Consider the following 117,996-nt stretch of genomic DNA (forward strand, 5'->3'; position numbering starts at 1 on the left):
GCTTTCCATTTTTTATTCATATTTTATTGGTATTCTTTCCCTATTTATTTGCATAGTCTATCTCTGCTTTATGATATGCATTTTTATTACAGTTCTACCAAAACCTTTGTAGACCAGGTGGCCAGGGGGCCTCAGGACTAGAGAACTTCTTGCAGTCTATTCATTGCATTTGTTCATCTCTTTATTTCAAATAGATTCTGTCCCTTTTTACTCTGCTTGAGTTAATGAAACTGATTGTTAGAAATATCAACTTCTACGTGCAATCAGAAATGATTCAGAAGGCAAAGTGAATTAATAAAGAAATGTATAACACAGTGTTGAGGATTTAATATGCCATTCTTCTTAGGAAAGCTACATTAAAAAATGTTAAAGAATATTGTTAATGGAAGTTAAGCAATTTATGGAAGAGATTTAAGAGGGCAAGACCTTCCCAAAGCTCCTGAGAAAAGTTCTCCATCCAGTAGTTTTTTTTTTTAACTCACTTTTAAATCCTCATGTAAAAGCCAGATTATATGAGCATGTTTAAAATTCTTTTATTAAATAGAATATTTTTTCATTCTTTTCTCTTATCCATAAAAGTAACTATATCACGCAGCTTGTAGATCACACTTGGGATCATCGAGGGGAAATGAGAAAAAATAACAGCTTTGCCAAATTAGCAGAGTGTATGCAAGCAAGGAAATTCACAAATTACGGTGATTATTCTGAACATCTGATTCCAGAGGGAATCACATCCAAGTAATAGAAATCATTGAAGATGAAAATTCAAGAGCAAATCCTGTTGACTGCCATATACTCACTGCATCTGTGAGTATATGGCATCTCCAGTGCCACCACCCTTGTTCAATGACTGTGAACTCTTGCCTGGAATATTCAAGAGCCTCATGCTTGAACTCTTTTCTTCCCTGCGTCCTCTACAATCTATTCTCCAGAGAAAACTCAAAATGAGTTTTCCAACATCAATTACATCACATCACTCCCCTGCTTAAAACTCTCCAGTGGCTTCCTACTGCATTTAGACTAAAACCAGCCTCTCTAACATCACCTATAATGCCCCCTAATAGTGAGGTCTTGCCTACTTCTCTGACCAGACTTCATAATAGTCTGTTTCTCACTCTGTCTGATGTGTTCCTCAAGCTAAACAATGACCATGTGTTTCTCAAAACTCACAGAAATGTACTAAGAAGGGTAAGTTTTTCTGCATGTAAATTATGTTTTAAGAATAGAAATAGGATAGGTATCCCTATGAATACCAATCAACAAGATATTTTTAATCTGAAAAAGATATTTTAAATAACAAAAGTTAAAAGAACCTATAGCAGCAACTGCTAGTACATCCCATATGTACTTTTCCTTTTCTTTCTTAATAAGAGAACTCGATTTTTTTTTTTTTTTTTTTTGGAGACAGAGTCCCCTTCTGTTGCCCAGGCTGGAATGTGGTGGCACAATCTCAGCTCACTGCAGCCTCTGCCTCTCGGGTTCCAGCCATTCTCCTGCCTCAGCCTCCCAGGTAGCTGGGATTACAGGTACAGGCCACCATGCCCAGCTTTTTTGTATTTTTTAGTAGAGATGGGGTTTCACCATGTTGGCCAGGCTGGTCTTGAGCTCCTGACCTCAAGTGATCTGCCCGCCTCAGCCTTCCAAAGTGCTGGGATTATAGACATGAGCCACCGCACCCAGCCAAGAACTCCGATTTTATTCAGAGTGACAATATATCCAGCTGAAAAACTCTACCTTCCAGCCTCTATTGGAAGTTAAATTTTCTAATTCGGTGTGAGCAAACATCGTTGGATAGGAATCCCTTTTTGTCCTTCTGTACTCCCTCCTTCCAGCCTCTTGGAATCAGACACTACAGCAGAAGTTCCAGAAACCATTTGGGGACCATGACAGAGAAGAAGAGAAAATCCAGAGACCTTACCCTTAGCATTTGGATTCAGTGAGATACCAGCAACTACCTAACACTGGGTTCTATTTAGAGGGTTGAGCTCTAATATTTTAAAGATACTGAAATAAAGGTCTCTCTCAGGCAGCCAGGCAATTCCCAGCTAATACAAATATCTGGGTATGTATCTAAAAAGTATGTATAAAATAATTATGAAGAAAAGGATAGAATATAGTAAGACTAAAAGGAATGGAGAAATATTCCATAATTAAAAATGAAGACATTTGATATTATGATTATTGAAATCTGTAAATTCAACGCAATTCATATCAAAATCCCAGTAAGATGTTTCACAGAATTTACTTAACAGGAGGCTTAAATGTGTATCAAAGATTATGGCCAAAAAGAGCCAACAATATTGAAGAAGAATAGTGACAGATGACTAACCAGATATCAAGTCTTAATTTAAAGCTTTATACTAATTAAGAGACAAATATATCAGTTAATAGCTATAATTAATAGAGCAGTTAATTAAGAGATAAATATATCAGTAAATCAGAATAAAGAGCCTTGAAATTTTTGTTTAACATACTGAAAGCATTCCATAGTTCTGGAACAAGTGGTTACCCATGTGGAAAAGGATATTAGATTCCCTTCCTCACGTCATAAGCAAAAACAAATTACATTTATTAGAAAGCTACATGCAAAGATCAAAACTTTAAAACTTTTATAGGAAAATGTATTTATGTTCTTTGGATAAGAAATGATTTCTTAGCTATATCACAAAAACACAGCAATAAAGGAACAGTTTGATTAAAATTGCAATGCATGTGAGTATTTGATAATATTCAATTATTTCAAGTAGCATGAACTTGTATTCTATTCTATGGATTATAATCCATTATTTTTATTATTTTATTCCTCAGATTGTCCCAGATTTTGCCCCTGGGAGCCAGTTCAAGCTGGTGTCTAGTCTTTCAACGTTGTTGAGCATTTTACTACTTTCTGACACCTGGTTGCTCTCTTTGCAAAAAATGGTATAGAGAAACTTTTATTTGTATGCAAGGTGTATCAGCACAATTTTTAACAAGAAAACATAGAAGCAACCTAACCATCCTTCAGTTGAATGCACAACAGCATATAAAAGACATGGACTAGGCTGGGTATATTGACTCATGCCTGTAATCCCAGCACTTTGGGAAGCTGAGGTGGGTGGATCACCTGAGGTCAGGAGTTTGAGACCAGCCTGGCCAAAATGGTGAAACCCCATCTCTACTAAAAATACAAAAATTAGCCAGGTGTGGTGGTGCGCACCTGTAATCCTGGCTACTCAGGAGGCTGAAGCATGAGAATCACTGGAACCTGGGAGGCAGAAGTTGCAGTGAGCCCAGATCACGCCATTGCACTCCAGCCTGGGCAACAGAGTGAGACTTTGTCTCAAAACAAAACAAAACAAAACAAAACAAAACAAAACAAACAAACAAAAAGACATGGACTAGATCTTCTATTATCAACCTAAGCTAATCTCACACTATGGAGTAAAAAAAGCTACAGCATATTATAATCCATTCAAACTAAGACCCATAAAATAATGTTTATTGCTTATAAAGAAGTACGTACGTAGCAACAAAGAAAATATAGCCACTGATATCCAGGAGCCTGGCACACACAGCTAGGCCTTAGTATCCTCCTGTTGACTGTAAACAACTTCAAAGAGCATCAACATCAGACAAGGCCGTTCTGTGACCATCATGGGATAAAACAAAAATACAACCATGCCATAATAATATTTGCACACTAACAAAAATATGTACCACAAAAATGACCAGATATCCATCTATCCTAGCTAATGCGTGACTGTTGCTTCTTAAACAATTACAACTTTAGTGTTGCTCTAGGCTTGAGATTTGTTAAGATATGTAATCACAGAATTACCCTACTTCCTGAAATCATCAATGCAGAGTAAAACCCTGTTTCCTTAAACCCTCCCAAGAATCACCTACTGCAAGCTCAAATCCTGTTCTAAGTCCTCTCTGCCATCATTGTGTTGCGACACCCCAGACTTTTCCACAGTTTGCATGCAACTACAGATGTGTTTCTAGTAGTCTCTGTAAAGAGGACATTGACTGTAGTAAAAGCAATTTTTTTTTTTTTTTTTTTTTGAGACAGAGTCTGGCTCTGTCGCCCAGGCTGGAGTGCTGTGGCACCATCTTGGCTCACTGCAAGCTCCGCCTCCCGGGTTCATGCCATTCTCCTGCCTCAGCCTCCCGAATAGTTGGGACTACAGGCGCCTGCCACCATGCCCGGCTAGTTTTTTGTATTTTTAGTAGAGACAGGGTTTCACTGTGTTAGCCAGAATGGTCTCGATCTCCTGAGCTCGTGATCCGCCCACCTCGGCCTCCCAAAGTGCTAGGATGACAGGCGTGAGCCATTGCGCCCAGCCGTAAAAGTATTTTTAAACGCGTAGAAATAATGCACCCAAACTTTAGGATAGTACCTATAGCTGACGAGACAGAAAAAGAGGAGAAAAGTGTGAGGCAGAGAGAAGGGAGGCATTTACTGTATTTTAGCATTTTATTTCTTTAAAATGAGAGAAATCTAAAGAATATATGACAAAACACATATATCCATGGTTGGAACATGGTAATCTCTTTTATTAATTTCTATTTCATTTGTATTATTTTCATTGTGGTAAAATATGCACAGCATAAAGTGTGTTATTTTGACTGTTTTCAAGTGTACAGTTCAGCAACATTAAGTACATTCACATCATTGTAGTACCATCATCAGCATCATCCTGAGAACCCTTTTCATCTTGTAAAACTGAAACTCCATGATATTAAATAACAACTCCCTACTTGTTTCTTCTCCCAGCAGCCCCGGGCAACCACCATTCTTTCTGCCTCTGAATTTGACTATTCTAGGTACCTCATGTAAGTGGAATCATATAGTATTTGTCCTATTTTCTTATATGATTGAAATATATTATTTAATTAAATATGTTGAAATATATTATTTAACTAAAGATTTCTCTAAAATAATGGTCTCCTCCAACCCAGAAGAAACCAATTTTAAGTGTTTTCATTTAATACATGTACTCTTCTAAGATTGCACATAGAGGGATATGATGGAGCAGATACTTATTGGCTACTAAGTCCTATCTGTGCACTGATGTTTTGATTATCTGCATATGAGTCAATCTTGCCCACTAGAAGACCCCATATCCTTGATAATGAGGAAGGTGCCTTATTTCCCTTTTCACTTCCAATGTCAAGCACGGTAGCTGGCATACAACAGATGCTCAATAAATGTGTGTTCAAAAAAGAATGAATTATTGTGTTTCAAAATTATCAGCTTCAACTTAGTATCTTAAAAATCTATTTCAAAAATATATAATTTGCTCCAAGTTACCAGTTTTAAGACCTTCTATTTATCTTTCTTTGTTGCTCTTAGAGTAACCTCAACCGTTCTCGAAGCTTCAGTGGCACAAGGAACTTAAGGAAATGTCTCTTCCCTGAAAAGACAAGCTTCACATGACTCATCTGTCCTCCCCATGGCCCTATCTTGATGCACCAAGCATTTGAAACTTTAAGTAATTTTCAGGCAGCTGTAATTGAAGAGATATTACAGCTGTTGAAGTGGTGCCAGTTACCACATTAAGGTAGCCATAACTCAGGCAAAGCACAGACAAGAACAACTTCATGGAAAGTGGGCTTATTCACTATTTTAAGTCAATTGCTTCCTTTAGTATTCCAAGCCTGCCATTGCTAAGAATACAAAGGAACAAGAATTTATCATAATGGATCACAAACTCAAACTCAGGGGGAAATATTAAATGAAACAAACCAGAAAAGAAATTATTTATCCTTCACTAATTAAACTCATCAGCACAAACGAGCCCAAATCTAGTACATTTCTGAGATCCAGGAACATGAGCCAGTGAAAGATCACAGACTTTGAATGGAGAAGACCGGAGCACATGTCCTTGTCCTGACTTTTACCAATAGTTTGACCTTGGATCATGCCCATAACTTTGCAAACACCTGTTAAGTGGCAAATAATATCATCCACCTTAGAAGGATGTTAGAGGATTAGATGAGAAAAGTTAATGTCAACATTTTTATATGCTGCAAATTGCTTGACAAATAACATTTATATTAAGAACTTAACACAGAAATATCTGAAGATTAAGAAGTAGGGAAATCATAGGATGAAACTTGAACTCATAGTTTTATATGTTTAGAATATTGACTTCTTCTGTGGCAAAGCATTTTCTTGTCAGTTTTCTGTGTTCCTGTAAGACATCAATGGTGTGGGGAAATGGTGCTATTTTAGATCTCGTGCCCTTAAGATTCAAAATGCCCAAAAGACACTTCAGTGGGCTAACAAGTCTACATTCAGAATTCAGCCGAGTTCACAACATAGTTCTATATTCCTACTACTGAATTTCTTTAGTCAATTAATTTTCCCATGCTCCTTGGTGACTGTATTAAACCTTTTCCATTCTCTTCATCCAAACCTGTTACTGATGAAGGGTGTCCAGGTTCTTGGGGTTTTGAACAAAGAATCGGACAAAACACACCAATGAATGAAAGAAAAGCACAGATCTATTGAAACAAAAGTACACTCCACAGGGTGGGAGTGGGCTCAAATAAGCAGCTCAAGAGCCCCATTACAGAATTTTCTGGGGTTGAAATATTCTCTAGAGGTTTCCCATTTGTTACTTGGTGTACACCCTATGTAAATGATGTGGTGGCCCACGACCATTCTGGTTGGTTGTGGGAGGGGACCAATTAGAGGCTGAAGTGAAGTTACACTCCTAGGCAAATGAAAACTTGGCCTGTGACCAGTCTGATTGGTTGCAGGAGGGAACCAATCAGAGGTACTTTCAATTTTTCACCTGCCACGCAGAGAAGGGGGGATGGGGCTGTTGCAAAGGGTGTAGCCTATGGTCCTCTTGTTACTTGGGCATGGAAAGTTGGGGTTTTCCTTTTGGTTTAATTATAGGAAGTCAACATGAATCAGCCTTAGGTTCTCTGCCTCCAGATCCTATTCTCCTGCCTCACCACCACCCCAAAAAGCTCCCTCAGTCACAAAAGATGACCTCACTTCCAACCTCACAGAGAAATTTGAAGCTGCCAGAGAGGAGCCCTCAACTTTCCAGCACCTACTTTCAAACCTACAACCTATCTGTATCTTCTCTCCTCTCCTCAATTCCTGTGAAAGCCAACTCCCTTCTTCCTAGTTTCGGTCCAATCTCTCTGTCTGTGTTCTGTAGCCCACTTCGAGAATCATCTCCTATCAATAATCTCTTCTCTCTTCTGTGTCTTCTAACTCACCATCTTTGCTTGGTTCCCCCATGGTCATTCAAACATACTTAATTCATACAAAAAAAATTAGAATGAATAAGACCTACTATTTGATAGCACAAGATGACTATAATCAATACCTTAACTGTACATTTTTTAATAACTAAAAGAGTATAATTGGATTGTTTGTAACACAAGGGATAAATGCTTCAGGGAAGGGATACCCCATTCTACATGATGTGATTACACACTACATGCCTGTATCAAAACATCGCATGTACCCCATAAAGCTATACACCTACTATGTACCCGCAATAATTAAAAATAAAAAAACTTAAATTTAAATTAAAAAAAGTGTAATTTTTTTAATATCTCAAGCCTTATTTTTTCTTTCAATTACAGCCCTATGTCTTCTGTCCTTTTCTCAGTCGCATTTCTAAAAGGAGTTGTCTACACTCACTGTCTCTATTTCTTAATTTCTCACTCATTCCACAACCCACTGAAACCTTGCATCTCCCCTCAACAGCCCACCCAACCACTGAGCTAAGTTGCCAATGACTTCTGCAAGGTATACTTTTGACCTGGGCCTCCGTAGCCTCTCAGCAGCACTCTGTGGAGTTAACTATTTTCTTTTTTGTCTTTCATGGTCTCCTCCTGGGTATCCTCCCACCTTTCTGAACAGTCTTTTAGTTTATCCTTCCCTGTTTCACATTCAAAGGTTGGAGTTTCCCAAGATTGATTCCTAGGCTACTTCTCCTTTTCATTCTTTCTTCTACACAAAATCAGCCACTCTCATATCTTCATTCGCCACCTGCATATTGACCATTTGTGAACATGCATCTTTAGATCACATCCATGTGTCCGATTTGGTCTCCACTTGGCTATCTGATGCAGGCCAGAGCCTGCAGAGCACACACTGACCTGAAATGTGAGTAATAAGGTGTTTCCTATATGAACCTGTCCAAGGAAGAAGTTGAACGTCCTACAGTTTCCCCTTGGACCCTAAGCAAGGAGCTCTGGAGCCAATATTGCCCACCGAGTGTCCCGCCTTACTCATTCACCAGACGTGAGCTGCTCCAAGAGGGGCACGCCCTCTAGGGAGGCAGCTCTGCCCCTCCGGCAGACCCTGAAGTTGCTGACTGCTGATGGCTATCTGCAGCCTGCCTTCCGCTGGGCTGGATAGCAAGTCCTTCCCTGAAGGGGGAACTCGGTGGCACATTTCTTCACCTACCACAATATCTCATAGGCACTTTAACTACAAAACAAAATTGAGCTAATTCCCTCAAAACTCACTTTCTTCCAACTGTTCCTGACCTCTGGAAATAGCACCCTCATCTATGCAGTTGCACACACCAGAAACCCAACTCTGATCCTAATGCCGCTTTTCCCTCGCACCCTGCCCTTAGCCTAACCTTAGTACTGTCTCTGCTCAGTGATTGAAATAATCTTCCAACTGCCCTCCCCACATCCTCTCAGCCCCATCTAGACCTTTCTTTACACTCAAACAGAGGGAATGACCCTTTTAAAACACAAATATATACTATCTCTTAGCCTGGCTTCCCATTACTCTTAGAATAAAGATCAAAATCTTTTACTGTCCCAGCCTATAGGAGGACAAGGCAGGTGTGTCACTTGAGCCTAGGAATTCAAGACCAGCCTGGGCAACATTACAAAAACCCATCTCTACAAAAAATACAAAAATTAGGTAGGCATGGTGACACATGCCTGCAGTCCCAGCTACTTGGGAGGCCAAAATGTGAGGATCAACTGAGCTGGGGAGGTGGAAGCTGCAGTGAGACATGATTGGGCCACTACACTCTAGCCTGGGTGATGGAGTAAAACCCTGTCTCAATTTCTTTAATCCTTTACTGGAGTCACAAGTTCCTGCATAATCTGGCTCCTCCCTCCCCATGGGTCTGGGTAGTTCAGCTATAAGGGACTTCATTCAGGCCCTAGAAATATGCAATGCTCATTCCCATCTCAGACCTTTGCATATGCTGTTTGCTCTGCCTGAAATAGACTGTCATCATTCCCCACTCAACCCAACTGACACCAATTTGCCCTTAAGATTTCAGCTTTAGTGTCTGTTTCTCAGAAAATCTTCTCTGACCTCCAGACTCCCTGTGAAAGGATATTGCATCACCGTAATTATCAGCACAATTGCAATGGTATAGAAACAGTTAATAACATACAGTCAATGTCTGATGCAGGTTAGTGCCTTAATTCAAGGATTTCATGTCTGCAAATTTGCCCACTCACTAAAATTTAGTTTAGTAACCTCCAAATCAATACTTATGATGCTTTCATGGTCATTCATTGACACGCACAAAGTAGAAGAAATTTTGAGTTGTCTGATGCACATGTCGGACCAGCTGAGGTCCAACATGGTGGCATTCTGCCTTCTTGTTTCTACTCTCATACTGTAAATATTCTTTTTGTGATCTAGTTACTGCCACATTTTTCACATTTTTGTGTCTTTTTTGACGATTTCATTGTTTAAAAATGGTCCCCAAGCATTAAAGTGCTGTCTAGTGTTTCTAAGTGCAAAAAGGCTGGGATGTGCCTTACAGAGAAAATAGGTAAATTTCATTCAGGCATGAGTGATATGCTGTTAGCCCTGAGTTCATGTTAATGAATCAACTATATTAAATAAGACGTCTTTAAACAGAAACACACATAAAACAAGGTTATATATTGATTAGCTGACAAAAATGTCGTGACCAGAGGCTCACAGGAACCTAACTCTGTGTTTCCCCCTAAGAGCAATGGCGCCGTGTTTGCTAATTTAGTGTTCCAGGTGACTTTATAGAACTTTCCTACCTAAAAAAAATGAAAGCCCCTGCAATTAGTTTTTTTATTATCTCTCCCCCGACAAAATGTAAACTCCAAAAGAACAGGAACAGTTTGTCTTAATCACAGTTGTATTCTCAACATGGGGCCTTGTACATAGAAGAATCTTGGTAAGTGTTTGCTGAATGAATGAAAATGAACAGCATCTTCTAATAGCAAGAATGTATTTTTTATAACAAAAAAATACAGGGTCTCACTGTTGCCCATGCTGGAGTGTGCTGGTTCAATTATAGCTCACTGCAGCCTCAAGCTCCCAGGCTCAAGCCATCCTCTCACCTCAGCCTCCCAAGTATAGCTGGGACTGCAGGTGCACCTCCATGCCTGGCTAAGTTTTGTATTTATTTATTTATTTTTTTAACAGAAACAAGGTCTCAAACATGTTGCCCAGGATGGTCTTGAATATCTGGGCTCAAGTGGTTCCCACACCCTGCCCCTGCCTCCCAAGTGCTGGGATTACAGGTGTGAGCCACCACACCCAGCCAGGATACATTCTTGTATGACCGTTTACTGCAAAGCCAGGACCACAGGGGCCCTTCTGTGACACACAAACCTCATTCTGTGAATACTCTTTGCTCTCTTAGTAAATGCTAAGACATGAATTGATGAAGCAATATATTTATGAGGCAATCCTATTTCAGGAAATAGGAAACCTGAATTCCGGTCCTGCCCTTGTGACAATTAATGACATGGGGGAGAAGCCCCTCAACTGGAGTCTTTGTTTCCTCATCTGTAAAATAAAATAGACTTCTGAGTTCCCTGCCAGCTCCGAGATTTCAGCTTGCCCAGCAGTGCAACCCATGTCCAACTCTGCTGCTAGAATGTGCCTCTGATATTGTACGTAAGCCCCACAGAGCAGGGACTTTGGAGGTTTGGCTCTGCCACATCACCAGTGTCTAGAGAGTGTCCACACAATATGTATTTAGACAATCTATGAGTGAATCTGTCTCCTAAAAATCCAGGCTTCTAGTTCCCAATATTAAGCCTATCCCCTATTATCTTTGCAGGCACTTAAGAGCATGTCACTATATTCAGATACTATCCTTCAGATTTCAGCGTGTTGTTATTAATAGGAAACTGCAAGCAAGGTTTTTCATGACTTAGGTTTTCCCTAAAAGTGTAAGTGCTACATGTTCTCTAGAAAATTTGGCAAATATATAAAGGAAAATATAAAGGTACCTTAATAGGTTATCACCCAAAACTAAGAAATATTATCAATGCATGTTTTTTTTTCTAGGGTTTTTTTTAAGTTTTGTTTCTAATCCATGAGGATTCCATTTTTGTATTTCTTATAAGCCTTCAATAAATTCAACTAGTTAGCCAGCGATGCTTATTGGATAAAAGACACAAATATTCATTACATGCTTAACGTGTACACAAGTTAATTCATCACCTCCTACTGGCTCTGCAAACATACCTCTCACCATTCTCCAGTGGCCCAAGTCGGAATCCTAGAAGTCATCTTCACATTTTCCAGTGGTTTTTACTATGTCTAATAGGGCTCTGGGTCTTCTTTAAGATCTCTTTAGCAAGCAAAAGTTAAGATCTCCTTAACTTTTGTATTACCTGTGTCTCCCAGCCTGCATTCACAACCTTCCCCAACTGACAAGGACCAGATTGAGCACTTCTGGCTCCGCAAATGTGCTGTGCCCTTCCCGGACCTCAGGCCTTCACGCCTTCTGCTTATTTCAAAATGCCCTTCAGAATCCCTTCCCCTGCTTACCTCCTACTTGCCCTTCAGAATCCAACTCAGACATAACTCCCGCAAAGAAACTGAACTTAACTCTTGAGGCTGCATCAAGTTTGTGCCTTCCCTGCAATGATGCCATAGCTCAGGTGACTTACATTTTCTAAGTTTATCTTTATTTATCTGTCTCCCATAAAGACTAAGCTTTTTGAGATTATAGGACTTATCATATTCTTAGTTATATCTTCCAGTGTCAGACACAAGAAAGTTGCTTAAAAATGTTAATTGGAATGAACGCAACATTCCTTTCTCTACTGATTTGTAATTCTACTTTTATGATATACTTAATGTGATGTGCACTAAGATCTATTGCTTGACCTTATTTTGTTAAAGCTGTTTCTCCCTATCCTTATCACGTTATGTTATTTTAATGTATCACATTATTTTAATGTACTATGGTCTCATAATACATTTTAATATCTGATAAGGCACACTGTACACACGCACACATTATTTGTATTTTCTCATCTGTCTAGTCTATGAGATGACCTTGAAAACTACATGTTAGGTTTTCTCAGTCTTTGCAAATTACCTTTGGCATTTTAATAGGATTATACTAGATCTAAAAGGGTAATTGTATCACCTGCAAGTAATATTTTTATCTCTTCCCCCAAAAATTGTAAAGTTCTCATTTCTGTTACTTGGGTTACTGAATTGGCTTGAACTTCAGGGAACACTAAATACATTTATGATAGCAGATATCCCTGGAAATGTACCTTAATATCCAGATTTTATCAGTATTATGAGCTATAAAATACTTAGAAAAGACTAATTTACTCCAGTATGGCATTAAATAACAAAATTATTTGCAGGGAAAAAACAAACCAGGAGCCTAATTGTCTAAATAGGCTTTTTATCCTAAGGGCTTTGATATTGCCTCAGAAACATAAAATAAGGTAAAATATCTCAGAGCTGTTAAGTTTCTAATCACATTTCAGATTTATATTTTTCCACCATTGACCAATAGGAAGAAAAATTTCTGTGATCTTGACAAGAATGATTAATAGATGTTACAGCAATTTTTGTTTTGTTTTGTATTTTTGGTTTGTTTTGTTTTGCATTTTTTGTTTGTTTTGTTTCTGAGAGTGCAAGTTGCAGTTCAATTTGTCCACAGCCTTTCTGGAAAGTTGGAGACCACACCCTTAACCTTCACTTTATTATTTGTTGAGCTCTTAGTCTGTGCAGAAACCATGCTCTGTGTTACATGCATTGTTTCATTTAATCTCATTTAATGCTTTACCAATCAGGGCTCTTTGAGAACCAACAGGATATGAATATCCTATTGCATGGAAATCTCCTCAGCTCAATATCCAAGTTCATCACTTGCAAGTTCTACTTTCCACCCAATGACAGAACATAATTCAGACAAGTTTTCCACCGATTTTTAACCTTTCCTCCAGTGTTCAATAATGCTGATTTCCACCTGAGACCTCACCAGAAGGTCCTTCAGTATTTCAATTTCTAGCAATGTTCTGTTCGTGACAGTACACATATTCTCTTGGGCAATAGAAGCCTTCTCTACAACTTTCTTCTCTTTGTTCTGAGCCCACAAAAAAATTGCTTTTAATGTCCATGTATCTACCATCAATTCTTCAAGGCAATCTAGGTTTTTGCTATGAACTATTTCAAAATTATTCCAATCTATAACCATTACCCAATTCCAAAGCCACTTTCACATTTTTGGGTTTTTGTTATAACACCACCACACTTCCTGGTACCAAAATCTGTATTAGTTTCCTCGGGCTGCCTAAGAAAAGTACTACAAATTGGGTGGCTGAAAACAAGAGTAATTTATTCTCTCACAGTTCTGAAACCTAGAAGTCCAAATTACTCAAGGTGTTGGCAGGCCCATGCTCCCTCTGAAGCTTTGAGGAGAGGACCCTTCCTTGCCTCTCCCAGCTTCTGGTGGCCCCAGGCATTCCTTGGCTTGTGGCTCCATCACTCTCATCTTTGCCCCCATCTTCACATGGTCATCTTGTCTGTGTCTGTGCATCTCTGTGTCTTCACATGGCATTCTCCTTGTGTGTCTGTGTCCAAATTACCCTCTTCTGATAAGGACATCAGTCAAAATTGAATTAAGGCCCAACCTAATGACCTCATTTACACTCAATTAAATGTGCAAAGACCTATTTTCAGATTGCAAGTACTGGAGGTTAGGACATTAAAATATCTTTTGGGGGGTATATAATTCAATCCATGATTTTAAGATCATTAATTTTTGTGGAGGGTGTTATTTCATTTTTAAACGCAAACACTCAGTCTTAAAGGGACTAAGGAACCTGATCAAAATTGCATGGTTTGTAAATTATAAAGCTGTAACTCATACCTAGGTCTGACTAACACCAAACCCATATTCTAACTTATTGCCTAAGAAATTGTTAATGCTATGCCTAAAAATCTAATCAGCAATGCCAGTCAGTGCTTCTTGGTTGAATTTGACACAACTCCATTCACTCCTTCCTGAAATAATTTCACTTGGCTTTCCTGAGAACTCATGCTACAGACAGCCCTTCTGTGTCACCGTAGCTTTCTCTCAGTCCTTTCATTGGCTTTAGCTTTCCTGTTGGAGCTCCTTGTATAGTACGGCCCCAGGGTAGGTCCACTTCTCTGAGAATTCTCTCCTTCAGTGCTCTCAGTATGACTTAAATACCACTCTATGCCAGTGTCTCTCAGATATATAACCCCACCTATGACCTGTCCACTAAACAACAGATTTGTCATTTCCATTGCCAGGTTATGTCTCTCCTTACATGTCTAATACTTTTCTTCTCGACATGGCAGAACTATTTGAGGTTCTTGTCGAAAACAAGCAAAGTCCTATCCTGATCATTTATGCAGATATGGTATTTGTAGGGTATTAGATAGCTGGCAAGATTCCTAGGAGGACAAGAGACTCAGATTTAAGGGCCAACAGCCAGGGACAATCCCCATATCACAATGTGGAACTGCTGGAGGGAGATACTAGTACTACCATTGCTGGGTAGACACTGGACTCAGATGGTATGCCTAAAATCTCTGCATTTGCTGCCTCTGAAAACTGATGAGGCTGCTGACTCCATGGCCAGAATGGATGCCAACTTGGAGCTTCACATGTGTGTCTGATTGAGCCAGGGTCACAAGCTGCAACCCAGCTCTGGGGGCCACTGGTAAAGCAGGATTCTGACTTATATCTTAGAGAAACAGATTCCTAAAGTAGGGAAATCCCCAAACATAGGAAGGATGCTCAGTTATGCTCAGTGGCTAAGAAGAATGACCAATGTCCACCACAGTGGCCAAGTAGAACTCCTGACTCTCCTCAGTTCACCAATATCCTCAAGCTCTACACCACAGAATCATACCTGATGGCGTCTTCCCTTATTCTCCACGTCCAACCTGTCATCAAATTGTCTCATTTCTCTCTGTCTCTAAAATATTGTTGGAGTTCATCCCTTTTTCTCCGTCCAAGCTACTTGCATCATTTGCTTGGACCATGTGCTACAGTTGCCTCAAAGCTGGTGCTCCCACTTCCACTCTTGTCCCTAGACAGTCCAGTCTTTACACAGCAAACAGGTGGTCTTCTAAAACTACAAATTAGGTCAATTTATTCTCTGCTTTAAGCCCTCCAGAGTATTCACCCTGGCATACAAGGTGCTGCATAGTCTGGTTCCTGCTCAACCCTCTAGCCTCACTGCATGTCTGTGTGCCTGCCTTTGCTGAGCTCCAAGCATGGCTACACAGGAATTCTCTCCTATCCTTGGCTACAACAGGGTCATTTCAACCACAGGATCTTTGCGGTTGTTTCCTCCACCCTAAAGTCTTTCCATAGCTGGATCCTTTTTGCCTTTCAGATCTCAGCTCAACAGTCACCTCTTCTGATATCTATCATTCTAAGGGAGTTCCTCTACAATCTGTCCTATCCTCAGTTTTATTTGCAATAGCATTTATTATAATGTGACATTATCTTTCTTCTGTTTTATTGGCTGTCTCTCTTGGCCAGCTTGCAAGTTTATCCAATTTTATCTACCTGTGTATTCTTAGGGCCTTCAACAGTGCCTGGCACAGAGTAGAGATGACAGATATACTTGTGAAGTGTCATCAGGGATCAAAGAAATTGCATTGACTAAGGACTCTACAGCCAGAAAAAGATAAAATCACTAAGCTCTGTGGTGGTCAGAAAAGATTTCATTGAACTATTGAATCCTAAGCTTAGCCATGAGGAATGGGTAACATGTGGACTTTCAGTTCGATCAGTTAACAGGATCCTAAACTAATAGGAAACATGACAGGTGAGGAAGAGGAATTAGGAAAGGTTCAGAAGTGTAATGGGGAATCACAGTGAGAAAGTTTAAGATTGCAAGAGGCCAAAAGAGAGCACCATTATGCACAGAGGTGGCCATCCCCTACTTGCAACTGGCTCAAGGCCATTCCTACTGGAGCATGCTCTCATCTGCAAATCATGTGCAAGTTTTCAGTGGCAGTCATGTGCTGACATCTCCTTATCTACAAGGAACCTCAAAGTCCCTTGAACATCTCATCAGGCTAGGATCTGGAGCTGATGGTCACAGCACCAGGGTGGACACACAGGGAGCAGAGAGACACAGGACTCAAGAAATAACAGGAAGTCAAACTGTCACTGTTTGCTGATGATATGATTGTACACCTAGAAAACCCCAAAGACTCCTCTGAGAAACTCCCAGAACTGATAAATGAATTCATCAAATTTCTAGGATACAAAATTAATGTACACATATCAGTAGTTCTGCTGTATACCAACAGCGACCAAGCTGAGAATCAAATCAAGAACTCAACCCCTTTTTACAATAGCAGCAAAACAATTAAATATTTAGGAATATACCTAACCAAAGAGGTAAAAGACATCTACAAGGAACACTACAAAACACTGCTGAAAGAAATCATGGATGACACAAACAAATGGAAACACATCCCATGTTCATGGATGAGTAGAATCAATATTGTGAAAATGGCCATACTGCCAAAAGCAATCTACAAATTCAATGCAATTCCCATCAAAATACCACCATCATTCTTCACAAAACTAGAAAAGACAATCCTAAAATTCATATGGAAACATAAAAGAGCCCACATAGCCAAAGCAAGACTAAGCAAAAAGAACAAATCTGAATGCATCACATTACCTGACTTCAAATTATACTATAAAGCCATAGTCACCAAAACAGTACAGTACTGGTATAAAAATAGACACATAGACCAATGGAACAGAATTGAGAACTCAGAAATAAAGCCAAATACTTACAGCCAACCGATCTTTGACAAAGCAAGCAAAAACAAAGAGGGTAAAGGACACCCTGTTCAACAAATGTTGCTGGGATAATTGGCAAGCTACTGGTAGAATAATGAAACTGGATCCTAATCTCTCACCTTATTCAAAAATAAACTCAAGATGGATCAAGGGCTTAAATCTAAGACCTGAAACCATAAAAATCCTAGAAGGTAACATCAGAAAAATGTTTCTAGATATTAGCTTAGGCAAAGACTTCATGACCAAGAACCCAAAAGCAAATGCAACAAAAACATTAATAGGTGGGACTTAAACTAAAAAGTTTCTGCACAGCAAAAGAAACAATCGGCAGAGTAAACAGACAACCCACAGAATGGGAGAAAATCTTCACAATTTATATATCTGATAAAGAACTAATATCCAGAATCTACAGGGAACTCAAACAAATTAGCAAGTAAAAAACAAACAATCCCATTGAGAAATGGGCTAAGGACATGAATAGTCAATTCTCAAAAGAAGATATCCAACTGGCCAACAAATGTATGCAAAAATGCTCAACATCACTAATGATCAGAGAAATGCAAATCAAAACCACAATGTGATACCACCTTACTCCTGCAAGAATGGCCATAATCAAAAAATCAAAAATAGGAATGTGGTAAAAAGGGAACACTTTTACACGACAGGTGGGAATGTAAACTAGTACAACCACTACGGAAAACAGTGTGGAGATTCCTTAAAGAACTAAAAGTAGAACCACCATTTTATCCAGTGATTCCGCTACTGAGTATCTACCCAGAGAAAAAGAAGTCACTATACAAAAAAGATACTTGCACACACTGTGTATAGCAGCACAATTCACAATTGCAAAAATATGGAACCAGCTCAAATGCCGATCAATCAATGAGTGGATACAGAAATTGTGGTATATATATACCATGAAATACTATTCAGCCATAAAAAGGAATGAAATAATGATGCTCACAGCACCCTGGATGGAATTGGAGGCCAGTATTCTAAGTGAAGTAATTCAGGAATAGAAAACCAAACACCCTATGTTTGCTTCACTCCTAAGTGGAAGCTAAGCTATGAGGATGCAAAGGCTTAAGAATGATACAATGGACTAGGGACTTGGAAAGGGTGGGAGGGGGTGAGGAATAAAAGGCTACAAATTGGGTACAGTGTATACTGCTCAGGTGATAAGTGCACCAAAATCTCACAAATCACCACTAAAGAACTTACTCGTGTAACCAAACACCACCTGTTTCCTAATAACCTATGGAAATTAAAAAAAAAAAAAAAAAAGGAAGAAGGGAAGTAAATCCAGAAACCTCAAAATAGAATCACATTGAGAAGCACACAAAAGAGAAATGTCAGGCCCATGAACGATAAAAGGGGAGAAACAGAGGCAGTTATCCAGGAGGGAGGGAAAGCCTGGACTCCATGAATGCACAGTGGCATAACCCCCATGTGACAGTGACACCCACCTCACTGCCTGCTCAGGATCAGCCTGCCTGCTCATCATCATCTGCTTACCCTTGAAGCCCAGGTCCCTGAGCCTGGAGAGGAGGAAGCAACAATACACGTTAGCAAATTGAAGAAGAAATAATTTTTTTACTGCTGCAGTCCCCCCGTATTAATTAAGCTGGTAATTAGATGCAAGTTTCTCTCTAAATTGCATATTCATCTTCTTCTAACAGCACTTAATGACTACGATCTGTATATTAAAAACTTAACACTACCAGCTTGCATAAATTCCTGTATTTGTCCATGGTCAGCAAGTTTCAGAAGCTGGATAAAACCTAAAGTCTCTTCTCAGGAAGCTGGGGGATGGGTTTATTAAGGAACTTATAAATTCTGAGAACCCTGCCTAAGAATAACAATCTATGAATTTCCTAAAGAGTTGGTGTGCAAATTATCTGCCTGTGGGTTTTCTCCTCTCTGGATTTTCTATAATATTCCTTTGGTCTCAATACGGGTTAATTCACTGTCAACTATGCTTCTTACTAGCTGTCCCCCATCCCTAACACTGCACCATTTCTTGACCCACGTGCTGAGGGGATGCAAACTGGAGTTAACAACAACCTGAACAAGGAAGCAGGCCATTAACATCATATTGTGTGCCTGTGAAGAAATAACATACCTTTACCTGTAAATCCTTGTTTCCCATTTCAGAGGTGTTTTATATTTTTAACATGGGATCTGTACTAGGGTTGAGGCTGTGGGAGGCTGGTGAGTTTCCACTTGGAGGAGGTGGTCACCAAATTAGGAGAGGGGCTTGTCCCCAAAGACGTGGCTCTAGGCAGGCCACTATGAATCATGAACTTCTATGTGGCATTCTGTATTCCTTGTATATAACAAAGATTTCAAATTTAATAAGAAAAAAAGGCAGGATGAGATATTTTTAAAATACAAGACACCTCACCAAAAAACATATAAAAATAGCACATAAGCATATTGTCTCAGACTATTTGTGTTGCTATAACAAAATATCTTGGACTGCATGGCTTATAAACAGAAATTTTTTCTTACAATTCTGGAGGCTAGGAAGTCCAAGATTAAGATGCTGGCAGATTCAATACCTGGTGAGGGCTGCTTTCTGGTTCATAGACGGTGCCTTCTTGTTATGTCTTCACATGGTGGAAGGGGCAAACAAGCTCCCTGGGGCCTATTTTATAAGGGTACTAATTTCATTCATGAGGACTCCACTCTCATGACCTAATCACCTTCCCAAAGGCCCAACCTCCTAATCTTACCAACTTGATGATTAGGTTTCAGCATTTGAATCCTGGGGGGGCCACAAGCATTTAGACCATAGCACATATGAAAATATGCTCCACATCATATGTTATTAGGCAAATGAGAATTAAAACAATCAGATACCACTACGCATCTATTTGTCTAGTAGAATGGCCACGAAACAGAACACTGAAAACATCAGATGCTGACAAAGATATAGAGCAACAGGAACTCTCATTCATTACTTGTGAGAATGCAAAGTGGTACAGCTACCTTGGAAGACAGGAGCTTTTCTTACAGAAACCAAATGTATTCTTACCATAGGATCCAGAAATTGTGCTCCTTGGTATTTTCCCAACGGAGTTAAAAACTTAAGTCCACACAAAAGCCTGCACACATTTATAGCAGCTTTTTTATCACTGCCAAAATTTGGAATCAATTGTAATGTCCTTCAGTATGTGAATAATAAAATGTGGTACACCCAGACAATAGAATATTCAGGGCTAAAAGGAGATTAGCTATCAAGCCATGCAACGACATGAAGGAATGTTAAATGCATACTACTAAGTGAAAGAAGTCAATCTGAAAAAACTACATACCGTATGATTCCAACTATATGACATTCTGGAAAAGGCAAAACTATGGAGACGGCAAAAAGGTCGGGGTCAGTGGGGAGGGAGGAATGAAGATCAAGGGTCAGTGAAGAGGGAGGTGGAGCAGAGGATTTTTAAGGCAATTAAACTACTTTGCTTGATAGTATAATTGTAGAGAGATACACATTTCTCCAAACCCATAGAATGTCCAACATCACAAATGAAATCCAATATAAACTAGGGACTTTGGGTGACGATGTGTGAAGGAAGGTTCATCAAATGCACAACTCTGGTGGAGGATGTTGATAATGGGGGATCCTGTCTATGGGTGGGAAAAGGGATATATGGAAACTTTCTGCACCTTCCACTCTATGTTGCCATGAACTTAAATCTCCTCTTAAGAAAATAAACTCTAAAAAAAAGGAGAATACAAGAACAGGAGGGAAATGGGAGAATTATTTTCATGTTGCAAGTTATACCCTTTTTTATCTACTAGCTGAGGTTATCAAGATGAATGGCCTCTTGATAAGTGAAATTAAAATCCTGCCATCCATCCCTTCACTAAGAGAACAGTGGTTGTTTTTGCTTAGTCATTATATTATTGATGTATTTGCTGCTGTCCATTCCAGATCATGGCGGGTTAATCCTATGGCGGAGTCTTGAAAGTCATTCCTGGAGGGCAAGTGTCAACCTATCCTCATTGCAAGTAAGAAAAACCACCCTAGGAGTTGAAGAAATAAGAGAGATTACCAGCAGGTGAACCCATTCACCACAGCTAAGAAACTTCTCCTGGGAAGTAAAGTTATTAAAGTTTGATGTACTTGACAATTTGAGGGGGGGGAAAAGTGCTGCTGTTTCTTGAGGCAGCAACAAATCACCACCGCCCGCGGTAATGATAGGCCTTCTCCTCCTCAGAGCTGAGAAAGACAATCACATAAAGAAATGCATCAGCAGAGTGGGTGAGAAAAAATGACTCAGGTATTGTATTTTCTGTATGTTGTCAAGAAATGCATCACTCTACAGATGGATCTGATTTAGTAATATTATAGAAAATCATATATGGTTTTGGTCCCTAACAGAACTATTATTTATCCAGAGCCTACTGTGTAACAGCTATGGTTCATATTACCTCACTCAATTCCTCCACATGTTACTTTATAATTTTATTAATAAGTAAACTGTACTCTGGGAGATTTTCATTAACCTACGATCACAAAATTAGTGTTCTTCCTACTAAACTACCCTACTTATGCTTACCTATGCTAAAAGGTTGTGTTGGTAAACTAAAAATCAAATCCAAAAAAGCCTAGGCTTTCTAACTAATCCTCTTCTCTGCAGGTGGCTGAAAGACCTAGAAGACAAGAATCTTTTACAATTTACAAGAGGTGGAATATGCAGGAATAACTTCAGTGATAATAAGCAAGATATGTTAAATAGTAAAATCTCAAAATGCTATAGTCAGAAGCAGTATTTTAGATAATCACAAGGAATAAAATGAAGTAGAAAATAAGTTTACATGAATGGGGAGCCATTCATTCAATCCCATCTAGATGCCACTCTTCCTAGAAAAATGTAGAGCTCAACCTTCCCATAGCTTCAGCTGTTCACTGTTAACTGGGAACCCCCAAGTGCTGGGAAAAACAGATCCTTTTCCTATCATGTGGTAAGTAACTAGTGTCAGACATTCTGTAGAGCATACTGGAAGAAGAAAGTCTCTTTTGAAATTGAGGGAATACAGACACTATATCACGATTGAACTGTGAGAAATTTCAGACCAGACATTTAGTATTCTCTACAACCATCCTAAGTTCAGAATAGATCTAACACAAGAACACAGAGGAGAAATCAGCAGAACATAGACAACAAAGGTGGAGACAAGTGGTCCAATAAGGCCCGAGTCAGACCTGATGAAGCATCTTAGCTAATGACCTAAAGATAAGTTATTCTGCTTGTTATATATTCATTTATGTTGTTTGTTGAATATTGACCCATACTAATGGTGACAATGGAATAAATGGAATGTGGGAACTTGTTCATATTGCAAAAGTACTCATTTTCAGTGAGCAACTTTGGCCACCTTTTACTGAGGAATGAGGGACCTCAGAGTAGACACTTGACTTACCTACTGATTTACACTAGGCCCTTGTCTTATTGCATTTTACTTTTCTTTTTCATCCCCACCCCTGCTCTCATCACCCTCCTTCTCTCCTATAGACACCCACTCTAATGAATTTGATACTTCTTAAATATGCATCAGTGTAAAAATAGTTTTGTAAGTACATGTGTGTTCAATTTGAATAAAGGTTCTTATGCCTTGTTTCTTCTGCTGCTTTTTACTATTTCTTTTTGTCTTCTTTTTTCACTATGTACTGTGCTATTAACATTTCTCTATGTAGCTGTATATATTATTACATGATAGATGCATATATACACATTATAATATTACTGCATAGCATTCCACGGAATGCATTATCCTCTTTTCACTTATCCATCCCACTAGTTGTATTAATCTGTTCTCATTCTTCTAATAAAAACACACCCAAGACTGGGTAGTTTATAAAGGAAAGAGGTTCAATGAACTTCCGCATGGGTGGGGAGTCCTCACCATCATGGTGGAAAATGAAGGAGGAGCAAAGTCCTGTCTTACATGGCAGCAGGCAAGACAGAGCTTGTGTAGGGGAACTGCCCTTTATAAAGCCATCAGATCTCATGAGACTTAGTCACTACCGTAAGAACAGCATGGGAAAAATCCACTCCCGTGATTCAATTACCTCCCACCAGGTCCCTCCCTTGACACATGGGGATTAGTACAATTTAAGGTGTCATTAGGGACACAGAGTCAAACCATATCGCTAGTGATGGATGATTAGGTTGTCCCACCTACATAAACAGTCTTATATGGATTCACATATAGAAACCTGTGAGTTTCTCCGTGGCAAATACCCAGAAGTGGGATTTCTGAATCTTAAATTATATATTAACTTACGTTCAGTAAGTCCTGCCCCAAGCATCTTGTAAATGACTGTATCAATTCCTACTAATGGATACACTTATCCATTCCAACCAGAAGTGATTCCTGTTTCCCTACATCCTTATCCACTCTTTGTATTGTGCAATTTGTCCATTTTTGCCTGACTTATATATGTTGAATAGTATCTTACCATTTCAATTTGCTATAAAATGATTACAAAGGAGGTAGATCTTTCTTTCTACACTTGTTAGCAAATTAATATTTGTTCTTCTTTGAAATTCCTGGTCTTCAACTGTCCATTTTTATAGAAGTTTCTGTGCCTTTTTTGCTGAATTGTCTAGAATTTTTATATTCCGTATACTAATGCTTTGTCAGTTTTAAACATCGCAAACGTCTTCTCCCAGTCTGTGAACTACCTTTTGTTTAACTTATTCTATGAAATCTTTTGTCATATTTCTAAAGTTCTAAGTTAAAAAAAACTAACTATTGTTATATTTTAGATCAAGGTGACTGCTGACAATTGCAGTAAGGATTTGGTGTTTCGAGTGGGCAGACCAGACAACTGTTTTAGAGTGTGGCCCTAGCTAAATATGTTCCTGTCTGGCTGCCACATTTAGAAGCACTTGGGAACTTTATTTAATTCACTTAATTTATTTTATGGCTGATGTTCACCTGCCTTCACTTCCCTAAGACAAACTATCTTGAAGCCACAGATAAATTAAGCCCATGGTTTATTGGGCACATCATCTCTAAAAATAAACTAAAAGCTGAATTTCTCACTATCTCATCCCCAATCCCTGCCGCAATAGGGTAGCTCCTTGCTCAGATGGCTTCCATTTCTTCAACTTATATTTTATCTTTCATGATGATTGTGCTGTAAAAATCATTATGTCTCTCCTTATGCATCACAAGAATGTGCATCTTAACAGTTCTCGTTCCATCAACCTCTCTGTATGGATGTGTCATAGATGCTTGACCTTCTAACCTCAAGTTGCTACAGAATTCCCATACATTTTCTTCATCCGCAGAAGCTCCTTATGTCATGGATGGATCTCAATCCCATGTCTTTCATTGCCAAACATATATGTTTACCACCATATTATACTATCTTCACTCATCAAGGCTGACTTGAATCATTCAAAAACGGTTAAATAGCACCTTAACATAGGAACTGCCGTCTGGACCAGACAATTGTGCTGTGAGAAAAAGTATGAGTTATACTAAGCTGTAAAAAAAACTATTTTTTAGCTGGGCGTGGTGGCTCACGCCTGTAATCCCAGCACTTTGGGAGGTGGGCGGATCACAAGGTCAGGAGTTTAAAATCAGCCTGGCCAACATGGTGAAACCCCATCTCTACTAAAAATACAAAAATTAGCCAGATGTCGTAGCACATGCCTGTAGTCCCAGCTACTCGGGAGGCTGAGGCAGGAGCATTGCTTGAACCTGGCAGGCAGAGGTTGCAGTGAGCCAAGACCACGCCATTGCACTCCAGCCTCGGCAATAGAGTGAGACTCTGTCTCAAAACAAAACAAAACAAAACCTATTTTTAAAATTCCTACAACCAGCTATTTCTGATTCTCATTTAGTGTTTCTTATTTAGTAAAATGTGATGACTCCACATGGCATCTGCATATTCTATTGCCTCTTTTATCACAGAACGGTGAGCATCACTTTTGAGCTACACAGCTGAACGCACTTAACAGGTGTATACCCCAGTGCCCTCCAGTCCTTTTATCCTGAGAGATAGAAAACCATCAGGGGCTAGCCTGATACAGCTAGCCATTAGCGTTCTCCTTTCAAACGCACGATTTCTTAGAACATGAACATCAGACAAGTCCACTCTGCAACCACAATGGATCAAGACAAAAACAAAATCCCTCATAATCATGTTTGAACAGTTAACGGACATTGTCCAAGACACAAAATGCCAAACATCCCCTTCTCCTAGTTAATATATGACTATTGCTTCTTTGCCATTAATAGCTTTAGCTGTTTAGCAGTCTGCCCTGCCTAGTGAAGTTATTAAAATACCCAGTCTCTGCTTCCTAGCAGCATCAAATCCAGAGCAAAGCTCTGCTTCCATAAGCCTTCCCCAAGATCACCTAACCCAAGCACAAATCTTAGACAAATTATTTGTGGTATGTGTTCTTCCTCACTGCGAGGAGTAATAAGCCCAACTTGTTCAACTACAGGTGTGCTCCTCGTGGTCTTTGGCTCAAAGACATTGCCAATTTCATTAAACCCATGAAATAATACATAGCATAGTAATAAAAGCAGAGGCTTTAGAATTCTGACTCTACTACCCATTGGTATTATGGCTATGAAAATGTTAATTACTCCAAATCTCCTATTTTCTCTTCCATAAATTAGATAACCAAGATTCCTCAACAAGCCCATGCAAATATACCTCATAGGGTTTCTGTGAGCAGGACTTCCATGAACAGTCAAGCATACTGGGCACTGCACAACTCCAGAGAACATTCATACACACTGAAATTGTTCACATGGCAGTCCTGGCTATGAAATAATGCATGTCAAGTGCTTGGCACCATGTATGCCACCTTTGAAAGACTCAATAAGTAACAGCTATAATTGCTAAGCATGCTTAAGCCTGTAACTGAGTCAGCATTGTCTTGAGTATTAATGTTGCCTTTCTGGCTGAGCAAGTGGCTGCCTCCATAATGTGATTAGATCAGTAAAGCCAATTTGAAAAAGGTGCTAGGAACACCATCTGCCATAGATCACCCCCAATGGACTGTGAAATGTCTGGCATTCTACCATCCCAGGCTCTGTGTGCTAAAAGCTGGTCCCTTCTCCTTGGTGATCGGAAGTCACAGGAATGATAGTGCTGGTGAGGCATCTCCGATTTACAAAGCTTTGCCTTTCCTTATTTCTTCTGGTCCTCATAAAACCTTGTCAGAATAAGTGTTTAGGAAATATTATTAGGATGCCTATTTTATAGATGATAAAGATATGTTCAGAGAAGTGACTCATCCAAACACATGTCAACTAAGCTGCAGGGGCATGATACCAGCCCAGGTCTTCTGACTCCAAACCAGTGCTCATTTCATCAAGACACACTGACTCTCAGTGCAGGGAAAATCCGGTTACAGGTGCCAAGCATCTGAAATGCTAGGGAAAAACTAGGAGAGGGCCCTTGCTGATGGCAAAGCCTATTCTATTCATGCTGTGTCCTTGGAGCAAATGAAGAAGACACTGGCACACCATACGAGGTCATTTGGGGTCCTAGTCTAACATCTGTCATAGGGACTATGTTATCTCCCAGCTCTGTATGTGAAGATCTAATGATATTGTTTTGAAAAACATCATCACCCAAACAGTGTGCTTAGTACCCTCATCAATTGTGTCTCCTTTGCTGGCACACTTGAGTTCCCAAGTAAATTCTCTCCAGGCTCCACTACCAAAGGGGTGAAGGGGACAAGAAAGCTAATGCACAGCCAGCACTTGCTACAGAGACAAGTACAGCAAGAAAAGCATGTTAAGATGTACTAGCCACACATTTATTTTGTCAAGAATTACCTCATTCGAGTAGGCACGGTGGCTCACGCCTGTAATCCCAGCACCTTGGGAGGCCGAGGCTAGAAGATTGAGTGAGTCCTGGAGTTCCAGACCAACCTGGGCAACGTAGTGAAACCCCGTCTCTACAAAAAAAAAAAAAAAAATTAAAACTAGCTGGGTGTGGTGGCTCATACCTGTAATCCTAGCACTTTGGGAGGCTGGCACGAGAGAGTTGCTTTAGTTCAGGAGTTCAAGGCTGCAGTGAGCTACGACAGTGCTACCGTACTCCAGCCTGAGTGACAGAGCAAGAGCCTGTATTAAAAAGAAAAAAAGAAAATTTATCTCGTTCACAGGAACAATAGACACTGGGGACTCCAAAAGGGAGGAGAGAGGAAGGGAAACAAGCATTGAAAAACTTCCTATTGGGTACTGTCTTCACCGTTTGGGGATCAACTGAAGCCCAAACCTGAGCATCAAGCAATATACCCTTGTAACAAAAATGCACATGTACCCCTTGAATATAAAATAAAATACTTACATATACATATAAAGGAATTACCTCATTCAATTCTCACAGTAAACCCTATGAGGTCAACACGATTTCCGTCATGTAACGAACGAGGAACTGAGGTTCAGAGATCTCAGGGAACTTGGCCAGGCTCACAGTGTACGTGGGGAAGCTGGGGTTTTAAGGCAGCCTTCTGCTACTTTACACTCTAGGCACTTTGCATTTGCCACGTGGCCTCTCACCTGTGCGAAGGAGCCAAAACATGTTCAGCTGGTTTGGAGGGGAGCGCTAGGAGCTGACAATCGTACATTGCATTAACTTTTCTTCTTCCAAATGTCTCTTCCAAAAGTATTTTATTTTCTGGTAGTGTCAGTGCCCTTATTAAAGGTAGTGGCTGGTGATGGGAATTGTAAGCAGGCCAGTGGGAAGAGCAAGGACAGACCCTGAGCTGAAACCGCCCAGCAAAGCAGCTTCCAGATTCCTAACCCTTAGAAATTATGTGATCCTGGTGCAAATCCTATTTGTTAAAAAGGAAATAAAAAGAAAGAATCTGAGATAATAAGCCTTTATTGTTTTAAGCTGCTAAATTTGGAGGTAATTTGCCACACAGCAGTAGATAACTAATACAGAGAGATAACTAATGTAGGGGATAAAGGACCTGCCCAAAGTCATCCACAGATTAGCAACAGTGTCAAGAAAAGGAAAATTAGAATAAAATGTTAAATAAATAAAATAAAGTGACCCAAGATGACTATAGGTGAGACATATGGGTAATAAAAACTAGGCCTATAAATTAAATCTGAACTCTCATCTGCAAAGCAAGAGTTTGTCAAATATTTTATCGACAGATACTGATTATAATTTTGTTCATTAGAACATAAAGGCAAGATAAAATCAATCATCCCTCTCTAGACCCTAACACATCTACATGCTCATTAACCTATATGTGCTGACCATGTATTTGTTTTGTCTTATATCTAACGTCACTGTGCACCAATCAGAATTATAAAAATATCACCTTTACTTCACTACCCCCATTCTTCCATTTTCTATGAACAAAACGTATAAAGACCACGTCTTATGGCTAGACACAGTGGTTCATGCCTCTAATCCCAACACTTTGAGAGGCCAAAGCAGGGGGATTGCTTGAGGCCAGGAGTTGGAGACCAGCCTGGGCAGCAAAGTGAGACCCTCATCTCTACAAAAAAATTTACCAAAAAAAATAAAATATATATATATATATATATATATATATATAGCCAGGCATGGTGGTGCACACCTGTAGCCCTAGCTACTCAGGAGGCTGAGATGAGAGGATTGCTTGAGCCTAGGAGGCTGAGGCTGCAGTGAGCTGTAATTGCATCAGTGCACTCCAACCTGAGCAACAGAGACCCCATGTTATAAAAAAAAAATTAAAATTAAAAAAATACTATGTCTTGTATAGGTCACTCTGGGACACATTCTTAGTTTGTGCTGAGTCCGTATTTCCTGGGCTGTTAGTACTCCACCTTGGCTCAAAATAAAAAGAACTTTAAAATTATGTAAGTTATACTACCTGTTATTTAACCTTTCAGTGGACAACAGTAAGGACAAAATGTCAAGCCCATCACTCTGGGTAAGGAGCTCTTTTGAACCACCCCCAGTCGCGTCCATGGAATGTCCAGGTTTCCCCTCCTACATTTCTTTTTTCACTTCACTTTGGAATGGACAAGGTCTTCTCCAAGTAGAGGGAACAGAGACTGATGGTGTGAAGCATGGTGGGGGCTGCGCTGTGGGATAGCATGGAGAGACGGGGTGTGTTAAAATATGAGAGACACCTTTGTTTTACATTCATCTCTGATTTGTATTTTCTGAAATTTAGCCCATTTCTCAGAAGAAAGAACAGATGGAGGATCATTAGAATAAAATATGCAAAGATGGAGAAAAGAGAAAACCACATCTGCAGATTGTAGAACCATGGCTGGCCACTAATGAATTTGATTTTTCAAAGCAACTTACAACTTGATTGAAAAGCAGTGTTCTTAGAAAACTCATCTTCTGATTATACCTCAATTCCCAGGTCCTTATAATATAGTGTATCTTTATTACAGACCCATTAGTCAAGCCTCTATTAAATGTAGAGCTATCTGCATTAGGTACTGGTTTAATTTGTCAGGGTCTTAAAAAGAATAATTCTATTAAATATTCCATTATGTAAATCACGTGAAGAAATTTATTTGCAATAGCCAAAAGCAGCTAGAGGTAACTAAGACCACGTAAGAAGGCTCTGCAAGGTATCTACTACCTTGAGCATGTCTTTCATTGTATCCATATTGAGAACTGCAAGTCATTGTCTGTCTTTACCAGAGACAACATTAACATGCAGCCATTTCTTAGAGGAAATAGGGTAGTAACCAGGAGTATTTGGATAATATAAATTTGCATCTGTAAAGCATCTCCCTAGAAATTATTGATTTTCTCTTCCCCGAAAAGCCTATTAAAAGGAAACATCTTTTCTAATGCTTTCCAGGGGGCCTCCAGGAAATCATTACCGGTAGAGACTGTTGTTTTATGGGTCTTTGGATGGGAGCTTTAAATATGAACATGAAATGTGAAAAGGAAGGATGTGATACACAGACTCCTGCTGAGAGCTGGCTTTTATTCATTGCCTGTCCTCTCGTTTATTTCTCCAGGCAATTAGCCCAGGCTGTCACTCTGGGAACCATCCTTTGAAAGACTACTCCTCCTGGAGAAATTTTTACAGAGTCAAAAGCTGGATTTAATTCCCGCTCCTCACCTGCACTCTCCACCCCCAACCCTACCCTTTCCACCTCTTCCCACAAGCCTCCTCCTTCCTGCCACGAGCCTCTCACCAGAGTTCTCACTCTCTGGTGTCTGGGCTAAAGCTTGGCACTCGCTGGGACTGGCTGCAGCATGACAGCCCTCAGAGGGAGACCAGGAGCCAAGGCCAGGAACAGTCTGGAATGCCTGGGAGGCAGAGACCGTCTCTGCCTGAGATGGGCAGGTGGGACAAAGCATGGTACCCAAAGGTGTAGCTTCATCAGAAATGGTTTAGGCAGGCACTGCAGGCCCAAACACAGTACAAGGAACTCCCCAGCAACCTTCAAGTGGGAAAACACAGTCTTAGGAATGATGGTTTGATGGCAAAAATGAGGAGGATAAAAGCAGCTGTGTTCTACTGATCACTGACCGTGTGCATTTACTCTTTCAGTGAATCCCTACAATTCTGGGAGGTAGGCACGATTAACCTAATTTACCAATGATGGGTACAATTTGCCCTGGATCACAGATTTATGAATAGCAGAACTGGCGTTCAAATCCAAGTGCAACGGACTCCAGAGCCCTCACTCTAAGCCACTGACCTCCTCTAAGAGGTCATATTTAACCAGCTTTGCTTTTGCTCACCATCATATTCACAGGAACATCAGCCTCTTTCAAAGCCTCAAGACCTACAGATGGGTTTAAGCATTGTCTATTGTGAGTCCTCTCAATAACCTTGAGGTGCAGTCAGAGGGAACATGTTTAATTGAATATTTAGTTTCAAAGCATTCACTTTGTGTCAGGAACTGCTCTAGTAGATGAAAATAAAGATCAGAGGAGAAGCTAGGACAGTGGGGCAGTGGACAATAAGCCAACTGTCACAAAAGTAAAGATAAAGTGCCATCTGGGATAAGGCCATGGAGACGTATTCAGTGTCATGAGAGATGACAACAGAAATGTAATATATATGAGGTAGTCTGGAGAGGCCTCTCCAAGAACAGAAGGGTGAGCAGCAGTTAGGAGTTAACCAGGAAGGGTGGGAGCAAGGGCACTCCAGGCTAAGGGAGCAGCACGTGTGAAGGCCCTGAGGAGGGCAGGAGACTAAAGCACTTGAGGACCTAAAAGGTGGCCCGAGTGGCAAGCAGGGGAAACAGCAGGTGATGGGCTGGCCAGGGGGCAGGAGGAGGATCATTTAGCATTTTGAGGGATTCCTGTTCACCTCCCAGGTGAAATAGGAAGCCATTGAAAGACCTGGTATGGGAGACACATTGTTGGAAGCTCACAGGGGCTGTTATAAGGATTGGGATAAGAGCGAGGTCATTAGGAAGGCTATTAGAGTGGCATGGAAGAGACATACAGGAAGGTGGTTTATACTGGGGAATGGTGTTTAAAAAAAAAAAAAAAAAGAGAGAGGGCCAGGCATGGTGGTTCACATCTGTAATCCCAGCACTTTGGGAGGCCGAGGCAGGTGGATCACGAGGTCGGGAGTTCGAGACCAGCCTGGCCAACATGGTGAAACCCCATCTCTACTAAAAATACAAAAATAGCCGGGCACTGTGGCAGGCGCCTGTAATCCCAGCTACTCGGGAGGCTGAGGCAGGAGAATCACTTGAACCGGGGAGGAGGAGGTTGCAGTGAGCCAAGATCACGCCACTGCACTCCAGCCTGGGCGACATAAACCTGGTGGCTCAAAACAACAGAAACGTATTTTCCACAGTTCTGGAGGCCAGAAGTCCAAACATCAAGGTGTTGGCGGGGCCATGCTCCCTCCAAAGGCTGTTGGGGAGGATCCTTCCTCGCCTCCTCCTAGCTTTGGTGGCTCCTGGCACTCTGGGGCTTGCAGATGCATCCCCCCAGTCTCTGCCTCCATCTTCACATGGCCCTATTGCCTCTAGGTCGCCTCTGAGACTCTGTATCCAAATCTCATTCTTTTTTCCCTTATAAAGATGCCAGTCAATGGCTTTAGGGCCCACCCGAATCATTATGAGCTTATCTAACTTGGTTCCATGAGCAAGAACCCTATATCCAAATAAGACCACATTCACAAGGACTGGGGGTCAGGACTTGTGAATGTGACCTTATTGGGAATGTCTTTTTTGTGGGGGAAAAGGAGAGATGACATAATTCAACCCCCGACAGGAAGTAAAGATGTGAAGTATAACTTCGGAGTTTCTCTCAGGAGTGACTTGGTCAATGGACGTGCTCAACTCCTAAATTGGGAAGAATTGAGGAGAAGCAGGATTGGGTCCAATTTACGGCATGTTACATTTGAAATACCAATCAGTGTGAAACCAACGGGTTAATTTGATCAGGGCTGCCTGCCTGCTTGCTTTTGGTTGCTTGTTTTTCATTATTTTTTTCTTCATTTTTCTGTGAAGCTGAAGGCTGTAGCAGCTAAAGGCCACACCACTGAACACTGAAACTTAACCTTCACTGGCTACTGTATAGATAACATCCATAGGTCGCCATGGCAACAGTAGATTCAGTTGTTTTTCAGGAACTTGGGCCACCTCCTATCTCATTCAAACTGGTTGAGACCACTAACCCTTCAACTGGGCCTGCGCAAGTACCCGAGAGGTGGCCTTTTGACATCAGAGGGCAAAAAACTCCTCCAGATCATGCTAACACCACCATTTCCTGTGCATATGTCCTATGAAATGCCATGAACTCTGACTACACTCGTGTAGAATGAATTGGTTACTTCATTTGCCCCCACTACCAACCACCTCTTCCCATCCCTTAGACCACCCACTCCCCTAAACTGTCAATATCCCTAAGCCTTATCTTCACAAAGACAGATTTGACAGCTGTTTTCTCACCTCTTTTCTTGGTGGCCTTACAGATAAAGCTTTCCTCTTTTGCAAAACCTATGCCACAGTGATTGATTCACTCCATTTGGGCAGAATGGACCTGGACCTGGCCAGTAACAAATGTAGATGTCCAACTGGTAATTGATAGGAAGGTATTAAGCAAAAAAGAAAATTCTCAGCCAGAGATATACATTTAAACTCAACGAAGTCAATGAGATCATTTAAGGAGAGAGATTATTTGCCAAAAACAATTTTCAATAAATTGTAATGCAATCAGAAAACATGCTTTTTGAGTGAAAGACAAAATATGCAGAATTATATATATGTGGCAAAGTATTTACATATAAAACATATGTGAATATAAATCTGCAAGCAAATTAATTCTGATATATATAAGAAGACAGGAAATTGACAAATATTGATAGTGTCTATCTCACAGCCACTTTTCGCTTATCCTTATGCTTTTCAGAATTTTCAAAATTTTTATCATTGGGTATGCATTTTTAATAAAATTGTTTTAAAATACAAACTATTAAGAAATTTAATATGACTGAAATATGGAATATAGAAAAAGAAGACTGGAAAAAAATGAAGCTAAATGGTAGTTATTGAGCCTAGTCTAAATTGCCAAACAAAGCAATTTGGTTTTCATTCTATATGCAACAGGGAATCCTAATGGCCTTGAAAAAAAAATGGACGTGGACTGATTATACCATGGAATTTAGTAATAGCTGTTTTTTTTGACTGAAGAAGTAATATAACCTCATTATAGAAAAAAAAATGGACCCACAGGAAATTAGAGATCCACTGTTAACATTTTTTAGTATTTCCTTCCAACACTATTTTTGTGCCTATTTTGTACAGGTTAGCTCAATTTTTAAACAGCTTCCTTTTTTAATTTACCATGATACGAAAAACTTATCACCATGAATTTGAACATCCCTCAAAGTATAATTTTATTGACTAATAACTGGCCATACCATGGAGATAACATTATTCACTTACCTGTTCCTCTATGTTTGAATACATTTTTTCATTTTCATTTTTAAGTAAATTATCAATAATGCTGTTATCAACATCTTTGTTCGAGAATTTCTATCAGAATGTTCATTGAGACCCAAGTATTAGCAGGTACTGTAGTAAATGTTAAGGAAACGAAGATGAATTAAATAAGGTCCCTGCCCTCTAGCAAAAGAAAAAAGACTAAGATAGAAGGACTTCCAACATAAAGTAATAGAGAAAATACCTATGTGCCTATCGCTCCATCAGAATCACTTCTTGCTCTTAATGAGTTTACACCTTGCTAGAGGAACAGACAATAAGCAGTCACTTTCAAAGTAATACAGTAACTAAGAGGTGTCCACACAAGTCTGGGCTCTTAAATTAAGCAAGTGAGGGGCATAACAAAAGGGCACGCAGCAAGATGACCTGGCTACGATGAGAGAACAGAGGCACAGAACAGGCCTTGGGCTACTGTCTTTGTCTAGGCTGGAGATTATGAGAGGATGGATTCAGGGGGACAAGAGGAAACTGGAAGAGGAAAGAAGCCTCTTCAAAGGAAAAACTGAAAGAGGGACACACATGAGAGCTCTTCTCAGCTGGTTTCTGTATGCATGCCTGGTCTCCCCAACAAGACAATAGGCACCTTCCAGACAGGAGCTCCTTGTCCTATCCCAGTGCACGCTCAGTACTATCAGGCGATTGGCTGAAAAGACAGTGTGATGGCCAGATAAAGTAAAAAGAGAAATGTAATAAAGGAGCCAGGGGTAAATGCGCAAGAGTTGTGGGGTGATCTGTACTTTCAATGGGGTGCCTCTCAGAAACCAGAAAATCTCACTGCCATCTCTGTTTCCACCTGGCGCTTGGTATGCAGTAATAGCATCTTCCCAGTAGAGGGAACTGTCTGCATATTTAATTCCTAATCTGGCTACTGAGCTGAACCTGCAAACTGGCAGTGCTGACTGTAGAAATGTTTTCCTAACTGTCCATTGCAGTTCAGCCCCAATTGTCTCACACTCCAGGCTGCTGGTTCCCCTGGAGCTGGCATCGTTTGGCTAACTAACTTTGTCACTAGTTCTTTTGACTCTAGCCAGCCACCCCGAACCTTGCTCTTGCAACCACAGATGCTGAGATGTGCTGTGAGCCACCTGCAAGCCCTCAAGGGCTCTCTGAAGCATTCTCTCCATACAATAATCGAACTTTCTGGAACCACAAGTTAGCACTCATCTGCTTTGCTCACCATTTCATCTTCAGTGCTGAGGCAGGTGCCTAGCACATATTGGACATGCAATAAATTGTTGCTGCGTGAACGACTGAACCAGACAACCCTCCGAAAATATTTTGGTAGCCAGAATGCTTTGATAAAGATGATAATCTCCCTTCAGTTCCTGAAGATTTGTCCCTGAAGTCAAGTCTTTCAGAAAGATTCACTCTGCAGTTCATTCTGCCCCTGACAAAGGGTAACTTTCCTCTCTGCATCCTCATTTCCTCAGCTCTTAGGATGCACAACTCTACCTGTTCCAAGTAGTTGGACAGTGTGAACAAGAAAAATCAGTCAGTTTGTTAATTAACCATTGAGGGTACTTTATGTTTTCACAATCACAAGAAGTATTTTTATGGTGCAAGAAGGCAGGTCATTAATAAAATCATCTATAATTTTTTTTCAAAATACAAATCTCTATCTAACACCCTTCTCCCTTCTCTCCTGACCCCATCACACTGTAATGAACAAAGACAATATCTCTGATACACCCAGGGGAGAGAGCCTTGTTCAGAATATTCTTTGAAAGTCTGGTAGGTGAATCTGGTGGGCATGGGTACACACACACACATACACACACACACACACACTCATAAACAAACATCCTACCCCTATTTCTGGCATACTGAGAGCCATTACTATAAACCGGTGATCCTGCCCATTAGAATCTGGTTTATAGTACACATCAGCATCACCCAGGGAGATTTTTACAATTATACTAATACCCAGGCTAAATCTTCAGCAAATTAAATCAGAATGTCTCAGAGTGAGCCTCGAGCCTCAGGGATTTTATTGGGCCGCCAAGACTGAGATGCCCCACTGTAGACACTTGGAGAAACCAATGAGAAGGGTCAGCATAGCCCCTGGCCACAGTACCTTCCAATCAACGTGGGACACAGTAAGATTCACATGAAATTACAGCCATCTGAAGTGTCCGCAGAATGCAGAATCGTGAGAAAAGCCTTGGCCTCCCCCCCGTTTAGGAGAAATGGCCTCAGATTTATTACTCTACTGACCTTGGGGCCTTGAAGCATCATTTAGGGTCTCTGAGGCTCAGTCTCTTTATCTATAAAACAGAAGTAGTTAACATCACCAAGATGCCGACAGGACAAAATGAAATTGTGAAGCAAGAATTATTTGTAAGTTATAAATGATTATGCAATTGGAATGGATTATTACAGGGAAATAGCAAATAAATATTTTTAAATATTTTTAAATAAGTCATTGTAGTCCTAAAATTGACTCAATATGTTTCATGACATCTGTCAGAAGATTCCTGTTTTCTAGACTTTCAAGCTATTGCCAAGCTCCCAAAGGTTTTTCCAATCTCTTTTTTCCCCAACTGATGTACTCTCAATAGTCATCATTACGATAGTCACTGACATTTTCTCACCAAGTAGACAGAGTACCTGTCTCTTATCACTGTTTTATCCATATCATCACAAATCCCTCTTGTTTTTCTATAATAATATTTGCTACTGCTAAGATGTCAAAGTTCAATTAAGTACTTTATGCTAATAGCAGGCTTTTAAAGTTCCTTTCACTGTACAGTTTCAGACACCACCAACGAGCCAGTCGGAGAGCTGTTTTCAAGTAAGGATCTGTCCTTGAACTCACAAACAATGTCATTTTGGGAAAGCAAACCATGTACACAGTAGCCAGCTTAAGAAATTTGGAAGCCGGGCGTGGTGGCTTACGCCTGTAATCCCAGCACTTTGGGGGCTGAGGCAGGCGGATCACAAGGTCAAAAGTTCAAGATCAGCCTGACCAATAGAGTGAAACCCCGTCTCTACTACAAACACAAAAATTAGCTGGGCTTGGTGGTGCACACCTGTAACCCCAGCTATTCAGGAAGCTGAGGCAGGAGAGTCACTTGAACCCAAGAGGCCGAGGTTGCAGTGAGCCAAGATTGCACCACTGCACTCCAGCCTGGGTGACAGAGAGAGACTCCGTCTCAAAAAAAAAGAAATTTGGAATAGGACAGACTTACCACGGAGCCCACAGGCTGGCTTTGTCTTAAACAAGTCGATTAGATTTAACTTTGAGACATGCAGTTAATGTAAGCATTAATGAAACCAGCACTGCAAAGGTTTACCTATGTCATACAGGTTTTTATTTCTAATTTGCAGCTTCACATAGGTAACTTTTGGGGTCCTACCCTAAAAGTTTTCTTTAGTGATATATCAGTAAAATTCTGTAAACTATGGATGTAGAATGAGAAGTCAGAAGGTAGCTGGTTACTGTCTGAAATATGGGCAGTCAAGAGAAAGCTTAGTGTGAACCAAGGGAGCTAAGGAGCTACTGATAACAAGGGGAAATTTGCTCCTTTACATATTTGACAGAGTCCCATGATGAAGCAAGTGCCCCTCATCTCAACCCCTAAGACCCCTACTTGTGCTCTAACCACAAGGAAGAAAACCAATGAATAATTAAAGAGTTGTCTAGGTTGATGCTATTCACTGAACGTTTGTGCCCTCTAAAATTTATATGTTGAAATCCTAACCCCCAGTATGATGACATTAGGTGGTGAGGCCTTGGGATGTGAGTAGCTCATAAGTGTGGAGTCTTCATGAATGAGATTAGTGTCCTTATAAAACAGACCCCAGAGCCTGTAATCCCAGCACTTTGGGAGACCGAGGTGGGCGGATCATGAGTTCAGGAGATCGAGACCATCCTGGCTAACACAATGAAACCCCATCTCTACTAAAAATACAAAAAAAATTAGCCGGGCATAGTGGCGGGCGCCTGTAGTCCCAGCTACTCAGGAGGCTGAGGCAGCAGAATGGTGTGAACCCGGGAGGTGGAGCTTGCAGTGAGCTGAGACCACGCCACTGCACTCCAGCATGGACGACAGAGCGAGACTCCATCTCTAAATAAATAAATCAATAAATACATAAATACATAAATAAATCAGACCCCAGAGCAGATCTCTCTTCCCTTTTGCCATGTGAAGAGACAGCAAGAAGATAGCTGTCTATGGACCAGGAAGCAGGTCCTCACCAGGTATCTCGATCTTGAACTTCCCAGCCTCCAGAACTGTGAGAAATACATTTCTGTTGTTTATAAGCCACCAAGTCCATGGTATTTTGCAACAGCAGCCCAAACACACTGAGATAGTTCGGGTAGAACAGAGAAGATAAGGTTGAAAGATGTTTGTTATCAATTATGTTTAGGCTTTGATCTCCTCATAGTTTAAAGATACTCATTTTCTTTTCTTTTTTTTTTTCAGTTGGAAGACTACATTTCACCAGAGCCACCCAACTTTCCAATGTTATAATTAAATCAGAGAGTAAGTTCATTCGGAAAGTGGAATAAACTCTATCCTTGAAATCTAATTAAGTCTACTATTAAAATTGAGACATAATATAGGCATATAAATAAGATCCAACTCAATTTCAAGAAACAATCACTGATAAAGTAAAAAGCTACAACTCTACAGAATTAATTGGCAAGATTAAAATGCAAATGATTTTACTTTACATTGATACATTTTTATCAGAGCCATGGTAGACATAAAGGGCATCTCTCTCCTCCCATTAGAAGGGAGCAACTAGGCCGGGCGTGGTGGCTCACACCTGTAACCCCAACACTTTGGGGGAACAAGGCAGGAAGATTACTTGAAGCCAGGAGTTTGAGACCAGCCTGGGAAGCATAGCAAGACCTAGTCTCTACAAAAAATTTAAAAATTAGCCAAGTGTGGTGGCATGCACCTGTAGTCCCAGCTACTTGGGAGGCTGAGGTGGAAGGATCTCTTGAGTCCTGGAGTTTGAGGCTGCAGTGAGCCATGATTATGCCACTGCACTCCAGCCCGGGTGACAGAGCAAGACCCTGTCCTTTAAAAAATAAAATAAAAGGAGTCTCTGGAGATCAAGAGATGTCTTATTCACTTTATATCCTGTATAGCTTCTACTATCATCATTATTCAACATAGGCTGCACATTAGAAATTCCTGATAAACTTAAAAACAAACTACAAACTGTGTCCAGACCCCACTCAACTCTGCCTACAGGGGCCAGTCATGGGTTTTTGTTTTCAGTTTCTCACTTGATTTTTCCGTTTCTGAAAACAGCTATTCAGCCATTTTCTCAGCCCACTTTGAGGTAAATAGAGTATAATTGTAAAAATCGTGCCTAGGAGCCAGGAAGTCTGAATTCTAGGTTTAACTCAAATGCTAAGAAGCAAGTTCTGGCCTTTTGGAAGATCAGAACTTTGCTATGGCCCGTTTCCTTACCTGTGAAATTATAAGTTCAGACTAAATAATATATATTAAGACCCCTTCCACCTCTCAATTGTCATTATTCTGTTCAATAAATCAGGCTTTTTACAAATTAAGATTTGTCTGTCTTCAATGAGTGTGAGGAGAAGGTGAACTAGGCTTTGAACTCCTGGGGGTTGAGACGTCTTTACTCAAGTCTGCATCTCCGGCTCCTCTCACGGTGCCTGTCACAGAGCTGATTCAATAAATATTTGATAAATAAAGGGTTTCTATGGCTCTGATATTTATAGCAAAAAGAAAACTGAGAAAGAAAGCCTGGTGCTTTCCTTTCTCTTTTCTTTTTTTTTACATATGAGCAAAGTGGCCTTGGAGACTGTACTTACAGGTGCCCATAGCTGACTGTGCATAGCAGAAGAATGTGAATTCATACACCTCTGTCTGTCTTTCACCCCACCACATACATGCTGGTTCTCTTCCATCACATACTGCACTGCACTCCTCACACTGCAACTTAGAAGATAAACAAAAGTGGGTGTCAAATAAACAAAGTCCCATCTCTGGAATTAGGAGACAGGCATTTGGATTCCAAAATCAACTGTTTTCTAGGTAAATACACCTGAACAAGTCATTTAACGTTTCCATTTTTTCACGTACAAACTGAGACCAGATGATCTTGAATCTATTTTCTTAATGCTGCCAAGAGCCTATGATTTGGCCAGACAAAGCATTCTATGTGGATCAGAGGCATAAATGGACAAGCCCTGCTAATATCAAGAAGAGGGTTTTCCCCTAAAAAAAAAAAAAAATTCAGAAAACGTAGAAGAACATCAAGAAGTTGATTATTCAGGCTGTCTTTTGCATAAAGAGACTAGGAGTGGGCAGGTCATTCTCTGTCCCTGTTGACATAGATACTGTCGGTGGACTGTCTTGACACACAGTGTGCCGGTCCCAAATCTGCCTTGATGCTGAGGACATTTTTGTTATCTGACAGATACATCTTGAGTGAAGTCTAGGAAGAAATGTTATCTATGTAACGACAGGACTAGACCACAGATTTGATGGTAGGAAAACTAGGAAGGGAAGCATCAAATAGGATACCCAGATTTCAGACAAGAATGATGGGAAAATGATGGTGACATGAATAGAGAAAGGAAGAGTGGTGAGAGAAGACCAAGAGTTTGGTTTCAGATATTTGAGTGCTACTGATCAGCAGATCATCCTGGAGAAGTCTTAAGCAGTTCAAGGTCAAAATTTAGTACTCAGGGTCCATTTATCCATAAAGACGTAAAAGCTCTTACAACTTAATGTCTGTAATTTACCATCTTACAAAATGAAAGTAGGCTTCAAACTAGTAAACTGAATTCCAGAACATACACCAAGCTATGTGCCCCCTGTATATCCAGATCTACCCAGGTACTGGTCTGTATTTTACCCACGTTGGTAGACTCATTCCTCTCACTCAACCTCCTAACCCCTTGATCACCTAAAAAGGAGAAGTCAGAGTACATAAATCTTGTAGCTTTGGGGGCTTATGCAACTTCAGTGGTTTTTAAGCTCATCATGCTGTGGGAATTCTCAGATGATCTCCCAGCCCAGTGACCCTCCGGAAAATGGCATAATCCTAGGATGAGAGAAGCAACATATGAAAATCAGCAGATTTTCAGAACAAAACTGACCATGTGGGTTTGTGGCCAAATTACACTTGAGCATATCGACCCAGCAGGCATAGGATAATTCCACCCACCAGCCTCCGCACAGAGACTGCAGAAGTGCAAAGGAAAAATGGCTTCAGTGAGGGAGGAATGGACGTGCTCCAATAGATGAATGAGTGAAGGTAGCACTCACAAACTAGAGAAAATGCCCACGCACCTCTTCCCAGCCCACCCTTATATCCACACCAGCCCCCAAATACACACACTCACCCATCTGATCATGTCACTTGATCCAGATAGAAGACTTGAGCAGGGGTGGGGCTAGGCTCCGGGCTTATAGGAAGGAACCAGAAAAATACAGACTGTGTTTTATTTTTGTCATGCTAACTCCAGAGTATTCCCCAGATTGGCGTGAACTGACGAATCCACAAGAAAAATCATATATGTGAGAAAAATGTGTTCCAGTTCCAGCTCTTTGGTTTACTAGCTGTGACACATTTCTTGGAGCCTATTTTCTTATCTCTAAAATGGGAACAACAATACTGGCCTTACAGTGTCAACTGGAGGATTAAAGCAAATCTACATAAAGTGTCTCAAACATGATTGACCTTTCTATATATTGCTCCTAGCTGGAGTTCTCCACCTAATGATATCACAATGTCGTCTCCACTGTGGCTTCTTCAGAACAGAGGTTAAGTAACATTTGTTTCTAATTTTCCAATGATGACCACACTGTCTAGCATACTGTAAGAGAAAATGGGATAGCATTTGCTTTGAACTGTAGAAGGACTCTATACTTAGTCACTTTTACATTCTGAAAAAGAAACAACCCTTCATTGACAATCAGAAACTTATCTGACAATATTCAGATTTAAACTTTTTAACTTCCAGCCCTTCACCCTGGGGCCTATGGGAAAAACCCACAGCTCCCAGCCCAACATATTAATCATTATAGGACTCCAAGGAATGGTAACTGACTGTTTGACTGAATGAATAAATGAGCGAGTGAATTAAAAAACAATTATGTGAGGCAGTTTATTAAGATGAAATTGACAAAAATCACGGAGTGATTTGAGCAGTGAGGTGGCTCAAATTACAAATAACCATGTTTTGGAACAATTTTTATTTTAGTGACCTAATTGGTACAAGGCAAAGAAAGGCTTTAGGCACTAGAAAAAAAATGAGGTAATTTTTAAATTGTAAGAACTACAAGTTATCCCAAAATATGATGAACAATGACCAAAAGTGAAACCAGAGGAATAGTACATGAAAGGAAATAATTATCTTCTTATAAACTAGATGGAAAAGAATGGGATAAATAATAATGTTTCAGGATCTTTCATTAGGTTCCAAGGAGAAAGGTATCAACGTTTCTGGGGGTAAATTTTCTACATTGTGATTTTTAATGAGGTATTTAGTTAGCATTACCCCAAGAGATACTCCTGTATTTTTAGCAGCCTTTTATTCACCCACTTAAGAAAATGCTTCTTTTTAATTCAAATGTAGACTTCTCCTCTTAAAATAGTTTTTTAGAGCAAGATAATTTTCATCTACCTAGAACCGTTTTGTTACCATTACGCCTAGAGTCAATTAATCTTTCAAAGGCCTTTTCTGCATCCTCAGACTCCACATTTTCCTTTATCAATTGAAGCAGAGCAAATCAGGAGCTAAGAAAAAGTAGGACCCGGACAGGAGCGATGGCTCACGCCTGTAATCCTGGCACATTGGGAGGCCAAAGTGGGTGGATCACGAGGTCAGGAGTTCAAGACCAGTCTGGCCAACATGGTGAAAACCCGTTTCCACTAAAAATACAAAAAAAAAAAAAAAATAGCCGGGCGTAGTGGCACATGCCTGTAATCCCAGCTACTCAGGAGGCCGAGGCAGGAGAATAGCTTGAGCCCGAGAGGCAGAGCTTGCAGTGAGCCGAGATTGTGCCACTGCACTCCAGCTTGGGTGACAGAGCGAGACTCTGTCTCAAAATCAAAAACAAAACAAAAAAAAACTAGGACCCAAGAGTGGGTTCCAATGCTGCTCACTCAAATCTCTTTTACATTAAGGTAGCTTTAAAATGCTTTCACCAATATGGCTCACAAAAGCATCGTCACTGGCAAAGAATCTGAGTGCTTCCAAATCACTTTAGAAATACAAAATGTGATGTAAATGCTTAATTAGAAAAAGTTACATGTGACACAGTTGCTATTTTTACTACCTGTCTATCAAGAGCCCACGCAGATTTGTCTAAAATAGCAGAGTTACAGGCCAAGAAGAAATCAGTCAAGATATCAAATGCTGCACTTTGATTTCAGAGGCAATGCGTGATTGGAACCCATTACGACTGTCCTTGACACTCAGGAATGAGGCAGATTCCTTGAGAGAAACCACTAGTTTTTAAGGCGTCCCCTCTTAGTCTTCCTCTGAAAACTGAGGTTCAAGCTGTCCACAATGGTCCCTAGCAAACATCAACACTCACCAAAGTACTTCCTCCTTTTTTCTCTTCCTCTGTGCAAACCAGCTTAGAGTAGATACAATGCATGATTTCAACTCCAGCTCAGCAGCAAGGGAAAATCAAAAGGGCAATCGATGTAATTGATGGGTGCCTGTAATGCCCAGCTTGTGGTATATACAACACCTCAAGATAAGCAAATCCAAAAGGTCAAAGTCAACTGTTTTCCACATATTGATTGGAAAAGATCAATTACTTTCCAGTTTACCATCTGGTCACCAAACATTAATTGGCCATTGACTATGTAAATGAAATGCAGAAATGCATAATTATCCCCGTGATTGTTTCTAGTTAAAATGTATTTTATAAAGGTGATGTGGCTGTATACAGCCTTCATAATACAGGGGACAAGCAGAAATATGGAGAGAATCCAGAAGTGCCATTGTCAACAATTAATTCTAGTGCAAGCCACATACCTGGAGGGCCACAATTCCAGGCTCTTGCCAGCTTGTTTTTAGACTACCTGACCTACACTTCGGGACTTAGGAAAGAGTTCCCAAGTGATATCATAGAGAAGTCTGATCAGGACATCAGGAATCCAAAATCTAAACTTAAGCAAACCTAACCATGTTATTAATAAAAAACAAGGAAAAGGGTCAAAACCCTCTGTTTCCTCTGAGTCTAGGAAATCACAGCTCTAATGTGCTCTTTGATTTTGTTTAATTCGATATGTCTATTTATAAGACGTGTACATTGCATGTTATTTTTATACCCAGTGAGAAGAGGAAAGTGGAAAAGGATAAAGCAGCAGTAAGAAGAGGTCCTTGCCTTTAAAGAGCCTAAAGTTTAATTGCAGGAACAAGATTTCTTTGCATATGCAATATAAAACAATACGAGCTGGGATAATTACCAAATCACATGATGCCAACTACATGCTGGGAGAACTTAAGAGGAGAGAGGAGGCAATGAAGTCTTCCTGAGAAAGCAGAAATGGAGCTGTGGTCTAGTGGGTAGAATCTGGATAGGGGGTGAGTAATGGATGAAACATTCAAGAAGAACAGAGTGCCATAATATCGGAATTCTAAGCATGCCCTCTGGCCCAATCAATTCATTAAAATCTCATTTTCTGAACCCAGATATAGTGGACGCATTTCCAACTAGAACCCCAAGATGACCACACAGTACAAAACAGGCCACCTCCCCACCAGGATCAGTACACAAAAGAAGAATAAGCTTCTTTGTTCTTTTAGCCACTGTAATATTGGGTCTCTCGTTAATCAGCTTAGCCTTTTTACCCAACTAATGCAAGATCTCACTTAGTCTTTGAAAAAGCAGTTTCATTTAAGTAGAATAGATATCATCTCCCATTAGGCAGATGAGCAAACTAAGGCCAAGGGAAGTTCAAGGTCACGGAACCTTCTGATGCTGTCCTGTTCACTGATTCCCAGAGTCTTAGTCTTTGCCTTTGGTAACTTTGTCACTTCTTATTTCTGACATTGTGAACAGAAGAACCATTTAGATTTAAGTGTTGATGGAAATTTGACAGGGTTGAATTTCACATTTCAAATATAGAATCCTGAACCTAGATTTTAAATTAGCTGCACATAGCAAGTGGTTTTCATAATTATTGGTATTACACATTTGTTACCACTGCAAAATTTAAAGGAGCACGAAAGATGTAATTGCAACACACAGTTCTGGAACCCAGGGCAGAAATGTTTGGCATTGGGGGTAATTTACACCTATAATGTAATTAAACAGGAGGTAATTTGCATCCAGATTTGCACATTACTGTATTTTTTTCTGATTATAAAAATAAAATAAAAAAAACTCTGGCAAGCACAGGAGGTTTTGGAGTGTTCTGACAATTAGTATTTTAGACAAATGACATGAGGAAGAGGACTTTCTAATCCTTCTGGATCCTTAGCAATTTGCCAAAAAAAAAATAAGCTGTCTGTCAGATATTTTCACATGAAACATGTTGTGAAAAATAACTATTTTCCCTCCACACTATTTTTGCTAAAATGTATTTATTGTTTCTCTCTGATTCTCATCTATTGATAGGATCTGCCTATAAATAAAAAACATGAAAGGCATAAACCTAAGCATTCAAAATGGATAAGAATCTAAGTGTTATATTAGCAAGAAAATTAGGATTTAGGTTATCAAAAAATTCATAGATTATACCAAATGCTTGTTACGGTATAATCTGTTGTCTATATCTTTTTGCAACTTCAGCTTTGTGCTTTGCCAGATCTGTCACTTGTGTCACTGAGACAAAAGAGTTCATCTATATTCAAGGCTAAATGCAGATTCAGGGTAACATGATCTGTTCACTTTAAGGCAACACGTAGCTCCTACAAAAGAAAGAATCTGCAACCTGGCAACTTTCTATCTCATTATGTATGTCCATATGCAAAAAATTGAGTGCAGGGGAAAGAAGGGGTGTCCTGTTAGATACATGCACATACTCGGTCTTATGCAAAAATAATTTTTTTCCTCTTATCTTGATATTGAACTGTGTGCCTAAAATCAAGCACCCAATAACACTGTGGCTGAATAGGTCTCTAATTATCTTCATTCTAACATTTTTGTTGCCAAACCTGGTGAGCTAAAGCACATCAATTTCCTTCTCTTTTACCCTAGGTAAATTCTTATCTCTCTGACAAGTCTTTAAACTCTTCATGAAAAGGTTATGTGATATACGTCTCGTTAGCACATGAAAACCTACCACACGCCCAGAGCGATGCCAACCACTATAGGGGAGGTTTATGAGCATCATAATTATAATAATAATAACTACTGTTTATCTGGCACTGTCAAAGGCACTAGCAGTTTATACACACTATTTAACCCCCAAAACCACATTATGAAATAGGTACTATTATTATTGCTGTTTCACAAATTAAGAAAATGAAGTTTGGAGTGGTTTAGACACAACAGAGTAACAAGACAACAGCACCAACGGGCTTGCAATCTAGCTAGGAATCTAAGACCAACTGGGGTAAGAAAATCATTGAAAAGTACTGTATTAGGATGGTGCAAAAATAATTGTGGTTTTTGCCATTACTTTTCTTTTTTTTTTTTTTTTTAGATGGAGTCTCACTCTGTCACCAGGCTGGAGTACAGTAGTGCGATCTCGGCTCACTGCAACCTCCAACTTTCTGGTTCAAGTGATTCTCCTGCCTCAGCCTCCCGAGTGGCTGAGATTACAGGCACGTGCCACCATGACCAGCTAATTTTTGTATTTTTAGTAGAGACAGGGTTTCACTGTGTTAGCCAGGATGGTCTCGATCTCCTGACCTCGTAATCTGCCCGCCTCGGCCTCCCAAAGTGCTGGGATTACAGGCGTGAGCCACTGCACCCAGCCTGCCATTACTTTCAATGAGAACTGCAATTACTTTTGCACCAGCCTAATATATAACTAGGCCCTACACTGTATGCAGTACACAGAGTGGAGAGTAGTGCCTTTCTCTATAGTCAAGGAAATTCAATCACCTGGAAGATTCTTTCCTTGGTTGCTTCATAGGCATCACAGGTTTGGCATACATAAATTCCAGCATCCAGCCTCAACCCCTAGACTTGGTTTTTCTCCTGTACTTTATATTTTGGGGGATGTATTAGGCTGAAAAATGGCCCCTCTCTAAAGGTGTTCACATCCATTCCCCACACTACATGAATATGTCACTTTGCATGGCAAAGGAGACTTCTCAGATGTGATTAAGATAAGAATCCTGTTATGGGCCAAATTGTGTCCACACCCAAATTCATATGCTGAAGCCCTAACCCCCAGTACCTCTGAATATGTATAGGGCCTTTAAGGAGGTGGTTAAACTAAAATGAGGTCCTTAGGATATGCCCTAATCCAATGACTAGGTTCCTTATAAGAAGAGAAAATTATGATGCAGGCACATTGCAGGAAGACCATGTGAAGACACAGGGAGAGGACGGCACCTACACAACCTAAGGAGGCCTCAGAAGAAATCAATCCTGCTGACACCTTGATCTCAGATTTCCAGCCTCCAGAACTGTAAAAAATAAATAAATAAATAAATAAATAAATAAATAAATAAACTTCTGTTGTTTAAGCCACTGAGTCTGTTATGGCAGCCCTAGCAAATTAATATAGATTATCAGGGGGCCAGTGTCATCACAAGGGTCTTAGAGAAGGCAGGGGGGTCAGAGTGAGAGACGGGCATGTGAGATGGAGCAGAGGTCAGTGAGGCAAGAAGATGCTGCGTTGCTGGTTTGGAAAACAGAGGAACGGGCCATGAGCTAAAGAATGCACGTGGCCCCTAGAAACCAGAGAAGATAAGGCGGGGGATTCCCTCCCAGAGCCCCCGGAAGGAACGCAGCCTGCCCGCTCCTTGGTTTCAGCCCACTGAGACCAATTTTAGACGTCTCACCTCCAGAACTGTAAGAGAATTAATGTGTGTTCTGTTAAGCTAGCAGGTTTGTGGCAGCTTGTTACAGCAGAAACAGGAAATAAATGCAGGGGATGGCATCGCCGTCTCCCTCTGCCCCCAAGCCCTTCCATTCCACTCTAGTAGTACCTGCCTCTTCTCATCCACCTTTCTTAATTTGCATCTTCCTCTAATCTCATCTGGATTCCTGCCATAGTCTCCAAGTTTATTTTCCACCTTCTGATCCCTTTCACCCACCAAAGTATTCCACTCGCCTCTGCCAAAGTGATTTTTCTAACAAACCAGTCTGACCAGATCACTATCCCTCTTAAATACTCAACTGCCTCTAATCAGCTATGAGATGAATGCAAAGGTCTGGTCATGACACAGGAAGCCCCCTATGGCCTCTCCTCTTCTTCCCTCTCCAGCCTGGTCTCCATGTTCTCTGTCTTGTCAACCTTGGCTAAATGCTTCCTTTCTCTCCTGAGCTACACGTCCCCCGCTTCTTTCCAGCCTGGACTCTGTGTCTCATGCGTTCCAGCCTGTACTACATAACCCCGTCCCTCTATTCTGGTATGCTCCCTGCTATTTCAGTCACTTGCAGGTTTTTGATGACACTGTGCCTGCCCTCCCCTCCTCTTCTTCCCTATACAATTCCTGCTTATGCCCCAAAACTTACCTTAGATGCTGTCTGCTCCAGAAAGCTCTCACAGAGGGTCCTCCTCTCTTACCAATTGGTTTACTCGCCCATCCTCTGTGCTCTCATGACACGTGTTGTTTACCTCTAGCTATGTTAGGGACAGTTCCCTCGAGGTAACTAGGTCTTTACTTGCCTGAATCCTCCAGTAGACTGTGTCCATCCAAGCTAAGATCCTGCCTTTCATGTTTCCCCAGTGGCCAGCACAGTGCCTGATACTGAAGACATTGTTTGTTGAATGAAAGTTTTAGGGGGAAAAAGATAGAACTTCATTTACTCATTTGCACAACAAATATTTATTGGGCACTCACTATCAGTAAAACACTGTGGGATGTACAAATATAGGTAAGACTGCAGTTAGAATTTTGTGGTCAGTGTTGAGACATTATCTAAATGACCAGCAGGTGGTAGTACCCAACTAGACCACAGGCAATCAAGTTCAGGGACTGAGAGGAGGAATGCATGGGTCAAAAACAGGGAAGGGTAACTAGAGGTTTCCTAAGACCCGGTCGTGGAAGCATGCAAGAGACTGGCTAGCCAGAAGGAGAAGAGTTTCGCTAATATGATATAGGGTCTTCACTAAACTTCAAATGGCTTGGTGGTAACATGAGTGTACCTTGTGCAAGAAAGTACACAAGTGTCTCACCCTTTAGAGTTTCCAAAAGTGCAGGTTTCCAAGGTATATAGAGCATGAGAGAAGGGGCCACAGATATTACCAAGAGGCAAGAGAAAACACAACAAATTGTATGAAATGAGTCACGTTGGCTGAGGAAGGATTTTTATCACTAGGCATTCATTCCTTAATAATTTTAGGTAATCTAGATCCAGACAGAAGCTGCTTGCTGCCATGACTAGTATAGCATAGATGTTTCTTTTCAAGGCCAACTTTTGCTCTGGAAAAATGAGAAACGGTTCTCTTCTTTGACCCTATCTGATAAAGTAGAAACCAACGCAGATTTATACAAATGAAAATAAGGTTGAGTCAGAGCACTTTGTCCCATAAATAACAAAAATGGATGAAGGCTGACTGGTCTCTAGGCAACCTATGTAAGTACAGTCACATAACCCTGATTTTAGTATATAAAATAGATGATCAAGAGATTCACTTAAAATTATTCACGTCTGGCTCCTCACTATTTTAATAGATTTTAAAAGCTGCTTCCTTGCCAACAATCCTATTGTAAACCTTCGCTGCTGAAGATTGTGGGCCAAGCTTTTTCTTCTGCCAAGATTCAAAAGCTTGTTATTGGATCTCTCAAAGTAGATTTAGTTTAAAGAGTCTGACATCTACGAAAAATTGTGAATACATGATTAAAAGATTGTCTTTTCAACTGTGTATAAATATATACATAAATGTAAATAAATGATATCATGATAAATTAATGTATAGTACAAATTAAAAATCTCCCAAAAACCAAACCAAAAGTGAATATAAATGTGAATGATAAATATATACCAGAAAAAATAATAGCTACATGATTAGAGATATCATCCATAGAGCATGGACTAGCCGAATGAATTTTATGTACTTCAAATTACATAGAAAATTAATTTAGAATATGATATAACAAAGACAAGTAATTCAATGTTTTTATTCTTAATGTCTTTAATAAAGTCAGAAACGATGAAATAATGTTTAGCTGAAAAAATACAAAAATGTTTTATTTTTATATAAATAGTAAAAATGCAGCAAAAGAATGTATAGTGGCCCTTGAATCTTTTTTTTTTTTTTTGAGAGACAGAGTCTTGCTCTGTTGCCCAGGCTGGAGTGCAGTGGCGCGATCTTGGCTCACCACAGCTTCCATCTCCCAGGTTCAAGCGATTCTCCTGCCTCTGCTTCCCAACTAGCTGGGACTACAGGCGCGCACCACCATGCCCAGCTAATCTTTGTATTTTTAGTAGAGACGGGGTTTTACTATGTTGGCCAGGCTGATCTCGAACTCCTGACCTCGTGATCCACCCGCCTCGGCCTCCCAAAGTGCTGGGATTACAGGCATGAGCCACAGCACCCAGCTGGCCCTTTAATCTTTTTAATATGACCTAGCAGTTCAACAATTAGCTTTTAAATGAGATTTTTAACGTGGGTATGGCCTACTGATGATCATGCTGAGGACTGTCCTCCAGAGTCAGAGTCTCCTAAATTCCTGTCTTCATTCCACCACCTCCAAGCTGTGTGTGGTACTTAACCTCCCTGTGCCTCTGTGCTCAATTGCACTTTCCACAAAAGTGTCATCTCAAAGGGTTGTGAAGATGATTAAATGAGAGAACTCTGTAAAGTTTTGGCACAGTGCCAAGCATCTAGTGAGTAGTTAATAAATACCAGTTATTTTTATTGATATGACTATGATCCACCTACTTTTATTTTTCATGCTCATTGAGACTGGATTTTATATTCTACTAAAGAAACTTGTTCTAATGTTGGCATGGGTGTCAGAAGATATGAGTTCTGGCCTAGGCTCCACTGCTTTCCAGATGTGTGACCTTGGACAAATCAGCAATTTAATCAACTCTAAAATGGAAATAATAATTTGTGCACAGCTCAGATGAGAATACATTGTTTTGTTTTGCTTTGCTTCTTTGATATAAAGCATTGTCCAAATGTAAAAGTCTGATGGTGGTGGTGATGATGATGGCTTGGGATTTAGGGTACTACTAAGTGTAAAAGAACACAGTATTTAGGCCTGACTAGACCACATTACAAGTTATTACAAGTTACCACCTCCAGCTGTCACACCACCGCCCTCAGCTTCATGATGACATTCCTCTCAATAACCAAAGAGAGAGACAGGCAGGCAGAAAAGAGACAGAAATTAATATCAGTCCTGATTAGGCTTTCTCGATCTACTATTGTTATTAATTATTGCTATTATTATTTTATCATTCTTGATCTAAAGAGTCTTTCCAAATCTTTTTTAAGAGAAAAATTCAAGTTAAATACCGAGCTACAGTCCAGCTCTCATGGCAAACAGGACCATGTTCTTTCCTCTAAAGATAGCACACTACTTATTCAGATATATTTACTTTACAAAACAGGGCATGGGATTATATAAACAGAAAGATCCTATTTATATTTAAGTTACAGAGAAAAAGACTAGAAGAAAATACTTAAATTATTGTCTCTCTCCATTTTGCAAATTTCTACACTCCATATATATATAAATTTTAACCAAAAAAGTGAGTTAAGTATTCTAAAATAGATGCTCTTCTTAATAAGCTAAGTGACAAGACAGAGCTATGACAGTGAGCCCATTTTCAAAGGATTATGAAAGAATATTGATTTTCAAATTTGCAGAGATTGAAAAAAAATCACCCAGTCCTGGGACAATGAGACTGAATTATTAGGTGGGGCTTCTTTGTGACTTTCTGTTCCCAGGTTTAGCTCTTTTCAGAAATTTGGTCCAAAGATCATTGATCTGCTCTAGTTTTACGAAGCTCATTTTAATTAAGAGTTTCTAATAAAAGAATTATGTCTCTTGCTAAGTCAGGCCTTGGTAAGCTTGGGATAAAATATGTCATAAATATTTCATAGCTGCACTGGTGCAGTTACGTGCAAGGCAGGGTTTTCAAAATTCAAGTGCATATCATCAACATCTGTTGCTGCTTTATAGGTAAAGCTAATGGGTTCAGTTAAAAACATGCTGAAAATTAATACAGGAGTACTCTTTTATTATGCATCTACTGAACTTTATTTTTAGAGTCACTTTTACCAAGGCTCTATTAAGTACTTTTTTAAAATTCTAAATCTTTCTCCCCTGGCTTTCACAGAAAGGATTCACAGTGGAGAGGTGAAAGCATTACACAGCAAAAAAATCAGCAAGCTATGTTAAAGCCAAAAGCTAAATTTTCCCCCACCACACACATGAAATTTCCAGATATAGAATTTTAAAACTGATTAATTTAACATTTGGAATATAATAAAGATTAAATGTTTTAAGTTTTGTAAATACTTCAATTAACTTCATCATAACAGTAACTGACAAATAGAAGGCAATATTCAAAGAATAAAATATTTGGCAAGGGAAACAAACACCATTTCAGTGGCCTAATGACAGAAAAGGAACACTGTGGTCTAGATGGATTTGTTTTGATCAAAGACAATAGGGACATACATATACATCCCAATTTCCCTGACAAGAAACAGTCTTTCTCCCCTGAGAATATTTTTATTTTGCTTTCAACTCTTGACAACAACAAAATCAAAAGTCAACACTGCTTTTAAAGTTTGACATCCTGAGGATCAAGTAGAAATATGTAATATAGCTTCCTTTTTCTTGTGTTCCTGCTTCGGCAGACTAAGTCCCTAGCTTCCTACATCAACAACCCCTTAAACAATTAGCAGAGGACAGGTTATAAATAATTATTATGAGTTCTAGAACCAGATCCCAGGCAAACGGATTAAGTTCAAGACACAATAGGTTGAAAGAAAGTACAGATCATCTCATCTTGGATGGATTCAGCCTACCAATTTGAAAGTGACGTTGTCCATCTGGAGTATCTTTCTTGCTATCCAGTTCCTACATCCCATCCTCCTTGCATTTTTTTATATCCAAAAATGCTATTTAAAAGAAGAAATGTAAGGAAATAGGGAAAGATGGGAGAAAATGCCTAACTCCTTATTTTTTATCTTTATTTTATGACCCAGTAAATATACCACCTTTGCAAATGATATTTTCCCAGTATTAGATGACACCCTACAAAACCTGACAGTGGCTATCATCTCTTAGCTGCAAAGTTAACATTTTCACTTTCCCTACTGAAGGAACATATAGATTGGAGCATGCCTTGTATTTCTCTATAAAGTGATTCAAAACAGACTGTAGCTTATGAAACAACAATTCAGAGATAATTTCATTTAAAATGTCTTACATCTAAATCATATGAGAAACTTTTCTATTTAGAATAAATTACAAAAGTATCGTAGTCAAACTTAATTCCATGAATGCAGTGTGGTTAATCCGGGTGAGTTGCCATGATTGTTTTCTCTCTTTTTAATATTTTGAGAAGATTTCATAGCCTTAGTGTTCTTAGGGTTTAAAAAAATGCAAAAGCATTTCTTTCTGTGAAAACTATTAAGATGGTAAATATTCTTCAAAACTATGAGACAAAAAGGGAAAAACATCTTTTATAGCTTTTTAAAAAAAGTTTTCATACTAAATTTACTGATGGGTATAACCTTCAAATCACCTTTAGGAAGAGTAGTTAAAGTGGAAGAGTTTAATATAAAAGAAAACATTTTGCTAAATGTGAAACTGGATCCATCATTTTTTAAGCCATGGGAACTGTTTTTTCTTAATAAAACAACTGTTTTAATTCTTTGCATTATCCTGTAGTGCCCAGATTGAACAATATATCATGTGACATTGAAGTTACAATTTTAAGTTATAGGCACTAGATGTAGCCTGAGTAACTGACTTATTTTGTTTGTACGCAACACTTTCCTCCTTCTGTAACCAGCTGGAAGCTGAACAATTTCTCAGCTACTTCAGATACAAGGCAAAACTGGGTAATTGTGAAGTTAGACATGTGTTTCCTTGTAAATGTCTCTCTGCAGAGTCATCTCGTTTCCAAAGCCCTAAAGAAAATTAACAGCAGAAGGCTGCCGGTTAACCATGTACTCTCATTGCAGAGTTTGCAGTGAATGTGCACCATGAAATTGCCAAGGATTTTTATATATTTCAATAAAAGCAGAAAGTAATAAGCAACAAAGGCAAAATTACTGCATAATTAGCATTTGGCCTTATCTAGATGGTATCCTGCTGAGTCCAGCCTGACATCCGCAATACTTTACAGAAGGCAGGGAATTTTCTTTCTCCTTGCCTTTATTTATCTACATAAAACCAGAAAATCCTGTTTTTACAGTATTCACAAGTCAGTCCCCTCATTCCATCATCTGTCTCTCTCAACAACTCAAGACATGGATGGGCTCTGCTTGCCTAAGGTCTCTCAGCAAACTAGAACATCCTTCTCCTACATGGCCTGCGATACTGCAGTTTCATATTAATAAACCAAAGTAACTCCCAAAATTAGCACCTCCTGTTTAAAACATTATTTCTATTTTAATACAGATGGGCCAAGGGAGCTGATAAAAATAAAAAATAAAACCTCTAGAAACCCACCCCTTTCCTGATTACTTACTGATGAATATGATCCTGTCTTTTAATAAAACAGGGACTTAAGGAAACATGCTGTGAAAAGAAGCTATTTCGGTCTGGAGTCCCTACTTTTTATAAGCAGTAGTTTCTTCTCACCCATAGCAAGCGTTGCACATTCAGTCACTTGTACCTGTGGCCCCAGCGCTGTTGTTAGTTCTGCAATCTCTTCTTCACTTTATCTTGTAGTATTCTGAACTTTTTTAACCTGAATTACCCCCAAAGCACTACCCAAAATAAAGGGACATTTTAACAGGAGTACACCAGACAGCAAGAAGTCTGTGTAGAGTTCTTGTTTGCATAAACATGTTTAATGATATAGAAAATCTATTCCAAATCAATCATTAAAATCTAAAGCGAAAAATATATTACATTTTAAATGAAGGGAAAACATCTGATTTTATTCAAGGTTGTGGTGACTCTGTTCCGCAACTTTTAAATCAATTTAAAGTTAATTCAGATGCCTTTTCAATCATTGCAGTTACACATAGGGAATACTGAACCGAAAGATGACAAGGCAATTGTCTGTGTCCAAACTTAAGAAAAACTATATTTCCCTGGACTTTTCATCCCAACAGATTTCAAATTCTCCTTTCCAAGGAGTATTTGACCTTCACATTTCAGGCCCTGTATCTCTTCATTTCCTATACCACCATATGTTAGAAAACTCAAACTGGGCTACAAGTATATATTTCTGTTAACTGACTTTAATGAATTTTGGTTGTTTTCAAAATCTGCGATCTGTCCATTGTGCCAACCCTGCATTGCAGGGAAGTCTTAGCCTGTGATTCCAGCTTCGCTCCTGCAAAGATAGTCACTACAGGCAGGTTTAAATTGTATTTACTCGGAGAGAAGAGGGGGAAGGGAACCCCCTGCCCCCTGCCAACCTGACAGGCCAGGCTGGGTGACAAGCCCCCCGGGTGGCTGCACCTCCCACTCGCCGACCTGGGCGCTGTCCTTGGTGCTGCCGGCGCCATAGCGAGCACAAGCGCCTTACCTTCTGCCCCTGCGGAAGCTGCGGACGTCCCCCAAACGTTAAAAACGCCATATCCCACTTTTTATACAAATAACTACCCCGGCCTGTTCTCTTTGTCCCCTTCCCGAAGCCTTCAGGCAGACCGTTCCGCAAAGTCTTTTTTTTTGTTTTGTTTTGTCTTCTAGACCCAGCTCCTCGGCGCTCATCTCCAGCTGCTTTAAGACAAGGGGTGGGGGAAGGGGAGGGAGGCAAGAAAAGATGAGGGTGGGGGAGGGGAAAAGAGGGAATGCAAGGGGAAGGAGGGAGGAGACGGGGAGAAGGAAAGATTGGAAGAAAAGGATCTCCGAGGAAGGGGCTGAGAGAAGGGCAGGGTGAACTGGACTAAAGGCCAGAGTAGGAAGGAGAAGAGGGGCCAAAAAAGAAGGGGATGAAATTAAGCACAGAAGATGGGTAAAGAAAAAAGTATCAGGGAAAGGGCAAAATAAGAGAAAGCCTTGAGGATAAGAGGGTAGAAGGCTAAAGAACAAGGGGACCACGGGGTCGGGGAAGCGCTGCCTGAACGGCGGGACAGTGACAAAGAAAGGGCGCTGGCGATATTCGCACCAAGGGTGCGAAACGCAATCGGGAGGTGAGAAATGGAAAGAAGGCGAATGCCCGGCTACAAGTAGCCTGGGACTGAAAGGGGACCTGGGGGAGGGGCTGGGCCCAGGGCAGAAAAGTCCAGGTTCCCATGCGGCCTGGGCCCACGTGGAGCGGGCGCTGAATCACCGTTCAGCCGCCCCCCTCCCCTCCTCCCCGACCGGTGCCCGCAGTCCCCGCCTCCTCGGCCGCCGCCTCCACGGGGCGGGGCCCTGGCCCGGGACCAGCGCCGCGGCTATAAATGGGCTGCGGCGAGGCCGGCAGAACGCTGTGACAGCCACACGCCCCAAGGCCTCCAAGATGAGCTACACGTTGGACTCGCTGGGCAACCCGTCCGCCTACCGGCGGGTAACCGAGACCCGCTCGAGCTTCAGCCGCGTCAGCGGCTCCCCGTCCAGTGGCTTCCGCTCGCAGTCGTGGTCCCGCGGCTCGCCCAGCACCGTGTCCTCCTCCTATAAGCGCAGCATGCTCGCCCCGCGCCTCGCTTACAGCTCGGCCATGCTCAGCTCCGCCGAGAGCAGCCTTGACTTCAGCCAGTCCTCGTCCCTGCTCAACGGCGGCTCCGGACCCGGCGGCGACTACAAGCTGTCCCGCTCCAACGAGAAGGAGCAGCTGCAGGGGCTGAACGACCGCTTTGCCGGCTACATAGAGAAGGTGCACTACCTGGAGCAGCAGAATAAGGAGATTGAGGCGGAGATCCAGGCGCTGCGGCAGAAGCAGGCCTCGCACGCCCAGCTGGGCGACGCGTACGACCAGGAGATCCGCGAGCTGCGCGCCACCCTGGAGATGGTGAACCACGAGAAGGCTCAGGTGCAGCTGGACTCGGACCACCTGGAGGAAGACATCCACCGGCTCAAGGAGCGCTTTGAGGAGGAGGCGCGGTTGCGCGACGACACTGAGGCGGCCATCCGCGCGCTGCGCAAAGACATCGAGGAGGCGTCGCTGGTCAAGGTGGAGCTGGACAAGAAGGTGCAGTCGCTGCAGGATGAGGTGGCCTTCCTGCGGAGCAACCACGAGGAGGAGGTGGCCGACCTTCTGGCCCAGATCCAGGCATCGCACATCACGGTGGAGCGCAAAGACTACCTGAAGACAGACATCTCGACGGCGCTGAAGGAAATCCGCTCCCAGCTCGAAAGCCACTCAGACCAGAATATGCACCAGGCCGAAGAGTGGTTCAAATGCCGCTACGCCAAGCTCACCGAGGCGGCCGAGCAGAACAAGGAGGCCATCCGCTCCGCCAAGGAAGAGATCGCCGAGTACCGGCGCCAGCTGCAGTCCAAGAGCATCGAGCTAGAGTCGGTGCGCGGCACCAAGGAGTCCCTGGAGCGGCAGCTCAGCGACATCGAGGAGCGCCACAACCACGACCTCAGCAGCTACCAGGTAGGAACCGCGGCTGCGCGGCCAGCCTGCGCCAGCGCCAGCGCCGCGCGCCCCCGACACTTGGGCTCGTGCCCAGGCGCCCTCTCCGCCGCGCTCCCTGGTGGCCGCTCGCTAGAGCACGCGCGCCGCAGACCTAGGGTATTTGCGGATCAGCGTCCTCGCCCATCTCATCCTCCACACTCCGCCCCCACCCACCTGCCCCAGCTGCTAAGGGTCTTGACCTTTTTCAGAAACGTGCATCTTTTCCAGTTCTAATTTTGCACGCTTGCACGTTTAAAGCAGGAGGGATGAATTCGGTAGTGGATAAATCAGCAACTTTAGGATAGCTTATGCAGAAACGCGTGTATTCTCTACTTTTCCGGCAGTGATCGGAAGAGCTCTCAAAATTGGCTTCAGCCCAAAGGGCTCAGATGGGAATGGCCAGGTCAGCCATGGAGTTTCCCCATGCATGTTTGTGTCCTGTTGAGACGTGTTCTAAGTCCACTGGTCTCCGTGCGTGATGTGCCCAGGAAGTGTCCTATTGTCTTACTGATCTTGTATGTTCATTTGAGAATCGCTTAGATTTAAAAGAAAAAGGGGGTGGGACGGGGGGCTGGGAGTCAGGTGTCAGCGAGGTTTGCAGAAGTGGAGGGAGACGGGAGGAGGCCAGGGGGAAGGGGTAGCAAGTGGTTTGCGAAGGAAGTTGCTGTTTGCAAGGATGAGTCTGGGGAGATTCTCTGTGTCTGTTTCAGGACACCATCCAGCAGCTGGAAAATGAGCTTCGGGGCACAAAGTGGGAAATGGCTCGTCATTTGCGCGAATACCAGGACCTCCTCAACGTCAAGATGGCTCTGGATATAGAAATCGCTGCGTACAGGTACGATGCTTACTACGTGCGTGGCCGGAACACTAACCGCAGTGCAGAGGCTGTTCCGGCAGAGCTTCCACCACTTAAGTTAAAGCAGGCAGGGTGCAGGCATCAACTCAGCACCTGGTTATCTTGCTTACTTAAAAAGAAATTATTCTAAAGAATTGCAAGTGTAGTTTTATCTCTTTTTATGCAGCTTTAAAAGAATGAATACTAGTAGAAACAAAAGGTTTTTGAATTACACAAAGGAGGTGCAGATTAATCTCAATGCACATGCTTAAACTTTTTATGGAAAAATGTTTTCAAATGCTGGAAGCATGAACAGAGTTTTGGTTTCTAATATTTCATCTAGTGGTTTCAGCTTTTCAAATGTATAATGTCAAGGACAAACACCAGGACGTTCTATTTCTCTGTTTCTCTGTTATATAGCTTACTATTGCCATCATCTGGCTGAGAATAGATATAGAATGATAGAATATAGATATAGTTCTTTTATATATGTAGATAATTTATATGTATTATATTTTATGCTAGACTGTAGTATAAATTATATCAATATATCATGTATGATATTAATCTAGATCTATAGATACACATATGTGCATATGCATATAAATCTAGATATATAGACACAAATATATATGATCGTTTTATAGATAGTGAGATAGGTTATAGGTCTATTAACTGAAGTGACCTTGCTGTTGACTAAGCGCAAAGGACAAAATCGTTGATTAAAATTTTTCTGCTACCAATAAGGTAGTTATAATATAACGAGAATAAATTGCATTTACAGAGCTATCTCTCTTTTCAGGAAAGCTGAATAACTACATTAAATAGACACTTTATGATAAAAATTATCAACAAATTTATAACTCGATACACCTGAAAATCTAAACGTTTAAGAAAGTGACTACTCTCAGAAAGGCTGTTTGGCTTTGGAGTTTGGGGGCGTTTTGTTTATGGCTTTTTGTTTTTTTGTTTTTGTTTTTGTTTTTTGCTATTTGGCCACTAACAAGTTTTTCAGCATATTCATGTTGTACCTAATGGATCTCTACTGCAGGGCCAAGACTTAGTAGCTGGGTGTGGTTAGTGGACTATTGGGCAAGGTTAGTCATTGTAGGGGGCAACTGTCTGGCAGTCCAGGAGAATCTTTCTCTGTCACTGAGTATAATGTAATATGCCAGTAAGTGATAGCAGGTATTATAGTGAATTCATAGAATATTCTACTTATGTAATTCTATTTATTCAAAGGTAGCTACCACAATACCCAGAATGTAATGAAGCTCAGAAGGCCTAGTGAAATTTTTACTATGTCTTATGTTCTTGGATTTTCTCCTTAGAAAACTCCTGGAGGGTGAAGAGACTAGATTTAGCACATTTGCAGGAAGCATCACTGGGCCACTGTATACACACCGACCCCCAATCACAATATCCAGTAAGATTCAGAAACCCAAGGTGGAAGCTCCCAAGCTTAAGGTCCAACACAAATTTGTCGAGGAGATCATAGAGGAAACCAAAGTGGAGGATGAGAAGTCAGAAATGGAAGAGGCCCTGACAGCCATTACAGAGGAATTGGCCGTTTCCATGAAGGAAGAGAAGAAAGAAGCAGCAGAAGAAAAGGAAGAGGAACCCGAAGCTGAAGAAGAAGAAGTAGCTGCCAAAAAGTCTCCAGTGAAAGCAACTGCACCTGAAGTTAAAGAAGAGGAAGGGGAAAAGGAGGAAGAAGAAGGCCAGGAAGAAGAGGAGGAAGAAGATGAGGGAGCTAAGTCAGACCAAGCCGAAGAGGGAGGATCCGAGAAGGAAGGCTCTAGTGAAAAAGAGGAAGGTGAGCAGGAAGAAGGAGAAACAGAAGCTGAAGCTGAAGGAGAGGAAGCCGAAGCTAAAGAGGAAAAGAAAGTGGAGGAAAAGAGTGAGGAAGTGGCTACCAAGGAGGAGCTGGTGGCAGATGCCAAGGTGGAAAAGCCAGAAAAAGCCAAGTCTCCTGTGCCAAAATCACCAGTGGAAGAGAAAGGCAAGTCTCCTGTGCCCAAGTCACCAGTGGAAGAGAAAGGCAAGTCTCCTGTGCCCAAGTCACCAGTGGAAGAGAAAGGCAAGTCTCCTGTGCCGAAATCACCAGTGGAAGAGAAAGGCAAGTCTCCTGTGTCAAAATCACCAGTGGAAGAGAAAGCCAAATCTCCTGTGCCAAAATCACCAGTGGAAGAGGCAAAGTCAAAAGCAGAAGTGGGGAAAGGTGAACAGAAAGAGGAAGAAGAAAAGGAAGTCAAGGAAGCTCCCAAGGAAGAGAAGGTAGAGAAAAAGGAAGAGAAACCAAAGGATGTGCCAGAGAAGAAGAAAGCTGAGTCCCCTGTAAAGGAGGAAGCTGTGGCAGAGGTGGTCACCATCACCAAATCGGTAAAGGTGCACTTGGAGAAAGAGACCAAAGAAGAGGGGAAGCCACTGCAGCAGGAGAAAGAGAAGGAGAAAGCGGGAGGAGAGGGAGGAAGTGAGGAGGAAGGGAGTGATAAAGGTGCCAAGGGATCCAGGAAGGAAGACATAGCTGTCAATGGGGAGGTAGAAGGAAAAGAGGAGGTAGAGCAGGAGACCAAGGAAAAAGGCAGTGGGAGGGAAGAGGAGAAAGGCGTTGTCACCAATGGCCTAGACTTGAGCCCAGCAGATGAAAAGAAGGGGGGTGATAAAAGTGAGGAGAAAGTGGTGGTGACCAAAACGGTAGAAAAAATCACCAGTGAGGGGGGAGATGGTGCTACCAAATACATCACTAAATCTGTAACCGTCACTCAAAAGGTTGAAGAGCATGAAGAGACCTTTGAGGAGAAACTAGTGTCTACTAAAAAGGTAGAAAAAGTCACTTCACACGCCATAGTAAAGGAAGTCACCCAGAGTGACTAAGATTTGAGTCCATTGCAAAAGGTTAAGCCATATGACAATTTCAAAATGCATGTGATTGGCAGCTTCAAAACAGAACGGGTTCTCCCATGGGGGCTCCAGACATTGTATTTTACTTTGTGCAATATGAGGGGACTGCATGCAAGCTCAGGGTGCTCCCTCCTCAGTCTTTGGGGGATTCAAATGCATGATATTGTATGTACCTGGGAAATTTGCCGATTTCCTAAGCTGTTGGAAGGGGGTCACTTAAGGGGGGATGTCTTGAGATGTATTATGCAAAGTACCAACTGAGCCAAAAACAATAAACGAAACACAGAACTCAGCCTTAAGAAAGCTATATATGAATAATTATGTTTACCTCACTGGTGCATTTAAAATGGACTTTTGTTCATGGGAGAACCTCGTTGACATGCACAGTTTGCAATCTTATGTTGATCGATGTTAAACGTCACAGCAGTACTTGCTCAATAAAGGTCATATTGGAAACATAGTCAATTGCTGAGTCTTATGTCATTTCTCTTTTTCTAATTTTTATTTATTTATTTTTATTTAGAGATGGGGTCTTGCTATGTGGCCTCAAGCAGTCCTCCCACCTCAGCCACCCAAAGTGCTGGGATTACAGGCATGAGCCACCACGCCCAGCCTGTTATGCCATTTCAAAGTGAAATCTCCACTACCTGAAGCTTTCTTGCCCTGAAATAGATTATTGGGGGGAATCATAAGTAAACTGCACATCTTATTGCTATTTCCCTGACAGCAATTACTTGGAAAACGTAATTGCTGAAGATATTTTCAGGTGTCAACATCTTCACCGAGCCCGGTCTTCATCCCAAAATTTTAAAATCATATTTTTGAAATAAAAATAAAAGCATCAGATACAAATAGGAATCTGGTGGGATAGAAATCTTCAGTGTTTGTTTCTATCCCAAAACAGAACTCAGAACCTCTAGGTAAGAGGACCAATAAAGGAGGGGTTCATAACTTGTGCCTTGGAGTTGGGACAGAGACAGAGGAGCTCATGGCATTTATGACGATGTGTCCAGTGGGGACAGGGCTGACATCACTAACACTCCTACCCGGAACTATCCAGCCTCAGAGGCATGCCTCCTGTGCACAAACACACACATACACATTGTCTGCATCACTAATGCTTGATTTGACTGACAGAGATTTACACCTTTAGTATTTTACTAATTGTGGAAAATGATATAAAAAATAAATAAAATACCCTACCTGAGAAAAGAAAAATGAGATTCTGTGACATAGGCAATAAGTGTTTTTAAATAAAAAGACATGATCTTGACCAAGGAAATACTATCATCCCCTTTTCAAAACTTGTTTTAGGCCTTGAAGACCATTAATATATTAATTAGCACATTATCCTGTCCAAGTCCATGTTTTTTCATTAATAGGATCAGCTCAATAATACAATCCTTGATATATTTTCAATGACTTTTTCAAGATAACTCCAATTTTAATGCCTAAACATACCCAGGAAGCTAATTGTTAACGGCAGTTTTTATTGTTTCCCAATCATTAGCCATTTGCCAATCCTCACAATTTTGGCTACATCTGAGTATTATCTGTACAATTATGTATTCAGATTTCTTTCTTTAAAACAATTTATGTTTTAAGTTAAGATGTTAATTTTTCTGAAGCAAAAATATCCATGACACGCAAAGTGACACAGGATTATTTAAATATAATCAGCAAAAAAAAAAAAAAACTGATCTAGTGATACAGAATTAAAAAATAAAAAAGAGCATATTGGAAGGACACAGGGTAACTCCTAGAGTGAAAACATCAGCAGAGGAGTCAGGGGTTGGGAGAGAGGAGCTCGGACAGCCCCAGGGTCAGAGGTCGCAGGAATCATCACGCAGTCACAGGGCGGATTAAACTGAAAACTCTGTGACACTTCATTGGAATTCCAGGAACAGAGCATCATCTATTTGCCACACACCTTTGCTAGCAAAGAGGAGCACCTTGATTGATAGTCTCACCCAAACTGACTCCAATGACAGCACTGCAGCTCTTCACAGAAAAGTCTGGGAGCTGTTATCAGAAGTAGGAATGGAGGCTGGAGTTATGTGATACGATCTATGTGAATTTTTTAAATGCCCATTAAATATACAATCATTACTATAAAAATACTCATTTGCACCTAAAATCATCTCACTTACCAGCACTGGACCCTGGGGCTTAGAAGACTTTCTTTTTTGGTAGCATATATTGTTTAAAAATGACAGGATCAATCAGCAAAACTCTCCAACGCAGGCACCAGAAACTTAACTCTTCAGCTCTAACTTTGTTTTCAACCACTTCATTTTCTTTCCTAAGAAGGTAAGACATTCAATAATATTGCCACATATTCCATAAAAAAAAATCACTATTTTCTATTCTTTAAAAATGACAGAACACCTCTGGCTGCAGTGGCACAGGCCAATAGTCACAGCTGTTCCAGAGGCTGAGACATGAGGATCACTCAAGCCCAGGAGTTCGAGTCCAGCCCTGGCAAAGTAGTGGGAACCCATCTCTAAAATAAATAAATAAATAGAACAACATACCTTTAATAACCCATGCAAGTATTTCTAAGTCAATCAATTGCCTGGTTGATTAATTAATTCAATAAATGTTTATTGAGGACTAGAGCTTGGAGATACAATGGTCTTCTCTTATAAAATTACTTACTTTGTTGTCACTGCCAGCCATCACACTATTATTGAAAGAGAAAGCAATTTGAAATTCATGTGTCCAAATATGTTCAGTGACAGGGAGAAACTACATTTAAACTAAGCACAAATCTCCACGTGTTTAGGATATAAGAGTACCTTTCCTCTGACGACAATTGGTCTCTGGGCACAATGACATCAAGCCATTGAAAAACAGAATTTCTACCTTGCCAGTAGACTGTCTTGGAGACACTATTTTACTTTAAATATTGTGAGGATTATCAAAGTTCATTTATTCTCAATCTTAAAACATATAAGAACAGATTTTTTTTAAGAAAAACTTCCTCTGGGTCACACACTAGTAGATGACAGAACTGGGATTTAACTCATAGGAAAGGTCCAGAGTATGTACTCTTTTTTATTTATTTATTTTATTTTTTATTTTATTTTATTTTTTTTTGACAGGCTCTCACTCTGTCACCCAGACTGGAGTTCAGTGGCATGATCATGGTTCACTGCAGCCTGGAGCATCTGGGCTCAGGTGATCCTCCCACCTCAGCCTCCTGAGTAGCTGAGACTACAGGCACATGCCACCCTGCCCAGCTAACTATTTTTGTGGGGTTTTTTTGTAGAGATAAGTTTCGTGATGTTGCCCAGGCTGGTCTCAAACCCCTGGACTCAGGCAATCTGCCCATTTCAGCCTCCCAAAGTGCTGGGATTATAGATGTGAACCACCATGCCCAGCCCAAAGCATACACTCTTAACCTCAGTCCTGTAGTAATCCTCAAATCTATCCACTGTGGCCACCTCCATTTATAAGGATGTTAAGCTAGGGTCATTTCTTTCTTTTAAAATTGAAAAAAAAGAAAACAGAGGAATACTATAAATCATTCATTTAATATACTTGCATATCTCTTTACATTTAAAAAAAGATACAATATCACTTCTCTATGGCACTGTGTTTGCATCTTGAGGAAAAGAATAAATACTCAAATGCAAAATAAGTGGTGATTCTTTCTATCTCAACAGCTTGCAAGTGCCAAACAATTTTCTCATAGTAACTTTCATGTTCAATAGACAGAGTTATTTCTAGTGCATTTCCTTCTATTGCCAGTCAGTGCAGACAGAAACAGTATTAAAACATTAGGATATTCATTTCCACAACAAATAGGTTGGTTGTTCCAGTTTAGAACAAGTTATTTTTTTCCTAGTGTTTTATATAATTTGCCCAAAGGGAACCAGGAGCTATTTTTAAGTGAATTATTCTATTAGATCTGCCTAAAATTTGTCTATTTTTAGGGCTCCTCAACCCTTAGAGCTTGGCAAAAATAACAGACGAGAGTTCAAGTCCCGGGCTGTAGACAGCAAAATTGTGTGTCTTGGGTCCATTATATTTACCCTCTAAGCCTTCACCTCCCTATCTGTAAAACAGGGCTGCCGAGGTGATGGGGTGTTACCTATGAAAATGTTCCACACTGTAACAGGCATTTGGTAGCCAATCAAAACCATTTGTTAAAGATAATGAATTTTAAATTGGATCACAGCTATAGGTACAGAATTTTTAATTTAAAGAGTAGAAATTAACTGGTACCTTAATTTTCTTATATATAATTTCAATACAGATTGCAATGATGAGTTTACCAAAATAAGTACACAATATGAATATAAATATACTCATGTGCACATATATTTCTTCATCAGTGTACACATAATTTCATTACCCATATAGAGAATTTGGGTGGAAAATCGCTGCATTTTTCATTGCATTAATCTATATAGGCTGCTTAGACACCCAAGAATCCATCTACATAATCATGGGGCTTAAAAGTTTCTTGACCAGGCGTGGTGGCTCACACTTGTAATCCCAGCACTTTGGGAGGCTGAGGTGGGCGGATCACCTGAAGTCAGGAGTTTGAGACCAGCCTGGCCATTATGGTGAAACCCCGTCTCTACTAAAAATACAAAAATTAGCCCGGCATAGAGGCAGGCACCTGTAATTCCAGCTACGTGGGAGGCTGCGGCTGGAGAATTGCTTGAACCTGGGAGGCAGAGGTTGCAGTGAGCTGAGATCGTGCCACTCCACTCCAGCCTGGGCGACAGAGTAAGACTCCGCGTCAAAAAAAAAAAAAAGTTTATTGATGGAAATTATTTAAAACCATATTAAGAGTAAGAGAGAGAAATATTTTTGTGCTAGGCCTCTGAAGACATGAAATTCCCAGATCCATGCTAACTGTGTTCAACACCATAATGCAGGGCTTTCAGGATTCTCTTTGACTTATTTGAGGTATTTTGAAAAGTTACCACATCATATCTTCAATAAGGTATTCATTTTAGGTAATGCTCCTTAAATCATTCCCTAACTCTAATTAGCGTTCTTATCTTAGAAGAGAACAGAGTTGAAAAAAAATTAACAGCCGACTACATAAAAAGGCTTTTTTTTAAGCTTATGAAAAGCATAATCATTCTAAAGGGCTAAGTAGGAAGGACCACTTACATAGGCCCATGCTATAGTCTTGTTTTGTATGTGGGTGGGTGAGGTGGGTAGTGGGAGGAGAACAGAAAATCAAGGGCCCCAGAATTCGAGTGACAACATTGTGTCCAGAAGGCAAACACCGGGAATTTTTGATTCTGCATTGAGATCACAAGATCACAAGTCAGGGGCCAACTTCAAGTATCATAGGTTCTACTTTTGGTGTTCTCACATTCCTAAGAGAGTAAACCCTGACAACAAAAAGAGATAAGGACTGAAAAGGGCTCCTTTTCCTATTGGTTCTCAAATTTCAAATAAATTTCGGTGAGGAGGGTAAAATTACTGGTTTGCATTAGTGCTTTGGAATATGCTTAATTGTAATTGCTCATCATCTCTTCTGGAAAATCACAGATTAGTTGAAACCACGGAGTATAGCACAAAGAGCCTTCTTTGCCCTGGGATCTAGAAGGTTGGGCCCTCTATACAAGTGACAACACCTCCACACCTCCCATTTTAACTTGGAAAATTCAAGTGTATGTTGAATTCTGTGATGATGCGTTTATATCTTCCTCGATTCATATGTCAAAAACTTACTCTTATCCAAAAACAGTAATTCAGCTTAAGGAGAATTTGCACTTAAAATACTGTGTGCTAACATTTGGAAGAACAAAAAGTTAAAAGTTATTAACTTTTGGGCGGGAAACAGTGGCTCAGCACATTGGGAGTGTGAGGTGGGAGGAGATCGCATGAGCCCAGCAGTTGGAGACCAGCCTGGACAACACTGGGAGACCTGCTCTTTACAAAAAATAAAAAGAAAAATAAATTAGCCAGACATGGTGCCGTGTACCTGTATTCCAGCTACTCAGGAGACTGAGGTGGGAGAACTGCTTGAGCCTGGGAGGTCGAGGCTGCAGTGAAGCATGATTGTGCCACTGTGCTCCAGCCTGGGTGACAGAGCAAGACCCTGTCTCAAAAAAAAAAAAAAAATTTACTTTTATCTATGTAAGTATATAATGTATGAATATCAGCAAGAGAAATAGAAAACTGACCTCCCTCTTCCCCAGATTTCTTTCTAACTATGGCTGCCTAGTTACTTCTGAACTGGACTTCTCAGTGGCCCCAAATAAAATTACAAATATAAGACACAGAATAACAATGTCTGACAAATAGTAGGCACTTAATTAGTGGTAAATTTTCATTGCCGTCATTAATATTCGTTTTAAAAGTAATAACTGGCCAGGCGTGGTGGCTCACACCTGTAATCCCAGCACTTTGGGAAGCCGAGGCAGGCGGATCATGAGGTCAGGAGATCGAGACCATCCTGGCTAACACGGTGAAACCCCGATTCTACTAAAAAATACAAAAAAGTAGCCAGGCATGGTGGTGGGCACCTGTAGTCCCAGCTACTTGGGAGGCTGAGGCAGGAGAATGGCATGAACCTGGGAGGCAGAGCTTGCAGTGAGCTGAGATCGCACCACTGCACTCCAGCCTGGGCAACAGAGTGAGACTCCATCTCAAAATAAATAAATAAATAAAAATAAACAAATAAATACAAGTAATAACTAAAATAGCCATGTATATTAATTACCATGTCAATAAGAGATACACACAAAAATTAAACCTGTAGCAAAGCTTCAAGAAGTAGAAGAGTAGATACCTTCGCACTAAACTTTACTTACTATATATATGCTACTCAGAATCATAAAACCCTAAAGGTTGAATTAGCTGATAATATTTAACCCACATTTCTTATGCCTAAAAAGCAGCTGCCTAACCTATAATTGAATATCTACAGTGACAGGGAAGTTACTTTGCTGCAAGCCATCCCAACAGATAACTTGGACTGTTTGCAGTCCAACTTCTTTACATTGTTCTAATCTCTGATCCCCTGTAACGTTCACCCACTGATGCAAATTCCAGGGAGTCATATAAATCCTACTTCCCTTTTCCCCAGAATGGACTTTCAGAGAGATGAAGGTAGCATAGTGTGGATATTTGTCCCTTCCAAATCTCATGATAGGAGGTGTTTGGGTCATGGGGGCGGAACCTTCATGAATAACTTGGTGCTGTCCTTGCCACAGTGAGTGAGTTCTCATGAGATCTGGTTGTTTAAAAATGTGTGGCATCTCCCACCTCACTCTCTTGCTCGAGAACTCTCACGTAATATATTGGCTCCCCGTTGCCTTCTGCCATGATTGTAAGCTTCCTGAAACCTCAGCAGAAGCAGATGCCAGCACAAATGCTGCTTATACAGCCTGCAGAACTGTTAGCCAATTAAACCATTTTTCTTCATAAATTACCCAGCCTCGGATATTCCTTTAGAGTAACGCAAATGGACTAAAACAGATGGCCATGTCCAAATCCAAGCAGCTCATAGCAGTAGTGACCATTGTTGAGTTTACTACCTACCAGGTACTCTTCTAAGCACATCACCTGTAATTAATCCATGATTTCTCATAACAAACATACATGCAGGTATTATTTTTAACACCATTTTTTTGCAGAAGTTTGGGCATAATAAACCCAGGCTTTTTTTATATCAAACCCATGACTTTTCTACTTTATACTTTAATAGACAAAACAGCAAACATATGTAACTACACTTGTTCACCCTTGGAATGAACCTTCTACCTGTTGAGCCGAGCCAGTCTCAAGTAGTCCCCATTCTCCAGTTTTTCATTTATGTCAAAATTAACTGATCTGGGGAAGTGTTACTTTAAAACTCATTGCTATATAGATGGCAGGAATTTTAAACTCAACAATGAGTTACCCTAGGTTACAGTCTAGGTTTCACTAATCTGTGCCTGGATATATAACACTATTTTGTGGTATCTTCTTTACAAAATAAAATAAATTAAAATTCTGATTGGCGCATGAGCTATTTCATGTCTCTATTTTTCCATTTCTCAGATTCTTAAGTAGACAATGCCCTAACAAATAAGTTTTTCTTCTAGTAGTTATTCACCCATAACACATAACCAGTTTCATGGGGAGCAGCAACATGTATCTGCCTATCGCCTTTGATTGACACTTTGTTCTTCAGCGATAGCAACGAAGGAAGTATTTAGGCTGGATTAAAGTGATTAAGCATCAAGAGAAATTATTTCTATGCATCAGCAATTAGACAGGTTTGGACAGTTCTAATAAAGAATGCCTTGAATGTCACATGTTAGAAATTTGGACAAATTTGTATGGCACTTTCACATCCTACGCACTGTCATCTGTTACTATCATAGTTTGAGATTAAATTTCCTTTGCTGGGCATTGTTGATTATGAAGCTTAATAATCACCATGTTCCTGGGAAAGCAGTTGACCATGTCCACCCACTGAGTTCATTCCCTTGGCATATTCGAATGAATATTACCATTAGAAGGAAATCGTGTGTCCATGACATTTGCAGAGCTAATGCCGATCTCCATTCTTCATCAGCCACCCATTAAATATGCCATAAATGATTCTAAAGTAACACTTTCTCATTGGCAATTAGCAAACTGCTTTGCCAATTCTTTGTCAGGAATTTGCTTACAGGATTTGCTCAAGAAAACACATGAATTTCAAAATCACCATCGAGACATATGAAAAAGTAAGGCCAAGGAAGGAAAAGTGAATGAAGTCACCCAAAGTATATGCTTCCTCCTCAACTTTGGTGGACAGAAGTGTTAGGGGAAAAGGAGCACATGAGAGCCAGGGTGCCATCATTTGAAAATCAACTCCATCTTAAAACTAGCAAGGCACATTCCTCACCAGTCACAACCCATGGTCATAAGATGTTTATGGCTAAGGAAGCAGCTTAGTCATGACAGCAAGGACAAACTTCTGTGACAGCAGAATGTCCAGATGTACCAATACTGATGGCAGCAGTGAGCCATCTGCCATCACACTGGCCACTACAGGGAGGGCGCAGGAGGAGGCAGACAGCACCCTCCCCCCAGCAGCTTCTGCCCTGGGGCCGCTGAGATAGGGCCAGGCCAGGTCACGTGCCTGGTGAGGGGGAGCTTTCCAGGTGCAACTGCAGCCGCCCCAGTCACAGCTGCAGCCCAGGCACCCCTATTCTCTTGGGAGCCAGGAGCACACAGAAACCCCACCCCCCACCCTGCGTAGGTGCAGCCACCCAAACCAAGGCTGCAGACCCAGGCCTCCCTGCACTCTTGCACTTGCAGGCTTGGAAGTGACTGTTCCTGCTGCCTGGCCTCTCCCTGGCACGCGCTTCAATCTCGGACCAGAGTTGGGGCCAAACCCAGGTGCTGTCACAACCTGGCTGTGTATGCACATGCTTGGGGAAGTGTTGACATGCCAGCCTCCTGCCATCTTGGCCCCCTCCAGACTTTGGGTGCTGATCAGCTGAGGAGCATGAGAGGGGAAGCTGAGGGGAGCTGAGGGCAGCTAGGTGCTGCCCTGCAGGTGTCCCTTGGTGCAATAGATGGTTGTGGGAGGCAGACAGGCTCCTGGGTGGAAGTGGGTAGATCCCCAATGAAGCCTCACCTTCAGGCTAGGGCACGCCTGAAGCCTGGAGGCTGGGCTGCCAGTCCTGTAGAAAGGAGGGGGAACTCATGGTGCTTTATCCTAGGCCCACTCGTGGCTGCCCATGGACCAATTAGCATGCACTTCCCCTCTCTGAGGCCTGTAAAAGCCGCAGGCTCAGCCAGAACAGAGCAAAGGACAGGACAACCAGCTGCAAAGAGGAGTTAACCTCCCCAGGACCTCCTCTCTGCTGAGAGCTGCAGACCAAACAGGACCACCTGCCTGCAGAGAGGAACCACCCACTCCAGGGCCTCCCCTCTGCTGAGAGCTGAACACTGAATCAGATGACCAGCCTACAGACAGGAGCTGCCCCCTGTGTGTCTCCTCCGAGCTGTTCTAACACTCAATAAAGCTTCTCTTTGTCTTGCTCACCCTCTACTTGTAAGCATACCTCATTCTTCCTGTACACAAGATAAGAACTCAGGCAAAGGTGCCTCCAGCCACAGAGGTTTCTGGCCAGAAAAGTGATACACTAAAGATCCCATAACTTTAAAGATAAAGTTATGTGATACACTATCACATAACAGTGTGTGCTTTTATGATAGCTATAGTCATGCTTTGATGTACTTACTCACTAAAATGCCAAGTAAAACTTTCTTTAAGTCAACAAAGTAATAAATGTTGTCATGCTCTCAGTCCACCTAAACATAGACATAGCTTACTTTTACATAGATAAGACCCCTACATAAGGAGAGTTTAAAACAAAGATGGCATATTCCTCCTCTTGCTTTCTGAGGATGGCCTACTCTGTTACTGAGCAGCTTCAATAAACTCTGTCTTCTCACTGTACTCAAGGACTTGCCCTTAATTCCTTTCTGCATGAGAGCCAAGAACTCTCTCTTGGGGTCTGGATTGGAATCCCTTTTTCTGGCAACAGATGTGAACAAGATATTGCTTGGGAGAAATGAAAGATTTGTCAAAGAATGAGAATAGTTAACAACATTAAAGACATGTACCTTGCCCACATTAACAGCCTATAACTCCATGTGTTATCAGAAAAGAAAAACATAAATATTCACTGCCAAGCTAATATATATTTCAGGGCTTGGCATGCCATATCATGATACCATTCAAGATACTGTCAAGGAACACCAATGTCCACATTCCATCAGTACAATATCCCTACCCCTCTTGCTGTCCATGACAGCAGGGCCACTAACTGGAATGCTGTCTCTCCACAGAGACCCCCAACCTCCAGCCTGTCATTACAAAGGATGGGTCTAAAATGTCACATTTAGAACCACTGAAAACTTGAAACTTTTTTCCATTTCCATCCCTCTTAGTGTCATTAATCAAACAGAGCCTCTTTCATATTATTTACTTGGCTGTTCCTCAAATCTCTTCAGACAACCAAAACAATCTAGAAAGTACAGTGTAGCTTTTAAGAACACAGATTTTGATGTCCAATTAGATCTTGGTTCAACTTCCAGTTTTAAACTTCCTAGTGGACTTAGCATGTTAGGGGCCAGTCAAGGGGAGGAGAAGGAGGAAGAGGAGGAGGAGGAGGAAGAGGAGGAGGACAAAGAGGAGGAGGAGGAGGAGGTGAAAGAACATTCTAAGAGCTCCAGAGAGAATGGAATGTAATACAAGGAAATATACCACAAGTTAAGGGAAAGGTAAGAAGCAAATTCAACTCTAGTCAGTGTGGGCTGCCATAACAAAATATAGACTTGGTGACTTAAATGACAGAAAGCTCTGGGTGATAGCACAGTCAGTTTCTGGTGAGGGCTCTCTCCCTGGCTTGCAGAGGGCCACCTTCTCATCATGTCCTCACATGACAGAGCAAGAGTGAGCTCTCCAGTGTCTCTTTTTATAAAGACACTAATCCAATCAGATCAGGGTCCTACCCTTAAAGCTCATTTAGCCTTATTTACTTCCTTAAAGGCCCTATATCGAAATACAGTAACATTGGGAGCTTAGGGCTTCAACATATGAATTTGGGGTGGGGGAGAGGGAACAGTTCAGTTCATCACAGGGGATAATGGGGCAACTCAGAAATTAGCAATGGAAAAAAGCCATTATCACCTCTGGGGTTGCAGCACACAAGAAGTAGATGTTGCTACCAGAGACCAGAACCCAGGATCATCCAGAGGGAGCTAGAATTATGGCAGCAGGGGCAGCCTGGTGAGAACTGAGACCATGGAGGGGAGAGGTGTCCAAGGGAAGTCATACTCAAGAACTCAAGCAGGAAAAGGAGACACTACCTCTGCTGGACGTGGGGCCTGAAAGAAAGGTGGGGAGGTGATGGTGGCAGGTATTCTCTGATTTGTCCCTCCTCCCTTTTCTACCCTTTCTCTGGTTCCTCCCATGACCCAGTAGCATATGCAATCTAATCAAGAAGGGAGCCTGAACTATGCAACTCCTGTGATAAAGAGTAGAGCAGGGTCAGTGTGAGAAATTGAGCTGAGAACAAGCATTGAAAGATGACTGGCACACTCACCATGTGACTTTAGGCGACTCATCCTACTTTTCTTCACATCCCTTTTCTCATCTGAAACATGGGGCCAATAAAAGATAATTTGATCACTGTTAAATCAAGTTTAGCCTAAAGCTGCCTCTTGGAATATTTTAAGTTTGGCCTGTGACAAGAAAATAAATCTTGGAGCCCCAAAAATCACTAAGCTAAAGGGAAAAGGCAAGCTGGGGACTGCTTAGGGCAAATCTGCCTCCCATTCTATTCTGCTCACTGAGATAAAAGCATATTTGATTGCCTCCTTTGGAGAGGCTAATCAGAAACTCAAAAGAGGCTGGGCATGGTGGCTCACATCTGTAATCCCAGCACTTTGGGAGGCCGAGGCTGGTGGATCACTTGAGGTCAGGAGTCTGAGACAAGCCTGGCCAGTGTGGTGAAACCCCATCTCTACTAAAAATACCAAAATTAGCCAGATGTGGTGGCACGTGCCTGTAATCCCAACTACTTGGGAGGCTGAGGCATGAGAATCACTTGAACCTGGGAGGCAGAGGTTGCAGTGAGGCAAGATCACACCACTGCACTCCAGTCTGGGCAACAGAGTGAGACTCCATCTCAAAGAAAAAAAAAAGAAGAAGAAGAAAAAGAAACTCAAAAGAATGCAACCATTTGTCTCTTTTCTACCTGTGACCTGTAAGCCCCCTCCCTGCTTTGAGTTGTTCTGCCTTTCCAGACCAAACCAGTGTTCCTCTTACATATGTTGATTGATGTCTGATGTCTCCCTAAACTGTATAAAACCAACCTGTGCTCTGACCACCTTAGGAACATGTTGTCAGGACCTCTTGAGGCTGTGTCACAGGTATGCATCCTCAACCTTGGCAAAATGAACTTTCTAAATTAACCGAGACCTGTTTCAGATATTCAGTGTTCACAGGCCTAAAGGTCTACAGTCTGTTTATACCTGCACTTGTTAGAGTTCTGTACATCATGAACTATAACAAGTGGAGGTATAAGCAGACTGTAGCCTACACTTTTGCCAATCACCAAGTTGGGCCAATGAAATGTAACCCACTGTTCAAACCATATTCAAATAAGGCAAATGTTGAGCTGTAACCAGTCCGGCTGTTTCTGCACCTCACTTCCATTTTCTGTACATCACTTTCCTTTTTCTGTCCATAAATCTTCTTCTACCACCTGGGTGCACTGGAGTCTCTGAGCCTACTTTGGCTTAAGAGGCTGCCCAATTCATGAATCGTTCATTGCTCAATAAACTCCTTTAAGTTTAATTGAGGTAAAGTTTTTCTTTTATCAGCATTAGGAATAAAATTATTTGGAAGCTCTTAGGGCAGTGTCAGTTCTCTAGTAGATGGTAGGCACTAAATAAATGCTGCTTATTATTAGTTAGGGAACTTTTATTTTAGCTAGTTTCAGGAAAAATCCAAATATTGGTTTGAACCAAGCTGTCTAGCTGTTTATAAAGGGAAGCTTCTGGGAAGGTTAAAACAACTTCTGAGTGTCCACTCATGCTTCCTTTCTGCTCTCTACTTCTTTTTCCCTCGTTACCTCCTTCCATCAGAGGCTCATTTTTTCCTCTCACCCACAAGTCCCTTCTTGTGCAAAAGTTCCAAGATTCTGTACCTGTGTGCCTGTGTATGATAATCAAGATGGTTAATCAATGGATTGATAATTAATGGATTTTTAATCCATTTAGACATTTTCCCCAGCTGCATCCTTAGACCCAGGGAATGCATAGGCACTCTGTGTAGATATCTTCTTTATGGAATGGCTCACCTTGCTCAGGACTGAAGGTCTTAGCAGATGTCCCTTAATAACGAAAGACAAATAATGGACACTAGAAGACCCTCAGCTTATGATCCCTCCACATGAACTGCTCTGCCAAAAGGAAGGTCATACTATTCTACCAAGGCCATATCCTTCCCTACGAGGAAGAGACAGTGTGGGGAAGATGGCAAATGTGAATGGATCTCAAGCACTCTGCTTCTCAGTTTCTAGAAAAATTGCACATTGCAGACAAAAAGAGGCCAAAAGTAGCGATCTCCAGGAGGAGGCTAGGGCTATTCTCTGCTTTAATCAAGGCAAGAGCATCTATCCAGCTTGTAGAACAAGAACAGTGATGGGCATCAGATGCAAATGCAGTGAGTAATCAATTAGGACACAGCTGAGTGACCACAAACAGGAAGTCCTCAGGAAACTGATTCAAAATCCAGTTTTTAGCCACTCAAGGAAAGTCTCAATAAGGAATTGTTTCAGGACAAATGTGCCAGGAAAGACAGAATCTTGTCGGAATTAGTAATAGCTTTTTATTCCAGGCCTCTCTCCTGAAGAGTTGAACATGAGCACATCAAACATGTTTGCCCAATGAGAGCTGACTGTGTCCAAAAAAAAGACAGAAGATCAGAAAGTATGGCAGTTGTATATCCGTATGGCAATATAACATCCATCTCCACAGCAATGCCAATAACTAAAACACCTAAAACTCATATATTTTTCTCCAGTTTAGAAAGTAGCTTCAGATACATTGATATGGTTTGGCTGTGTACCCACCCAAATCTCATCTTGAATTGTAACTGCCACAATTCCCACATGTTGTGGGGGGATCCCAGTGGGAGGCAATTGAAATATGGGGGTGGATCTTTCCTGCACTGTTCTCATGATAGTGAATGAATCTCACAAGATCTGATGGTTTTAAAAATGGGAGTTTCCCTGCACAAGCTCTCTCTTTGCCTGCTGCCATCCATGTAAGATGTGACTTGCTCCTCCTTGCTTTCTGCCATGATTGTGAGGCCTCCCCAGCCATGTGGAACTGTAAGTCCATTAAACCTCTTTCTTTTGTAAATTGCCTAGTCTCAGGTATGTCTTTATCAGCCGCATGAAAACAGACTGATACATACATCATCCTGTTCAAATCTTAGAGTATGTCAGACAGATATTGTGCTCTCTGTTTTCAATCTGCAGACGCAGAAGCTGAGAGAAGTGATTAACTTCTATCAGAAGAAAGTCACCAGTAGGACCTACCATATGCATTACTGGGGCATTTTTTTTAAGAAAATATATTTTACTTTTTAATTTCTAAGTGTAACAAATATTTGCTGTAGAATAATAGCTTTGTGTTTGCCCATATTCCTGCCACCTTAGATAACTGTTATATTTCAGCATATGTCTTTCTGATATTTCCATATGCCCAAATTTGATATGGCTGTGATCATTTCTGATAATTTCATTTAGTAACTCATTTGAAGACCATGCTACCAGTGCATAATTAACAGATATTTATTGAGCATCCAGTTTCTGCAGGAGAAATACCAGCTATAGGAATGAGGGAGCTGGTATTTGACTCATCCCAATTAAATCTGAGTCAGCATGAGCAATCTGTGGTGGAATTTTTTAGGGGTTCACAAATTTGCATTAGACAAAATAAATATCAGAGGCAAAGGTCAAGATGTAAGCAAGATAATGATATAGTTGGGATATTCATCCCCCCAAATCTCATGTTGAAATGCAATTCCCAATGTCAGAGGTGAGGCCTGGTGGGAGGTGTTTGAGTCATGGGGGCAGGATCTCTCATGGCTTGGTGCTGTTCTCATGATAGCGAGTGAGTTCTCATGAGATACAGTTGTTAAAACATGTGGCATCTCCCCCCACACCACCTTCTGTCTTTTGCTCCCACTACAGCCATGTGAAACACCTGCTCCCCCTTCATCTTCCACCATGATTGAAAGCTTCCTTAGGCCTCACCAGAAGCAGTGCTGACACTATGCTTCCTCTACAGCCTGCAGAACCATGAGCCAAATAAACTTATTTTCTTATAAGTTGACCAGTTTCAAGTATTTCTTTATAGCACAACAAGAATGGCCTAATACAGATAGGTTTGAGAAAAAAATTCAAGATAAAGAGCAAATTTAGAGACCAAGTGAGGATCAGGAGAGTCAGGAATCTTACCAGAATTAAAGAAGGAAGCCTAAAGGAAAAGAACTAACAATTTATTTGGCAGGAAAAACATAACCCAACAAAGAGCCAAAAAGTCCATTCACATCCTGGGTAGCCTTGGGCCCATCCTTTCCCAGATCCTCAGAATCCAGAGGCTGGAAGAGACATGATTGTGCTTGGCCCTTTCTTGAAAACCACACTACCAATGCATAATCAACAGTTTATTGAGCATCCAGAGTATGCAGGAGACATACCAGCTATAGGAGTGAAATAGGAATAAGTAAATAGTTAATGTTTGCCACATTATTTATTAAGTAAGTCTCAGGAACCAGGCTAAACATCTTACATGTGTTCTCTGGTTTGTATCATGTTGTTTAATTTTATCATCATAACCACACTATGAAATAGAAAGCATAAAATCCCTTCCAACAAAGAAACTGAGATTAGGAGAGTTAAATAAATTATCCAATGTCACAGGAGTATCAAAGAAAAAACTCAAATCACTTATCTCTGACACATGATCTCAACCCCCAACTATGCTGCTGTCCTTAAAGGACATCGAGCTTAGTCCAACCCTTCAGATCATTAGGTTCATTTTATAACATAGTACCAATACTGGAAACCCCCCAGTGTCTACTATCATCCAGGGAGGTCCATTCTGTCTTTGGATGGCTCTGAATTCATCAATTTATTCATTTAACAAGTATTAATAAGCACAAAAATTGCATGAGAGAGGCATAGCTCAAGGCTCTGACAATATAGCAGTGAACAAATTAAGTCCCTGCCTTTGCGGAATTTATATTCCTGTACAAGAACGTAGGAAAAAAGCAAAAGAAAAATATAAAGGATTCAGAGGGTGATAATTGTTTTGGATAAAAAAAGATAAAAAGATTAGGAAGGGTTGAACGGGGAGAAAAGGGTTGGTCTTTCATAAAGGAGAGTTAAGCTCTAATAAACATATAGATTATTTATGAACCATATATATGCAGATGTCTATGAAAGATACATGGATATATATGAGAGAATCTATTCCAGTCAGAAAGAGTAAGTACAAAAGCCCTAAGGCAAAAATTCTATTGGCAAGTTATAGAATAACATCTAGGCCAGGTTCGTAGGAAGGAAATGAACAAGAGGGAAGCCAGGCCAGTGATAAGAGGGGCTCAGTCATGGAGAACCTTGTAGGCCACAGTACATACAAGGCTTTGGAGGGTTCTTAGCAAAAAAGTGACACTGATAAATTTGGGAAGAAGCACTCTAGTTACTCTGTTGAGTGTCTACTGGGGGACAGGAAGAGTTGAGGATGATAGGGTTAGTTATGAAGCTATGGCAATAATCTAGGTAAGAGATTTTGGTGTCTAGGACCAATTGGCGATTAAGAGAACTACTAGGCAGCGTTTTGAGCACATTTTGAAAGTGAGGGCCATGAGATTTACTGGTGATGTGTAGAGAGTAAGAGAAAAGAGAAACCAAACAAAGGTGAACCAGAATGTGTGTGCTGGAGAAGAAAAAGGATGGAGTTTCCATCTACTGATGTGAAAATGAGTGAGACATCTTTAGAAGTGGACAGGGTTAAGGAAGAGGAAGGGAAACCCAGACAGTGGCTTTGCCATGAGAAGTTGACTGCCCATGAGACATTAAAGTGGAGACGGTATCTCAAGAGAGACCAGTTGCCATCGGCCCTGTGCTTCTTATTCCACCTGTAAAATGTGTGGAATACATGTCCTCCCAATTCTCTGCATTGTGGGAAAGGATGACAGTGCTTCTAAAAGCAAAACACACCATCAAACCCAAACCTGATGATGGTGATAATTTTTATTATCCCTGAAATTAAAATCTCAACTGTGAAGAACAAAAGGAATTGACAGATGGGGAATTGGGACCCATATGGATAGTAGGTTGGGACAGAGGAGAAAACAAGCTTGACTGCATAGGTGTAAAATGAATGTGTTTGCTTTAACAGTGTAATGTGACCTTGGAGATGATGTATTGGGCTGCTGGCCCATGTGATTTTCGAGTCTTTCAAAGTAATTATCTTATTTTGATGCTTCACAATCAGATTATTCCTAGTCCGAAAAATCTGCTTTTATTCCTTAGGAATTATGACTAGCAATTTGATTGCTCAAGGAAGAAATGGTTGGCTGTATTTCATGATGCTTTAGCCTTGTTCAATGACATGCCCCACATGTGTGTCTTGAGAGAAGGGAATTCTTACAACAGGCAGAGCTCCAAGCTTGGTGTCACTGGAGTGACAGCTCCATCCTTTCCAAGATCACCCAGTGCATGGACTCAACTCATCCTCCTCACTCTCCATCCTAGAATGTCAGGATTCTTCTACAGGAAACAGCACAAAATGAATCCCAATGTGTGAAGTCCAATGTATTTAACCAGTTGATTGAATTGAAAATCAAATAGTTAAACGCAGCTTGACTATTTCCAAAGCAAGCATCCATTAAAAAGAAGAAAATTTCAAGTGATTTCTTGAACTGAGTATTTTGTTGTTGTTGTTGTTGAGATGGAGTTTCACTCTTGTTGCCCAGGCTGGAGTGCAATGGTGCAATCTCGGCTCACTGCAACCTCTGCCTCCCAGGCTAAGCGACCCTCCTGCCTCAGCCTCCCAAGTACCTGGGATTACAGGCGTGCACCACCATGCCTGGCTAATTTTGCATTTTCAGTAGAGACAGGATTTCACTATGTTGGTTAGGCTGGTCTCAAATTCCTGACCTCAAGTGGTCAACCTGCTTCAGCCCCCACAAAGTGCTGGGATTACAGGTGTGAGCCACTGTACCCAGCCTGAGCACTTCTTTTACATGAACAATTCATTGTTGATCTGAAGAGCAAAAAAAAAAAAAAAAAAAAAGACGAGGCTCACAGCTGATACAGTTTGGCTGTGTTCCCACCCAAATCTCATCTTGAACTGTAGTTCCCATAATCCCCACATGTCATGGGTGGGACCCACTGAGAAGTAATTGAATCATGGGGGCAGTTATCCCCATGCTGCTGTTCTCATGATAGTGAGTGAGTTCTCACGAGATCTGATGGTTTTAAAACGGGCTTTTCCCCCTTTTTCTCAGCACTTCCCCTTGCTGCCACCATGTGAAGAAGAACATGTTTGCTTCCCCTTGCACCACGATTGCAAGTTTATTGAGGCCTCCCCAGCCCTGAGGAACTGAGTCAATTAAACCTATTTCCTTTATAAATTACCCTGTGTCCGGTATGTCTTTATTAGCAGCATGAGAATGGACTAATACAACAATACTCAGAATTTTTCTGATTTGTACATTTACTTCCAAGTCAATAAGTGACCCTTGATGGAACTATTTCATGGAGTGGCTACCAAATTATCAGTAATAAAGCCTAAAATTCAAGAAAGAAATAAAGAAACACAGAAAGATAGGATAGAAAGAAAGGAAGAAAAAGAAAGAAGGAAAGAAAGAGAGAGAGAGAGGAAAGGAAGGAGGAAGGGACAAAGGAAGGAAGGAAGGACAAAAAGAAAGAAAGAGAAGGAAAGAAAGAAAGAAAGAAAGAAAGAAAGAAAGAAAGAAAGAAAGAAAGAAAAAGAAAGAAAGAAAGAAATGGAGGGAGGGAGGGAAAGGAAAAGAGAGAGAAAGAGATAGAGGGAAGGGAAAGAGAGAGAGAGATAGGGAAGGAGGGCAGAAGGGAGGGAGGGAAAGTTCCATGTTAAATGGTACAGACCACCCATTGTTATACCAATGTCATTGTAACTGAACAAGACTATCTTTCACTACACAGTCTACTTGATCTTGGCCACCAAAGAAAGAGCAGGAATAATAATATCATTTCTTGGGAGGCAGTGCTGCCTAGTGCAGGGGAAACGCACTGAGTTTTGGAATCTAATCCCAACTCTGTTATTACCAATTACATCATATTTGGTAAACCACTTTACCGTCCCCCCTGCCCTGATTCTCAATGTCCTCATATGTAAAACAAAAAAATATTTCTTAAGTAGCTTCTATAATTTTTGAATTCTCTAATTCTATGGCACTATGCATTCATGGAGAACTTTCTTATAAGGGCTTAGAGTGTTGAGGGAGAGAACTTTAAAACACTATTGAGATTTATATCTCCTGCCACACATCTGCCTCAAATGTAACATAGACAAAATCTGACCTTTGATGTCCGCCGCCCCCCAACTCTGCAACTCCCACAACCTGTTACATCCTCTGTTTTCCCATTGTGTTACATGGAAACATCATTCTCTCATTCTCTCAGATCAAAAACTTTGTAGTCATCCTTGACTCTGCTCATTCTCCCATTTCCAATCTTCCAGGAAATTCCAGTGGCTTTGCCTTCAAATACATGCAGAGTCCTACAATAACCCGCCTTACCCACCACAATCACCCAATAATAAATCACCATTATTTCTCACTTCCATTTAAGTCAGTAGCCTTGTAATTGGCCTTCCAGCCTCCGCAACTTATCCTCAACACAGCAGCCAGAGTGATCTTTTAAAAATATAAGTCACTTCTTGCCACAGCATGGCTAGAAACCCTCCCAGGGCTTCCCATGGTGTTCAATCTCCCATATAGTAAAATCCAAAGCCTTCGCCAAGCCTGTAAGGCCCCATCTGATCTACTCATTTCCTCCCTGACCTCATCTCCCCTCACTTCTCACCATGTCTATTTTGTTCTGGCCACACCAGTCTCTTCATTCTTATTCCGGCACATTAAGCATGCTCCCACTTCAGAGTCCCCGGGCTGGACTTAACCCATTGTCTGCACAGCTTTCCTCCTCCCTTGTTCCAGGTCTCTGTCCAAATGTCAACACAGAAAGCTTCCCTGACCAACCAAGGCATAATTGAACCTTCCTGCCAACTCAATCCCATTTACCAAACTTCATTTTTCATTATAACCCATAGCCCATATCACCTAACATAGCATATGCGTGTGTGTGTGTGTGTGTGTTTGTGTGTGTGTGTGTGTACTTGAGACAGGGTCTCACTCTGTTACCTAGACTGGAGTGCAGTGGTGCAATCATAGCTCACTGCAGCCTCGACCTCCCCAGCTCCAGTGATCCTCCCAACTCAGCCTCTTGAGTAGCTGGGATCACACAGGCATGCAATATTACACCTGGCCCATTTTTTGAATTTTTTTAGAGATGGGGTATCATTATGTTGCCAGCATATATTTTTTAAAAAATCATCTGCCACTGTGAAAACAGAAAATTAGTATTGTAAATGCTGCATCCCAAGGGCCTAAAGATGGTATCTGGCCCATAATAGGTACTCAGAAAGTATGTCATGAATGAATGAATGAATGAATGAATGAATTGTAAAATAAAAATAAAATCCAACTCCCCCCACCTTCAGCAGATTAAAAGGAACCCTCTTGGCCAAGGAGATCCCAGAAAACCTTTAAGTTTCCCAGCCATGAAGAGACGGGAGGTTGGTCATGCCTCATTATGCCGTCTTTCTTATTAATCTTTACCAGATTATTTCTTAACAATTAAACAGAAACTGGTCCTGGAGAAACAAAGAATGGAAGCTTTGCTCCATCCTTGATGTCAGCCAATTGCCAGATAGATACCACAGCCCAACTCCCCTCCCTTCTTGTGGTTTTGACACAGCAGGTAACTGGTTTCACCATGCATTCCTTTCAGATAAAATTCTCCTTTCCATGGACTGGTTTACAGATGCTGTGCACAAGACACTCTGTGTCCTTTGCTTTACCTTTTCACTTATAGAGCCTAATTTTAATGCATTTAAATGTCTCCACTTCACAGTGAACATGGGACATGCATAACATGCATGTTTGCTTACAACATATGTTCGCGATCCTCTATTCATGAATATTCATAGCTCCTCCTGTAACCTGATGAATATTATATTACATTCAACCCATTTAGCATAACACTCCTGTCCCACCCTTGCTCTGGCAGAGTGCCTGCTTTTAGTCTGCACAGGAGGCTCCACTTCCCAGCCTGCAAGTTGCAACTTTTTTTAAGAAATAAAACTCTACTTTGCAAATTTATGGACGTTGTAATTTTTAAGTCTACAGCAAGGATGTTATACGTTTACTGGCATTACTGGCAGATATAGCCTACAGTAAGCCTCCAAACCTGGCATTCAGCTCCAGAGAAAGCGTTCATGTTAAAGCTGACAAAAACTGACCACCTCGTGAGCTCTCAGGCCCTGAGCTCTCCTTCGCATCTTGTCTTCTCCTTCCTAGGCTTGTGCCTTCAAAGCACCAGGTCTGCTTGGTCCTGGGGCCAGGCTAACGCTCTCCCTGGGATAGATACAGGGTCCAGAGAAATATCTGGTGCTTGTTTTCCAACCATCGCCACCCCAACCTGGGGGGAAGGCAGAGCTAATATTATACAGGTGAAAGTTGCTTGAGGAGATGAGTGAGGCCTGTCTTACGAAAGTAACTGGCAAGGAGCTTTACAGACGGCAACATGAAGCCAGATAGGATTTGCACCCGGCGGGTGAGGAAAACATTGCCCTGCCCGTGAATGTACATTTTCACTTGGGTTCTGTCCTACCCCACCCCTCGCCCCCATGAGTTTACACTTCTCCCACACGGGGCTTGGACAGCCTCAGCAGGTCAAGCGGCTGAGGGTCCTGGAACATCTTGTGCCCAATGGCCTGACCTCAGCAGGCCTCCAAATGGAAGCCAAGTGCTGACCCTCAAGGGTCTACAAAAGTTCCTTTATCAAACTCTACCCAGGATAGTGAGGGGATGTTTAGAAGACGGACAGGAATGAGCTTTTCCCTTGGCCAGGCCTTCCCCTTGCTTATTACTTATTACTTATTATTATTAATAATATAGGATCTTGCTCTGTTATCCAGGCTAGAGTACAATGGCTCTGTTATAACTCTCTGCAGCCTCAACCTCCTGGGTTCTATGAATCCTTCTGCCTCGGCCTCCCAAGTAGCAGGGACTACAGGCGCCACTACACCCGGCTAATTTTTATTTTTTTTGTAGAGACCGGGTCTGCTATGTTGCTCAGGGTGCTCTGGAGCTCCTGGGCTTAAGCGACCTTCCCTCCTTCGCCTCCCAACGCTCTGGGATTACACGTGTTAACCACCGCGCCAGCCCTGCCCTTAGCTTATAAGGGAAAGGGAGAAGCTGCTCCTCTTCTCGCCTCTCTTCTGTTACAAAAAGCAACCTGCTGCCTCCTCTGCCTCCCTTCTCCACTCCCCAGTGTAAGAGTGAGCTGCAGATAAGCGTTATGTTTACCAGGTCGTCTCACACTTAATGTGCACAGGAATCGCCTGGGTGTCCGGTTAAAATGCAGATTCCGGTTGGGTGGGAGCCCTGGCGGGGGAGGAGGGGGTCCAAAACTGCATTTCCAACCAGCGGCGAAGGATGCAAAGGCCGCTTGTCCACACTCCACCCAGGAATCCGTAGGAGGCCCCGCCCCGCCTCCCGGTGGCCTGGTGCTGGGCCGCCCTCCCCCTCTTCCTTCCTCCCCAGCCTCCTAGCCCCTCCTCCTTCCTCCCCAACCTCCTACCCCCTCCTTCTTCCTCCTTACCCCTCCTCCCTCCTCCTCCTCCCTCCTTTCTGCCCACCTCCCTCCCCTTCTCCTTCCCCTGTCTTCCCCATCCCCACCGCAGCCTCGCCGCACCCTCGGAGTCCAGCTTCTTCACGTTAAACTCAGACTCCAGAGCGGCTGGGGCGTGGCTCTCGGGGCCAGGCCTCGATGAGGAGGGGCACCGTCCAGAATGACTGCGGATGCCCCCTTCCCAGCCCCATGTTGGAGTCTGGGGTCCCAGAACGGGCCGGCTCTGGAGGAGACACCTCTAGGCTCCCCGAGTAGGGCAGGCGGCAGAAGTTCCCTAAGAGGACACCCCCACACCACGATGCCCACCTCCCGACCCCCGCGCTGCCCACTCAGTCCTCTGGCCACTGGGTTTCTGGCCGCAGATCTCGCTGCCGCCTCCTCCTCCGGGCGCGGCCACCTGGAGAAAGATCCAGCAAAACCCTGATTCCCGGCGCCTCCTCCCTCCCCCGCCCCTGTCCATCTCCAATGGCGGAGCTTTCTGCAAAGCCGCGTGGCTCTACCAGCTCTAAAGTATTTCAAAAGTCTTGGAACTTGTTCGTTTGCGGGATGGGGGTCTCAATAGTTAAGGAATTGGAAGCTGCAGCATTTTGCACCTTAGGGGGAGGGGCGGGATCTCTTACTGCAGGGGCTGTGGAGGCTGCACCCCGCACAGGTTTTGCCCCCGGGGGGCATCCTGGGGTCGTGCCCACCCACTAAGGAGACTGGAGCGGCTTTTTTTTTTTTTTTTTTTTTTTTAAAGACAGAGTCTCGCTCTGTCGCCCAGGCTGGAGTGCAGTAACGCAATCTCGGCTCACTGCAAGCTCCGCCTCCCAGGTTCACGCCATTCTCCCGCCTCAGCCTCCCTAGTAGCTGGGACTACAGGCGCCCGCCACCATGCCCGGCTAATTTTTTGTATTTTTAGTAGAGACGGGGTTTCACTGTGTTAGCCAGGATGGTCTCGATCTCCTGACCTCATGATCCGCCCGCCTCGGCCTCCCAAAGTGCTGGGATTACAGGCGTGAGGCACCGCACCCGGCGGAGAAGCTTCTTAAGCTCCTGTCTCAGCCCTGGTCGTCCCTCCCCAGCCCAGAGCTCCTCCTCCCCCGACCACATGTGCATCCAGTCTGCCGGCGGAAAGAAACAAAGAGAGCAGGTGTGACCAGCGGCGATGCGAGCGTGGGTGGCGCCCGGGCAGAGCTGCAGGTGCAGGAACCCAAGGGGGCGGCTCCGGGCAACAGCGGTGATCGCGACAGTGAAACCAGAAAAAGTGGTATCTGGCCATTTTGATTTTTCAAAGCCTTTTATCTCAGCTCATTAGATTCTCACGGGTTTAGGGAGGCGTGTTTAGGTTACTTTAAAAAATATATATTCGAATGATCCGTATGTTCAGTGTAAACCTAAATACGCTCGGATGCGCTCCGCCCTGTCCAGGAGCACAACCCAGCCCCTCCAGAGAGACCCCCAGAGCTGGTAGTCACGAGGCTCAGGGAAGATAGAAATAGGGGCTGGGCCGGACGCAGTGGCTTACGCCTGTAATCCCAGCACTTTGGGAGGCCGAGGCGAGTGGATTACCTGAGGTCAGGAGTTCGAAACCAGCCTGACCAACATGGTGAAACCCCGGCTCTACTAAGGTGGCGGGCGCCTGTAATCCCAGCTACTTGGGAGGCTGAGGCAGGAGAATCGCTTGAACCCGGGAGGCAGAGGTTGCGGGGAGCTGAGATGGAGCCATTGGACTCCAGCCTGGGCAACAAAGCAAGACTCCGTCTCGAAAAGAAAAAAGAGAAGAAAAGAAAAGGAAAAAAGGAAAGGAAAGGAAAAGAAGAAAAGAAAAGAAAAAAGGAAAGGAAAAAGAAAGAAATAGGGGCTGAGGTCCTACGACCCTTCCTAGTTCTCCACACCGATTTGGGGGAGGTGGGGAGCAGTAGGCAGAGGAGGGTAGCCTGCCCTTACAGGTCTGCCCTGGGAAGGCAGGAAAGCCACAGACAGGCTTTCATCACCTCGGGAAACCTGCTGCCACTGGGTGAAAGAAAGTTTTTTGGGTGTTGTTGTTGAGATGGAGTCTCACTCTGTCACCCAGGGTGGAGTGCAATGGTGCGATCTCGGCTCACTGCAAGCTCCGCCTCCCAGGTTCAAGCGATTCTCCTGCCTCAGCCTCCCGAGTACCGCCACCATGCCTGGCTTTTTTTTGTATTTTTAGTAGAGACGGGGTTTCGCTATGTTGGCCAGACTGGTCTCCAACTCCTGACCTCAGGTGATCCGCCCCATCAGACTCCCAAAGTTCTGGGATTACAGGCTTGAGCCGCCGCGCCCGGCCTGAAAGGAAGTATTTTTCTACTCATTTTGCTTAAATTATGCATAAACTTGAGCACAGTGTTGTTTCCTAAGCCGGCTGGAGAGAGCCGCTGGGCTCTAAAAGCACCTGGGCTTCTACTCCCTGAACAATAAGATGACTGTCTGGCCCCTCTTATACAAAAACAAGCTAAGGGCATGGTGTCTAAACAACACACACTCACCGGTGCACACACCCCAACACATCAGGTTGCTTGCTTTGGCTGAGGAGGGACCGCTTGTTTCAGGGCTGTGTGCCACCCCAGGAAAATTGCACCCGTGCTGTAAATGCTGAAAACAACTTCCACTCACTCCTATCTGCAGGCTTCAGCTGACTTCTCAGAAGTCACACTTGTCTTTTCCAGTTTTCACTGCTCAGGTGGGAGTAGGAGGACCTGAGGGCAGGTGTCAGTGTTCAGAGGGGAAATCGAGAACAAGCTGTGTCCCAGGTGCTCCTATTAAGTCACAGTGGCCCTTTGGGGATTTGGTTCACACTCAGAAGTCACTTCCACAGACACACTCAAGGGGAAGCCACTCTCTGGTTAAGTGTCCCATAACCAGAGTCCTGGGTTCACACTGGGATCCTGCTGACCATAGGGGCCAATTGACAAACCCATTGGGGAAGGTGCTGCATTTTACTTTCACCCTTGGGGCAGTAGAGGTGGCTCACACCTATAATCCCAGCACTATAGGAGGCCAAGGGAGGAGGATCACATGAGCCCAGGCGTTCCAGACCAGCTTGGGTAATATACGGAGGCCCCTGTCCCTACAAAAATACAAAAATTAGCCAGGCATGGTGGTGTGGGCTGAGGTCAAAGGATTGCTTGATGTCAGGAGGTTGAGGCTGCAGTGAACCACGATCACGCCACTGCACTCCAGCCTGGGTGACAGAGCCAGACCCTGTCTCAAAAAAAAAAAAAAAAAAAAAAAAAATCCTTAGTTTCACATGTCTGACACCAATTTTTCTGCCTTAAACTCTGAATGATTTGCGGCTTCCAGGTGAGATTCTCGCTCACACATATTCTCCTTTGTGTGCATCTAGGATGGGGAGGAGGAGAAAGAAAGAAAGCTAGCCTCTCTCTGTCTCTGTGTGTGTGTGTGTGTGTTAAAAAGATTGAGTTTTCCAGTGAATAAATGATTCAAAACAAACTAACAAATCAGAACAAGCAGATCATTCCTGCCTCACAGCTAGAGCTGATTAGGTAAAACATAGATAGAGTTTTAAATATAGGGTTTCTGTCTTTGCTGGTGGGGTAGATACACAGCAAAAGGGAGCATTAATTTTGCTACATCAAAGCATCCCGCTAGTTGCTATTTGTCTTTTTTCTAATGATCATGTCAGGAAACAGCCTATATTCCACATGAACATATAAGGATGTGGGATGGTTATAAATTGAAAAGACATTTACCTAAGAGTAAAAGGATTAGTGACCACCATTACACAAATGAAAGTGTCTTTAATAGCTATAAGAAGCCTGAACCTCATCTGCAGAATCTCATGTTTTTTGTTTTATCATTTTATATTAAGACTACTTGTAATTAACATAAATTATTGTTTATTAAAAATCTCCCATTTGAAATCATGTGCAAAAGTAAAGTATTTTTAAAAATTAGTTGTTTAAGCTTCCTGAGTAGCTAAGACTACAGACATGTGCCACCATGCCCAACTAATTGTTTTTTTAAAAAAAATATTTTTTGTAGACAGGGTCTCACTATGTTGCCCAGGCTGGTCTCAAATTTTTGGCTTCAAGCAACCTTCTTACCTCAGTCTCCCAAAGTGCTGGAGTTACAGGCATGAGCCATCATGCCAGGCCCTAAAAATAAATTTAAGATGTCAACTGGGATGCATTTGATCTCCCAACAAAACAATAAACAGTTTTATTTTTCTGTCACAATTTACCTTGTCACATATTAGCTGCCACCATACTTATTCCAATTAGCTAGAGTAATATACATTTCATTTAAAATGAATGAATGCAGGAAGTAAAGCTCTTAAAATATAGCTATCACCTTTTATAGAATAGAAATATGGGATTACACATCAGGTGCTATTAGAATGTACATGATATCTCGTGAATACACAAACCCACTGAGGGAATTATTAAAGAAACACTTCACTAGAAGGGTAAACATGAAGACATACATTGAATATTTATTGCCATGCTATCTAGAATTTTTATGAACATGTTTTTAAACTTAAATTGGGACACACATAACAGATAAGAATGAGTATACTGGTGAAATTAGAGCAGAAGAATATTTAAAACTGGAATTATTTCAGAATCTGTGAAATGCATGCCTGTTTTTCATAAAAGAAATATCCACATGCCTAGCTATCTGTGGTAGCCTCTAATGATCTCCCCTTCTTGCTATTTGCCCTTGATATATGCCCTTGTGTAGATCTCTCCCACACTGAATCAGGCAGACTAGTCTCTGTGACCAACAGTACACAGTGTTAGTGATGGTGTGTGACTTTCAAGCCTTGGTCATAGGAGACATTGCAACTTCTGCCTTGGTTTCTTGGAAGCCTTGCTCTGGGGAGGTCCAGCTACCATATTGTAAGGATACTCAAGCAGCTCCTTGGAGAGGCCCACATGGAGAAGAAATTGACAGCCAAGTTGATAAGTCTCTGTGAAAGGCATCCTACATCCCTAATCAAGGCCTTCAGTTAATAGTACCCTCAGTCAGTCATCTTCTGACTGCAAGTCCATCAGCAGCCAAGAGCCAGAAAATCCCAACGGGGCCACTCCAAAATTACTGACCTGCAGAAACTAAGAAAGAATGAGTAATTGAGGTGTTCAAAGCCACTTAGCTTTGGAATGATTTGTTATGCAGCAACAAATAACTAATACATACTACATATTAACATGTTGAAATATTATGTTATCAAAAGATACTGTTTACAACTTTCCTTCTTCATTCATTTATTCTGTCAGTGAGAAATACCTTAAGAATTTCTTGAATCATACCATGTAGTGCCATGTCTAATGCCACTGCCTATTCTTATCTGGACTAAAAGTCTCTTAGTCTCTTACTTTGATTCTTGTTTTTCTAGAGTCTATTCTCCACACAAGAGTCAGAGTGGTCTTTATAAAGCGTAAAAGATAATATCACCCCTCCCCTGAGTAACCTCTTCAAAAGTTTCTAATTGCACAAGGAATAAAATCTAAATTCTTTGGCCTACAAGCCCATGCATAACCAGGCCTTTGCCTGCCTTTCTCAGCCCTATCTTCTACTCTCATTAATAATCTCATTTGTGTTTCATTCATACGACTGAGCAATGAGTTTAATGCAAGTTTCTGGGTTCAAAGAAGCCAAGGTTGCTGTACTTACAGTTCCTGCCACCTGGAGCACTCATACCCTATACCCTTACATGCCTGGCTCTGATCAAAGATTATCTACTTGTTACCTGTTTACTTGTTCACGGTCTGTTTACACACACACACACATGCACACGCAAATACACACCATTATTAAGTCCCCAAAAGCAGGAATATTTTCTGCTTTATTCCTTGTACCTTGAACAGCATCTGGCATTTAGCGAATGATTAATTTTGTGGAATGAATGGATGATCAGCGTCAAAATATACATAAATAGGAGCAAGAACTAAAACAGAACATATAAATGAAAATAACTGGGTTTAAATGGAGGAAATGTGTTTTCTTTTCAAATTTGTTTTTAATACCATTGTTATATTATTTTTTAAATCCTCATACGCAAATAATTACCTATGTTGAAGTAGAATTAAAAGATTGGTTTAAAAAACTATAGTTACTTTCTGGGGCTGCTAAGGGTTTTTTTTTTCTTCTCACGTTGCCTTATCTTTTGACACTCTAGTTCTTATTTAAGACTCTTCACTGGGAATTTTCTAGAAGACCTTAAACTAGAAATGGTCCTCACTGCCTAGCTTGTATAACTCACTGCACTTCACTCTGCTGGACATTTTCCTAAGAAATAAATATTCTGAATTCTCCACCGGGAGCCCCTTGCAAATGAATCACGGCTGAACAAGTTCTGACATCTCACTCTGTCCCCAAAAGAGAAAGAAGAAATTCTCTATGCTGTTCATGTTTATGGAAACTTCTCACAAGTATTAAAGCTTTGCCATTCCAGAAACATATGCCCACTCAACCCAACATGCTTTGTCGGGTGTTGTGAAGGGAAACAAGGACATTTATTTATTTATTCAGTCAATCTTTATTCCTCTCCCCTCCCAAAATGATTTGAAATTGCTTGCAGTAAGAAGACTTGCAAGAAGAAGGAAGAGGAAAAGGAAGAAGAAGACAAAAAAAAAAAAAAAAAAAGAAGGGCAAACAGTGAAGGGAGGAAAAGAAGGAGAAGAAAAACTTGAGGACTACTAAAATGTCAACAGAACTAGAAAATAGTATCCAGATAGAAGAATAACATCATGAGAACCAGCATCTTGAATGCTGGTGATCCTTGAAGGTAAATGTCAAACTCATCTCTGCTTATAAGACTTGACTCCTGCCTTCTGAAAGCTTCTATTAGCAGAGGAACTAAGATATGGACATAAGTCATCAAAGGGGTGAAAGAAAACCTTGATCCTAACTGCAGTGGAACACTGTGAGTGTATATGTGGCTCTTGAACGGTACACGACTGCCTTGTAAGGATTCTGACTATTGTGTGAACTCCCCAACCACTGTCACAAAACATGCCTGTGGAAACATACTCTGATGCCACAAGTGTACCTTATAAGCTGGACCACAAAGGAGATGCAGTGAGGTGGGTGAGTCTGAGTCTCAGCCCTGCCACCAACCAGCTACATGACCTTCGTCGACTCACTTAACCTTAGTTTCTTATCTGTAAAATGGGGATTATAGGCTGCTCGCAGTGGCTCACACCCGTAATCCCAGCAGTTCAGGAGGCCAAGGTAGGCAGATCACCTGAACCCAGGAGTTCAAGACCAACCTGGGCAATGTAGTGAGGCCCTGTCACTATTTTTAAAAAATACAAATAACTTTTAAAATAATAATAACATAGGGAATGATAATCATAGTGGACTCAGAATGTTGTTGCATGTAAGGAAATGAGTTAATGCAGAAAATGTACTTAGAACAGCATCATGGGACATAGTAACCCCCTCCAACAGCACTGGAATCTCCATATGGGTAAAAAAGTGACGAATTTAATTGCTTACCAATTTGAGCAGTTAAATTGCTAGCAATGAAACTTCACACTAAGTTTAGCAATTCCCTTTAGGGGGTGGATTTTTAGTGAGGACATGAGTATCATATGTGTGTTTTCCATTCAGCCATTTAGCCTGGACTTCTAAAATAAAGCAGTAAGGGTATTTCAGGAGATTTTGAATTATGAATCTAGAATGGATCTGAAATGTCCACCACTGAACCCTTGTGTAGATAAGCAAATTGAGGTTGGGCAGGAATGGCCAATGTTCCATAATAGTGCAAAGCTAGGACCCAGGATGGACTCTTGATTCTTGGTTCTTTGCTCTTTCTACAAGAAGGTATGGACTAGACTGGGACTTATTATTGAACACTCTTGACTTGCCAGTCATCTTGAAGGCATTTTAATCGATGGGGAAAGTCACTCATTAAATAAATATCCACTGTGCTTCTACTATGGCAGGAACTATGCTGGATACTGGGGCTAAATTAATGAGCAACAGAGATCTGATTCTAATACTTGTAAAGATCCCACTGTAATGGGGGAGGCAGACATTCATCAACTGATCACACAAATAGATGCTAATGGCAAGAATCAAAAAGCCTACAAAGTCTTATGTACATATTTCAAAGAATTTGACCCACTAGAAGAGGTCAAGGGAGGCTTCCTTTAGAGAATGACATTTAAGCCTAAATCTGAAGGGTCAGTAGGAACCGGCTGGGCAAGGCTGAGGGAAGGAGAGAAAAGATGAGTGCTCCAGAAAAAGGAATCACCAAAAATCCTGTGACAGATGGGAGAACAGAATACCAGGGTGACTGGAGTGCTGGAAGTGGAGGGAAAGGGCTGTACAATGGGATGAGGTTAGAGAACTAGGCAGGAGTCAGCACTAGGCAGGCCTTGAAGATCACATTTGAGATTTTGGTTTTCATATTAAAAGTGGGAAACTATTAGAGGGTTCTATTCAGGGAGATGCCAAGATCAAAATTTTCTTTTTAAAAGATTAGCCTGCTGTAGGGTGCTAATTGAAGGAGACCAAGAGTAGGCCCTGGGAGAAGGGTTAGAGTGGTGGCAGTATAAATTGAAAGATGTGGAAGGATTTAAGACATTGAAAGATGTGGAAGGATCTAAGACATGGAGGTGTTCTCACTATAACTCTGTGATAGGTTAGTGTAGAGGGGCAGAGGAGAGGTAATGGGAGGTAGGATGTCATTTAAGGAGTCCATTTAATGGAATCAGATGATTATAGAGAGGGGATCATTCATTAGGAGAGGGAATACTGAAAGAGAACTGCAGGTTAAAAGGGGCACTGACCACAGTACCAAATTTGGGGAAATGTTAAAAAAGACTTTAAGCTCAATTTAGGTTTTTTACTATTTTATTATGGCACACAGGATAGAGGATGGTACAGTTTTCTTACTTCAACCAAGTAATTCTCAAAGCATCCAGCTATTTCCATTTGGCTAAAGTTACTTTTTGCACATAGCTTGCATCTGTTTGAGACTTACCATGTACATCAACCCAGGTCTAGTAAGCAGAAATGTGAAAAGTTTTGTTTCTGAGGAGACGCCTCATCTTTACAGAAGCCAATACACTGAGAGCCTTCATAGTTCCAATCCATTACCATCATGGCAAGGAAGCACTTTACCTATTTGCATAGCAACATATATTTAACTAGAAATAGGTGGTACAAAGGGATTAAGTAACTTTAAATGGAGACCACTTTGGTTTCAGGTTAAATTAATAACTTATAGAGATCGTCTAAAAAACAAATATTGAATGAAATTAGCTGACAAAGCAATTGTTTCAGAACAAAGGCAGAATAGCAGATAGTAATATCATCTATATTTATTCCACATCAAATGCAAGAGCGTTCTTAACTTTACGACAGAAAGGATACATGGGGCGTGTATTTGATGCAATGTCCAACCAGTCAAGCTATCATTGAAATCCAAATATCTCCCAGTAGAGACATGCAGAGCAATGTCAATGTAACATACAAGCATATTACCTCCCCCCTTAAGTGACTCATAATTTCATTACTTGTGTCTGTAGCTTTTAAAGGTTTAAAAATGTGTAGCATTAAGTGGTATTTACTTGAGGCAACAGAATTACGCTTAACAACACACTAAATCATGAGCTCAGGATTGCAGGCAACATGTTTGCAGTGGAGTGGCAAATAACCTTTGGTAGTTTTAATCCCTTCTCCTGAAATTATATATAGATAAAAAATTATTCCTTCTTATTGTACCATGTTCTCAGGTTTTAACCTCCTCCCATGATATTTAGACTATATTTTAAAATGCAGTTATAGGGATGAATGTATGGGATTCATATTCTATCCATATTGCATTGTGACATATCAGTTTGAAATGACCTATTTATCATGGTTCCATAGTGTAATGGTTAGCACTCTAGACTCTGAAATGACCTGTTTACCATAAAGAGTGTATCTGTCAAGTAATTTCAGAATTGCTCCCTAGAAAGCCATCCCAAAACCTAACACAACACGTGTTATGAGGCAAAGTCTATTGTTATTTATAGACTTTCTCATTTACTCATGTTTATTATCAGTAAAATTTTTGTGGGGAGAGATTTCACAAGTAATCATGACATAACTGTATCCCTCAGAATTTCCAATTGAAGGAAGAAAAAAAAGTATTGGTAATTGTTAAAATTTCAACTTTTTAAAAAATTGGAGGTCAATAGTCCACTGGTATATACTTTATATTGGTGCCATCTTTAAGGTATTTTAATTAAGTAACAACCACAGCAAAAAATACATCATTCGGTATAACTTTATTTACTATTTATTGCACATAACTCAGGGTCTTTAATTGCTAACCACCGAAGGTTCAAAGGACTATTTTTCCATGAAGTTTAACATTAACATTAGTGAATTCATTTACTCATGTGGTGTTTTTTATTGTAAACATCTGAATGATTCACATTGCCGTAGATCCTGAACTCATAAGCGTGGTCCATGCACAGGCTGGCAGCAAGCCAGAAAGCCACTCTGCAAGCAAACAGATACTCTGCATAAAGAGGAAATTCATAGCACAACATTGAATGTCCAACCTAAGTCATCTCAGAATTATACATATATTGACTTTTTAATTCACATAGAATCTGGAACTCAACTGGTTGGTTGGTTGGTGATGGGGTTGACCTGATTTCGGGAGAATTATTCCTGAAATAATTAAGGAAATGGGGGTTCAATCTTTCTTCTTAGCTGCTTGTTCCTCCCCAGCACCTTCAACTTTCTTCTCCTCCTCTTCAGCTTCTTTGGTTTCCTCTCCTTCTTCACCTTCACCTCCTTCTTCTTCTTCTTTTGCTTCTTCAGACTCTTCCTTGGCAGCTTTAACATAAAAAGAAAATGTACAAAATGCAAATCCAGGGTAAGTCCAGTCAAAACATGTCTGCAAAGGTTTTATTTGCAAACACAACTGTCAGAATGCTACCAAAACCTCCCAGCTCCACTCTCTCCAAAAGCACATGTAACAGACAAAGCTTGCCATGAATAATTTGCCACTGAACACATATTTAAATCGAATGAGATCACTTCTAGGTATGGGAAGCTCTGCTCCTCTCCAAGACTTAACCTCAATATTTCTTTCATTATGTGTCTGGTATCTATTTTTGTTCTTTAGGACACCAACCTGCTGTGTTAAATGATTATATTAAAAAATGAAAATTTTGACCAATCACCTCATTCAGAGTAGATGCCTTAGGAAAGTTTTGCTAAACAAACAGAAAATTTATTTATGATTCTAATGTCATATATGAATAAATGAGCAAGGCTTCATTTGTCTTATCCACCTCCTAACAAATCTCCACACCCAGTTTACACTTGAAGTTGCAGGGGTTTTTTCTTATCATACCTTCTTCCTCTTCAGCTGCCTCCTCTTCCTCGGCCTCTTCCTTGTCCTTCTCCTCCTCCTCGGCTTCTCCTTCAGAGGGGGGCTCATCCTTGGCTTCCTCAGCCTTGGCAGCCTCAATGGTTTCCTCCACTTCGATCTGCTCCTCTTGGACATGGCTGGTGTAGTAGGACGGGAAGGAGCGGGTGGACATCAGATAGGAGCTGGTCTGTAAACCGCCGTAGGCAGATCGGCCAAAGACCTGGGAGCTCTGGGAGTAGCCACTGGTTATGCTTCCCACGCTGGTGAAACTGAGTCGGGTCTCCTCGCCTTCCAAGAGTTTCCTGGGGATGCAGATGCAAGGTGAGGTTAAAAAACACCTGTGTTTCACAACTTGCTCTGAGTACCCTAAACACAAAGGCAAGCAGGAGCAGGGCTGGGATTTATCAATACTTAATGCCTGGGGATCTTTTGATGGAGACCAGAAAAAATATAAATAAATCATCCTATTAGATTTAAAGTGTAATGACAAGATAAAAACAGGACTCCTAATTACAGGGTTAAATTCTTATATATCTAAATACCCTCTTCTTGGAAGAAGCCAAAAACTAACACTTCATTATTTCAAAAGGACTATTATTGAAGGTTTCTGATCCAACATAACTTTAAATGGGATCTGATTTTCTTCCTAAGGTTTAATGGCTGCTGTCTTTGCCCCTCTATTTTCACCTGTAAGCTGCAATCTCAATATCCAAAGCCATCTTCACGTTGAGGAGGTCTTGGTATTCTTTTAGGTATCGTGCCATTTCACTCTTTGTGGTCCTCAATTCATTTTCTAATTTGTTGATCGTGTCCTGTTTGAAGACAAAAATAAAACAAAAAAAAAATCCGAGCATAAATCCCTTCTATTATTTTACTGTAGTGTAGTTGCAAAGGCCTAGTTTCGATTAAAATCAAGGTGCACACCTTTGATAAAATCTCTCCTAGAATAACTTCCTGTATCTTTTGAAAAACCTTCATGCCTAAAATACCCAAGTTCATGAAGCCTGAGATGAAAAAAAAGATGGACGAAAATTCTGTTCTTCTGTTTCTTTACTTAATACTGTTTAATGATCATCATAAAATGCATGCAAACAGACTAAGTTGATAGAAAAACTGTGTCTCTCATTCACTGATTAACTCTTCTTTAGCTGGGTTACATGCCAGGAAACTAATGCCTTTCTTTATGAGAAGAAAATAGCCAGATGTAAACAAAAAAAAGAAAAAAATTATTTTCTATGAAATATTTCCTATGTATCTAAATTATTTTTTCTACTCCCCAGAAGAAGAAAAAAATTTCTACTCCCCAGAAGATGGAGATGTTTTAAAATGGAGATCTTTTTAAAATTGTATTTTTTCTACTCCCCAGAAGATGGAGATGTTTAAACAGAAATGTTGTAGAAGATTTTACACATAAAGAAAAAAAGAAAAAAAAAAGGTAAAAGGAAATGGTTTACTATGAACATCACTAGTTAACTACCTAAAACAATGTTGACTATTTTCCTGTCTACCTACTAAATAAAGGAAGGGAGTGGTTGGTAAAACTAGTCATAAAGCATGCTGGTCACAGTAATCCTTCAGAATTAATTGAGAGTTGTTCACTCTACTATTTATTAACTAGATGATCCGATAGTTGCTGCAAAGTAACTTGTGGTTAATGCAGGTCAGTAGAGAGCTGATCTCACTGCAGGCCGGAGGCAACGCCCAATTCCCACGTCTTCCCCTCCCCCACCCAACAAGGGCTGGGCAGCTTTAATGCGGAACGCCGGTGCAGCAGCACGGAGCACACTCCCAGACTACAGTGGCGCCCGCACTCACGCCCTTCAAGTGCCCCACCCCTCCCACACAGTGGCCAAGGAGCCAAGCCCTATCCCTAAGAGCTGCGTGCAGCCGCACCACCCCTGGTCTCCACTTTCTGGGCGCACCAACTCCCCCCCTTGCTCGAGTCCCCCGCCCCCCTGTGTTTCTGGCCGTGCCGCACCTGCATAGCGCTGATGTCGGCGTTCTGCTTGTCCTCCAGCTCCTGCAGCTGCTTCTCCAGCGCTTCATTCATGCCCCGGCATGCTTCGATTTCCAGGGTCTTGGCCTTGAGCAGACGACGGCTCTCGGACACCTCGTCCTTGGCGGCGCGCACGGCGTCGGTGTTCTTGGCGGCGCTCTCGGTCAGCACGGTGAAGCGGCTCTTGAACCATTCCTCAGCGTTCTGCATGTTCTTGGCGGCCAGCTTCTCGTACTGCGCGCGGATGTCCTTGAGCGCGGCGGAAAGGTCGGGCTTGGTCACGTCCATCTCCACGGAGATCTGCGCGTACTGGATCTGCGCCTGCAGTTCGGCGATCTCCTCTTCGTGCACTTTCTTCAGAAAAGAGATTTCGTCCATCAAGCTGTCGATGCGCTTCTCGAGCTCGGCGCGAGCGAGCGCCGCCTCGTCGGCGCCTTTGCGCGCTTCCATCAGCCGGCCCTCGGCGTCCTCGCGGCTCAGCACCTCCTCTTCATAGCGCGCCTGCAGGTTGCGCAGGGTCTCCTCCAGCCCTTCGCGCTCGCCCTGGAGCGCCTGCTTCTCGTTGGTGGCATCTTCCGCCGCCAGGCGCAGGTCGCGGATCTCCTGCTCGTACAGCGCCCGGAAGCGGGATGGCTCGGAGTGCTTCTGGCGCAGCACCAGCAGCTCGGCTTCCAGGACCTTGTTCTGCTGCTCCAGCTCGTGCACGCGCTCGATGAAGCTGGCGAAGCGGTCATTGAGGTCCTGGAGCTGCGCCTTCTCCTGCGTGCGGATGGACTTGAGGTCGTTGCTGATGGCGGCTACCTGGCTCAGGTCGAGGTTCTCCAGACTGGGCATCAACGATCCAGAGCTGGAGGAGTAGCTGCGGCGCACGGACAGCGAGGAAGACACCGGCGCCGAGTAGCTGGAGTAAGCTGAGCGTGCGGTGCTGTAGCCGCTGCGCACGCTGGAGATGTGCACCCGGGGCGTCTCCACGTAGCGCCGCTTGTAGGAGGTCGAGTAGTACGGCTCGTAGCTGAAGGAACTCATGGTGGCGGCCGGTGGCTCCCCGGCCCGCGGCGGCGGTGGGAGCCCGGAGAGAGAGGACAGGGGAGAGAGGGAAGGGGGAGGATGGATGGCTGTGTGCGGCTCGGCGCCGTTCTGCCACCCCTATTTATACGCCGGGAGGCTCCTGACGCAGCCTGCGATCGATCACGGCACGCCGGCCAGTGGGGGCAGCGCGCTGCTGCAGCCAAGGCGAGGATTCTGCGCAAAAGGGAAGGCGGGGTCGAGCTACGGCCCGAGGAGCTGCGGCGGTCGTCCTTTCCACTTTGCTCAGAGGGCCCTGATTTTCTCTGAGATCCCATGCCCCCTCACTCATTTCCCTTCTGTACTCACTCACGCAGCCCCTCCCGTCCTGCATTGCCCAGACCCCGTGACACTTGGATCCTTAAGTTGCCCCCAAAACAGGTTCTTGCTCCCTTTTGACACCCTAGTTTTCTGTATCCCGTCACCTCGCAGACACCCTGTCCCCCCAACTCGCCCTTTTCCCACCAGGAACCTCCTTAATTTTTTCCCTTGGTGTTTACGGTGATGGTGCGGCTAGGGAATTTTAGATACAAATAAATAGGCTAGGTTATGTGTATGCAGTATGTATGGAGAAGAGTTTTAATTTCTTTCTAGCTTTCTGGCACTTTCTGCAATTCATCTTCCTTTCTCCTGATTATTTTTCTTTTTCTTTAATGAGCTGCTTAACACATAGGGAATGTGCGCGCGAGTGCGCGCGCGCGCGCGCACACACACACACACACACACACACACTCGTGAAACTGCGGCACTACTGCAGGTATTGGTTTAGCATTTTTAAACCTTTACAGCAGTTAATCCGCCTGTTAGTGTTTCTAGATTTTCACATTTCTTAACTGAGAATGAAGCCGCAGATGGCTTTAACGTGTTGCAGTGTGTGGGTGGTGGAGGGCAGAGAAAGAGTTGGAAACACAGAGACTGACTTGCTGAGGCAGCCGCGCGCTCCGCAGCCGGGAGCTTCAAGCTGCCTGGATCCTCACCAAGCTAAATTCCTGCTTGCTACCACCAACCGCAGCACATTTAAAGTCCGCTTTCCTCTTTTTACACATGTGTAGCACACGACCTGATGATTTCGATAAGCCTTGCAGTTGGCTGATTTTCAGGGAAGCCGCTGCGGCCAGCCCTGAGCGCTGGGTGTGGTCTCTGGGGAGGAGAACTCGGCACCCAGGCTTCTTCAGGAACGGATAGAAAATAGCCATAGCCGCGTGACTCTTCCCCCGATACAATGTAATAACCCGAAAACAGATGCAGTCAGGAATGCATGGATTTCCTTCAGGAAGCACCCAGATGCTTGAAACTGGCGCACGCGGTAGCGCACGTGGATACAACCCTACGGTTTGCAGGGCATTTTCACACGCATGATGTTAGGAGTCCCCCAGGTTTCATGGAGGGATTGCAGAGATTTACACGAAACACCTAAGATTTATCTGAGCAAGCATTTAGTTTTTGTTTTATTTGTATATCGCAGCATTTGATGTGCAACTTATGTTTTTTTTAAGAGGCAAACTGAGGGGGAATATGGTAACTGTTTTCAAATAGAGAAGCCGGAATGGCTTCCCCTGTGATACTTGGAGGGTGAAGTATTTGCAGTGGTGCAGTTGCTTCTGGAGACATTTCACTCCTCTCCCGAGGAAAGGATGGGGTGAGGCTTATCCTCAGAGGCCCTTTCTCATCCCCCCCCCCAAAAAAAATACCTGTGATTGTGATAGCCCACCGTCCTCATGATAGACTGCAGCAGATAACTTTCCTCGGGTTTCTAAACAATGTCTGTTGTCGCAAATAATGCAAATTCACAAATATTGAAATTAGTAGTTTAAATCTATCAAGACTAAGTGATCTCAGAGGACCATCCATGCCCAAATATTCTAGATTTCAAGCCTAAGGTCATGAGGCTGTCCTGAATATTGTTTGTCCCTGGCAGGTTTGGTAGGGTACTTACTCTGTTGACTTTTCATAGCCTAGCTATCCTTGGTCTTTTCACTCATGAAATTCAAGGGTGGAATAGGCTTCTCTGGAGGCGGAGGGTGGAACAAGGACCCAGATAAGCCATAGAGTTGTCTCCTCCCAATTACCCATATGTAGATGAAGCATGGCAGAATGGATTATTTTGTTAACCTGCTCCCTGCAAACCTCATTGTTCCACACTCAGTGTGTGTGAGTCTGCATAAAACACACTCTCAGGTATTTATGAATTCGTTTCCTTTGTGCCAGCTGTCTTTCCCCGGAGTTTCAGGTCACCCTCAGATCTTAAGTCCATCAGCGTTTTTTTTCTTTCTTTCTTTCTTTTTTTTTTTTTTTTTTTTTCTTTTTTTCCGCGGCTCCTCCCTGAAGCCTTTGACTGCAGAGGAGGCTGCCCAGAAAGGAGAGGGGCGGCGGGTGCTGCAGAGGGATGCTTCAGAGAGAAGAAACCATTGGGGCACCTGCTGCCTGCCGTCCCCTGGGTAGCTGGAAAAAAGAGGAACACAGGAGCAAAGGGTGAGAATGGGACCCTTTCCTGTGCTGAACCCGGCCCACAGAGTGGGGGAAGGGGCAGATCCACAGCGTTTAGGCTTATCGATCTCTGGTCTTTTTAAATATCTCCTGGCCTGGCCACCTCATACTCCACGACAGCCTTGCTTTGCAGGACTCCCGAATCCAGCCGGGGTCTGAGTTTTGGTTACTCTATCTTCAGCCTTCCTCTGCCAGGTGCCTGCCTCTTCTTTAATATTCTGTCCAGTCATCCTCCTTTTTGAATCCTCTTTCCAGCATTTTGCTCTAAAAGCACACATGGCATTGCTTTGTGTGGCAAAGCAAAGTGAACAACTTTAGAAAACCTATTTAGGTAGAATATATATATTGACTTTTTCTTTCCCTCACCATAAATGTTTCTGATTAGTGCTGTTTGTAGTAGAGTCGCAGTCTCTTTAGAAGGAGGCTTTTGAGTCTTGTCACACCCTTATGCATTTATTCCCCTTTAAACATATTCTCTGCAAACCTGAACTTGGTTGAGGGCTATCAACAAAACATGCTCCTGGGAGATTAAAAATATGGAAGTATGTTGATGACCCCTTTAACAGAATTCCTACCACTCTGGTTATCCCTAATACTTCTGTAACCCTCCAAAGAACTGTCCCAGGTCATTTAGTTAAAAAGCAAATATCTTCACAGTAATAATAATAAAAAAAACATAAGGCATAACTCTTAGAACCACTGAAAACATTCTACTTCTCCAGTGCCAGCAGAGCCTGAAAGTTTCAGATAGATGGGACCTGGCGACTGATGACTTTTCATTTTATTATTCTAAAGCCATCTGAGAAAGCAGGAAGTTCTGTATTGGCATGTGTTTTTGAAAAGGTCAGCTTTAGGGTAGGGCCCATGAAAAGCCTCAGTCCAAGAGTCAAAAAAGTCAAGTTCTCCTACCACCAATAAGCTCTGGCAGAAGTCCTAGGACAGAACAGCGGATGAGTCGGCCGGGCGCAGTGGCTCATGCCTGTAATCCCAGCACTTGGGGAGGTCGAGGCGGGTAGATCACAAGGTCAGGAGTTCGAGACCAGCCTGGCCAATATGGTGAAAACCCGTCTCTACTAAAAATACAAAAAAATTAGCCAGGTGTGGTGGCACATGCCTTCAATCCCAGCTACTCAGGAGACTGAGGCAGGAGAACTGCTTGAATCTGGGAGGCGGGGTTGCAGTGAGCTGAGATCGCGCCACTGCACTCCAGCCTGGGTGACAGAGTGAGACTGCATCTCAAAAAAAAAAAAAGAAGAAAGAAAAGAAAAAGAACAGCCGATCAGCAGATGAGTCTCCATCCATCTCACCACCAGGTAGATACATCAGTGTCACCAAAGCTGGCATCGGTACGTGGATGCAAGGAAACCCAGTAAATAAATGCATGCAAGATACCTGCTATATGACAGGCATTTGCTATCTTGTATTGAATAATGACAAGATCACCTGGAGATGGTCACTATTATTCAGAGCAAACAGCTGAGGCCCAGAGAAGTAAGTAATTTGCCAACTCACACAGCTCCTTCAAACCTAAGCTCCACCTGCTTCCAGACTGAGGGTTCTACTCATTCCACAAACTGCAGCCATTGGCATTTACTGCTTCCTTATGTCTCTGTGGAATTTGATAAGCGAAGTCTGCCATCTGCAGAGTTTAGCGTGCATATAATAAACCTATCCTGCTTTGGGGACACCAATTTGAATTCTTCTGCACCATGAGGAAACCATTAACGAGCATGCTCCATTTGGGCAGCTAGTGGCAGCAAAAAACTACATGATTGTTGTAGGTTTCTCAAATATCCCAATGTAAAATAAAATGGGTGTGGCCAGTGGAACATGACACATAACTGGCACTGTAACATTTTACATGCAACTCTAAACATCAATTTACAAAACACCCTTTCAGGAATTAATAAGCTAAAATGCAAATTAGCTGACCTAACTCTTTAAAATGGCCACATCACGACTTCCACTTTTTTTTTTTTTCTGATTACAGTATCTTCATTTTCCACCCTTGTAAATGGGTTTTCTTTGGAAACGTGCCCTTAAAAGTTGCTCTAAGGAATAAAAGAAAAAAATGCTGGCACTGAACACCTCATTATTGGAGTTTATAATGCTTTCTGCAAGTCTTTAACTTTCTCCAAAGCAGCATGAATAAAGTCAACAGAAATGTATAGCTTGTTGAAATCACAAAGATCTTTCATCTCTGTTTCTTGTAGCCAGTTTATTTCTTTGTATATTTTGCTCACGACAGGAATCATACGTGAGTCTCCTTCATCTCTTGGGAAATATGTTTGTTTGAAAGAAAACTTTTCCCATTTTATTATCAAGTATGTCTATTTTACAGCACCATATTTTGAAGCGATGCATCATAAAGTGTGCTATGTGGCTATATAAAATTTAGATTGCAGCAGGAACGAGAATGTCATTTGAATAGATTAAGGATGGAAAGCACATTTATATTCAGAACACGTGCAGTATGAGAAATGATGGGAACTCACTGCTGTCCAAGCAGAAATGATGGTGATAGGTTCAAACTCCTAAATGCTCGCTCCAGAAAACTAGCGAAGGTAATGTGTTTTCTTCCCAGAGGCCTGCTCTGCTATGCCTTGTCCTTAATCATAGTCACCAGACTCAGAGGTAAGAGGGTTACACAGGGGACAGCCATTTCAGGCAGGTCACAGGGATATTGGTTAGAGCCGACAGTACTAACCCTGTTTGTTCAGTTGTGCTTTCCCGACTGCAAGGAAATACATGCTGCTTCTACACTTCGGGCACCAACCAGCCACAAAAAAATACATATATATTCCATGCGGCACCTGAATTTCTTTGCTGACCTTTACAGTGGTTTAATAAATCAATGGGAGGAATGTAAGCTTTAATGTTTGCAAAGGTAGAGGATAAGCATTTCTGTCTGCAAGAGACAAAGCCCCGAGTCTGGCTCTTTCACAGCCATGCTGGATGCTGTCCAGGGCAGGAGTTCAGTTTCTCGCCAGTACTTCACTGCTGCATGAATGCAGCAAAGGCTGCAGAATTGCATATGGGCGGATCCCTGGATTCCTACAGTAAAGCAGGCAGGCTTCTGAAGCCAGGATATGTAACGCCGGTGTATGGTAAGTTGAACGTGTAAAAGACTCGCCGGATAAGAAAAGCAAAACTTGATTGTGTCTAAATGGCTTATTGATTAATTATATAACTCAAATGTTTATTCATCCATTGAGTCGCCAAATGTTAACTGAACACTTACAAGGTACAGGATTCTGTACAAGTGCCATGGGAGATGCAGGGAGTTTTAGCCCAGTCCCAGTCTTTGAAGGCCTTGAAAAATATCTGAATACAATAAAAAGAAACCAATTACTACTACGTACAACATGGATACATTTCAAAAACAATATACTGATACTGAATGAAAGAAGGCTTAAAGTATACATGTTGTATAATTACGTTTATATAAAATTCCAGGACAGGCAAACTAATGTATGGTGGAAAAAATATCAGAACAGTGGTTTCCTCAGGGAGTGTGGAGTAGGAAATGACTGGGAGGAGGCACAAGGGAACTTTCCGGGGTGATGGTATTTTTATGTGTCTTGAGAAGTTTGAATTGTGCAGATGTAACCATTTGTCAAGATGCATAGAATGTACCAGGATTTGTGCATTTTATTAAATGTAAATTTTACATCAAAAGAAGAAAACTAAACCGAATGTGTATATACACATTTATAGATTACATATAATTATCAAAATAAATATAACAGTTTAAAAATTTATAAATATAAATATAAAACAAATCATGTTAAAATAGCTAAGCAGAAAAAAATTTATACTCATGGAATTTCAAAGAACTATGCAAAAGTTAAATGATAAAAGAATTCTAGGAGATGTCAGAAGGAAGAAGAAAATAGTACAAACAATAACTGCTATAATTTTAGAAAAGGGAGCAGCGACTGTGGGCTTGAATCAACATTTCTGTGTCTATGGCTGGTTACTATGCCAGATGCTTTGAAAGTATCGTATTTAATTCTCATAGCTGCTCTATGAAGTGGATGTTCTTATTTTTGCTCTAAAGATGAGTAGTTACAGTATTAATATTTCTATTAGTTCATCTTCATGTATTAAAAATGTTTAGCAATCTTACATTGCTGCCTTATATTGAATTTGCATCAACTTTTATAAAACATTGAAAATGATTTATACTGTGGCTTTTCTAAAAAACCTAAAATATAACTTTCCTTTATTTTCTTTAAATCTAATCTTTAATATGAATACTTCCAGTCCATTTTTCAAACCTGCTGAAATCATTTTAAATCTTTCAACTTTAGGTAAAATTTTATAATGAACGAATGTGCCAATTTTTTTAACTTAATACACATCAGAAATATGCTTTATACACTGTGTGTCACAGATTCTTGGGATTGGAAAGTGTTTAAATGTCTTCCGGTCAAGACCTTCACTTGCTTCTTTATCTTTGTCAGGCCTTAACCTTTGACGGCTTTGGTTATCCTTCTGTAAAGTGGATTATCTTCTTTCTATACCCTGCACTGCAGCCATTGGGCACTACTTCGGAACAGAGCAGAAATTTCTAGGGAAGCAGAGGCATTGATGTCCAGAAATGAGCCTTGGTTTTTCGCTTTCACTTTCACACTTAAATTTCTTTTCCATCTGATTCCTATGGCATCCTCGCATAACAGAGATGATGTCATGATATTTAAATGGGGAGATGAGGTTTCCCAAGCATTCATGAGTTACATCACTGGTTCCCTGTAGCAATCCTTTGAGGCTTCTGCAGATCTTGCAGATGTCACCATCCTCACTGGATATATAAGGATGGTGAGAGGGCTGGAGAAGTAAGGGATGCACCCCAAACCATATCTCCTATAAGCAATGGAGCCACGACTGTAATCCAGCTTTCACGTTATCAAATTCACTGGGAATTTTCCCCCTAAATCTTTCAGTTTTATAAGTACATGTACAAGGCCAGTCCTTTTTCGGATCCTTTCATGGTACAATTCCAGAAAGAGGGAAGTCCCCGTTGCTGCCCACTTTCTGATCAGACACTTGAGGTGTAACTACTCTAATCAGAGCTTCATCTCTTTACCTGCAATCACTGTTAATATGCCAATATCAGTGGAAGAGGTAAGGGCTAAAGCTGACATACCTAAGCTTTCTATCTAAGACTGACTATGAGGCTGATAACAGTTTTGAGAAAAAAGAAAATAAAAGAGGGGAAAGCTTGGGGACCTTGAGCAGTGAGTATAGGGCAACAAGGGAAAAAGGAGGCTCAACCCTTCCAGGATGAAGTGGACAGTCAAAGAAGCCAGAACAGAAATGGGGCTGGAAGCAGAATATTCCTCATAGACTTCGAGTTTGCCATGCCTAAAGCAAAGGCCTCTACTTCCATCCTATGGTTGACTAAGTTATAATTCATATGTCAATCAATTAATCCTTGGTGTATTTAAATCAAGGGAGCACATTAAAGCTTTATTTTGGGTGTCTTTCCCCACCTGACACTTGGCCAAAGAAATTCTGTACAAAAGCCAGGCATGTTGGCACTCGTGGCTTAGTCCCATCTACTCTGAAGGCAGGAGGATTGCTTGAGCTCAGGAGTTTGATGCTGCAGTGAGCTCTGAATGTGCCACCGCACTCCATCCTGGGCAACAGAGCAAGACCCTGTATCTAGGGAAAAATAATCTGTACATTGACAGGCACTCATTCAAGCTCCTTTTCAACCCTTACATACTCCAGCAAGGTGCTGGGCAGCCAGAAAAAGGCCAAAGGGAGTAGGAAATAGAAAGAGGAGAAGCAAAATGGCAGAATAACCCACACATCAGGTAATCAAACCAAGGAGGACTGATGGAAAATGAAATCATAATCCTGTAAGTTAAGAGGATAAGGGAAAGGGGAATTTGCATTTATTAAGCATAATTATGTGCAATAATATTAATAGTATCTTTATGTCTATGTCAAGCACCGTGCAAAGTCATTTACTTGGATAATTTCATTTAATCATCACAAAGTCCCAATGAATTGGGTATTAAAATCATGTTCATTTCAAAGATGTAATAATGAAGGTTTTAAACTAACAGTATGCCAAAGGAACTCAGCCATTAAGCTCTCACAGAACCCTGCTAAGGTAAGCATTATTTTCACTTTACGATGAGGAATGTGAAATTCAGAGAGTTTATGATTATTGTTCAAAGTCACACAGCGAGGAGAAGGTCCAGCTGAATTCTCACACTTCCTGCTAGGACCAAAGTGCAAGATTCTTGAGAGATGGTATGCAAATAAGATCTCTCACTCTTTTTTATTTCTCCTACGAAATTTAAATTTATATATTAATGCAAAAAAAACCCACTGCAATAATCAGAGTCAAAAATGCTGAAATCACATCACTCATCCATATAATCGTCTTTTGGGCAGAGCAGCAAGACACAAGCCAAGTAAGTCTACACCCTGCTTTATTAGCAGCCTGCAAAAATAGACATCCATCACTAAAATAACTTATAAGAGCCAAATTGCATTAGAGCGTCTCTCTCCAGATACAAGTTCAATGTCTTATTGCTAACCAGCAATTCCTTTTGTTATTATATTATCTGGAAGAGAAAAAAAAAAAAAAACTAACAAAGATTCCCTGCACCTTTCAGGATCACTTCATCCTACAAATCTAATAAACTGCACTACCAAATCACATTAGGATAACAGATGTGCTTTTGAATAGGCCTTAGATATTTCAATTTGCAAAGTGTTTTTTTCTTTCTCATGCCAAAACAGTTTTTGCCCATTACACTGATTAATACTTACTTTAGAAGTTATCCAAATTAAAATTGCCTTCCAAATTAGTTCCCAAAATGAAATTTAGAAAGGTTACTTAAGTAAAGCCCATAGCTCTGTTTTAACACTCTTCAGTGTACAAATGGATGGGAGCTATAGGGAGAGAAGGCTCAGCTGCATGTAACATTCAGAGCTATCCAAAGGTGGAAGGAATTGCTCCAAGCATGAGGCAAGAGCATTTTAGAAGAAAAAAAAAAAAAAAAAAGCACTTCACCTCTGAGCTGGCCTTGACCCTAGATGGCCTCTCTGGTTGTCTGTCAAGCTGAGCGTCTCTGATTCAAAAGGACTAAAAAGGTTTAAAGTACTGAACAAGCTATGGCCAAGGAGCATTCCCAGCTTGCAGTGATCATGAATGAGAGCTTAAAAGCACAGCATATGTCCCCAAACCGAGACTTGCTAATATCTTACTTTGGAGATGAGTCAAAAAGACAAATTATGAGCAAGAGCCAGCAGAATGAGACTTTTGAGGGAAGAAAGAGAGCTACTAACTGAAGTTTTGGGGAACATATGTTTGCTTATTTGCATTGAACTCATCTTTCCTACAGAATAAGGCTAAGTAATAAACAGCTGAATATTCATCAGTTGAATTGGTTTCCATTCTTGTAACACAACAATATTCACTTTCCTTCTTCCAATTTTTTTTTCCTTTCATGGGTTCATTATGAATGAAAGGGGAGAAAAGCAGATGCTTCTCTTACTCTCGCTTTCAGATTAAGTGTGGAAAGGAGCATGTACTCAGATCCATTCACCTTTCTCATCTAAGACTCAAACCCAAGCATGAGGAATTGAATAGTCTCTCTCCCAGTCCCTACTGTCTAAGTCTTTGGTTCTTTATCTCTTCCTAAAATTTGTGTGTTGCTGATTTCCCTTTGAAGAAAGTAACTATAAATTGGTCTGCAAAGTCCAGGGAATAGCAGACGGTGGAGCCTAGGGTTTAGAGGGTAAGTCAACAATCTCTAGGTGTTACTATGGTGACACATCCTAGAGGATGAGTGATGAGCCTGCTCTTACTTCAAAAAAGAAAAAGTGTCAATGAAGCCAGCCAAATGCAGCAGCATCTTTTCCTGACAACTAAATGTTATGGATGTCATGTTGCTCTGTGTACAATTGTGAAAGTCTATATAGTTTTGGGAATAGCACGGAGGGTATAAATGGTACTGGATTTGACGTTGAGGTGTCCATTCTAGACCTAGTTCTGCCACTAACCAAGAGCAACTGTCTTCAAACTGGGCCATGTGTTCCCCTGGGGAGACTGGAGGTCCTTCTAAGGGGTTCACAGGCATAGATAGTACAAAGGGAATCTATTTCTAGATCTCCCATTGCCCTATGTAGTTTTTTGTAAAATCAATCTGCTTTCAAACTTGCACATGTTCTCCTTCCCACCTCTACCCTAAAGCAAATGAGGTAAGTCTTCAACAGTAAGATTTTGACAAAAATGCATTTAAGTCACATAAGAAAATAATTTTGTAATATTGCATTGATAAAGATGCATTGAAATTAAAAGTATTCTTATTCCAATCCTTTTAAGTCTAATGGGTTAAATAAAGTGTCTTTAAGAGAAAAAAATAACTAGGTATAATTAAGGGTCATTTGATAAGACTTGGTAAAGCCTCTTTTGGTGTATTTCCCAGAAATGGAGTAACTTACTTTAATCAGCTAGAGAGAAATTCCTATGCAAGCTAAGTGCTTCCCAATTCTCAGCTTTTAACAAACTCAAAGGAGTATTTAATCAATTAATCCTCTGATCATGAAAGTATTTTATAGGACTGGGCATGGTGGCTCACACAAAGTAATCCCAGCACTTTGGGAGGCTTTGGCAGGTAGAATCACTTGAGATCAGGAGTTTGTGACCAGCCTAGGCAATATAGCAAAACCCCATCTCTACAGAAAAAAAAAAATTAATAGCCAAATGTTGTGGTGTGCCTCTAGTCTCAGTTACTCAGGAGGCTGAGGGAAGAGAATGGATTGAGCCCACGAGTTTGAAGCTGCAGTGAGCTATGATTGTGCGACTGTACTGCAACCTGGGTAACAGTAACACTCTCTCTAAAATAAATGAAAATAAATAAATAAATACATTTTATAATAGGTCAACATGTGCTTTTTGGTTTAAAATTTGGAAACATTTCAAATATTGAGTGACATTGCTATAACTTAGTATAAAACTTTTAACATAAAGCTTGTATTCCTGTATACTTATACTTATTTGTATACATGTATACTTATATACTTATTTTGGTAAACTATGTTTCTCAGTAATTTTATAGTACATGTGTATGTGGGCATATCCTGAAAAAAAGAAAAGTTTATTTTTATTTTAATAATTGCTTAATAAAATTTATAAGGTCCTGTTTTGAGCAAAAAGATTTGCAAACGTAAAATATATTAAAGGTAAAACAATGTAGGGAAGAGTAATAGAAATAAGAGTCCAAGGAGAAAAAGGAACTATAAAATTGGTGAAGGGTAAAGAAGAGCTTATTCATGTATATGTCAATTGGATGATGATAGGTAAATGTTGGCATTTTATTTAGGTTCCAATTGATATGTTGAAAAGAGTAATTTCACATTTTTAGAGACAGGTTCTCACTCTGTCACCAAGGCTGAAATGCAGTGGCATGATCAGAGTTCACTGTAACCACAAGCTCCTGGGCTTAAGGGATCCTCCCACCTCAGCCTCCCAAGTAGCTGGGACTATAGGCATGCACCACCATGCTTGACTAAGATTTTTATTTTTTGTAGAGACAGGGGTCTCACTATATTGCCCAGGCTGGTCTCAAACTGCTGGCCTCAAGCAATCCTACTGCCTCAGCCTCCCAGTGTTGGGATTACAGGCATGAGCCACCACACCAAGCCTAATTTCACAATTTTATTTTAGAATACCTATACTTTAAATACACTGGAGCCAGGTATGGTGGCTCATGCCTGCAATCCCAGCACTTTGAGAGTCCAAGGCGGGTAGATTGTTTGAGTCCAGGAACTTGAGACCAGCCTGGACAACATGGTGAAACCCCACCTCCACCAAAAAATACAAAAATTAGCTGGGTGAGGTGGTACACACCTGTAATCCCAGCTACTCAGGAGGCTGAGGCAGGAGGATCACCAGAGCTCAGGAGGTCGAGGTTGCAGTGAACCATGATCGCAATGCTGCACTCCAGCCTGGGCAACAGAGCCAGACTCTGTCTCAAAATAAAATAAAATAATAAAATAAAATGGAAATTACATCTTTTGCAACTGTCTAAACTTAAGAAAAGAATCAAATGAATTTTCAACATTCTTCTAGGGCATATATGAGCTAAAAATGTTTGAAGAATGCAGACTTGGGCAAAAGATTTGAATAGACATTTCCACAAAGGACATATATAAATGACAAGCTCATAAAAATATGTTTAACATAGTAGTTAGCAAAATGCAAATCAAAACCACAATGAGGCACCACTTCACAACCCCTGGAGTGAATGTAACTTAAAAAACCAGACAATAGCAAGTATTAACAAGAATGTGGAGAAATTGAAACCTTCAGACATTGCTGGCAGGAATGTAAAATAGTGCAGCCACTTTGAAAAGCAGTTTGACAGTTTCTCAAAATATTAAACATAGAGTTACCATATGATCTAACAATTCCACTCCTAGGTATCTACCCAAAAGAAACGAAACACATGTACACACAAAGACTTGAGTATCAATGTTCATAGCAGCATTGTTCTTTTTTATTGATACATAATAGTTGTACATATATATGGTGCACATATTTTGATATGTGCATACAATGTGTAATGATCAAATCAGATTAATTAGGATATCTATCACCTCAAACATTTATCTTTTCTGTGTGTTGAAAACATTGCAATTCTTTTCTTCTGGTTATTTTGAAGTATACAATAAATTATTGTTAACTATAATCACCCTACTGTGCTATTGAACACTAGAACGTATTCCTTCTATTTAACGTATTTTTGTATCCACTAATCAAGTCCTCTTTACCTCCTCCTTCCCTCTACCCTTCCCAGCCTCTGATAGCCACCATTCTACTCTCTACCTCCATTATGTCTGCTGTTTAAGCTCCCACATATGAGTGAGAATATTTGATATTTGTCTTCCTCTGCCTGGCTTATTTCACTTAACATAATGACCTCCAGTTTCACCCATGTTGCTGCCAATGACAGGGTTTCATTCTTTACATGGCTGAGTAATATTCCATTGTGTATTATTACATTTTCTTTGTTCATTTATCCATTGATGGAGACTTAGATTAATTCCATATCTTTGCTATTGTGACTAGCGCTGCAAAAAACATGAGGGTGCACATATGTCTTTGATATACTGATTTCCTTTCTTTTGGATATATACTCAGCAGTGGAACTGCTTGATCATATGGAAGCTCTATTTTCAGTTTTTTTGATGAGCCTCCATACTGCTCTCTTTAGTGGCTCTACTACTTACCATTGCCACAAATAGTATCCAAGTGTTCCCCGTTTCTCCATATCCTTGCAAGCATCTGTTATTTTCTGTCTTTTTGATAAAAGACATTCTAACTGGGGTGAGGTGATATCTCATTGTGACTTTGATTTGCATTTCCCTGATGATTAGTGATGTCAAACATTTTTTCACATACCTGTTGACTATTTGTATGTCTTCTTTTGGGAAACTTCTACTCGGGTCTTTCGCCCATTTTTAAATCAGATTATTTGGGGTTTATTGCCATTTAGTTGTTTGAGTTTCTTATATATTCTGGTTATTAATCCCTTGTCAGATGGATAGTGTATTAGTTCATTCTCACACTGCTATAGAAAACTACCCGAGACTGGGTCATGTGTGAAAAAAAGTGGCTTAATTGATTCACAGTTCCACAGGCTTAACTGGAAGCATGACTGGGAGGCCTCAGGAAACTTACAATCATGGCGGACGGTGAAGGGGAAGCAAGCACACCTTACCATGGTGAAGCAGGGGGGAGACAGAGAAAGAGAGAAGGGGGAAGTGCCACACACTTTTAAACCATCGGATCTCTTGAGAGCTCACTCACTATCACGAGAACAGCAAGGGGAAAATCTGCCCCCATCATCCAGTCACCTCCCAACAGGCCCCTCCCCCAACACTGGGTATTTATAATTCGAGATGAGATTTGGGTGGGGGCACAAAGCCTAACCATATCAGATATTACAGTTGGCAAATAATTTCTCCCATTCTGTAGGTTGTCTCTTCGTTGATTGTTCAGCATTATTCTTACTCTCCAAAATGGAAAAAGAAGTCAAATGTCCCTGAGCTGGTAATGGAAAAATAAAGTGTGGTAAAACAATGGGAAACTATTCAATATTTTTAAAAAATGAAGTACTAATACATGTTACAACATGGATAAACGAAAACATTACACTAAGTGAAAGAAGCTATCACAAAAGGCCACATACTGTATGGTCTATATGAAATGTCCAGAATAAGCAAATCTATAAAGACAGAATGTAGATTAGTGGTTGCCTAGGGCTGAAGGGTGGGAGGAGGAATGGGAAGTGGTAGCTATTGGGTGTAAGGTTTCTTTTAGGGGTAAGGTTTCTTTTTGGGGGTGATGAAAATGTCCTAGAATTAGATTATGTTGATGAGTACACAACTCTATAAAAATTCATAAATACTGGTTAAAAAGGATAAATGAATGTTCTTGCATTACTTTTACTTCCTTCAATGGAGACAGAAAGAAGAGATCAGACTCTCTGATACAGCAAGGTGAAGGATGATGTTATTTATCCCTCCCTAGGCACGGCAAGGCAACCAGGACAGCCAAATGACTCTGCATGAAGCCCAGTCCAAGGCAGGGCAGGGCAGGGCTGGCCAGAGGCCCCTGTGGACCACTTAATTGGTCAATGCTTTATGACCAGAGTCATGGATTTCATGCTCCAAACAAGTTATCTGTTCTATCACCAGAGCTGAAAGTAGCTAGTGGAAGCTCAACATCATTTCCTTTTGCATAATTTCCTTTGGTTGCCCTCCACAAATAGATTGATGTTCCTGTCAGGTTATCAATAATAGAAGGAGAACTACCTGGTTTCTATGCATCTAGGAATGTGCGAGGGGAAATAAGCAATTAATGCTCAATCTTTCTAGCTGCAAGGATAGTTTCTTTTGTGTACATCTCAGCTGAAAAGACTAAAGTCATAATTTCCAATTTAAGTTTAGAATGTATTGAATATTCTCTTTCTAAATATGTGCCTTTATAGTTGAATGGTGTAATGAAGTTGAAAAAGGAGTAATAAGCTTGTACATTAGAGTGGTGTAGAATAGGTACAACATAATCTTTGGAAGATTACATACATATTCTAGCTCTTCTCTCATTGTTTGAAACTTTTTTGTAGTTTTCTAGCCAGTTTATATGCCACACAAGGAAACAAGTTACCCTCACTTTATAGTCACATCATGCCTTTTTTACAGTGTTACCCACTTTTATCTTTGACTTTATTTGCTAGTTTGGGTTCTCAGTGACTTTTGATCAGTTTCAAAAATCAAAAGGTAAAAATATGCCACCGATAATTTTCAAAATAATGGGGTTTATTACATTCTACAGACATTTCACACAAAAATGTTTCTGGTCTGAACTGATTATATGAAATGTCCAGAATAAGCAAATCTATAAAGACAGTGCTCCAGGGCAGCTGCACCCCAATGTCCCAGGATTTCCTTTATTTTTACTGCTTGTTTTGCCTATTCTTAGGTCACATATTTTCCTCTTTCTGTAGTTGCAATCTTGATTTTTCTAAAACATATCCTCAAGTTATTTTGTAAGAATTAGGAATTAAACTTTCTGAATCTATTCATGTCTAAAAATGCCTTTGTTTGCCCTCCCACTGCACTGATACTTCCCTGGGTATAGAGATTTCATAAAACAATACATCTTACACATATACACACACACACACAATTTCTAAGAACTCTTTCTTGCTCTCTTTCTATTATCATGGTCTGGTTCTTGTTTTATAGGGACGATGTCTTAGTCCATTCGGGCTGTTATAACAAAATATCACGGACTGGGTAGCTTATAAACAACAGGAAATTATTTCTCATAGTTCTAGAGGTTGGGAAGTCCAAGATCAAACTGCCAGCAAATTCAGTGTCTGGTGAGGGCCCTCTTCACAGATCTCTGTCTTCTTGTGGTGTCCTCACGGGGTGGAAGAAGTCAGGGAGGTCTCTGGGGACTCTTTTTTAAGAACACTAATCCCATTCATGTGGGCTCTACCCTCATGGCCTCATCACCTCCCAAAGAACCCCCTTCCTAATACCATCACCTTGAGGTTAGGATTTTAGTGTACAAGACAGACATAAATATTTCATCCATTGCAGATAATATAGTCTCAAATTTCTCTTAATATAGTAATTAGGTTAAGAAAGAAGGTGGCTTCTGCCTATTGCATGATCTATTTTCTCCAGGGTGAGATTTTCCATTTCCTTGGCTTTTTTTTTTTTTTTTTTTTTCAGATAGATTCTCACTCTGTTGCCCAGGCTGGAGTGCAGAGGCGCAATCTTGGCTCACCACAACCTCTGCTTCCTGGGTTCAAGCAATTCTCCTGCCTCAGCCTCCCAAGTAGCTGGGACTACAGGTGCACACCACCATGCCCGGCTAATTTTTGTATTTTTAGTAGAGACGGGGTTTCACTATGTTGGCAAGGCTGGTCTTGAACTCCTGACCTCATGATCCGCACACCTTGGCCTCCCAAAGTGCTGGGATTACAGGCGTGAGCTACTGCACCCGGCCAACTTTCTTTTCTCTATCACAGGCTTTTTTCAAAGATTGTTGCACTCTCTTGTTCTTTGTATTGTCCTGTAAGCCATCATAAGATTACATATTTTTAAAATTTATTCATTATCATTTCAGTGGTGTCTCAGCAATGAGGATGAATATGATGGTTTCAAAACCTCAAATTAGATAGCTTTACTATTCTATTATTACATCTCATATGTATTATAGGAACAAAATTGTATACAAAGCATTTAAATCAACGACTTGCATTTTAGTGCCCAATGACTTGTGTCAGATGAGTTGATAACCAAAACCAGGAAGCATCAACGGCTTAAAAAATACACCCACTTACGCAGTCTCCCCTGACACATGTATGTATGTAGATATATTTCAGGGGTCATAGTTTGTGTTTATATTTTAAAGTCATGCTGTTCACAGTTTTGTTTCCATTCAGGATCACACAATGGTAATGTACCTTTTAAAAAAATAATAACAAATTTTTTTGAAAAACTTCCAGGCAGGCATGACCAGGTTTTAGCAATTTTTTTTAATTACAGCATGCAGAAAAATATTAAAAAGTATTAGGACAAACATTATATAGCTCTTGCTTAGCTGTCAAATATTGACATTTAATCAGATTTACTTTGGATCTTAAAACAAAAAATCGTAGGTACGAAGACCTTTCCATAGCTTTCCCTAATCCCTTTCCCCTTCCATCTTTCCCAGTAGTAACCAGCAGACTGAATTTAGTATGATTCATTGCCTAGGGCAATCATCTCTTGCATAATTTAGAAATTCTTATCTATAAATAATATGGATATATATAATATAGACATGTCAGTCATAAATAAATGTACTTGTATTTGTTCCTTTAAAACCCTGAAATCTTATAAATCTCTTTTTCAACGTATTTACAGTTCTACACTCTGTTGAACAAAATTAACAATAGCATGTTTATTTTTTTGCTGACTTCAAAGAAAATGTTTTTAACTTTTCTACATTAGATATGTTTGCTACAGATTTGGCAGAATATCCTCTATTAGGTTAAGAAAATGTTCTTCTATTTCTAGTTGGATAAGAAGCTTTATCATGAATGAATATTTTTATGGAATAATTTTTATTTAATGTGATAATCATGTGTATTTCCTTTATTCTGTAAATGTGATTATTATTATTATCATTTTTTTTGAGATGGAGTCTCACTCTGTTACCCAGGCTGGAGTGCAGTGGCACAATCTCGGCTCACTGCAAGCTCCACCTCCCAGGTTCACGCCATTTTCCCACCTCAGCCTCCCGATAGCTGGGACTACAGGCACCTGCCACCATGCCCGGCTAATTTTGTTTTTGTATTTTTAGTAGAGACGAGGTTTCACCATGTTAGCCAGGATGGTCTCGATCTCCTGACGTCGTGATCTGCCCACCTCGGCCTCCCAAAGTGCTGGGATTACAGATGAATTTTATTAATAGGTTTTCTAGTGTTAAATCATTTCATCCTGCGACTAAATACATAGATAGATCATAGACAGACATAGATATAGATGTACATTCATTCA

At 41.4% G+C, this 117,996-nt stretch overlaps 2 protein-coding genes, 2 long non-coding RNA genes and 1 other non-coding gene across 6 annotated transcripts, besides 2 other annotated features; 1 reads left to right on the forward strand and 4 right to left on the reverse strand.

Moving 5' to 3' along the window:
* Positions 1-26,826: 26,826 nt before the first annotated feature.
* LOC105379329 (uncharacterized) lies at positions 26,827-29,125 on the reverse strand. Its single transcript, XR_002956697.2, has 3 exons — positions 28,910-29,125; positions 27,406-27,596; positions 26,827-26,989 (listed from the first exon to the last, which is right to left on the reverse strand). It is a non-coding gene; the product is annotated as an uncharacterized LOC105379329 (long non-coding RNA).
* Positions 56,271-57,044: an enhancer, noted in NCBI's record as "H3K27ac-H3K4me1 hESC enhancer chr8:24770918-24771691 (GRCh37/hg19 assembly coordinates)". NCBI's record gives its function as "activates a minimal SCP1, AML or CMV promoter by ChIP-STARR-seq in naive H9 embryonic stem cells {active_cell/tissue: H9 hESC(naive)}" and the evidence as "EXISTENCE:reporter gene assay evidence [ECO:0000049][PMID:30033119]".
* Positions 56,627-61,959, forward strand: NEFM (neurofilament medium chain). 2 transcript variants are annotated; one of them, NM_005382.2, is made up of 3 exons: positions 56,627-57,739; positions 58,471-58,595; positions 59,927-61,959. In NM_005382.2, exons 1-3 carry the CDS (start codon positions 56,660-56,662, stop codon positions 61,470-61,472), a joined length of 2,751 nt encoding a protein of 916 aa, NP_005373.2. In that variant the 5' UTR covers positions 56,627-56,659; the 3' UTR covers positions 61,473-61,959. The 2 variants fall into 2 exon arrangements, with proteins under 2 accessions (NP_005373.2, NP_001099011.1); NM_001105541.2 differs by lacking the exon at positions 56,627-57,739 and adding an exon at positions 57,853-58,163.
* Positions 62,970-67,576, reverse strand: LOC112268023 (uncharacterized). Its single transcript, XR_002956698.2, has 3 exons — positions 67,456-67,576; positions 63,650-63,801; positions 62,970-63,521 (listed from the first exon to the last, which is right to left on the reverse strand). It is a non-coding gene; the product is annotated as an uncharacterized LOC112268023 (long non-coding RNA).
* On the reverse strand, positions 93,821-99,478 carry NEFL (neurofilament light chain). The gene is made up of 4 exons (NM_006158.5): positions 98,338-99,478; positions 97,047-97,171; positions 96,342-96,661; positions 93,821-95,818 (listed from the first exon to the last, which is right to left on the reverse strand). The coding sequence occupies exons 1-4, from the start codon at positions 99,379-99,381 to the stop codon at positions 95,676-95,678; spliced, it is 1,632 nt and encodes a 543-aa protein (NP_006149.2). The 5' UTR covers positions 99,382-99,478; the 3' UTR covers positions 93,821-95,675.
* Positions 96,662-96,733, reverse strand: MIR6841 (microRNA 6841). The gene has a single exon (NR_106900.1). It is a non-coding gene; the product is annotated as a microRNA 6841 (primary transcript).
* Positions 97,029-98,228: an enhancer, noted in NCBI's record as "BRD4-independent group 4 enhancer chr8:24811677-24812876 (GRCh37/hg19 assembly coordinates)". NCBI's record gives its function as "activates an origin of replication core promoter dependent on BRD2, P300/CBP, MED14 and CDK7 cofactors, and independent of BRD4, by STARR-seq in HCT116 cells {active_cell/tissue: HCT116}" and the evidence as "EXISTENCE:reporter gene assay evidence [ECO:0000049][PMID:35650434]".

This window comes from Homo sapiens, chromosome 8, assembly GCF_000001405.40.
Source record: "Homo sapiens chromosome 8, GRCh38.p14 Primary Assembly".
Taxonomy (NCBI): Eukaryota; Metazoa; Chordata; class Mammalia; order Primates; family Hominidae; genus Homo; species Homo sapiens.

Bases quoted from the DNA above. Each gene is read 5' to 3' on its own strand.
- NEFM (NM_005382.2), top strand. From the start codon at position 56,660: ATGAGCTACACGTTGGACTCGCTGGGCAACCCGTCCGCCTACCGGCGG. The intron at 57,740-58,470 runs GTAGGAACCGCG...TGTCTGTTTCAG, and splicing joins ACGACCTCAGCAGCTACCAG to GACACCATCCAGCAGCTGGA. The intron at 58,596-59,926 runs GTACGATGCTTA...TTTTCTCCTTAG, and splicing joins ATAGAAATCGCTGCGTACAG to AAAACTCCTGGAGGGTGAAG.
- NEFL (NM_006158.5), bottom strand. From the start codon at position 99,381: ATGAGTTCCTTCAGCTACGAGCCGTACTACTCGACCTCCTACAAGCGG. The intron at 96,662-97,046 runs GTGAAAATAGAG...CTGCATCCCCAG, and splicing joins ATTGAGATTGCAGCTTACAG to GAAACTCTTGGAAGGCGAGG. The intron at 95,819-96,341 runs GTATGATAAGAA...TTTATGTTAAAG, and splicing joins GGCAGCTGAAGAGGAAGAAG to CTGCCAAGGAAGAGTCTGAA.